The sequence below is a fragment of the Rhinatrema bivittatum genome, chromosome 3, assembly GCF_901001135.1.
Source record: "Rhinatrema bivittatum chromosome 3, aRhiBiv1.1, whole genome shotgun sequence".
In the NCBI taxonomy this organism is placed as follows: domain Eukaryota; kingdom Metazoa; phylum Chordata; class Amphibia; order Gymnophiona; family Rhinatrematidae; genus Rhinatrema; species Rhinatrema bivittatum.
In genome coordinates, this window is record NC_042617.1 from 325,917,621 (window position 1) to 326,047,798 (window position 130,178).

At 45.0% G+C, this 130,178-nt stretch overlaps 1 protein-coding gene across 1 annotated transcript; it reads left to right on the forward strand.

Moving 5' to 3' along the window:
* Window positions 1-15,115: 15,115 nt before the first annotated feature.
* On the forward strand, window positions 15,116-112,425 carry NR2E1 (nuclear receptor subfamily 2 group E member 1; the record flags this gene model as incomplete). Its single annotated transcript, XM_029595307.1, has 9 exons — window positions 15,116-15,146; window positions 22,276-22,421; window positions 48,909-48,996; window positions 62,608-62,843; window positions 79,537-79,683; window positions 99,542-99,638; window positions 99,994-100,143; window positions 104,048-104,153; window positions 112,263-112,425. Coding segments are annotated over 9 exons (1,164 nt in total), but the record flags the coding sequence as incomplete, so codon positions are not given.
* Between the last annotated feature and the right edge of the window lie 17,753 nt (window positions 112,426-130,178).

The window sequence follows — 130,178 nt, forward strand, 5'->3', positions numbered from 1 at the left end:
TAAATCTGTTGAATCTCCTACTATAGCTATTGTAATGTAGACCTCTTTGAGTGAATCTTTTTTCAAAAAGGTGTTAGGAAATTATAATATTATTAGTATCACTTTTAAGAGACAAAAACCTGAACTTTTGTGTACTCCAGCCGTAGCCCCTTCCTTCCTGTTCCCTGCAGGGTAAGAAGGAAGGGGGGGGGGGGGGGGAAATTGGAGGGGAGGGAGTGGATTAGGGAGCAAAATGGATCTTCCTTATTCTAGCCTGTGCTCGGCCTGCTCCAGGCTCACCCCTTCCCCTCCTGTGCCCTGAACGCGGCCTGAGAAGAGAGGAGCCGTTCTCTGCTGCCTGAGAGAGCACGAGCCAGTTGAGTCACTGGGGCAGAGCCCTGTGTCTCCTGCATCTCCAAGCCCCTAGTGCTTTTCCAGTGTACCTAAGGGAAGAGCAGACTCTGCCTGGATGTATGGTTGGATGGGGAGAGGGTCTTAGCCAGCTTGCAAGGATTTTCAGTGCTGGCTATCTTTACACACAGAGCAGTAACTAGGCATGTTAGTGACTGGGGCAGTTGAGTGTTTTTGCACCATCCTCATCCTGATCCCCCACTCTGGTCTCCCTCTCTCCTTCCTCTCTTCGCTTTCTCCTCTTTCCGGCTTTTCTGGCCTACGCTTGCATTTCAGTCCCTTTTTTTTCTCCCCCCCCCCCCCCCCCCCCCTCCGAGGGGTTCTGCGCTCTGGGCAGCTGCCCCTTCTTGCCCACCCTAGTAGTTACCTGCAAGTCAGCTTTCTTACCACCAAGTGACTTTTTCTGAAAATTCACCCCTAAGCGGTTACAATAAAAGAAGAGACAATAAAACAAAAATGAAACGTCGATCCACAGAGAGAAGACGAGCAATGAATTCCGGATGCTGGAGCCGGCCCGTGCGGTCTCTGGTCAGATCCACGTTTCTGCGGCTCCTTCTCCTGTTTCTAGGGGTGCGCAGGGTTTTTTGTTTTTTCTTTTAATAAGTGTCATCAGTGGGGGTGGGGGTGTTTAACAATAGCGTGCAATAAAATCTTTTAAAAAGCACCCACCCAGTGCAAATTAAAAACAAAATCCTCCAGGCCCTCTCCCCATCCTCCCAGCCACTTGGACCCCCCCCCCCCTCCCCAGGGACAGGAATAATGCCCAGTTGCTTCTGCCCCACCAGGGCCATGTTAGTGCTCCAATACAGCACTGGGGGTCAGGCCGACTGGCGCCATTATGAAATACGGCACTGGTGGGACAAGGGCAACTAGGATTGGCAATGCTTCCAGGGGGGGGGGGGCCCTTTGTGGGTAACTTGCAAAGGTTTGGGTGGGGTCCAGATGATTGGGGAGTAGAGAGAAGAGCCATGGGGGGGAGGAGGGAGGCTCTTATTGACATTTTGGGTGGAGGTGGGCAGGGGATGGGGTGGGGAGGTGAGGCTGGCATTTTGAAAACAGAAGAAAAGATACATGAAAGATATTGTTCATTTTTCTTTCATTTCATTTTGAAAAGGAAAGGAAAGGAAAGCACATCCCTACTTGTTTTCCCCTAGGATTATACATTTTTCCTGCTTATTTTGTGGGAAGTGTTGTGACCGTCGCTGTTCGATGTTTCCACTCCGCCCTCCTCATCTCCTTGGCGACTCCCTCTTGCTCAAGTGGAAGGTTGGCTGCCGCGGCGTCTCTCTGCCGTCTTCCTCCAGCGTCCCCAGAGCAGCTCGACGCTGCAATCCGCCATGTTTCACAAGGGCCTAAGGGCGCGCGCGCGTGGCGCAGCCCCGACTGATGTACCAGCAATGGCGCAAACCTCAGGGGCGTCCCCCTGAGATGACGTCAGCAGTACCGGATATAGAAATCGCTAACTATTCGAGTTAGCAAAGGTTATGGTACAAGGGGTTATGCTACCTAAGCTGCTCTGCCTCCTCAGACTTACCAGGAGTACCCGCTCCTCAGGGGCCTCGCTCTCTCTTTGTTTTTCAGGTCACAGTCAGGAACCGGCACTCGCTCCTCGAGGGCCCATGTTCCCGGACTGGTTGCTGAATATTTATTATGCCTGGAAGTCATTGCTGCCTACCACACCAGTGAGTTACTTTCTCTCAGAGCTTTCCCTGGAACCAGGTACTCGCTCCTCGAGGGCCTAACTCATTCCAACACCTGGACTACTTCTAGAGACTATTGTGTGAGTGTTACCATCAAGGTTCTGTTCCTGAACTCTGCATACTCTGCCTACTCACTATATTCAGCTTCCCTACAGCTCAACCATCCTGGGATCACTGTTCCAGTATCTGAGGGACTCCAGCCCTGCTGGGCACTTCCAGCTCACTGCTGCCACCTCTGGTGGTTCAATATACTGTTTAATAAAAGAACTAGTGTGTGTCTGTCTCCATACTCTGAGCCTGACCAGTGGTCCCTCTCGGGATCTTCCCCCGGGGGCATGGTCATCTGCCACCGGCCCAAGGATCCACCCACTACTACCTCAAACACCAACAGGAAGTCTTGGATTTTCTCTGTCTGCTTTGGGGAATGTCAATCTCTGATCTCTTTGTATTTTGCACAGCACAGGAGGAAATGCATTACTGTTTCTATTTCTCTGGAGTTACACTGTATGTGGAATCTGGCTGCTTGGGGTTAATAGTTCAGCTTTCATCTCTATATTTCTACTTCTAAATTTCTGGTCTCTTATTCTGTATTTTATGAGCAACAGTCTGTGTTTTGCACATTCGTCCGAAGGGAAAGATTCTGCAAGCATATAGTTTCTGTGTAGGGATCGACAGCAGTCCAATTCTCACCTCCCAATAGGAGGTGTATTAGTGTTTTAGGGCCCAGCGTAATATTTGCATTGCTGTCTTTTCATAGGTAAGATTGTTGTTGTTTGAGTTGTACAAGTTAGTGCTGTTTTGGTATGGTAGGTTTTCTACATAGGTGGTGTGTGGTTTTTGAAGAGTTTTGTGTTGTGTCACTGAGAGCCTGGTAGTGGTGTGAGTTTGTGTTGCTATTAGTGAGATGACACACAAGAATTTTCAATAGTCTTTTCTGTATGGTGAGTAGTTCTGCACTGGGAAAATTCCTGTGCTGGCAGAACTGTAGATACAGGGTTTGGGGTTTTTTAAATATTTTGTTCCTATCTTTATAGACTTTCATGACCAGATTTAAGGTTTTAGCGCCATTAGGTAGGAATGAGGGATGGGGAGATGGGGGGTGGGTGCGCAGAGTTCTTGTGGTAACTTGGGCCAGCCGGGGAAACAGTCAGTAAGATAAAGAACTATCTTATCACCCTCGCATTGGACTCCTTGTTGCTATTTATCTATAAGAGTGGTTGGTGGTCCATTATGAGCATGAAATGCCACCCCAATAGGTAATAGCGTAAGGCATGTAAGGCCCATTTGACAGCCCAGGCCTCCTTCTCAACTATTGAGTAGCACCTCTCGCATAGCATCAGCTTTCAGCTAATGTATGCCAAACAATGTTTTTGACCATCCTTCTCTTGTGTTAAGACTGCTCCCAAGCTTACCTCTGAGGCATTGGACTGTATCGTGAAGGTTCAGTGAAGTCTGGACTTATCAGGATGGGTTTGGAGCAAATTGCCTCTTTCAAAGCTCAGAGGGCTTTCTCTGACCACTGAACCTTCTCTGGCATTTTCTTTAACAACAGCCTTGTGAGAGGCTCTACCTACTCCAAGTAATTAGGGATACATCTTCGGTAATATCCTCTGAGGCCTAGGAACACTCTCATTTTTGCCTTTGTTTGTGTGACTGGCATCCAAGTGATTGCCTCGATCTTCTGGGTCTGCAGATGGACCTTGCCCTTCCCCAGGGTGTAGCCTAGGTAATGGACTTCTTGCCCTACCAGCAAGCACGTCTTAGGATTAGCCAATAGCCATTAGTCCTGCTTTCCTCAGACTGGTTAGCACAACCTGGACTTAGGTTAGATGTGTCTTCCAATCTGGGCTGTACAGCATGATGTATTCCAGGTAAGCGGCTGCATAGCCTTGATATGGACGGAGCAGGTGGTCAACTAAGCATTGAAATGTTGCAGGGGCACCACGGAGTCCAAATGGGAGGGAGGTAAACTAAAACAGTCCCCCTGGTGTCAAAAACACAGTCTTCTCCTTTGCTGCTGGCATGAGTGGTAACTACCAATAGACATTTGTAAGGTCCAGGGTAGAAATGAACTGGGCTCATCCAAGACGCTCAATCAATTCGTCCACTTGTGGCATCAGGTACACTGTGGAATGAGTGGAGATTCCCACAGGCCTGGAGGCAAACTAGACTGACTCCAGCCTTTCTTAAAGCATACCCTTTATTCACCACTTCACATATTCACAACCATGGGCTGTCTTCTCCTTAGACAAGGTACACTCTTTACTTACAGTGTGTTGCTTCGTCTCAGCTCAGGGTTTGGACAGTATTGAATACAGGAGCTGCCTTCCTTCCGGAGACCTGGGCCTGGTCTGATTATCCCCACCTGGATCCCATCTCTTATTCCCTAGTCTTTGGTTAATGGTTATGCCCTCTGAGTCCCATCTGTCCCGCAGGATCCTGCCCATAGAGTATACTCTCCTTAAGGCATTTAAGGTGGACCAGGCATCTAGCCTTGTCCTGCACAGGAAAATAGGGGAACACTAGGGGTACTTCCTCACATATGTGTCAAGCTTTGAGACCTCATTGATCTTTTTAAAGTCAATACAGAATCTTATTCTCCGGTCTAGCTTTGGCACCAGTACTATGGGTGAGGAACAATCACTGTTAGATCTTCTATTGCCCCGAGCCGGAGCATCTTCTTCATTTCAGTCTCAATGACATGGTGCCTGGCCTCAGTAATCCAATAGGGTTGTTGGATTACCACAGCTTCAGGAAGTGTAATGATGTATTGCTGTACCTGATAGGTATGACCTGGCAGGCTTGAGAAAATCTCCTTATTTCATTCTACCGGCTGTTTTAAGTCAGCTGTTGGTGCAATGGAAAGTTTCCCTCTGAAAGGAACCTGGGCTTGGTCTACTTCAGATCTGACCTCTAGACCAAACTCTCCTTCTTGCACCAGTCCGCATTCCTATGCCACCCACTTCTTCAAAAGATTTATATGGTAGATTTGTGTTTTCTTCCATTTATCTGGTGGGCTATTTTGTAGTGCATGGGCCCTGTTTTCTCCAGAACTTCATAGGCCCCTTGCCAACAGGCTAATAACTTGTTTTCAAAAGTTAGGAGGAGGGCAAGGATGTGGTCCCCCAGCCGGAATACTCTTTGGATCGTGGGATGATTGTAAGCTCAGGCTTGGAAACTCTGAGCCTTTTCTAGACATGTGTGAGCCACCTCTCCAGCCTTTTCTAGGTGATCCTGCCCTCTGAGAACATAGTCAATGAGGTTTTTCCTGGGGTTCCTTTCATCTTCCCAAGTTTTGTGGGCTATGTCCAAGATTCCTCTTGGTCTCCTCCCATACATCAAGCTCTGTGTACTTTGTGGACTGCAAACAGCACATAGAGTAGTAATGCATACAAGTTCTTGCTGTCTTCATCCACAAATCTCCTCAACATTTGTTTGAGCGTCTGATTGAAGTGCTCAACCAGGCCATTGATCTGCGGGTGATACACTGAAGTACACAAGGTTTTTACCTTCAGCAAGGTGCAGAGTTGTTTCATTACCTTGGAGTTGAACGGGGTTCCCTAATCCATCAGAATCTCCTTTGGTAGCCCAACTTATGAAATAACCTCCATTAGGGTGGCCACCACCATGAGGGTCTTCAAATTCTGTAGTAGTACTGCCTCTGGATTTCTTGTAGCATAGTCCAAAATGATGAGGATTTACTTATTTCCTCAAGTAGATCTCTCTAGTGGCCCCACAATATCCATACCTACCCTTTGAAAAGAAGTCTTAATTATGAGCATGAGTATGAGAGGTGCTGCCCATACAGTGGCAGACCTTATGAGTTGGCAGGTGGGGCAGGAGCGGCAATACAACTGGACCTGTTTATGTAGTCCTGGCCAATAGAACTGTTCCAGTAACTTTTCCTGGGTCTTTTCCTCCCCCCCCAGAAGGAGGCTGTGTGCTAACTGCATGACCTTCTGACTGTAGGGTTTTGGAACTAGGAGTTGTTCTGTTACTGCCTCATCCAGACTTTCCTTTGTGACTTGGTAAAGTAAATCGCCTTTCATCAGGATATAAGAAGGAATAGGGTCTGTAAGCTGTACTCCAGAGACTACCTTTCCATCCACCCTCTGTATATGTTCCTGGGCCTACTTAAAGTACTCATGCTCCCTCTGGGTCTGCTTGAAGCTCCCTGGGTCATCCTTGTTTTCCCAATCAAAGGGGCCTGAAAAGAAATTCTGGGTGGGTGGAGGTTCTTCCACTGACTCTGAACCTCCCTCCCCAGTTGCCTCTAAAATAGCAGCATAAGTGTTTTCATCCTGTTCTCACTGCCTCCTGGATTTAGGATTCTTGGAGTTTATATGAAAGAGATCTGGCTCCACCAAGGGGACGCGTTCTAGAAAGTCTAACTCTTTCTGGTTATGAATGGATGAATCCATTGTGAGCTGGTTCCAGAGGCTCTTGAACTTTGGACAATCCCATCCTATGACACAGGGTAGGGTAGCCAAGAGAGAACTCCCACCTGAACAGTATCTTGCTGGGCGGGTTCTTTGGTTGCACCCGGTTTGTTGGATACTATCAATGTTCCCCTTAGATGCATGCTATGGTCACTAATTTGTAATAGTCATTTTGCACTTGCTTTACCAAGTCTAGTCAAATGACCATTTTCACACTTCCAGAGTGCACTAATGCTTGTGTTGGAACAACCAAAATCACAAAAGTAGGTATGCCTTGGCTGGAAACATCCACAAAACTACAAAGTGTAGGGTCACAGCATTAATGTCCATCGGCTCCTCTCCCCTGCGGGTACAGTGTTGGGAAAATGGCCCCTTTCTCTATAGTTGAAACATGGTGGACCGGCTGAGGTCTGCAGGTAAGGTGAGAAGTCCGGCTGGACCTGTGCTACTGATGGTCTGAGTCTTAGTACTCCACTGTCCTCTATCCAGGTCCAGGGGCTTTTCTCAGAATCGCAGGGACTCAGGCATGGTCTGGACCTGATAATAGACCTCCGCTAGTTCCAGAGTCTTCTCGACAGTAAGGCTTGGGTGTCGGCATACCTGCTGCCGCATTGGTGGTTCAAGACTGCCAGGAACTATTCCAGCAGAACCACTTTAGCAACTTTCACCCTGGTTTGGTACAGCCACTTCCAGGCAACATCTTGCAGTCTGTGGAATAGGTTCCTTGTGTTTTTTCCAGCTTGCAGAGCTCCCCACCGAAATCGCTGTCGATAGGCTTCTAGGGTGAGTCCATTCTCCCTAGAATGACTACATTGACTTCCTGGTAAGTGGTCCTCCCTTCTGCAATTGGCTGTTTGCAAGGCATCTTGATTGCTCCCAGTGAGTAGATTCCCCATATAGGTAGCCCATCTGTCCTCTGGACAGCCTGCCAGTTGGGATGTGCAATTGAAGTTTCTTAAATATCCATCATGGTTTTCTCTGGGGTTCATCTTCAGTAGTGTTGGTGACACAGGAGGTGGACTGGATAAGGCAGTTTGCACAACTTGGGCTATCTGTGCTCCTACCATGTGACAGGGGCCGGCCAATGGCACGGATACCCTGTCACATGGTAAGGGCAAAGGCCATCGGCCCATTTTTATTACGCCTCGGCGAAAATCCTTTCTCTTCCCGGAACGGAACGCTGCTGGGTAGGTCTGTGCAGTCGGCGCCACAGACCCGCCGGGGTAAGGCCCTTTAAAATCCCGCACTTACCCACGGCCGATCCGCCGCCGACCACGAGGTTCCAGCGCCATCCGCATGACGTCCGAGCTGCCTAAGAGCCCGCCCTCCGAGACCAGCCTATCACAGCGGTCTCCCCCTTGGCTGGCCAATCCCACGAGGCCCTAGTGGGGCTTTAAATCGCAGAACTGCCTCGGCGAAAATCCTTTCTCCTCCCGGAACGGAACGCTGCTGGGTAGGCCTGCGCAGTCGGTGCCACAGACCCGCCGGGGTAAGGCCCTTTAAAATCCCGCACTTACCCACGGCCGATCCGCCGCCGACCACGAGGTTTCAGCGCCGTCCGCCCGACGTCCGAGCTGCCTAAGAGCCCGCCCTCCGAGACCAGCCTATCACAGCAGTCTCCCCCTCGGCCGGCCAATCCCACGAGGCCCTAGTGGGGCTTTAAATCGCAGAACTGCCTCGGCAAAAATCCTTTCTCCTCCCGGAACGGAACGCTGCTGGGTAGGCCTGCGCAGTCGGCACCACAGACCCGCCGGGGTAAGGCCCTTTAAAATCCCGAACTTACCCACAGCCAATCCGCCGCCGACCACGAGGTTCCAGCACCGTCCGCCCGACGTCCGAGCTGCCTAAGAACCCGCCCTCCGAGACCAGCCTATCACAGCGGTCTCCCCCTCGGCCAGCCAATCCCACGAGGCCCTAGTGGGGCTTTAAATCGCAGAACTGCCTCGGCGCCGCACGCTGAGCGTCGTGCGCCTTTGGAGCGAGACAAAGGGGCCCGCCCCTTTGTGCGCCCCTTCGTGCAAACCCGAAGTGCATACCAAGGACTCTTCTCACCAGGATTCAAAAATTGTCATTAAATCTTGCTCTCCTGCTAACCTTATCTCTTAACACCTGCCCTTCAAACAGACTAATCCTGCCTCAAGACCCCTATCTCCCCTCAAGCTTATTCATTTCACTGTTGTACCTCCTAGCATTACCCCCAGGACATTCTCAGCTCTTCACCCACCTTTACTAGCCTAAACCCTTCTGCAACTTTTGACCCTTTATGAGCAGTGCACCTACCTAGGCCTGGCTAAACACTGTATATAGTGTTTCCGCATCAGCACCCTTTTCCTGCTCTGCTCCCCCAATCCCCCCCCCCCAATATGGCTACCTTTCCCATATTCAAACTTCGATATAATGCCCACAGAAACACAATTCCTCACCACTCTATAATACACCGTCAACACAACTCACTCCTCCCAATCATGCTCACGCCATTCACACAACTCCTAGGTATTTCCACCCTCGCAATGCTCTTGATCAACGCACAATCCCTAACCAAAAAAACCCTCATCTTAAATGATCTCCTCCTTGATGAAAAACCTGATCTCTGCGCTATCACAGAGACATGGTTAAAGGACACTGACTCCGTCCTTCTCAATCAACTTCCCATCACTGAATATGACATCCACTCCATCCCCAGACCCAAAAAAGAGGTGGGGGTCTACTACTTGCTGCAAAAAAACACCTTAAGCTTAAACAAATTCCAATCACCCTCCCTAGCAAGTACGAAGTGGGTTTATTCAAGTCCCCTACCCTCCAAATATGCCTAATATACACACCACCAGGCATACTAGATTCTGACATTTCACCCATCATTGAATGCATTGCAGCAAATATCTCCAGAGACATACCTGCCATAATCCTTGGAGACTTCAACCTCCACGTCGACTCACTCCCCCTCTCTCACAGTTGCGAAGCCTTCCTCTCCGCCCTCAATGCAATGGACCTACATCAAATCATAACAAGCCCCACGCACAAAGCTGGCCACTCCCTCGACCTCATCTTTATGAACTCCCTCCTCCTCCCACAACACACCACCTACACTCCCGTTCCCTGGTCAGACCACTTCCTTATCAAAACCTCATGCACAATCAAGAACATCCCCAAGCAACCCAACACAAAAACCACCATACAATTCAGGAAATCCTGCCCCAGAGATGACCTTATTGACTCCCTCACTGACAACCTCAAAAATCTAGACCTCTCGGACTCCCAAACAGCCATCACCTCATGGAACCACATCACTAAAGACACAGCCGACAAACTTTGCCCCCTAACAACAAAAGAGATCCAGCCCCCCACAAAAACAAAGCAACCATGGTACACCCCCGAACTAAAACTACAAAAACACAATCTCAGAACACAAGAAAAAACATGGCGCAAAGATCCTTCTACCAAGCAACTTGCCATATACAAGACCCTACTGCATGACTACAGAGCCAACACTCTCAAAGCCAAACGCGACTACTATGCCACCAAAATTCACAACTATCAATTCAACCCGAAAGCTCTCTTTTCCATAATTTCTAACCTTACCAAAACAGCTCCCAAGACATCCACATGTGAAGACCCTAGCACCAAATGCAACCAGCTTGCTCAATATTTCCACAACAAGATCGCTACCCTTGCCTCCCGCTTTCCCCTTGCCCCCACACCTAACAAATTCACCCGCAAAGAAATAGACCACAAAATGGATGCATTCGAAAGCACCTCCCCCTCTGAAATATCTGCTATACTTAAGAAAATGCGACCCGCTACACACCCTTCTGACATGATCCCCTCCAAAATACTGCTGACCATCCCAGATAGCATTTCACAACCATTAGCTGATATTATCAACACCTCCATGTCCATCGGAGATGTTCCTACCCAGCTCAAAGTTGCCATAGTTAAACCCATCCTTAAGAAACCGAAACTTGACCCCTCCGATTTATCCAACTACCGACCCATCTCCAACCTCCCCTTTGTTGCTAAAGTCCTTGAAAAAACAGTCAATACCCAGCTGTCAAATTACTTAGACCAGCACCAGATTCTCTTTCCTTCACAACACGGCTTCAGAAAGCGATTCAGCACCGAAACTTTATTACTCTCCCTCACCGACCTCGTCATCAAAGGCTTTGACAAAGGTCACACATTTATCCTTGCTCTTTTAGACATCTCTGCAGCCTTCAACACTATCAACCATTCCATACTACTCGACAGGCTAGCTGACATTGGCATCTCTGGGACCCCACTTCGATGGTTTAATTCATATATAAGGGATAGACAATACAAGGTAAAAATTGAAAACCATGAATCTGAGCCAATTGACATCACAAGGGGCATACCCCAGGGCTCCTCCTTATCATCCACATTGTTCAACATATACCTCCTCCCCCTCTGCCAGCTACTCTCAAATCTCGGCCTCCCGCATTTTGTCTATGCTGACGATGTGCAAGTGCTCATCCCCATCACCGACTCCATCTCCAACACCCTAAAAAGATGGGACTGTGCCCTCTCTTCCATCAACTGTCTACTCACCCAACTCAATCTAGCCCTAAATCCCAACAAGACCAAACTCATGATCATCTCACCGCAACCCATCAACCAAGCACCCATACCATCAACCAACTCCCCCCTTCTCCTCCAGTCCTCACGCAAGTTGTAAGAGACCTAGGTGTCACACTTGACCCACAATTCAACCTACAAAAATTTATTTCCTCAACCATCAAAGACTGTTACTTCAAATTACACACCCTCAAAAAACTCAAACCTATCCTGCACCACAATGACTTCAGAACAGCCCTACAAGCCCTCATTTTATCCAAAATAGACTATGCAAACGCTCTACTCTTAGGTCTCCCAAAGAACAGCCTTGCCCCCCTGCAGCTACTTCAAAATGCTGCGGCAAGAATATTGACAGGCACCCGCAGGAAAGAACACATTTCACCTATCCACCTATTAAGCCATGTTTATCTGTTTAATGTATAAAGCCCTGGCCAATCAAGCCCCGGGCGAGTTACCGTTATTTGTAAACCGGAGTGATTTGTATCTCATACAGGAATTTCGGTATAGAAAAATTATAAATAAATAAATAGATAAATAAATAAATAAATAAATATCCTCAAACAACTCCACTGGCTCCCCATCACAGCCAGAATTCAATTCAAAACCCTCACACTTATTCACAAAGCCATCCACAATCCAGACATGCTCTGGTTCTCAGAACATTTACATATACGCTCCTCTTCCAGACCTACCAGAGCACCCTACACCGCAAACATTAACACACCTTCTCCCAAACTCTTCCATCTAACAACCACCAAACAACGTGCGTTATCCCTAGCTGGACCCTCCCTATGGAATTCTATGCCCACTCACCTTCGCCTCGAAACCTGCACTAAGAAATTCAGACAGAACCTCAAGACCTGGTTGTTCGCCCGATCCTACTCATAAAACCCGATCCTTCTCATGAGCCCTACCCTACTCATTTTCGCCCGATCCTACTCATGAGCCCACTTTTCCCACCTCACCTTCTTTCCCTTACCCCTCCCCTTCCTCCTCCCCACCCCTAGGCTCCCTTCCCCTCCCTTCACCCCTCCTAGGTCCCCTACCAAATACCCCTCTCCTTACTCTCTCCTCCGAGTACTCTATGTACTTTATCAATACTTGTACATTATCTATATTTGTATTAACTATAATTATCTTGTACGCTATTTATAATTGTATTTAACTATGTTTTCTGTTAACCTATTTGTACAGCCTAACCTTCTTCTCCCGCACAACCTAATCCCACCCCCTCCTCCCCGCCCCCTCCCTCCTCTCCCCCTCCCTAGTTTATCTTATCAGGTTCATTGTAAAGCCCTGTTGGCTAATTATTGTTCTATGGAAACCGATGAGATGTTTTCTTAACGAATGTCGGTATACAAAAACTTTCAAATAAATAAATAAAATAAAAAATAGTGGCAGCCGACGGCCCGAGAGCGGGAGATCGCTCCCGGGACCCCCAGTGGACCACCAGATACCTGTAAAACGTTTTTGGGGGGTCGGGAGGGTGGGGGAAGCTAAGGGATTAGTTATAAAGGGTCGGGTGGGTTTTTTGTTTATCGGCTCGGGCGCAGCCGATAAAAAAACCCCCGATCGGGCCAGACAAAAAAAAACACGATGTGAATCGGAACTGGAATCAGAACCAATTCAGGTTCCGATTCACATCTTTAGTGGATACCACATTGAAATCATCAGTTTAGTGTGCTGCGGCAGTCACAAAAGCAAACAGAATGTGGGGAATTATTAGAAAGGGAATGGTGAATAAAACGTAAAATGTCATAATGCCTCTGTATCACTCCATGGTGAGACCGCAACTTGACTACTGTGAACAATTCTGGTCGCCACATTTGAAAAAAGATATAATTGCAATCGAGAAGGTACAGATAAGGGCTACCAAAATGATAAGGGGAATGGAACAGATCCCCTAGAGGAAATACTAAAGAGGTTAGGACTTTTCAGCTTGGAGAAGAGACAGCTGAGGGGAGTTTGGCAGAGGTGTTTAAAACAGTGGCGTAGCCACGGGTGGGCCTGGGTGGGCAGGTGCCCACCCAACTTAGACCCAGGCCCACCCAACTAGCACCGGAACTGCAAGGCTGTCGCGGGATCCCATCCCCGCGACAGCGAACAAGAGAACCCACGCCTCGCGCGCCATCACGGCACACGTGGGGAAGCGCTGCTGCGGCCGTATGGCCAACCGGTCTTCCTGTTCGGGGGGGGGGGGGGCGGAAGCGCCGCGCGCAGCTTCCGCTTCCTCCCCCCAATGCAGGAAGATCAGCTGCCTCTCCTGCTGCCACCCGTTCTCCTGCTATCTTCGGACCAAACGGCCCGCCGAACTTCCTGTTTGGGGGAGCGGAAGCGCTGCGCACAGCTTCCGCTTTCTCCCCCAAAGCAGGAAGATCAGCTGCCTCTCCTGCTGCCACCGGCCTCCTGCTATCTTCGGGCGTCGGGCCGTATGGTCCGCCGATCTTCCTGCTTGGGGGAGGTAGGAAGCGGACGTTGTGCGCTGCGCTTCCGCTCCCCCCCCGACAGGAAGTTCGGCGGGCAGTACGGCCGACGCCCGAAGATAGCAGGAGGCCGGTGGCAGCAGGAGAGGCAGCTGATCTTCCTGCTCTGGGGGAGAAAGCGGAAGCTGTGCACGTGCTTGAATGTGTATGTGTGGATGAGAATGGGAGTGTGTGTGGGTGAAAACTGGAGCCTGGGTGTGTATGTGGGTGAGAATGGAAGCTTGAATATGTGGGTGAATGGGAGCTCGAATGTGTGTATGTGTGGTTGAGAATGGGAGCTTGGGTTTGTGGGTGGGTGAGAATGGGAGCTTGAATGTGTGTATATATGGGTGAGAATGAGAGCCTGGGTTTGTGTGGGTGGGTGAGAATGGAAGCTTGAATATGTGGATAAGAATGGGTGCTTGAATGTGTGTATGTGTGGGTGAGAATAGTACCTTAAATATGTATATGTATGGATGAGAATGGGAGCTTGAATATGTGTGGGTGAGACTGGGAGCATGGGTTTGTGGGTGAGAATGGGAGTCTGGGTTTATGTGTGTGGGTGAGAATGGGTGCCTGGATGTGCGTCTGTGTGTGCATAAGAATATAAGCCTGGGGAGGGGTGAGAAAGTGAGAACTTGAATGTGAGCTTGTGGGGGGGTGGGGGGGAGAGCATATGAGAGTGACAGCTTGAGTGTGTGAGAGGGAGTCTGTGAGAGAAAGCGTGTATGTGTGTGTGTGTGTGTGTGTGTGTGGAAGGGAAGAAGACAGTAATAGAAGAAAGACACTGAAAAGGAATTAGGAAATGAGCTATAAGGGAAAAAATGGGAAAAAGAGACCAGGACCAACTGATTAGAAAAATACAAAGATCAGACAACAAAGGTAAAAATATATATCTATATTTTGAGATGTTAGCAATTTAAATATAAGCAACACAACCGCTCTCTCAAAATTTATGGACAGGTAGGAGCCGTGTATAAAATCGTAATAATAAGAAGGCTAAAGTACCACAAATCACCGTGAATTATGTTTGTATCATTAAGTAAACCTCATACTTAGGCGTAGATGTGAATGCTATGCTGCATAATTTGGCATTATTTATCAGTAAAAAAACAACTAGTAGACCTGCATGCCTACAGCCCACCCATGTTAACCTTGTGCCCACCCAAAAAATCAATTCTGGCTACGCCACTGGTTTAAAATCATGAGAGGTCTATAACGGGTAGATGTGAATCAGTTATTTATGCTTTCGGATAATAGAAAGACTAGGGGGCACTCCATGAAGTTAGCATGGGGCACATTTAAAACTAATCGGAGAAAGTTCTTTTTCACTCAATTAAACTCTGGAATTTGTGGCCAGAGGATGTGGTTAGTGCAGGTAGTATAGCTGTGTTTAAAAAAAGATTGGATAAGTTCTTGGAGGAGAAGTCCATTACCTGCAATTAATTATGTTGACTTAGAAATTAGCCACTGCTATTACTAGCAACGGTAACATGGAATAGACTTAGTTTTTGGGTACTTGCCAGGTTCTTATGGCCTGGATTGGCCACTGTTGGAAACAGGATGTTGGGATTGATGGACCCTTGGTCTGCCCCAGAATGGCATGATCTTATGTTCATATGTTCTTATCCAGGCCCGGTACGCTCTGATACTTACCTCTTAGGTACTTAGGTAGCATTGTAAAATATGCATAATCCAGGCCAGGTATGCTCTGCTTCTTATCTCTTGGGTAGTTAGGTAAAATTGTAAAATATGCATAATCCAGGCCAGGTATGCTCTGCTTTTAATTCTTGGGTAGTTAGGTAACATTGTAAAAGATGCATAATCTAGGTGTCCGGCATGCTCTGCTTCTTACTTCTTGGGTAGTTAGGTAACATTGTAAAATATGCATAATCCAGGCCAGGTATGCTCTGCTTTTAATTCTTGGGTAGTTAGGTAACATTGTAAAAGATGCATAATCCAGGCCCGGTATACTCTGCTCCTTCCTTCTTGGGTAGTTAGGTAACATTGCAAAATATGCATAATCTAGGTCCGGCATGCTCTGCTTCTTACTTCTTGGGTGGTTAGGTAACATTGTAAAATATGCATAATCTAGGTCCGGCATGCTCTGCTTCTTACTTCTTGGGTAGTTAGGTAACATTGTAAAATATGCATAATGCAGGTCAGGTATGCTCTGCTTCTTACTTCTTGGACAGTTAAGTAACATTGTAAAATATACATAATCCAGGCCAGGTTTGCTCTGGTTCTTACTTCTTGGGTGGTTAGGTAACATTGTAAAATATGCATAATCCAGGCCAGGTATGCTCTGCTTCTTACTTCTTGGGTAGTTAGGTAACATTGTAAAATATGCATAATCCAGGCCAGGTATGCTCTGCTTCTTACCTCTTGGGTAGTTAGGTAACTTTGTAAAATATGAATAATCTAGGTCCGGCATGCTCCGCTTCTTACTTCTTGGGTAGTTAGGTAACATTGTAAAATATGCATAATCCAGGCCAGGTATGCTCTGCATCTTACTTCTTGGGTAGTTACGTAACATTGTAAAATGTACATAATCGATTCCAGGTATGCTCTGGTTTTAATTCTTGGGTAGTTAGGTAGCATTGTAAAATATGCATAATCCAGGCCAGGCATGCTCTACTTCTTACTTCTTGGGTAGTTAGGTAACATTGTAAAATATGCATAATCCAGGCCAGGTATGCTCTGCTTTTTTTTTTTTTATTATTATTATAAATTTAACAATTATTTTCAAGAAAACACTTCTTGTTTGAAAAAAGAGATACATCAAGTTAAATATCTTAACAGGAAATATAACATTACAATTGAGAAATAAACATTTTGATCTCAAATCAAAGTCCTCAATACTAGAACCCAAGACTATGACCTAAGGAAAAGAATATTGTAAATTACAATTTCATTTTAAAGAAAAGGAAGCTATAAGATATATCTGGGTACGTGATTTACTCACTGGCGGAACTGGCATTCATTCTATAGGAGAGGAAGTTCCTGGTAATATATTTTTCCCCACCAAGAAAGCAGTAAGTTGATTCGGTTGATAGAAAACATATGACATCCCTTGATATTTTATAAGACATTTGCATGGATATTTTATCAGAAACATAACCCCAATTTTCATTACTCTGGGTCTTAATAACAAAAAATTGCTTCCTTAATTTTTGAGTAACCTTTGATAAATCTGGAAAAACATTCACCTAAAGGCCCAAAAAAGTTTCTGATCTATGTCTAAAGAACATTTTTAATGTCCACTCTTTATCTGCTTCGAGTAGAAATGTAACCACCAATGTGGCAGGGGTAACCTGATCTTTCTGAGATGTTTCCAATATTTCGGTTAAAATATGCATAATCCAGGACAGGTGTGCTCTGCTTCTTACCTCTTGGGTAGTTAGGTAACATTGTAATATATGCATAATCCAGGCCAGGTATGCTCTGCTTCTTACCTCTTGGGTAGTTAGGTAACATTGTAATATATGCATAATCCAGGCCAGGTATGCTCTGCTTCTTACTTCTTGGGTAGTAAGGTAACATTGTAAAATATGCATAATCCAGGCCAGGTATGCTCTGCTTCTTACTTCTTGGGTAGTTAGGTAACATTGTAAAATATGCATAAACCAGGCCCGGAATGCTCTACTTCTTATTTCTTAGGTTAGGTAACAATAGCTAACATTGTAAGATATGCATCATCTAAACCCGGCATGCTCTGCTTCTTACTTCTTGGGTATTTAGGTAACATTGTAAGATATGCATAATATAGACCCTGTATGCTCTGCTTCTTACTTCTTGGGTAGTTAGGTATCATTGTAGGATATACATAATGCAGGCCAGGAATGCTCTACTTCTTATTTTTTGGGTTAGGTAACATTAGGTAACATTGTAAAATATGTGTAATCCAGGCCAGGTATGCTCTATTTCTTACTTCTTGGGTAGTTAGGTAGCATTGTAAAATATACATATTGCAGGCCAGGAATGCTCTACTTCTTGAGTAGTAAGGTAACATTGTAAAATATACATAATCTAGACCCGGTATGCTCTACTTCTTACTTATTGGGTAGTTAGGTAATATTGTAAAATATGCATAATCTAGGCCAGGTATGCTCTGCTTCTTACTCCTTAGGTAGTTAGGTAACATTTGTAAAATATGAATAATCCAGTCCTGGTTTGGTCTGCTTCTTACTTCTTGGGTAGTTAAGTAACATTGTAAGAGATGCATAATCCAGTCCTGGTATGCTCTGCTTCTTACTTCTTGGGTGGTTAGGTAACATTGTAAAATATGCATAGTCCAGGCCAGGAAAGCCCTACTTCTTATTTCTTGGGTTAGGTAACATTAGGTAACATTGTAAAATAGGCATAATCTAGACCCGGTATGCTCTGCTTCTTACTTCTTGGGTAGGTAGGTATCATTGTAGGATATACATAATGCAGGCCAAGAATGCTCTGCTTCTGATTTCTTGGGTTAGGTAACATTAGGTAACATTGTAAAATATGCGTAATCCAGGCCAGGTATGCTCTATTTCTTACTTCTTGGGTAGTTAAATAGCATTGTAAAATATACATATTGCAGGCCAGGAATGCTCTACTTCGTAACTCTTGGGTTAGGTAACAGGTGGCATTGTAAGATATGCATAATCCAGGTCAGGTATGCTATACTTCTTACTTCTTGAGTAGTAAGGTAACATTGTAAAATATACATAATCTAGACCCGGTATGCTCTACCTCTTACTTCTTGGGTAGTTAGGTAACATTGTAAGATATGCACAATCTAGGCCAGGTATGCTCTGCTTCTTACTCCATAGGTAGTTAGGTAACATTTGTAAAATATGAATAGTACAGTCCTGGTTTGGTCTGCTTCTTACTTCTTGGGTAGTAAAGTAACATTGTAAAATATGCATAATCCAGGCCTGGTATGCTCTGCGTCTTAGTTCTTGGGTAGTTAGGTAACATTGTAAAATATGCATAATCCAGTCCAGGAAAACTCTGCTTCTTACTGCTTGGGTACTTAGGTAACCTTGTAAAATATGCGTAATCCAGGCCAGGTATGCTCTATTTCTTACTTCTTGGGTAGTTAGGTAACATTGTAAAATATGCATAATCCAGGCCAGGTATGCTCTGCTTCTTATTTCTTGGGTAGGTAGGTATCATTGTAGGATATACATAATGCAGGCCAGGAATGCTCTGCTTCTGATTTCTTGGGTTAGGTAACATTAAGTAACATTGTAAAATATGCGTAATCCAGGCCAGGTATGCTCTATTTCTTACTTCTTGGGTAGTTAGGTAGCATTGTAAAATATACATATTGCAGGTCAGGAATGCTCTACTTCTTATTTCTTGGGTTAGGTAACATTAGTTAACATTGTAATATATGCATAATCCAGGCCAGGTATGCTCTGCTTCTTACCTCTTGGGTAGTTAGGTAACATTGTAAAATATGCATAATCCAGGCCAGGTATGCTCTGCTTCTTACTTCTTTGGTAGGTAGGTATCATTGTAGGATATACATAATGCAGGCCAGGAATGCTCTGCTTCTGATTTCTTGGGTTAGGTAACATTAAGTAACATTGTAAATATGCGTATCCAGGCCAGGTATGCTCTATTTCTTACTTCTTGGGTAGTTAGGTAGCATTGTAAATATACATATTGCAGGTCAGGAATGCTCTACTTCTTATTTCTTGGGTTAGGTAACATTAGTTAACATTGTAATATATGCATAATCCAGGCCAGGTATGCTCTGCTTCTTACCTCTTGGGTAGTTAGGTAACATTGTAAAATATGCATAATCCAGGCCAGGTATGCTCTGCTTCTTACTTCTTTGGTAGGTAGGTATCATTGTAGGATATACATAATGCAGGCCAGGAATGCTCTGCTTCTGATTTCTTGGGTTAGGTAACATTAAGTAACATTGTAAAATATGCGTAATCCAGGCCAGGTATGCTCTATTTCTTACTTCTTGGGTAGTTAGGTAGCATTGTAAAATATACATATTGCAGGTCAGGAATGCTCTACTTCTTATTTCTTGGGTTATGTACATTAGTTAACATTGTAATATATGCATAATCCAGGCCAGGTATGCTCTGCTTCTTACCTCTTGGGTAGTTAGGTAACATTGTAAAATATGCATAATCCAGGCCAGGTATGCTCTGGTTCTTACTTCTTGGGAAGTTAGGTAACATTGTAAATATGCATATCCATCAGGTGCTCTAATGCCTCTCTTATTTCTTGGGTTAGGTAACATTAGGTAACATTGTAATATATGCATAATCCAGGCCAGGGATGCTCTGCTTCTTACCTCTTGGGTAGGTAGGTAACATTGTAAAATATGCATAATCCAGGCCAGGTATACTCTGGTTCTTGCTTCTTGGGTAGTTAGGTAACATTGTAAAATATGCATAATCCAGTCCAGGAAAACTCTGCTTCTTACTTCTTGGGTAGTTAGGTAACATTGTAAAATATGCATAATCCAGGCCAGGTATGCTCTGCTTCTTACTACTTGGATAGTTAGGTAACATTGTAAAATATGCATAATCCAGGCCAGGTATGCTCTGCTTCTTACCTCTTGGGTAGTTAGGTTACATTGTAGGATATGCATAATCCAGGCCAGATATGCTCTACTTCTTACCTCTTGGGTAGTTAGGTAACATTGTAAAATATGCATAATCCAGGCCAGGTATGCTCTGGTTCTTACTTCTTGGGTAGTTAGGTAGCATTGTAAAATATACATATTACAGGTCAGGAAGGCTCTACTTCTTATTTCTTGGGTTAGGTAACATTAGGTAACATTGTAATATATGCATAATCCAGGCCAGGTATGCTCTGCTTCTTACCTCTTGGGTAGTTAGGTTACATTGTAGGATATGCATAATCGAGGCCAGATATGCTCTACTTCTTACCTCTTGGGTAGTCAGGTAACATTGTAAAATATGCATAATCCAGGTCAGGAATGCTCTACTTCTTATTTCTTGGGTTAGGTAACCTTAGGTAACATTGTAAGATATGCATGATCTAGACCTGGTATGCTCTGCTTCTTACTTCTTAGGTAGTTAGGTAACATTGTAAAATATGAATAATCCAGTCCTGGTTTGGTCTGCTTCTTACTTCTTGGGTAGTTAAGTAACATTGTAAAATATGCATAATCCAGGCCTGGTATGCTCTGCTTCTTTTTTCTTGGGTAGTTAGGTAACATTGTAAAATATGCATAATCCAGTCCAGGAAAACTCTGCTTCTTACTTCTTGGGTAGTTAGGTAACATGGTAAAATATACATCATCCAGGCCAGGTATGCTCTGCTTCTTACTTCTTGGGTAGTTAGGTAACATTGTAAAATATGCATAATCCAGGTCAGGAATGCTCTACTTCTTATTTCTTGGGTTAGGTAACCTTAGGTTACATTGTAAAATATGCATAATCTAGACCTGGTATGCTCTGCTTCTTACTTCTTGGGTAGTTAGCTTTCATTGTAAAAATAAACATAATCTAGACCCGGTATGGTCTACTTCTTTCTCCTAGGGTAGTTAGGTAACATTTGTAAAATATGAATAATACAGGCCTGGTATGGTCTGCTTCATACTTCTTGGGTAGTTAAGTAACATTGTAAGAGATGCATAATCCAGTCTTGTTATGCTCTGCTTCTTACTTCTTGGGTAGTTAGGTAACATTGTAAAATATGCATAATCCAGGCCAGGAATGCTCTGTTTCTTATTTCTTGGTTTAGGTAACAGGTAACATTGTAAAATATGCATATTCCAGGCCAGGTATGCTATACTTCTTTCTTCTTGAGTAGTTTGGTTACATTTACTAGAGATGTATAGTCAGGCCTGGTATGCTCTACTTCTTACTTCTTGGGTAGTTAGGTTACATTTGCAAGAGATGCATAGTGCAGGCCTGATATGCCCTACTTCTCAGTTCTTGGGTAGTTAGGTAACATTGTAAGAGATGCTTAATCCAGGCCAGGTATGCTCTGCTTCTTACTTCTTGGGTAGTTTGGTTACATTTACAAGAGATGCATAGTGCAGGCCTGATATGCTCTACTTCTTAGTTCTTGGGTAGTTAGGTTACATTTGTAAAACAAATGCATAATCCAGATCTGCTATACTTTACTTCCTACTTCTTCAGTACGTAATTAAAATTTGTATTTGTACTGAATAATTTTTGGCTTTTTTGCAAAATCCTAATTTTTGCCTCTGTCTCTCCTTCTTTCATCTGTCTTCATCTGCCTGTCTCTTTTTTCCTTCATTCATCTGTCTCCTTTCTCTTTTTGCTGTTTCTCTTCCCCCATCCTTCTCTTTCTCTTGCTGTCTCTTTGTTCTCTTCTGCTGTTCTTTATTACAATATTTCCTTTCCTATCTCTCTCTTTTTGGTCCCTCTCTTCCCATTCTCATATCTTGTATTACCATTACCGTCTCCTCTTTATGTACTTCCCCTCTTCGGATCTTTCTGTCTTTCATCTCTCTTCTCCTGTTTTTCTCTTTTCCTCCATTTGTTCTCTCCTTTCCTCTGAGTTTCTTCCATATTTCCCTCTCTCTCGCCTCTCCTATATCTGATATCCATCATCTCACATCTTCATTTAAGTCTGTCTCTCTTTCTTCCTCCCCCTCTCATTCACTCTATCTTTGCCTTCACTGTCTATATCCTTCTCTCTCTCTCTCTCTGTCCATTTCTTTGTCTCTTTCTGCCTCTGCGGTTTTAGGTCGAATCTTGGACATTCCCTGTAAAGTCTGTGGGGATCGCAGTTCTGGCAAGCACTACGGAGTCTATGCCTGCGACGGATGTTCAGGATTTTTCAAACGAAGTATCAGGAGGAACAGAAGCTATGTCTGCAAATCAGGAAATCAGGTACTCTACCACCTTTCATCCCTGTGCTCAATTCACCTAACATCTTCCCCCCTTCACATACACATATACACTACAGCCAAGGGAAGATCAGGCAGTCTACCCCCTCCCATCACTGCTGGTCCATGTCTCCTTCTCCTTCCTCCCACCTGAATTACGTTTCTTGAAGGGGTTTTTTTTTGTTTTTTTTAATATGGGCATGATAAAAGCTGTACACATCTTATGATAACAGAAATGAAACCTAACAAAAATCTGTCTTTGGATCCAAAAAGGGAATCAAGGGTTAAAACAAATATTAAGAGACAGAGAAAGAGAACTTTTGAATTATCAGCAGGCAGTGTTATAAAATTGCCTATAGGTCTGTCAACAGAACTAGCAGAAGATGATATGTCATCACTATGTTACCTTTAAGAACATAAGAAACTGCCATGCTGGGTGAGACCAAGGGTCCATCAAGCCCAGCAACCTGTTTCCAACAGAGGCCAATCCAGGCTACAAATACCTGGCAAGTACCCAAACACCAAGAAGATCCCATGCTATTGATGCCAGTAATAGCAGTGGCCATTCCCTAAGTAAACTTGATTAATAGCAGTTAATGGACTTCTCCTCCAAGAACTTATCCAAACCTTTTTTGAACCCAGCTACACTAACTGCACTAACCACCTCCTCTGGCAACAAATTCCAGGGCTTAATTGTGTGTTGAGTGAAAAAGAATTTTCTCTGATTAGTCTTAAATGTTCTCCCTTCATGGAGTGCCCCCTAGTCCTTCTATAATCCAAAAGTATAAATAACCGATTCACATCTACTCGTTCAAGACCTCTCATGATCTTAAACACCTCTATCATATCCCCCCTCAGCCGTCTCTTCTGCAAGCTGAACAGCCCTAACCTCTTCAGCCTTTCCTCATAGGGGAGCTGTTCCATCCCCTTTATCATTTTGGTTGCCCTTCTCTGGACCTTTTTCATCACAACTATATCTTTTTTGAGATGTTGAGACCAGAATTGTACACAGTACTCAAGGTGTGGTCTCACTATGGAGCGATACAGAGGCATTATGACATCCTCTGTTTTATTCACCATTCCCTTCCTAATATTTCCTAACATTCTGTTTGCTTTTTTGACTGCTGCAGCACACTGAGCCGACAATTTCAAAGTATTATCCACTATGATGCCCAACCACCCAAAAAGATCTTAATGGAGTAGAAAATATGCGCAAATAACATTACCTGTTTTGGTTTTTTTTTGTTAGGTCTCACACAATAAAACTAGAAGACAAGTTTGCTGAATCATGGAAAATATGAACCCCACAGCTATAGGCTGAACATTCCTCGCTGTCTTTATTACCGCTCAGGCAATATTTTTACACTATGGACTTAGAGGCCATCTTTTTACCCAAGAGCAGGCATAGGCCACCCTTGTCCTCAAGAACTACAAATGGATGTGGTCTGTAGGATCTTCACCATGAATATTCATCAGCTATATTTGTACATGTTTGGTCTAAGAATCCTGTTAATTTTCATATTTCAGTTGTCCTGAAAACAAGACCCATCTGTGTCTCTTGAGGACTGGAGTTGCACATCCCTGCCTCTGTAGGAAAAAAACAAAATTTAGGAACATCCTCTAAGGGCAAAGGGCAATTGATTTCACCATTTTCAGAAGGAATTATTTATTAAAGGTTGGTGAAATTATGTGGCATTGTACTAGTGGAGATTGACATCATGACTTCAATACTAAATATCTTTGTGATAAAAAAAACTGGACAAGATTTTGAAGGAAAAAGGCATCAGTGAGTATAAAATGGGACAAGTGCTGAGCCAGGGACTTGTTTATTTCCTTAGATGTATGAATCACCTCTTCTACAATTACTGGGGGCGTTTATAGTACAAATAACAGCAGGGCCAGTGTTTTCATTAGGCAAACTAGGCGGTCACCTAGAGCGCCAAAATTTTGGAGGCAGCAAAATCCCACCAGCAGAAGGCCCAGAGGGTGCTGTGCCTGAGCCGATTCTGCCAAACAGGCCGATACAGTACAGTGCGCTCCGACGGAGCCTGCTCTTGGATATGCATTTTCCCTTACCCCTTATTCAGTAAGGGGAGGAAAACGCGCGTCCAACCTAATAGCGCCTAATAGCGCCCTCAACATGCAAATGCATTTTGATGGCCCTATTAGGTATGTGCGCGGGATACAGTAAGTAAAATGTGCAGCCAAGCTGCACATTTTACTTTCAGAAATTAGCGCCTACCCAAAGGTCAGCGCTAATTTCTTCCGGCACTGGGAAAGTGCACAGAAAAGCAGTAAAAACTGCTTTTCTGTGAACCCTCCGACTTAATATCATGGCGATATTAAGTCGGAGGTCCCGAAGAGTAAAAAAAGTTAAAAAAAAAAAAAATTGGAAGTCGGCCGGCGGCTGTCGGGTCGAAAACCGGACGCTCAATTTTGCCGGCGTCCGGTTTCCGAGCCCATGGCTGTCAGCAGGCTCAAGAATCGACGCCGGCAAAATTGAGCGTCGGCTGTCAATCCCGCTGATAGCCGCCGCTCTGGGCTAAAAGGAGGCGCTATGGACGCACTAGTGTCCCTAGCACCTCCTTTTGCCCGATTCTACCGCACCACCTCATTTGCATACTGTATCGCGTGCACCGGCGAGTGGCCAGTGTGCACGCTGGGAGAGTGGGCATTCGTCCGCTCTCCCACGTTTTTACTGAATCGGCCTGAAAGAAAGGTGTGCAGTACTGAAGGTAAGTTGGGGGAAGGTGGGCGTATGACCAAAGGTTTACCTAGGATGCAGATCTCCTTGCCCAAAATGATAAAAAGAACATCTCTCTCCTCTGTGCTGGCAGATCTTCCTACATTCTGCTGTCTCCTGGGTTGTATCTGGTACTGCCAAGAGATTTATTCTTCCTCATGTTGCAGCTTCTCCCAGGTTTCTTCTAGCAGACACAGGCACTGCCCTTGGCCTGCTTTCTTTCTCTTAACCTAGATCCTCCTCAATATATTATTTCCCCGCTCAGCAGGAGATTCTCTTTATGAGCAGTCTATAAATGACTCCAAATTTACAATAAATGTAGGCAGGATCTGATTCAGATGACACTATTTGTCCTCTGGATTGGTTCTGGGCAGCAAGCAGCTTCTTGATTGGTTACTTGTAGATATCACTCATACTTCCAAGTTAGGGATCACAGTCAGGCTTGTGTGAACCAACACAAATTAACCAGTTCACATTTATTTAGTTATCTATTTATTTAAACTATTTATATTCTGCTAATCTATAAATCTCAGTGGATTACAAGTAACATACACAGTAAAACAAATGACATCAGCAATAATACATCTTACAACAATTGCTTACAACAAACAATGAAACAATAAAACAGAAGCCAAGAGAAGAAAAAAGAGAACGTCATCAACAAGCAACCTAGGAAAAAAGGTGAGGATTTTTTTTTTCAATTTATATGTCATTAAAGTTTAACATCCTTCAAAAATTGGAAGAAGAATCCATCAGACGAAAATAAGAAAAAGCATAAGCATTATCAAGTTAAATATAAAGCATTGAAAAGACAGGCTAAGACAGAATTTGAAATGAAGTTGGCCGTAGAGGCAAAAACTCATAAGAAAAACTTTTTAAAATATATGTGAAGCAGGAAACCTGCAAGGGAGTCAGTTGGACCATTAGGTGCCCGAGGGATTAAAAGGGGCTCTTAGAGAAGATAAGGCCATTGCAGAAAGATTAAATGAATTCTTTGCTTCTGTATTTACTAATGAGGATGTTGGGGAGATGCCAATTCCAGAGATGGCTTTCAAAATGATGAGTCAGATAAACTGACTGTGGGGTGGCAGGCTTCCCTACAGTACAAGGCAGCCGCATTTCCCATAGAAGAAGAGAGGGAGACATGGAAGGAGGCCAGATTGACAAACTAAAGAGTAGCAAATCACCTGGACCAGATGGTATGCATCAAAGGGTTCTGAAGGACTCAAAAATTACATTTCAGATCTATTAGTTAAAATTTGTAACCTATCATTAAAATCTCCCATTGTGCCTGAAGACTGGAGGGTGCAAATGTAATCCCAATATTTAAAAGGGCTCCAGGGGTGATCCGGGAAACTATAGACACGTGAGCCTGTCTTCAGTGTTGAGAAAAATAGTGGAACCTGTTCTAAAGATCAAAATCACAGAGCATATAGAAAGACATGGTTTAATGGAACACAGTCATTATGGATTTATCCAACGGAAGTCTTGCCTAACAATTCTGCTTCATTTTTTTGACGGGGTTAATTAAGATGTGGATAAAGGTGAACCGGTAGATGTAGTGTATTTGGATTTTCAGAAGGCGTTTGGCAAAGTCCATCATGAGAGGCTTCTAAGAAAACTAAAAAGTCATGGGCTAGGTGGCGATGTCCTTTTATGGATTACAAACTGGTTAAAAGATAGGAAACAGAGAGTAGGATTAAATGGTCAATTTTCTCAGTGGAAAAGGGTAAACAGTGGAGTGCCTCAGGGATCTGTACTTGGACTGGTGCTTTTCAATATATTATAAATGATCTGGAAAGGAATGTGATGAGTGAGGTAATCAAATTTGCAGATGATACAAAATTATTCAAAGTAGTTAAATCAGAAGCTATTGTGATAAATTGCAGGAGGACCCTGCAAGAGTGGAAGATTGGGCATTCAAATGGCAGATGAAATTTAATTTGGACAAGTGCAAGGTGTTGCATATAGGGGAAAATAACCCATGCTGTAGTTACACGGTGCTAGGTTCCATATTAGGAACTATCACCTAGGAAAGAGATCTAGGTATCATAATGGATAATACATTGAAATTGTTGGCTCAGTGTGCTGTGGCAGTCAAAAAAGCAAACAGAATGTTAGGAATTATTAAGAAGGGAATGGTGAATAAAATGGACAAAGTCATAATGCCTCTGTATCGCTCCATGGTGAGACCACACCTTGAGTACTGTGTACAATTCTGGTCGCCGCATTTCAAAAAAGATATACTTGCAATGGAGAAGGTACAGAGAAGGGCGACCAAAATGATAAAGGGGATGGAACAACTCTTCTTTGAGGAAAGGCTGAAGAGGTTAGGGCTGTTCGGCTTGGAGAAGAGACGACTGAGGGGGGATATGATAGAGATGTTTAACATCATGAGAGGTCTAGAGCGGGTAAATGTGAATCGGTTATTTACTCTTTTGGATAATAGAAGGACTAAGGGGCACTCCATGAAGTTAGCATGTAACACATTTAAAACTAATCGGAGAAAATTCTTTTTCACTCAATGCACAATTACCGGTAAACTCTGGAATTTATTGCCAGAGGATGTGGTTAGTGCAGTTACTGTAGCTACGTTTAAAAAAAGTTTGGATAAGTTCTTGGAGAAGTCCATTAACTGCTATTAATCAAGTTTACTTAAGGCCTGATTTTTAATCCCCTGCACGCGGGGAAAACGGGGGTTATGCGCACTGCCATGCACGCGTTGCGCACATTTTAGAAGAGGCCCGGCTGTGTGCGTAACCTCTGTTATGCGCACAAAATCCAGGCCTCTTCCAAGGGGTGGTCCCGGGGGCGGGGAGGGGTGGACCCCGAGGGCAGGCTGGGACAGCGCCATTCATCGCTGTCCCTGGCCGGCGCGCGCAACTTACTTCAGGTTGGACCACTGCTATTACTGGCATCAGTAGCATGGGATCTATTCATTTAATGTTTGGGTACTTGCCAGGTACTTGTGACTTGGATTGGCCACTGTTGGAAACAGGATGCTGGGCTTGATGGACCCTCGGTGTGACCCAGTCACTGCTTTGGTTGCCACCATCTCTGCTGGGAGGCAGTGCCAGACATTCACTGTCCTTTCAAGAAAGAAGTCTTTCCTGACATTTCCTCCTTCTATATCTCCCTCGCTTCTTCTACGGGAAATGCAGCTGCCTTGTACCGTAGGGAAGCCTGCCTCCCCAAACCCCACCATCCTTCCCTTCCTTCAGCGAGGACATGCTGAGTGTGATAAGCCTCTATTTTCAGGGCTGGTCTTGCAGTCCCTGCATTAGTTTAGTAGCCCAATCCTGCACCTCCTCCATCCTCCGGTGTCCTAAGAAAGTTTGCCCCCCCCCCCCTGAACCGAACACTGTGCTCAAGGTGGGGGTCTCATCTCACTGACAGCCCATACCAGGACAATGCTACCTCCTTTTACCTACGTGATCTGGCTCTTTCTTCATCCAAGGTCAGGTGGAGGGCAATTTTCGAAGGGATTTCCTTGGGTAAAAGGTGTTTAACCTGCAAAACTTGGCTTCCTGAAAATTGTGGGCAAAACTGCACCCGTAGTTCCACAGCTCGCACACTTTTATCCACATTGTAAAAGAGGCATTTCCAGGAAAGAGTTAAGTCAGTAGAGAAAACTGTGTGCATGGTTTTTGATTTTCAAAATGATCCATGTGCTCTTGGCCAGAAAAACTATCTGCAGAAAGAGCAGGCGTGAATATCTGTGGTTACATTTTTTTTCCCCTGGGGCTATTTTGAAAGGAAAACTACCCCTGAACTTTTCCTTTGAGATTTGGTGCAAAGACCCTCAACTTTGAGGCAATGTGGGCAATTTGAATATTGGCCCTGATAACAATAATGACTCAGGCCATTTTTAATGCAGTATAAACACCCCTAAGTTTTAGACAATGACTTTAGTGGGCACTGTGGAGTTTTTGATACACTTTCCCACGTTTTTATACAACAGATGACCTTCTTCATACTTTTGGTCACTTAGGCCTAGATTTACCAACGTCGCAGGGCTTCCTGAATCCCGCAGTAACGGGGAGGCGAAATGGGGGGGGGGGGGTCCTGCGATAGCCGGCAGCAATTGCACCTCTGCGGTGCGATTGCTACCGGCGTCGCACCAAATATCACGTGCGATCCGCTTGGTAAATGACCCCCTTAATTTGTTGTATAACACAGACTGAAGAGCCTTTTTGAGACTTTTTTTTTGTGCACGCCTCACTGGATCTTCCTCGGAGAACTGACTGTAAATGTCATCGGCTGGGCCGTTAGTAACTCAGCTGCTGAGCCACCAGCGATCTTATTGCACACCAGGACCATAATTCATCTCTCCCTTATTGCTTCTCGCCCTGTTAAATGAAAGAACGATTTTTAGGGGATCCATCATGCATTGTCTTCGTAAACAAAACAACTGTGACTGGGCCTCCATGGTCTTCAAGTGACTTCCTGGTTTTTAGCTGTTATAGTTACAGAGAACCATTAAATACATCTTTGAAAGCTGAAACCTTTGCTTGTTTTCATTTTCAGCTGATACCTGGTTTATAGGCTTGTGCAGAGGAAAAATATTCATTTCAGTTCATTAATTTTTTTTTCGTAAGTCACCTCTATTTGTTTGGTTTGTTTCAAACAGAAAGAAATTTTGTTTATTCATTTTATTTGTTTATTCATTTACCATTAACGTCAATAGGGGAAGGACTGCATCCTGTTTTGGGCTCCAAAGCTGGAGTTTTCTTATTAATTCTTTTATTTTTTTGAATACGGTTTATTTTAAATTTTAAATTTACAACCACTGTTACGAACACAACCTTCTCCAACATTTCCGCACAAGAGATGCATCTTCACTTTTCTGAAACATCCCCATTACAATATCCACCCCAACTCACTTTACTCACAAAATGTATCAAGCTTAACACTATAACACATAACCTGAGTGAGAATCCAGCATTAATCCATGTTCATCATTGTTCTATCACGTGGGTGCTCCCTGTAAACTGCACAGCAACATATTGCCACGATTATAATCATATCACCACCCCGCCCTTAGTCCTATACAAGGTGTTACAAAGTTCCACCCAGTAAGTCCAAAAAGGCATCCTGATTTTTTCATAAATTGTCAAGTGTCTGCAAAGTATATATGTTAACTTTTCTATTAGGGCTATTTCATGAACTTGTCAGGAAGAACCCCAAGGCACCAATAAATGGATAAACCTGCACAAAAAGTGGCATCAACACATGAAGGCACCATGAGAGGTGAAAAGGAACCCTCCACAGTGGCAAGATCACCCCAAGGTGCACCATCTGGGATATGACAGAAAAGCAGACTGGCTGCAAGACTTTCAAGGTGCAAAGTCTGGTATATCAGCAATGCTGAGTGGAAGAAAGATTCTTAAGATGTAGAATAAGTGGTATAGAAGCAAGGCAGAGTGGCATGGGAGATGTCTGACTCCCTGTTGAAGCATTTGCCACTTGTCAGATTTAGTACAAGAGACTAAGAGAATAATCTATCCTCAGTATCATTTTTGTGACATAAGCTTTTATTACATTCCTTGCTGCTGGGTGGAATTTGGAATTTATTGTGAAATTTGCTTTCCAATTGAAACTTTTGTCACAACATGACAATGGTCTTTCATCATTATGGCTTTCCTGGTAATTTGTGAGGTTTGCTTTATAAAGCTGTTCCCATATTCTGTAGCTGAGCACAGTTTCTTCCCTTGTTGATTTTCTGGTGTTGCAGTAGTTCTCTCTTCTTATTGAAACCATTCCCACATTCAGAACATGTAAAAAGTCTCCTACGAGGGGCAATTCTCCAAATGAGTCTGTTTTGTCCATACCTTAACTCGACTGAACCTCATACATAAGCCAAGGCATGTTGGGGATGATCTAAGTCTCTCAAATTTTCATGCTAATGCTCTTCTTTTAATACTTGCATTGTACCAGAGAGATCCTCCTTCTGGAGTTCATAAGTTGTAATCTTAACAGGCAACATATCAAGGTGCATTTGAAAATTCTTTATCAGGCCAGTGGCACCCAATATAATTGTCATTATTTCTGAATCTTTCGCCACATTTTCTTGGTCTCTGACTGCATCTTGTTGTGTCCCGCGGCCTCAGATGGCCGCAGCCACGCCCCCTACCTCGCCCGCGGCGGCGGGTCGCCACCGGCGGCATCGAGGAAGCCGAGAGAGTCAGGGCCATCTCACTCTCGAGCCAGCGCGGGCCTCCGTGGTGGCTGTCAGCAGGGGAAACACCTTGCTCTCCCCTCGCGGCGTCGGGATGCCTTCCTCCGCAGCCCGGATCCAAGATGGCCACCATAGGCATGAGGCCGCGCCATCTCAATGGATTTAAAGGGACCTGATCCCTTTAACTATCCACAGCTGTTCCTTATGAGCCAGAGCATAGGAAGTATAAAAGGAGGCTTCCTCTGCTCATTCCTTGACTTGGCAACTTCCGTGGTTGGTCAGGTCTACTTGCTTCAGTGAGTTCTTGTGCATTGGATCCTTGTTCCTGGTTCCTGTCTCGTCTTGGTGTTCCTGGTTCCTGACTTCGGATTGGCAAGCGGTGATTCTCTGGTGTGTGACTTCGGACTGGCAAGTGGTGATCCCTCGGTGTGTGACCTTGGACTGGTAAGCGACGAACCTCTGGCACTTGACCTTGGACTTCTTCTGGACCACCGTCTCCAAGGGCCCGCCTAAGTCCCAGCAGCCCGGGTCCCTATGGGCTCCTCCCGGGGGGACCGCAGGCTTCAAGGGGTGAAGCTCCAGTCAGCCCTTGCACCAAACGCACTGCTTCTTGACCTCTCAAAGGTTCACCTAAGTCCCAGTGGTCCGGGTCCCTATGGGCTCCTCCTGGGGGACCGCGGGCTTCCAATGGCGAAGACACAGCTCCTTCCTCGACGTCACGACTCTTCGTCTGCCTCCACAGTCGCCTCTGTCTCCAGTGCCGAGGGTCAGCTGGTCATGTCTTCTGTTCCTGCCTCGTCACCTGACAGGAAAACCTACAGATCTTCCTCCTAAGGTATTCATCCTCCCGTCGGCCCAAGGGTTCACAAGCCTGAGCATAACAAATTGCCAAGTCCATGGACCCGACGGAGGCATCTGCCCGCCAGGCCATTCTGGGAATGGCCCAGCATCTGATGGACCAGCAAAGGACCCTAAATGCCATCGCTTCAGCAGTAGAGGGCCTGAACCAGTGTGCTGAGGCATTAGTGTCCAGAAATCCCCCTTTACCGTCCCCGTTTGTGATCTCCGGGGGCCGCTCAGTAATTCGCCTGCCCACACTGCCACATTTCTCTGGGGAACCCCAGGCCTGCAGGGGTTTCATTAACCAGTGCAATATGCACTTTCACCTGCAAGCGGCCCTCTTCCCTGATGATGCCACCAAGACCACATTTATCCTTGCCCTCCTCGAAGGGAAGGCCCTATAATGGGCCTCCCCCCTGTGGGAATGGGACGATCCCATTCTCAGTAATCTAAGAGACTTTTGGGAACTCTTTCGGATGAACTTCAGTGATCCTACGCAGGAAGTTTCCGCTGGGCTAAAGTTGCTTCATTTACGTCAAGGTGCAAGGACATTGGCCGAATACGCCATAGACTTTTGAACCCTTTCCTCGGAGCTCGGTTGGGGTCCCGACTGCCTACAGACCATTTTCCTTCAAGGGCTTAGGCCCTTGATCAAGGACGAGCTCGCGGGCCGGGAACTACCTAGGGTCTTGGACGCTCTTATCGATCTGGCAGGGCGCATAGATAGGCGCCATCAAGAACGCCACCAAGAGGTCCGGATGACTACGAAAAACTTGATGCCCTCAAGCAGCCCTCCACACCTGTCCTCTCCCAAGAGGGAATCAGGAGAACCCCGAATACTGGACGAAGAGCCCATGCAATTGGGCCGTGGGAGACTCGCCACACAAGAATGCCAACGACAAAGTACCGAAGGTCTGCGCTTCTACTGCGGCGCGGCGGGCCATCAAATAGCCGCATGCCCGGCAAGGCCGGGGAAACTCTCGAGCCCTGGACCTGAGGGAGGCCTCTTCCTGGGCCTAACCTCACCGGTGCCCCCACTAACCCTACCAGTGGTGCTAACATCTGCGGATGGTGAGTTCCACACGTTAGCCCTGGTAGACTCTGGTGCCGGTAGCAATTTCATTGTGAAGAGTTTGGTGGAGCACTTAAGGATTCCACAGGTCCGTGTTCCAGCCTCATTGGTCATCTCATCGATCCAAGGTAAACCCCTCCCGGAATAAGTGACACATCTCACTGAGTCTGTCCAACTGAAAGTTGGACCCCTTCACCACGAGCTGATGACCTTTCACATCCTGGAGCACGCTATACACCCCGTCGTCTTTGGATTTTCCTGGCTCCAAGAACACTGCCCCCAATTCGACTGGAAAACTTTGCAGTTGGTCCAATGGGGGCCGAATTGCCACAACAAGTGTCTCCAAGCGATGGTCCCTATTCAATGCTCCACCGCTCTCCTTGGTCTCCAAGACTTGTCTGCCCCTTGTCAAGCCTACAGAAGCTTCAGATGAATTCCAGTTCCATAGAGACGTCCGGCTAAACCCGGGCCCCCGGGGAGGTGCCCTAAAGAGGGAGGTACTGTTGTGTCCCGCGGCTGCAGATGGCCATGGCCACACCCCCTATCTTGTCCGCAGTGGCAGGTCGCCACCGGCGGCATTGAGGAAGCCGAGAGAGTCAGGGCCATCTCGCCCTCGAGCCAGCGCGGGCCTCCGTGGTGGCAGTCGGCAGGGGAAACACCTTGCTCTCCCCTCGTGGTGTCGGGATGCCTTCCTCCGCGGCCTGGATCCAAGATGGCCACCATAGGCGTGAGGCCGCACCCCCTCAAAGGATTTAAAGGGACCTGATCCCTTTAACTATCCACAGCTGTTCCTTATGAGCCAGAGCAGAGGAAGTATAAAAGGAGGCTTCCTCGGCTCATTCCTTGACTTGGCAATTTCCGTGGTTGGTCAGGTCTACTTGCTTCGGTGAGTTCTTGTGCTTTGGATCCTTGTTCCTGGTTCCTGACTTCGGATTGGCAAGCGGTGATTCTCTGGTGTGTGACTTTGGACTGGCAAGTGGTGATCCCTCGGTGTGTGACCTCGGACTGGTAAGCGACAACCCTCTGGCACTTGACCTTGGACTTCTTCTGGACTTCTTCTACGGGCTCCTCCTGAGGGGACCGCAGGCTTCCAGGGGTGAAGACACAGCTCCTTCCTCGATGTCATGACTCTTCTTCTGCCTCCACAGTCGCCTCTGTCTCCAGTGCCGAGGGTCAGCTGGTCATGTCTTCTGTTCCTGCCTCACCACCCGATGGGAGAACCTACGGATCTTCCTCCTAAGGTTTTCCATCCTCCCGTTGGCCCAAGGGTTCACAAGCCTGAGCATAACAGATCTCTTGGTACTTAAGGATCTTTGCTTTCTCCATACAACCCACAGAATAGTCACTGGGTTTTCTGCTTGTGTTTTTGCCTTTTGACTGGAGGTTTTGCTATAATCTGTATGGATGTCTGTTGTCTGTCTTCAGTTTCAGATCTATGCTGTGATTTCAGAGCTGCAGGATCTCTGAGGAATATCACGCATTCATCACGTACACATCTTTCTTCTGTTGTATGATTTCTCTGCTCTTCCCCTGTGTGTGAGTGATATTGCTTGCATTCTCAGCTGAATTTCCTGCTGGCTTTCTTTCCTTCTTTTCTGAGATCTGCACTTATTCCTGCACTTTTTTTCCCCAGTCAGAACAGGAGGAAGAATCCTCTCTGTGTCTTTCTGGTAACATACATAAGAACATAAGAAAATGCCATACTGGGTCAGACCAAGGGTCCATCAAGCCCAGCATCCTGTTTCCAACAGTGGCCAATCCAGGCCATAAGAACCTGGCAAGTACCCAAAAACTAAGTCTATTCCATGTAACCATTCCTAATGGCAGTGGCTATTCTCTAAGTGAACTTAATAGCAGGTAATGGACTTCTCCTCCAAGAACTTATCCAATCCTTTTTTAAACACAGCTATACTAACTGCACTAACCACATCCTCTGGCAACAAATTCCAGAGTTTAATTGTGCGTTGAGTAAAAAAGAACTTTCTCCGATTAGTTTTAAATGTGCCCCATGCTAACTTCATGGAGTGCCCCCTAGTCTTTCTACTATCCGAAAGAGTAAATAACCGATTCACATCTACCCATTCTAGACCTCTCATGATTTTAAACACCTCTATCATATCCCCCCTCAGTCGTCTCTTCTCCAAGCTGAAAAGTCCTAACCTCTTTAGTCTTTCCTCATAGGGGAGTTGTTCCATTCCCCTTATCATTTTGGTAACCCTTCTCTGTACCTTCTCCATCGCAATTATATCTTTTTTGAGATGCGGCGACCAGAATTGTACACAATATTCAAGGTGCGGTCTCACCATGGAGCGATACAGAGGCATTATGACATTTTCCGTTTTATTCACCATTCCCTTTCTAATAATTCCCAACATTCTGTTTGCTTTTTTGACTGCCGCAGCACACTGTACCGACGATTTCAATGTGTTATCCACTATGACACCTAGATCTCTTTCTTGGGTTGTAGCACCTAATATGGAACCCAACATTGTGTAATTATAGCATGGGTTATTTTTCCCTATATGCATCACCTTGCACTTATCCACATTAAATTTCATCTGCCATTTGGATGCCCAATTTTCCAGTCTCACAAGGTCTTCCTGCAATTTATCACAATCTGCTTGTGATTTAACTACTCTGAACAATTTTGTGTCATCTGCAAATTTGATTATCTCACTCGTCGTATTTCTTTCCAGATCATTTATAAATATATTGAAAAGTAAGGGTCCCAATACAGATCCCTGAGGCACTCCACTGTCCACTCCCTTCCACTGAGAAAATTGCCCATTTAATCCTACTCTCTGTTTCCTGCCTTTTAGCCAGTTTGCAATCCACGAAAGGACATCGCCACCTATCCCATGACTTTTTACTTTTCCTAGAAGCCTCTCATGAGGAACTTTGTCAAACGCCTTCTGAAAATCCAAGTATACTATATCTACTGGTTCACCTTTATCCACATGTTTATTAACTCCTTCGAAAAAGTGAAGCAGATTTGTGAGGCAAGACTTGCCCTGGGTAAAGCCATGCTGACTTTGTTCCATTAAACCATGTCTTTCTATATGTTCTGTGATTTTGATGTTTAGAACACTTTCCACTATTTTTCCTGGCACTGAAGTCAGGCTAACCGGTCTGTAGTTTCCCGGATCGCCCCTGGAGCCCTTTTTAAATATTGGGGTTACATTTGCTATCCTCCAGTCTTCAGGTACAATGGATGATTTTAATGATAAGTTACAAATTTTTACTAATAGGTCTGAAATTTCATTTTTTAGTTCCTTCAGAACTCTGGGGTGTATACCATCCGGTCCAGGTGATTTACTACTCTTCAGTTTGTCAATCAGGCCTACCACATCTTCTAGGTTCACCGTGATTTGATTTAGTCCATCTGAATCATTACCCATGAAAACCTTCTCCATTACGGGTACCTCCCCAACATCCTCTTCAGTAAACACCGAAGCAAAGAAATCATTTAATCTCTCTGCGATGGCCTTATCCTCTCTAAGTGCCCCTTTAACCCCTCGATCATCTAACGGTCCAACTGACTCCCTCACAGGCTTTCTGCTTCGGATATATTTAAAAAAGTTTTTACTGTGAGTTTTTGCCTCTACAGCCAACTTCTTTTCAAATTCTCTCTTAGCCTGTCTTATCAATGTCTTACATTTAACTTGCCAATGTTTATGCTTTATCCTATTTTCTTCTGTTGGATCCTTCTTCCAATTTTTGAATGAAGATCTTTTGGCTAAAATAGCTTCTTTCACCTCCCCTTTTAACCATGCCGGTAATTGTTTTGCCTTCTTTCCACCTTTCTTAATGTGTGGAATACATCTGGACTGTGCTTCTAGAATGGTATATTTTAACAATGACCACGCCTCTTGGACATTTTTTACTTTTGTAGCTGCTCCTTTCAGTTTTTTTCTAACAATTTTTCTCATTTTATCAAAGTTTCCCTTTTGAAAGTTTAGCACGAGAGCCTTGGATTTGCACACTGTTCCTTTTCCAGTCATTAAATCAAATTTGATCATATTATGATCACTATTGCCAAGCGGCCCCACCACCGTTACCTCTCTCACGAAGTCCTGTGCTCCACTGAGAATTAGATCTAAAATTGCTCCCTCTCTCGTTGGTTCCTGAACCAATTGCTCCATAAAGCTATCATTTATTCCATCCAGGAACGTTATCTCTCTAGCGTGACCCGATGATACATTTTCCCAGTCTATATTGGGGTAATTGAAGTCTTTATAAATATTCTTCATGTTCACTTGATTGGAGTTGCCTTACTTAAATGAACTATAAATACCTGAACTTACAATAAAAATAATTGTGAAGTTTGGATGGAACTGTATCTTTGTTCTTGCACTATGTTTATGTGATTGCTTGCTTATGTGCAAGGTCGCTTCTGCTGATTTCTGGGTAATTGAAGTCTCCCATTATTACTGCACTACCAATTTGGTTAGCTTCCCTAATTTCTCTTAGCATTTCACTGTCCATCTCACCATCTTGACCAGGTGGACAGTAGTATACCCCTATCACTATAGTCTTCCCCGACACACAAGGGATTTCTACCCATAAAGATTCAATTTTGTATTTAGTCTCATGGAGGATGTTTATCCTGTTGGACTCTATGCCATCCCGGACATAAAGTGCCACACCTCCTCCCGAGTGCTCCTCTCTGTCATTGCGATATAATTTGTACCCTGGTATAGCACTGTCCCATTGGTTATCCTCTTTCCACCATGTCTCTGAGATGCCAATTAAATCTATGTCATCATTTACTGCTATACATTCTAATTCTCCCATCTTACTTCTTAGACGTCTGGCATTAGCATACAAACATTTCAAAGTTTGTTTTTTGTTTGTATTTTCATTCTGCTTTTTAATTGATAGGGATAAGTTAGAATTTTTTAGCTCAGGGGAGTTTTTAGTTACAGGCACTTGGACTACTTTTCTAATTATTGGAACCTCACTGTCGGGATGCCCTAATTCTAATGCATCATTAGTATCCTTTAAATATACCTCTCTCCGAACCATGCGCTGCTGAGCGACTGTCGGCTTTCCCCTTTGTTCTAGTTTAAAAGCTGCTCTATCTCCTTTTTAAAGGTTAGCGCCAGCAGTCTGGTTCCACCCTGGTTAAGGTGGAGCCCATCCCTTCGGAAGAGACTCCCCCTTCCCCAAAAGGTTCCCCAGTTCCTAACAAAACTGAATCCCTCTTCCTTGCACCATCGTCTCATCCACGCATTGAGACTCCGGAACTCTGCCTGCCTCTGGTGACCTGCACGTGGAACAGGGAGCATTTCAGAGAATGCTACCCTGGAGGTTCTGGATTTAAGCTTTCTACCTAAGAGCCTAAATTTGGCTTCCAGAACCTCCCTCCCACATTTTCCTATGTCGTTGGTGCCCACATGTACCACGACAGCCGGCTCCTCCCCAGCACTGTCTAAAATCCTATCTAGGTGATGCGTGAGGTCTGCCACCTTCGCACCAGGTAGGCATGTTACCAGGCGATCCTCACGCCCACCAGCCACCCAGCTATCTACATTCCTAATAATTGAATCACCAACTATGACAGCCGACCTAACCCTTCCCTCCTGGGCAGTAGGCCCAGGAGGGAAGGGTTAGGGTTAGTAGGGTTAGGTAGTTAGGTAGTTCCCTTCCAGATTCTCACAGAGCTCCCAGTGATGTGTCCCTGTACTAGTCTTTCTGAAGATTGGAGAGTGACATGGGATAAACACAGAGAATCCCCAGTGGCAAAAGTATGGAGATGTGTTTATAACCAGAAAAAAAGATGGGTGGGAGGAGAAACTTGGGTTTTCCTTTTGGGGGACAAAACACCCCAGTATGAACAAGATAGAAGTAAGATGGAATAACTAGGTCAAGATCCTAGAGGGGTACGACAAATCAGCAAGGTGGAGAAGCAGAAAAAAGGTGGGGTTGGAGGAGAAACTTGTATATTTTTAATCTGGGGACAAAATACTATTGTATAACCAAGAAAGAAGTAGGGTGGAAGAACTAGGCTGGGATCCAAGCAGAAAATAACAGAAAGGCATCAAAGCACCCAAGGTGTAGCATCAGGGGCTTGGCAGTTAAGCAGAGTGGCAGCAACACCTCCAAGGTGCTTTCAGTCTTCTTGCCACTCACATGGAAATCTGGAAAGCCCATCAAAGGCAGATTGATTTTAAAAAAGACCAGCTTTTCTATCAATTATGGTGCCAGCCATGAATAATGATGTCTCCTGCCATTGAGATAACACGTTCACTAAGCATGCTGGCTGGTGGGCAGGAAAGATCATGCCTGAGCCACGTTGGCCGGTCAGGCCAGACCATGGACTTGGGTACCCAATATGCCAGCACCTCTGTGTCCATGTTTTCGATGGACTCTGTTAAATAGCATGCCATATAAATTTCTGCCAGTGTCTCCTTTGCTAGAGTGGGGCGAGTGTCTCTCTTGCCAGTTGCTTTAGCCCTGGCCTGTTTCAGGAGAGACAGCTCTGTGGGGAGTACATAGCTTCTGTGTATTGAGGTGGGGGAAGAAGTACTAGCTGACAGGGTGCTGCCGGTGCCGGCACTACTCTCTGGGGTGGCCGCTCTTTCCTGCATTACATCCCCACTGTGCCTCTGCCTCTGGCACTCTTGTTAATGCACCCTGGTTGCCAGTATCTCCTGCATGTATGTGAAACACCGGGACTGGAGGGTGAGACTCCCTTTCACCCATGGATCACAAAGTGTGACAAGTGTGCAAGTTGTCTTTTGTGTCAGAGGTTTCAGTATCACCTGAAACTGCTTCAGGGAGTCCACAAACTACAACGCCTCTGCTTCTATTCCCTCTTGCTCACAGAAATCTCTAACTTTTCCTCCAGAATATTTACTATAGGGATGACCCCATACAAAGTGGCACTTCTGGAACTCAGATCCTCTGTGCCATCCTTGAAGGGCTTCAAGATTTGTATCATATGACTCATCATTTCCCAATCATGATGTCCCGGGGGGGAATCCATGCCCATCTCTGATTCCAGAGACCGATCGTGAAGGGGCGTCTGTATTCCATTAACCTCTGCCACATTCCAGCAGGCACCAGCATCTTGAATTAGATGATTATGAGGCATCCTAAATTCTTCTTGTTTCTCAGGGAGAAGCTGGCTTCTTCTTCATGCCATGCTTTTTTCCTGCACCTCTCTATCAGGTCCTGGATTCCTGGGAACCTTGGACCCCAGCCCCAGGAAATCCCTCACTGCCAGATGCAGCAAGTCTGAAAAACAACGGATTCCCCCAAAAGCCCCCATCTTCCATTGACTTTTATCTTTTTTTTCACACTGTCACAAAGAAACCTGCCTGAAGATGCCTGCCTTTCGAGTCTAGCTGCTAACCCTCCAACATCTTTCTTATGGCTGAAAGAATAGTGACATAAGAATATTTATTTATTTATTTATTTAGAATTTTTCTATACCGACATTCTTGAACAAAATATCAAATCATATCGGTTTCCATAGAACAGAACAGTCGCGGCTATGGCGTTACATAGAACATTTGAGCAATTGAACATTTGTGCAATGTACATAGAACAAGTCAACAATAACAAGTCAACAATAACAGGCAACAGTAAAATAAAGAATATAAGAACAATCCATACTGGGTCAGAGCAAGGGTCCATCAAGCCCAGTATCCTGTCTCCAACAATGGCCAATCCATGTCACAAGTACCTGGCAAGTACCCAAACATTAAATTGATCCCAAAATATTATTCCTTATTCATTAATAGCAGTTTATGGACTTTTCCTCCAGGAGCTTATCCAAACCTTTTTTTAAACCCAGCTATGCTAACTTCCTTTACAACATTCTCTGGCAATAAATTCCAGAGATTAGCTGTGCATTGAGTGAAAAATATTTTTTTTTAATTTGTTTGAAATATGCTAATTGTTAACTTCATGGAGTGCAAACTAGTCCTTGTATAAACTGAAAGAGTAAATAGCCATTTCCCATTTTCCTGTTTAAGTCCTTTCATGATTTTGTACACCTCTATCACATCCGCTCTCATCCTTCTCTTCTCTAAACTGAAAAGCCCTAATCTCTTTGGCCTTTCCTCGTAGGAGAGCTGTTTCATGCCTTGGTCGCCCTTCTCTGTACTTTCCCCAACTATATCTCTTTGGAGATGCAGCGACCAGAAATGCACACAGTATTCAAGGTGCAGTCTAACCATTGAGCGATACAGAGGCATTATGACATTTTCCATTTTATTCACCATTCCCTTCCTAATAATTCCTAACTCTCTGTTTGCTTTTTTGACTGCCACAGCACACTGATTTAACAATTTCAATGTCATATCAACTATGATGCCCAGATCTTTTTCCTGTGTGGTAACTTCGAAAATGGAACCTAACATTGTGTAACTATAGCATGGGTTATTTTCCCCTATATGCATCACCTTGCACTTGTCCACATTAAATTTCATCTGCCATATGGACACCCAAACTTCCAGTCTCGCAAGGTCTTCCTGCAATTTATCACAATTTGCTTGTGATTTAACTACTCTGAATAGTTTTGTGTGATTTGCAAATTTGATCACCTCACTCACTGTACCTCTTTCCAGATCATTTATAAATATATTAAAAAACACCAGTCCAAGTACAGATTCCTGAGGCACTCCACTGTTTACCCTTTTCCACTGAGAAAATTGACCATTTAATCCTACTCTCTGTTTCCTGTCTTTTAACCAGTTTGCAATCCACGAAAGGACATCACCTCCTATCCTATGACTTTTTAGTTTTCTTCGAAGCCTCTCATGAGGGACTTTGTCAAACGCCTTCTGAAAATCCAAATACACCACATCGACCGGTTCACCTTTATCCACATGTTTATTCAGCCCTTCAAAAAAATGAAGCAGATTTGTGAGGTAAATTTCCCTTGGGTAAATCCATGCTGACTGTGTTCCATTAGATAATGTCTACCTATATGTTGTGTTTTTATTCTTTATAATAGTTTCCTCGATTTTTTCCAGCACTGAAGTCAGGATTACCCCTGGAGCCCTTTTTATATATCGGGTTACATTGGCCACCCTCCAGCCTTCAGGGACAACAGATGATTTTAATGATAGTCACAAATTACTTGAAATAGGTCTGAAATTTCATTTTTTAGTTCTTTCAGAACCCTGGGGTGTATACCATCCGGTCCAGGAGATTTACTACTCTTCAGTTTGTCAATCTGGCCTACTGCATCTTCCAGATTCACTGTGATTTGCACAAGGTATGAGGATTATCCATCACCTGGGTATGTGGCTCAGCCCACCTGTACCCTGATGCTTGGTCCATGCTATTGCCATTGCTTGCCCCTGCCTCAGCCATTTCCCACCAGTGTGCTGCCAGGTATAGGTAAGCATGTGTAGGATTTGCACTGGTCCAGATCTCGCTGCTTAAGTGCATGCTACTCCCCTCTGCCTTAGCCAGCTGCGCCTGAATGCAATTATGGCACTGGTTGTACAAGTTGTACTACATGTAGTCCTGGAGGGTACTTTGCAACTGAGGCTAACAGATGCAGCAGATGCTTAAAGCCCATGTTCTGCACTACCTGCAGAGGCTGGTCATCCAGGGCAATCAGTTCCCTGATGCACCTTCCATGCTGCCTGCTTCTTGCCTCGGAACAATGATGTAGTGCACCACTGCATTTCCTCTATGTTGGGTTACCGCTGCAAACGCATTACACAAAGAAAATACCCACTGGATGAATACTGAGGATAGCAAAGAGAGGAGTTCAACAAAGCTGAGCACACAATGTTACAAATATCTGTTGGCGACCTTCATACAATATGAGATGCTGAATGCACTCATTAGTCAGAGCTTCTGACATGATACTGTAGCAGAGTATCTGAATTTCCATCAGATTATCTGAGCTCCTGTCAGCGTCCTGGCTGCAGACACATTGCAGAAGACTGCTGGCCTGCCACTTGACTTGTAGAAGGGACCTTGGGATCAACTTGGTGAAAGGTTTTCTCCTTTTCAACCCCTTTCCTCTGGCTTTTGCTTTGAGTGGCAGAGGGTGGTCCCCAGGCTAATACTGCCACCCTCCCCTGATGCTAATCTAGATGATGCTAGATGCTTCAGTGCCTCCTATTGACTGATAACCTTACTTCAGTGAATACACAGACCAAAACATGGGTCCTCCATCACTGAAAAGTGATTCCAGAAGAGGGATGGTCTTGCCCGATCTCTCCTCTGCATCCTTGGGGGTTGATGCTGGCCCTGGAGTTGAGGTTGAGAATGGACTGTGAGAAAAAAGGCCCACAGGCATCGCTCACACTCTCTACCTGCACTGCCTGCTCTTCTTGGGGATTGCTCTCAACACTATCAGTATCATCTCTCTCTCCCATCACCTCAAAGGAGCCTAAGATGCTGCTGAATAGAACTTGTAGTAACATAGTGAATGACAGCAGATAACAACCAAAATGGTCCATCTACTCTGCCCACCATTTTTATTTATGTATTTTTAGGGTAGTAGCAACTGCCACTCTATGCAGGCCACCCACAAGCCTAAATGTAAACTATAGATTTAATAGAAAATTACCCCATTTCTTCTTTTCATTAGAATATTAGAACCTAAGAAGTTTTTGTACTGGGTCAGACTGAGGGCCCAACAAACCCAGTATCCTTTTTCCAACAGTGACCAATCCAGGCTACAAGTACTTGGTAAGTACCCAAACATTAAAAAGATCCCATGCTACTAATGCCAGTAATAAGCAGTGGCTATGCCCTAAATCAACTTGATTAATAGCAGTTTATGGACTGCTTCAGGAGCTTATCCAAACCTTTTTTAAATCTTGTTACACTAATTGCCCTAACCACTTCCTCTGGCAACAAATTCCAGAGCTTAATTGTGCATTGAGTGGAAAAGAATTTTCTTTAAATGTGCTACTTGCTAATTTCATGGAGTGCCCTATAGCAATGGAATTATCTGAAAGAGTAAATAACTAATTCACGTTAACCCTTTCTAGTCCTGTCATGATTGCAGAGACCTCTATCATATCCCCCTTCAGCTGTCTATTCTCCAAGCTGAATAGCCCTAACCTCTTTAGCCTTTCCTCATAGGGGAACCATTGCATCCCCTTTATCATTTTGATCACCCTTCTCTATACCTTCTCCAGTACAACTATATCTTTTTTGAGATGCGGCACCCAGAATTGCACACAGTATGGAGCGATACAGAGGCATTATGACATTTTCTGTTTTATTCTCCATTCCCTTCCGAATAATTCCTAACATTTTGTTTGGCTTTTATAGTCACCATAGCACACTGAGCCAACAATTTTAAAGTATTATCCATGATGATGCCTAGATCTCTTTCCTGGTTGGAACTCCTAAGATAGAACCTAACATTGCATAACTATAGCAAGGATTATTTTCCCTATATGCATAACTTTGCCCTTGTCCACATTAAATTTCATCTGCCATTTGGCTGCCCAATCTTCCAGTCTCACAAGGTCCTCCTGCAATTTATCACAATCTGCTTGAGATTTAGCTAATCTGCATAATTTTATGTCATCTGCAAATTTGATTACCTCACTTGTCGTACCCCTTTCCAGATCATTTATAAATATATTGAAAAGCACCGGTCCAAGAACAGATCCCTGAGGCACTCCACTGTTTACCCTTTTCTACTGAGAAAATTGACCATTTAATCCTACTCTTTGTTTCCTGTCTTTTAACCAGTTTGTAATCCACAAAAGAACATCGCCTCCTATTCCGTTCTCTAATCAGCAGGGATCCTCTGTGTTTGTCCCACACTCTCTTGAATTCCACTGTTGATCTTGTCTTCACCAGCTTTTCCACGAGGAAATTACATGCACCCACCACTTTTTCCATGAAGAAAAATTTTCTGACATTGTTCCTGAGTCTTCCCCCTTGGAGTTTAGTTTATCTAGTTTTAAAGCTTCCTTTTCATTAGAAAAGATTTAATTTTGTATGCATCATTAATTAATTCCTTTCAGGTAATTGAAGGTTTGTATCTTATCTCTCCTATCTTTTCTCTCTTCCAGGGTATAAATATTAAGGTCCTCCAGTCTCATCTCATATGTATAGACCCCACACCATTTTTGGTCATCTTTCTCTGGACTGCTTCTACTCTATCCTTATTCTTTTTTAGATGAGGGCTCCAGAATTGAACACAGTACTCCAAGTGAGGCCTCTCCAATGACTTGTATGGGGCATTATCACCTTTTTTTTCTGCTGGTTATGCCTCTCTCTATGCAGCCCAGCATTCCTCTGGCTTTAGACTCCAGCTTGTCACATTGCTTTGCCACCTTCAGATCTTCACACACTATCACCCTGAGACCTAGCTCCCAGTCCGGGCATGCCAGTCTTTCACCTCCTCCAACATATATGACTCTCTTGGATTGCCATGCCCCAATTGTATGACTCTGCAATTCTTGACATTGAATCCCAACTTCCAAACCTTCAACCACTTCTCAACTTTCCTGGTTCATTTCTCATTCTCTCGATACCTTTAGATGTGTCCACTCTGTTCCAGATCTTAGTGTCATCTGCAAAACAAAAAGACATATTTTATCTTCTAATCATGCTGTAATGCTGCTCACAAAGATATTAAACAGAACCGGTCCCAGAATAGATCCTTGAAGAACTCCACTTATCACTCTTCTTTCTTCAGAATAGGCTCCATATACTCACTGGCACCTGTCTGTCAGCCAATTTGTACCATTCCCAGGCTTCTCACTTTATTCATGAGCCTATGTGGACCATATCAAAAGCCTTGCTGAAATCCAAGTAAACCACATTAATTGCTCTTCCTTGATCCAGTTGCCTGGTCACCTAATCGGAAAAAATCAATCAGATTAATTGACAAGACCATCCTCTACTAAAACCATGCTATCTTGGATCCCATAACCTATAGGATTATGGATAGTTCATTATCGTTTCCTCAAGCAGTCTCTCCATTAATTTGCCCACCACTAAGGAAAGGCTAACCAGCCTGTAGTTTCTAGCCTCCTTCCCACTGCCACTTTTGTGAAGTGGGACCACAACCGCCCTTCTCCAGTCCTGTGGCACCATTTCCCATCTCCAAGTATCTATTGAACAGGTCCTTCAGCGGACCCATCGGCAGTTCTCAGAGCTCCTTAAATATCCTGGGATGTGTCTCATCTGCCACCATGGCCTTTTCCACTTTCAGTTTTCCTAGTTCCTCTCAAACACTCTTTTCCACTCTCATTTGTACTCTTGCTAACCAGCAATGGTCCCTCTCCAATGTCTTCCTTAGTGAAAACTGAACTGAAGCAATTATTAGATACTTCTGCTAATTCTTCATCTTTTTCCACACCTTGCTCCTTTTCTCCTTTCAGTCTTACAATGCCAACTCTGGTCTTCCTCCTTTCTCTAATATACCTGAAAAATGTTTTGTCACCTTGCTTTTATGCTTTAGTGATCTTTTCTTCCACTTGAGCTTTCACCATCCTGATTTCTTTCTTCGTTTCATTTAGCTTCACCAGATATTCGTGCCTGTGTTCCTCTTTTTGAGTTCTCTTGTACTTTTTGAATGCCACTCTTTTTGCCTTTATTTTCTCAGCCACCAACTTGGAGAACTAGATCAGTTTCCTTTTTCTCTTACTTTTATTTACTTTTTTACAAAATGTTTTGTTGCCTTTGTTATGGCTCATTTTAATTTGGTCCACTGTCATTCCACTTCAACCATTTCCTCCCAGCCTTCTATCTCCTCGATAGTTTTAATACAGGGAATCCCAGACTAGATACTTCTTCATAATCAGTTGAGGAAATCACTGTCTCCATTATCTCAGAAGCAGCAGTAATCATGGAGAAGCATGCTGCTGGCTTTGGGTATTGCACTTCTGCTGCCCCTGTCCTTGTCCCTACCCTGCTAATGCCAGCTTTAGATGGCTTTCCCACATTTTGCCCCTCTCCAAATAAGAGGGAGAGGGCCAGGTGATGGTGGTACATGCTCTCCAAATTTCAATTTCTTCTGGCTTAAGCTGGCCTCTACTCCTGGAATTCTGCAGCTAAAAAAGTCTCTTTTAAGTTTAGGAGCAGGACTCCCTTTTTTCTCGCTGCTACTAGTACTGTTTGTACATCTCACAAGTTGGGCTGACTCTGCAATAAATCCTTTGCCCTTGCCATTCCTTTCTACTACTACTACTATTAATACTTAACATTTCTATTGCGCTTCACAACATTCACAGCACTTTTCTCGCAATGACATGATGGAATCTGAAGTGCCTACTGGAGGTTTTGATATCAAAAAAGAATTTATTGATATTGTACCACCACTCACAGTACCATTCTATTTTGTGCAAAAATATCTCTGTGACACACACAAAGACACATCAAAGATGTATGTGTATGTGCACTACTGACTGACTTTTTTTGCATACACAAAAAAAACTATTAGAAACAGAACTAAGAGGGATTGCAAGGCTGTGCTTCTCTTCAGTCTGCCTGCAGATAAGCTCATACACTGCTACATCAGATAGAGACAGAAAAATCACTGGAACTGCTTTAATCTCTAGTCTACTTCTACCCTGCCCCCAGTGAATGCAGAAAGCAGTGCCTCTGCTTCTCTGTTTCTGTCGCAGTGAGTGAGAGACCACCTCCTACAGCAGAGAAGTTCAGAAAAAGCCCAATACCAGCACCACAGCATATCTTTTAAATGTTTTTTAAACTCTCAGAGAGTTTCTCAAAAGAGATCCTTCTCTGCAAAATATAAGCAGCAAATAGAGTTTCTTGTACATGCTCAGACATCTCAGTGGGAGGATGTCAGCATCACGTGATCCAGGCTAGTTAAAAAGATGCTTTGCCATGATTTGACCTCCATCTAGTCTCATTGCCATCTTGTCTCGCCTTGGTTCCCAGTAGCTGTGATGCCATATAGGCAAACGTTGATTGCCAGTTAGATCCTATACCTGTTTGTTTACTTAACACAGTCATAGATTTGAATGGACCTTAGACTTGAATAGGTAATATAAACAAATGAGATGAAAAGTTTTGTTTAAATTCATGGGCAACCTCCATTTGGTTTGGAAATCCATGAATGAAACAAAAAATGGACTCATTCGCAGGGTTGGTGCAAGAGTATTTAGCACCCTAAATGAACCTTCGGTCATGCTCCCTCCTGACCCCCAATTTACCTAAAGTAGTACTGGGTTTCCTTTACTGGGCCTTGTGCTGGTGGGATCTTGCCACCTACAAAGTTTGGTGCTCTAAGCAACTGCCTAGTTTGCCTAATGGAAGCACCGGCCCTGTTCATTTGTTGAATTTTACCCATTTGTTTCAAATGTATTCACATCCCTACTAGTTTATAACCACAGCAAGACCCTTCACTGCAATCTTTTATTAGCCCAATAAGGACTAGCAGGGACAGTTGAGTGTGCAATGTTTTATCTCATCATAGTGTCAGACCTAGAGTTGCTACCTCACCCAGCTCAAACCAAAATATGGTGATCCATTCTGGTTTTGCTCCACTGCATGCAAGGAGCTGTATTTCTTATTTTCTTAGAAAAAACATAGGATTCTACTCCATGTATGCAGTGGGGTAAAACAAGGGCTGGCTTAGCCTCTCTGGGTTGACCTGGGTAAACTTAGCTCGGTATTCTTGCTCCTCCTAATATCAAACCATATCTCCTATTTTGCATTTTAATAAGAAGAGCCTTCTGTATTGCAGGGGGGCTGTCCTGTGGATAAGACACACAGGAATCAGTGCAGGGCCTGCCGGCTGAAGAAGTGTCTAGAAGTCAACATGAACAAAGATGGTAATTATTAACACCCAAATTCATTTTATTTTATTTTTTGTTCTGTTAAAATGTAAATAGGTTTCAGTGAATATAATCAACTCAATCTGCAATTGTTTTCCCCATAGATGTTGGGCAGGTTAATGGGTGGTAGCAAAGCAGGGTGGACGGTGGCGGGGAAATGTGGGTGGGAGATGATATCTCAGGCCTGGAACTGTAACACTTTGACCTGAAAAAAATTAACAGACTAGATTAAAAAATTATCTGGGGAAAAACAGAGTTGTATGATCCCAAATGGAAGAAAGAAGATAAATATACATAGAGTCAGGTAAGCACAGACCCTTAACACTGACTGATTCTTATTCTGTATAAAAGCTTGTAGAAGTCAGGGATATAAAGATCTGGATTTTGGGAATCATTTTGGTCTTCACCTTTCATGTTATTGCACACCTGTACCACTTATTGTGAATACCTGCTCCTTCCACACACTGCTGGATTATTCTCTTGCCTGCCCCTGCCACACACATGCCCCACACTGAATGCAGAAACCCCAGGGAGTGGTCACGGTGGGGGAAAATAATATTCAGCCACTGTGGAACAACAATGCTTGAGTGACATTTACTTAATACGGGGCATTTGTATCTGCAACATTATGGCGTACAGATGTTTTCTGCCTAGGTCTGGTATAGTCATAGCCCCCCCCCCCCTTCTGGGATCACTTATCTTAATGTTTCATATTTTTTATTTTTCTTCATACAATTAAAAAAGACGAATTTCTTTTCATCTTTAGAAGTATTTATCTTATTAAGGTGAGCCAAGCCTGCTGTTGAAAGCAAATCTCTCACACTAAACCAAGGCTGTACTATATCCCGACTTCCGATTCTGTACATTCCCGTGCCTTTTCCTACCCCCACTTTTGCACCCGGCACAGCTGTATTTTGGCACTGCTACACCTGCCCCAAAAGTGCCAGTTCTGACAAGGAATGTGAATTTTCATCTGTTCCCCCCTGAGCTGGCTCACCTGTGAGGAACACATCCACCACCCAAGCTGTTACAGGTATGAATGCCTCATATCAATATTAAAGTCACTAAGGGTTGTAAGTAAACACTACTCAAATATTTCGTTGTTCCACAGTGGCTGACTAGTTTCACTGGTTTCGTGGAAACATCGAGGCCCAGATTGAAAAGGCACTTAGCAGGACAAACACCAGGGATTTTAAAATTCCCTCTATTTTCACTGCCTCAAGTTATCCAGCTAAGGAGTTAGCCAGCTTAACAATTTAGCCAGAGAAGTCAGGGGTGGTCTGGGGGTGTTCTGGGATGGGGCACAATGAGCTGGCTACCGTGCCTGGATAACGACGATATTCACAGTCCTAACATTAGCCAAATAAACGTATCTGGCTAACATATGCCATCCATGCCTCTGCATATACCCATCTATCTGAAAGTTAGTCAGATAAGTTTACCTGACTAACTTAGTCAGACGTCCTGTGTTTATTCAGAATTTGCCTCACAACTGGGGATGAAATACTGATGTCCGCCAAGCAGAAGGATCTCAGATTGATTATATCCAATGATTTCAAGGTAGTGAACCAGAGCGACAAGGCGATGGCCAGAAATGGAAGAATGCTAGGGTGCCCAGGGAGAGGCGTAACTCGTAGAATCAAGGAGGTGGTAATTTTGCTGTTGCACAGGCCGTCGGTGAGACCTCACCTGGAGTATTGTGTCCAGTTCTGTAAGCTTTATTTCAAAGGTATAGAGTCAGAGCAGGGCCACCAAACTGGTGTAGGATCTGCACCAAAAGCATTATGCAAGGAAACTGAAGGACGAACATATGTAAACCCTACCGGTAAGGAGAGACAAGAGAGCTATGATAGAGGCATTCAAATACCTGGAAAGAATTAATGATGGACAAGGAGCAAACTTGGTCTAGAAATTGCTCTTGAAACAAGGGGTCATGAGAGCTATTTCTTTTATTTGTTTATAAATCTATAGCCTGCCTGTCCCCAATGCTAGGGGCTTTACAAGAAAACATGCGTAATTTGATAAATTGCCATAAAATCAAGTAATATGACATACCTAAAAATAATCTAAACTAAACAATGACGCATAAAATTATTACACTGACAAATAAAACATGACATAAAAATAATAAACAACTCAAAAGTGCTCATGGGAGTGATAAATAACAGCAGTCTGTTTCAAAGGCTATTACAATTCTTAAAAATTCTAGCTCAATCTGGTAAAAATAAATCAAATACATCTAGAACAGTAAAAGCGGATCATTCTTAAAATACATCTAAAGCAGTAAAAGCAGCTCATTCTTAGAATGCCAAACGAACTAAGTAAGATTTTAGTATTTTATGCAATGTTAATTTTTTACTGGCTCAGGCAGCAAGTTCCATAGGGAGGGACCTTCTACATAAGAGTCCTTTCTTCAAGGGATATTTTCCAGACCAATGGCAGGGCATATTTCCCAGCCCCAGTGGCCTAATGGATAAGGTACTGGCCTAATAGATAAGGTACTGACCTTCTAAACTAGGCACTGTGGGTTCAAGTCACTGTTGGGGTGGTATATAGAGGTTTTCTTTCTGGGTTTGGACAAGCTCCTGGAAGAAAAGCCCATAAACCATTTTTAATGTGGACTTGGGGAAATCCATGGCTTTTCACTGGGATAAGCAGGTTGGAATCTCTCTACACCTTGGGATTCTGCCAGGTTCTTGTGGCCTGGATTGGCCACTGTTGGAGACAGGATGCTGGGCTTGATGGACCCTTGGTCTGACCCAGTATGGCAAATCTTATGTTCTTATATTTATTCACAAAAAGGGAAGTGGATTAATGGAATGCCATCTTGGAATAGGTGGTGGACACTGAAACAGTAACAGACTTCAAGAAGGCATGGGATAAGTTGCAAAAAAGTGAAGAGATAGTATAATCCATTGTTACAAACCCCTTCTGATATAATCAAGTCCCCACACCAGGTAGAAGAGAAATTTTGTGCAGTCTTAGAGAACTGGGCAGGCTCCTGCAGAGGATGTGTCAGAGGGTGAGCCGAAGCTGCAGCTGGTGGTTTGGGAAAGGCAGCTGTCTGCACCAGCCCAGCTTTCTGATAAAGCTTCTAGCTGCACTCAGATGGGATCATGAATAGCGTTACGTGAGCCTCCATCACTGGGATAGCAAAACCTTATACCATCCGGGTCAAACAGCAAGTTAACATCCGTATCAAGGAATTATCATCAAGTATTTCTGTCAGTGTTATAATATCTTGCCCTATTGCCCGATAAATTCAGCAAGCTGGAAACATTTCAGCTGATGTGGGCATTGGCTTTCATTAAGCGCAGCACCAAATTAACTCCAGAATCCCTTCTTAAAGAGAAGATACCCTTGTAAATCCCAATAGCAGCAAGAAGAGTTTAGCACTGTTTCGGCAGTTTTGGGGTGTTATAATAGCGGAAACATGACCTAGTGGCACAGCCAGCCAACAGCTGGGCAATTATGCCGATAACTTATGCTTCCAACTCAGCTGCCCATAGCTATTCTGGAAACGCCTGGCATCATTCTGTGATCCCGGGCCTGCAATTCAAATAGGAGGCAATTAAGATATGGGGGGGGGGGGGGGGGGGGGGGGGGGGGGAGGGAGGAGTAGAATGGGTGGGTGGAGGGGGCCAAGGAGCCTATTTATTTTTCTTTTCTGTGGTGGGGGGAATGGTCTGCTACATTATAAGAACATAAGAAATTGCCATGCTGGGTCAGACCAAGGGTCCATCAAGCCCAACATCCTGTTTCCAAAAGGTCACAAGAACCAGGCAATTACCCAAACACTAAGAAGATCCCATGCCACTGATGCAATTAATAGCAGTGGCTATTCCCTAAGTAAACTTGATTAATAGCCATTAATGGACTTCTCCTCCAAGAACTTATCCAATCCTTTTTTGAACCCAGCTACACTAACTGCACTAACCACATCCTCTGGCAGCAAATTCCAGAGCTTTATTGTACGTTGAGTGAAAAAGAATTTTCTCCGATTAGTCTTAAATGTGCTACTTGCTAACTTCATGGAATGCCCCCTAGTCCTTCTAGTCCTTATGAGGCCAATGTTCAGTTGCCTGTTTAATAGACAAGTTATCTGACCAAAGTTAGCTGGATAACTTGTCCCATATATTCAGTGGGATAAACCTCCCGCTGCCTATACTTTCTTCAAAATCTAACCGGCTATGTTTGAATATCCTTGTGGGGCCAGATAACTTTCTGCTTACCTGGGTATCTACAGTAGCTTTCACGTGTGGCACATAAACTTCCTGTGCTGGCCATCAGATGCAGTGCAGCAGCCGCCAGCAGTGGGTAAGTGAAGACCCTCGCTCCTGGAAAGGACATGGAGGGGCGGGATGGTGTGGTCCAGGGGCGGGAGAGGGGTGCTACCAACTTGTTAGAGCCTGCAGGGGGGGGGGGGGTTTGAAAGCCTGGGTGGAGGGGCTCGAGATTGAACATTTTTAAATTAAAATGGGGAAAGGATGCGGAAGGGGGCCTAGTAATGTTTCAGGCTGAGGGGTGCTGGCCAAGACAGGCCCGTTTCTATTTAAAACTGGGGAAGGCATACATTTAAGCCGTGGATTCTTTGATGTATTTATTTTTTTATTTTGATACTGACAGTGCTACTTATCCGGGTATCTTCTAAAGATACCCGAGTAAGTAGAAAGTTATCCGACCACACAAGGATATTCATACATAGCCAGTTAGATTTTAAAGTAAGTATATGCAGCGGGAGGTTTATCCCACTGTATATACAGGACAAGTTATCCGGCTAACTTTGACTTGTTAATTGGAAAACCCAACCCCTCCCGGGAATGCCCCTAGAATGCCCCTTGTTTATCTGGATAAATTATAGCTGGATAACTACTTAACCCGCTATAATTTAGCTGGATAAATGGCTGAATATGCCAAATTTGCCATTTAGATGGATAACTTTAGAGTTGGAAGGGTGATCTGCACAGTTCCCCAGGATGCTGTAAGAAGAGGGGCGCCTCGGGCACTGCCAGAAAGTTGTTAGGTGGGTAAACAATGAATATAAGCAGATTTGTGATAACTGGTAAGGACAATGGGGGTAAAAATGAGAAAAATAGGATGGAAAGAGATGAGGGAGGGTGTAAAACAATAAAATGCATGAAGAAAAAATAGCAAAGAGAGAGGTAACGAGATGGAGAGAGTTGGAAGAGGGATAATTGATGTAAGTGTCATCTTGGGGATGAAGGAGAATGAGAGCATCAACAAGGAGGGAGCAGTTGAGAGATAAAGACAACAGAAAACAGATACCTGGAGATCAGCGAGGGGAAAACAGAGGTCTGAGAGGTACCATGGAAGGGATAGTTATGGAGGTGAAAAGCTGGGGCAAGTTGAACTGGAGTGAGAGGAGGACTGGGCAGCTATAAATGAACAGAGAAGCAGAGAAATGAGATAAATGTCAGAGACCAATGTAGGGAGAAAGCAAAGCAAACAAGAGGAGAGAGAAGACAGAGAAAATGGAAAGGAGACCATGGAAAAAGGATAATGAAGAAGAAGAAATCACTGAAATCAAGAAAAAAGACTGGGACCAACCTAATTAGAAAAAAATACACCGACGACAATGGAAGAAAACTTTTTTTTTTTATTTAGTGACTGGAATATGTGAGCTTTAGGAAATATGTACCTTTGATATGTTACATGGTACAGGAAAAAGTGCATTTTGTTTCTTTTTCTCCAGTTTTGCACTGCATGCAGATTATGACTTCTCTGGATTTCCAGTTCAGTTTTTGTCTACATTATTTTATTTCTAATGTGTGGTCCCTTATTCTGTATTAGGTGAGAGTCTGTGCTCTGCATGTGTGACAAAGGTGAAGTATTTTACCAATGTTTAGTTTCTGTGTAGAGATCTGTAACAGTCTGACTTATTCTGTTTTCCCAGTAGGAAATGTACTGGTGTTCTAGGGCCTAATGGATTACTTGCAGTGCTGCCCAGAAGTTAGTGCTGTTTTGGTATGGCGAGTTTTCTATATAGATTTGGCATGTGTTTTTTGAAACTGAGTGTTGTGTTATTTGCAAAGTGTCTGATAGTGGAGAGTTTGTGTCACTTTTACTGAGGTGACTCTAGAATTTGTATATTTATGTACTTTGAGAAAATGTCTAGAAGGAAGGGAGAAGGGGTAGAGAATTCCTGGAGAAAGGGGAGGTGCAGAAAAGGTGACAGAGTGTACCTAGAGGTGGGAGGTAATGTGGGAGAAGAGGGAGAGAGTAACTGGAGGGATGGAGAGTCGGAAGAGAATGCTTGTAGGGAAGGGGAAGTAGGAGAAGAGAATGTCTGTAGGGAGGGAGGAGAGAAGGTCTGGAGAGGGGCAAGGTGAGGGAAGGGGAAAATAATGTCTGCAGGGAGGAGAGGCGGGGGAAGGGAGAGAGAATGGAGGGAAGGAGGGAGAGATGGGAGAGAATGGAGGAAGCAAGAGGAGGAGAGAGAAAATGCCAGGAGGGAGGAGAGAATGCTTGGAGGGAAGGGAGAGAAGAGGGAGCGAATGAATAGATGGAGGGAGGGAGGGAGGGAGAAGAGGGGAAGAATATATGGAGGGGGCATCATCCACAATTTTCACCTAGGGCACCATTTGCCCTACAGCCAGCCCTGTGTAGGAACCAATCCAGACAAACAGAGTTTCCGGAGGATGTACCCCCGGCTTCTGCTCCACCAGCAAAGGTGTGCGTCTGTTGCTTTGCTCATGTACTATCACCAGTCAGGGCATGCCCCGTGCCGAACCAATGGGACCTCGCGAGGGCCTTGTCTAACTACCTGGCAACCGGAGGGTAAATGTCTCCTGGCCTTTCCTCCGGTCTCTGTCTCCTCTGCAGCTTCCTGGCCTCTGCCTTCTAAGGTTGCCAGCTGAAGCCCCATCTATCCTGGCAGCTGGGAGCAAGTGGAGGTTAGCACAACTGGTGCCTGAGTAGATTGCTCTGGAATTTCCTGTACGAGAGCAACCTGTTCATTCAAGGCTCTCTTGTAAATAAAAAAAAGTCTGACCTATTTGGGAACTGCATCAACTGACTACTTCCTCATTTATCGGAGGTGAGGGGCAGGAGATACATGTATGGCACAGGGAGGTAGGAAGTTTCACGTCTGGTCCAGTGCATCCTCTGATAGATCGCCGAGCAAAGAAGCCCAACACCATTCAGGGCAAGCTCTGCCAGAGAACAGTGCCGGTCAACCTTTAGAGCAGGAGTCTCACAACCTTCCTAAGCCCAGGGCACAGCTACGTTAATGAAAATATTGCAAGGCACACCAGCCTCGGCAGAGCAGAAAATGCAAACAATGAGAGGATTCATATGACCAAAAGAAGAGCTTAGTGAATCCGGGCCTTAGAGTGTGAGCCCTCTGGGGACAGGGAAATACGTACAGCACCTGAATGTAATGTAATCCGCTAGAGGTGCGAAAAGGCGGAATGTAGCAAACAAATAAATAAATGTGTATACAGCCATGCGACAACAATACAAGAGTCACCATATAATACCAAACTAATAATGCAGTGTAGCAATAAAATAACAACAAAAACATATTTGTGCCTAGATGGGATATACATTGAAACAAATAAATAATGAACAAACTCATTTGTGAATACCTGCCCCTCCATACTCTGACCCATCCCTCTCACACCTACACTTCGCAAACTGTGTTTGCCTCTCACATACTGCCCGTACCCCCTCACTCTTGCACTGAAGTTTTAAATCCGTGAGCTATCCTCACCACTAACACAGTAACATAGGAATGACAGCGGAAAAAGACCAAATGGTCCATCCCTTCTGCTCAGCAAGTTTCTTATGGTAGTAACTGCTGCTCTGTGCAGGTTACCCCCCATGTTTCTCTTAAGGGTAGTAACCGTCAAGCTGTGCAGGTGACCCTAATGTTTCTGTTAAGGGTAGTAACTGCCACTCCATGTTGGTTACCCCCATATTTCTGTTAAGGGCAGTAACTTCCGCTCTGTGCAGGTTACCCCCATGTACTCTGTGTTAAGGGTAGTAACTGCCACTCTGTGCAGGTTACCCCCATGTTACTGTTAAGGGTAGTAACTGCTGCTCCATGCAGATTACCCCCATGTTTCTGTTAAGGGTAGTAACTCACACTCCATGCAGGTTACCCCCATGTTTCTGTTAAGGGCAGTAACTGCCGCTCTGTGCAGGTTATCCCTGGGTTTCTATTCAGGGTAGTAACCATCGAGCTGTGCAGGTTACCTGCAAGCCTTAGGTTAAAGGTAGTAATATTTACAGTCAAAATCAAGTGTCAAACACATAAAAAAATTACTGCTAGTAATATTTTTACAGGGTGAGCAGCCTTCCTTATGTTTCATATAATTAGGCCGATACTATAAGAATCGCGGGAGAGCAGGCACTCCATGTTGAGCGTCCGCTCTCCCAATGCGTGCCCAGCTGTCTCTCCTGGGCGCGCGATTCTGTATTTAAATGAGGGGTCACGCTAATAAGGAGGTGCTAGAGACAATAGCGCATCCCTAGCACCTCCTTATTAGCATAGAGCTGGCTGTCAGCGGGTTCCAACAACCGACGCTCAATTTTACCGGTATCAGTTTCCGAACCCGCTGACAGCCATGGGTTAGAAAAACGGATGCTGATAAAATTGAGCTTCCATTTTTCTAACCTGCTGACAAGCAGGCAGATTTAAAACATTTTTTTAATTTTTTTTTTTTTACTTTTTGGTTCCTCCAACTTAATATCACTAGGTTATTAAATCGGAGGGTGTACAGAAAAGCAGTATTTTCTGCTTTTCTGTAGACTTTTCCGGGTTGCTCAGAAATTAACGCCTGCCCTTGGCTTGGTCGCACATTTTACTTTCAGTATCCAGGGCGACTAATAAATAGCCTCATCAACATGCATTTGCATGTGATGAGCACTATTAGTTTTCGGGGGTTGGCTATGCATTTTCGATGCGCTAAACCCCTTACAGTGTAAGGGGTAATAGATGCGCATCGAAAACGTCCGGCCAATTGCGTGCTAAACCGTGCACTCGGCCGAGCGCATTGTTCTGTATCAGCCTGACTGCTGCTTAAAGTGCTTTGCTTTTGGACTTAACTGTAGAAGTAATCATGTGAGTTTTCCCTAATGTCTGCCAGTAAAAGTTGAGGCCCAGAGTTAGCTATCGTCTGAATCCAACTCTCCTCCTCCCCCCACCCCACATCAAAGTGGAGAACAATGTTTCAGTTGCATCAAAAGCTTCAAGGCTGTGTGGTTAACGTTAGTAATCCCTAAGCCTTCTGTTATGGGTAGTAACGCCACTCCCTGCAGGCTACCCCCATGCACCCTTTTCTTCATTTCCAACCTCTAGTCTTTAGGGATCCACAGTGTTTATCCTAGGCTCTTTTGAATGTATTTAATGGTTTCATTCTCACCTTTTCTTGAAGGGCATTCCAGGCATTCATTCCAGGCATTCATCACTTTCAGATACTTGAAAAACTTTAACGATCCAAAGACAATGACAAACCTTTTCCAACAGAAAAAAATCAGCAGAACCAGAGGTCACGAGCTGAGGCTCCAAGGAGGAAGACTAAGAACCAATGTCAGGAAGAATTTCTTCACGGAGAGAGTGGTGGATGCCTGGAATGCCCTTCCGGAGGAAGTGGTGAAGTCCAAAACTGTGAAGCACTTCAAAGGGGCATGGGATAAATATTGTGGATCCATCAGGTCCAGAGGACGCATATAAAGAGCAGGTAGTAAAATACTGCACGGAGCGGCAGTAGCCACAGAGGCATTCACGGAGCGGGATGCCAGTGGCCAGTGGTAGGTGTCCACCTTCATGGAGCGGAAGGATGTAGGGCTGTCATCTCCCAATTAAATAAAAAACAAAAACAAAAAACAAAACAGGGATGGGATCCATCAGGTCTAGAGGACACATATAAAGAGCAGGTAGTAAAATACTGCACGGAGCGGCAGTAGCCACAGAGGCATTCACGGAGCGGGATGCCAGTGGCCAGTGGTAGGTGTCCATATAAAGAGCAGGTAGTAAAATACTGCACAGAGCGGCAGTAGCCACAGAGGCATTCACGGAGCGGGATGCCAGTGGCCAGTGGTAGGTGTCCACCTTCACGGAGCGGAAGGATGGAGGGCTGTCATCTCCCAATTAAATAAATAATAAAAAAAACCCAGGGATGGGATCCATCAGTTCTAGAGGACGCATATAAAGAGCAGGTAGTAAAACACTGCATGGAGCGGCAGTAGCCACAGAGGCATTAACGGAGCGGGATGCCAGTGGCCGGTGGTAGGTGTCCACCTTCACAGAGTAGAAGGATGAAGGGCATCCATCTCCCAATTAAAAAAAGAAAAGAAAAAAAGAAAAAAAAACAGGGATGGGTTCATGGGCTTATAGGTATTACCAATTATTAGGCTTTTCAATATTTGATGATAGTTAATGTGACTTTCAAGGCATTCTTCACTTTCGGTGCATGTCCGGCATGACTCCTTGCTTCAATGACAGGGGAAAAGAAAAACTGATACTTCACACATTTCCAGCATTGCCCTCTGCTTCATGGCAGAGAGCTATGCTGCCGCTTACCCAACTAATCAAACTTAATATTTCACTTGGAAGCAGCTCCAGCACTGCTCTCTACATTAATGGTGGGGGTGAAAAGGGAATTAGAACATAAGGTTACTAAGAGCCAAGAGAAACAGTTAAGTATGAGAACAAATGTGTGAAGCTTGCTGGGCAGACTGGATGGACCGGTTGGTCTTCTTCTGCCGTCATTTCTATGTTTCTATGTTTCTATGTTTCTCCGAGAAGAAATATTTCCTTTTATTTTCTGAGTCATCCCCCCCCCTGGAATTTCATTTTGTGACCCCTGCTTCTACTGTTTCCTTTCCAATGAAAAAGGTTCAAAGTTCTTGCATTAATAAAACCTTTCAGGTATCTGAAGGCCTGTATCATATCGCCCCTGCACCTCCTCCTTCCATCCTTCAGCCTCTCTTCATAGGTTTTCCGATACAGAACCCGCATCATTTTCATCACTCTTCTCTGAACCACCTTCATCCTGGCTCTATCCTTTTTGAGATATGGGCTTAAGTACTGAACACAATACTCCAGGCGAGGCCTCATCAAGGACCTCATCACTTTTTTCTTACTGGTTATTCCTCTCTATGCAGCCCAGCATTCCTCTGGCTTTAGCTATCACCTTGTCACATTGCTTCACTGCCTTCAGATCTCCAGACACTATTACCCCAAGATCCCTCTCCCAGTCCATGCGCCTTAGTCTTTCATTGCCCATCATATACAACTCTTTTGCACTTCTTGGCATTGAATACCAGCTGTCAAATCCTCAACCAGTCTTCAAGCTTTCTTAAATCACTTTTCATTCTCTCTACTCCTTCAGGTGAGTCTTCTCTGTTGCAGATCTTAGTATTATCTGCAAATAGACAAACTTTACCTTCTATCCTTTCCACAATGTCGCTCATAAAAATATTGAAAAGAACCAGTTCCAAAACCAATCCCTGTGGCACTCTGCTTAACACAGCTCTCTCTTCAAAGTGGGTTCCATTTACCATTATATGCTATCTCCTATCAGTCAACCAGTTTGAAATTCATGCCACTACCTTGGTGTTAAAGCTTCTCATTTTGTTCTCTAATCTCCTAGGCGGGACCATATCAAAAGCTTTGCTGAAATCCAAGTAAATCACATCTACTGTTCTTCCTCGATCCAATTATCTAGTCACTAAATCATAAAATCAACCAGATTTGTCCAACAGGACCTTTTTCTGGTGAATCCATGCTGCCTCAGGTCCAGCAACCCACCAGATTGTAGATCATTCACTATCCTTTCCTTCAGCAGAGTTTCCATTAATTTTCCCACCACAGAGGTGAAGCTAACTGGCCTGTAGTTTCCAGACTCCTCTCTGCTCCCACTCTTGTGACTACCACAACTCTCCTCCAATCACACGGCACCACTCGCGTTTCCAGGGATCTATTGAGCAGGTCTTTAAGCAGACCCGCCACCACATCTCATCTACCCCATCTCCATCTATGGTCTTTTCAACCAGCAATGGTCCTTCTCCATGGTCTTCTTTAGTGAACACCGAACTGAAGTATGTGTCTAATATTTCCACCATTTCTTCATCTCTCCTCACACATTGCTCCTTGTCACCTTTCAATTTCATTATACCACTTCAGGCCTCCCTTCTTTCTCTGATATATCTTTCTCTTTACAAATCCTTTCTTTCACTTGACCTTTTGCTTTCCTGATTTCTTTCTTCATCTCCTTCACTTTCACCAGGTATTCTTCCCCGTGTTCCCCTTTTTCGGATCCTTTATACTTTTTGAATGAATGCTGTTCTTTTTCCCTTTATTTTTTCAGCCATCTCTTTTGAGAACCAGATTGGTTTCTGTTTCCTCTTACTCATTTACTTTTCCAACATATAGATTTGTTGCTTTTGTAATAGCTCCTTTTAACTTGGCCCACTTTTGTTCCAACTCACCCATTTTCTCCCAGTCTTCCAGTTCTTCCTCCAGGAATATCCCCATTTTGACAAAGTCTGTATTTTTTAAATTCAAAACTCGGGTTTTCGTGTGACCTCTCTGAATCTTATTTGCAATATCAAATAATACTGTTTGATGATCACTGGTGCTCAAGTGGGCACCTACCCGGACATTAGAGACATTATCCCCATTAGTGAGCACCAGGTTGAGTATCTCACCCTCCCTCGTGGGTTCCATAACCATTTGTTTGAGCAGAGCCCCTTGAAGGGCACTCACTATCTCTCTACTTCTTGTAGATTGTGCAGAAGTTATACTCCAGTCTACATCCAGCAGATTAAAATCTCCAGTGAGCAACACTTCTCCTTTCTTTCCCACCTTTTGGATGTATTTGACCAGATCCCTGTCCAGTTCTTCTGTTTGAGTTGGAGGCCTGTAGACCACACTAGTGAAAATGGAAGCACCATCCTCTTTTTTTTTTTCAGGACAGCCCATAATGCTTCTTCCCTACCCCACATTCCTTGCAGTTCAGTTGCTTGGATATTGTTTGTGACATAAAGAGCTACTCCTCCCCCCTTTCCTGTCCTCTCTGTCCTTCCTTAACAAGTTATAGCCTGGGATGGCCATATCCCAATCTTGAGAATCAGTGAATAATGTCTCCATGACAGCAACGATGTCCAAGTCGGCATCCACCCTTAGGGCCTGCAGGACTTGGATTTTACTGCCCAGACTATGAGTATTTGCGGTCATAGCTCTCCTAGTCACTTTGCTGCTCTTCCTTGTCACCTTTTCTGCTATTTTGAGCTGATTGATTTTATTTTTTCCTCCCACTTCCTGTATTGCTTGGGGATGACATGCCGGTTTCATTGGCCACCTCCTACCACCACCGCTCTCTAGTTTAAATGTCTGATAAATTATGATCTGAATTTCTCAGTTAGCATCCTCTCTCCTGCCACAGATCAGAGCAGCTGATGCAACTTTTGTCAGGTCTACGAATGCTACCTCTGCAGCATTGCTATGTCATACTAGGCTGAAGACTATGGATCCAAGCTAGGACTTACATGATCCTTTTGCATGAAGAAACTGAGATCCAGTAGTTTAATGACTGAATGAATTAGCTGAGACTTTTATTTATTTATTTATTTATTTTACAGCTGTTCAGCATGAGAGGGGTCCTAGGACATCCACGATCAGGAAGCAGGTGGCACTGTACTTCAGAGGGCACAAGGAGGTGAACGGATCCACTCCTCACTTCCCATCTGCGGCTTTGCCAGCCCCGGCCTTCTTCACGGCAGTGACCCAGCTGGAGCCCCACACTCTGGAGTTGGCAGCCGTCTCCAGCACCCCTGAGAGGCAGGCCCTGGTAGGGCTGGCACAGCCAACCCCAAAGGTCAGTGCTTGGCAAGGTCAGAGCTCATCTGAGAGGAGTCAAATATGAGAAATTTCACAAGGAGACCAGGGCAGTGATGTCCAACCTGGGGGAGAGAGAGAGAGTCGGATGAGGCATTAGCATTCTTCTGAGCATACATGGGATGGGCAGAATGTGTCAGGGCACACTTCTCAATCATTGCAGCTTACCCAAGACTTTCTGAGATTAAATTGAAAGGGAAGCTGTTATCTGTTCTCTCTCCCTTCATTCCTCTTGTGGATGCAGGATCGACAATCATCACATGAAGCTCCAGGAAGCATCCTGGCCAATTGTCAGGTGTGAGACTTGGCAGTGGCTTCCAGAGATGGGGATGCAGAAGGGGCACACTTCCACCCTCTTACAGAGCCACCAGCTCAGTATTGTGTCCAGTGCTGGTGGCTGTACCTACGGAAGGATAGAGACAGAGTGGAGATGGTCCAGAGATGGGCTACCAAAATGGTGTGGGTTCTACACTAAACGTCCTATGAGAATAAACTTAAGGACCCAAATATGCATGTCCTAGAGGAGAGTCGAGGCAGGGGAGATATGACAGAAACATTCAAATAGCTGAAAGATATCAATAACTCAGAAGAAGAAAATAAGTGTGCAAAGCCAGGGAGAACCTCTTGCTGAGTGAGCTTCTGAGTATTCCTGGGAACATTTGATTTCCAGTCACCCTGAGATGGTTGTGGGGGTTCTCCTCTCTCATACATTCATACTCTGACACACTCACATATTCACGCTTATCCTCTCTCTCTCACACTTACATGCTCACTCTGGAACACATGCTCACTAACATTCCTATTCTCCAACACACTCTCACTCAGATGCTCACTTCTCTTCCTCTTCCACACACCCATGTATACTCATACATATGCCCTCTCACACTCTCTCACCCACATGCCCACTTAGACACTCATTCTCATGACCACTTACATGGCCACACAAATTCACTTCTCTCCCTCTCACACCCAGGGTCACTCACACTCACTTCTCGCCTTCTCCAACACACACATTACGTTTCCCTCCCACAAACATGATGCTCATTCTCTCTTTCCCCACCCTGAACCACCACCAGCAGTAGCAGCAAACTCCTCCTTGGGGTGTGCCCTGCTGACACTCTTTCTTTCTGCCCATGCAGGCCCAGGTGCCGTATTCTTCCGGCGGCCACAAAGGCCAACACTGCCTCTGTTCCTTCTCTTTCTTCCCTTCCAAATGGGCCCAGGATACATCCTCTTCCAGGGTCTGCACTGCCATGGGCCACTTCATCAGCAGCACTCAGAGTTTCCTGGTGTTTGCTGAGAGGCTCGGCAATTCCTTTAGAATTTTGGAGTCTCCAGGCCAAATTTGTAGAGTTCCCAGTTATGCAGCTGAGAGATGGACTTCAGGGGAAGGAGGCTCAAGGGACCGGGCACTAGTTATTAAACCCAAACAATATCACTCTGCAAGTGCCTTAATGCAGATTTTCAGTGCAAGGGCTGTGCGCTAAATGAGTCCATGCACGTTGCAACTGCCGTCTGTGTGGGTGGCCAAACAGGGGCAAAACAAGGTGCACCTAGATCAAAATCACCTGGACACACTCTGTTTCACTCCACCGACCTTGCACCCTCTCAGGACTCCTGTTTTTCATGAGGGAGGGAGGACGTGGACAGGCGCTCTTTTAGCTTCATTTCAGGAGGGCAATTCTCAGTCAGGCCCATGAAAACTGCCTTCCCTATAAGAAAAGAGAGAGGCAGGCAGCACCAGCAGGATGGGGGCTTATCCAGTCTTTTGCACTGAGTGCCATGTATCTGTTGAGAAAAGATCGTACGTGTGCAAAGAGCTCCTGGCTCTCAGAACGAATTAGATCTCTGGATGCCAGAGCGACAGACCTGGAGCAGCTGCGGCAGACAGAGTGGTATGTAGAGGAGGCCTCCAGGAACATAGTAGAGAAATCAAGCCTCCACTTTGGCAACCTCTGTACTGCTTTTGGAGGATCAAGGCCACCAGGAAGGAGAGCATCACCTTGGAGTGGCAGGAAGTGCTCCTGAAGCTGGGAATATCTTCCAGGTTAAATGTTATCCTTCCGCACCAAGGATGCATCTCAAGAAGTGAGTGCCCCTAGAGTAGGGCAATAGTTCCTTGGGACACACCTAGCCAGTCAGGTTTTCAGGATATTCACAATGAATATGCGTAAGAGAAATTTGCATACAATAGAGGCCAACAAACACCCTGCGGCAGGACGCAGCCAGCTCCTGCTCCTGTCTGTTTCCCTTAGGTGTGCGTGCCTGATTTCAGACCTCTTAAAGGGACAATGGCGGGAAAGCCCCCGCACCCCCTGCTGATGATGTCACATCTTCGCCCTATTTAAGTGCAGCTCTCCAGATGCACCCTGCCTTGGCAACAGGTCCAGCTACAGTAGTAGTGTTGTGTGTTGCTTGTTCCAGCCTTCGTCTACCCAGCCTGTTCCAACCTTCGTCCACCCAGCCTGTTCCGGCCTTCATCTGTCCAGTCAGCTCTAGCCCTATCCCTCATTCTTCCTCTCCCTTGGATGGATACCTGGTTCTGACCTTTGCCTGGACTCTTGATACACCTGATCGCTGCCTGCCTTAATCCTTGCCCAGACTTCCAATACACCTGACCACCACCTGCCTATGACCTTAGTCTGCCCTTGGACCACAACCAATCATCTCCAGACCCTTCACCTAAGTCTTGCCGGCCCCAGCACCCAAAGGCTCAACCTGAGAGGAACATAGACTTCTATAGGTGAAGCTCCAGACCGGTGTCGGCTTTGCCTGGGGCTGCCTGCTGGCAGTGAGAACCTGCAGGGCTCTTCCCTGCTGGTAGAGCCAATCTTACCCCAGCCCAAGGGTCCACAGACACAATTGTGTGCTGAGGCCATGGACTTGGCAGACTTGACCTCACTCCAAGCCATCCCAGGTATAGCGCACAGACTGCAGGATCAACAGGGAGACCTGGAGCTCCATGCTGCAGCCAAGGACCATCTTACAACCTTCCTGGAAGCTCTGACTTCGCCTTCTGCACTGCCACTGCCCATGCTGGTGCCGCCAATCAGCCCATTCCTCAGCTACCAGCACCACCTCGCTATGCAGGGGTTCCCAAGCGGTTTTAGGTTTCCTTAATCAGTGCACACTGCACTTCCAGTTGCAGGCTCCCCTGTTCCCTGATGACCAAGCCAAGATGACCTATATCCTCTCTCCTCTAGATGAGGTAGTGCTGGCTTGGATTTCTCCCATCTGGGAGTAAAAGGACTCCATTCTGGTCAACCTCCAGCATTTCCTGGAACAATTCCACCCCGTCTTCAAGGAGCCAGGTCGAGCAGCTTTATTAGCCTCTGATCTGCTTCACCTCCACCAGGGTTTCCACACCTTAGGCAAGTATACCATGGAATTCAGAATCCTGGCCTCCGAACTTAATTGACAGGAGGATAGTTTGGTCACCATCTTCCTAAAAGGCCTTTCGGAAAAGATTAAGGATGAGCTCACAGCCCAGGAGCTGCCCACCACACTGGAGGCCCTCATTGCCCTAACCGGCAAGATTGACCGACGCCTGCAGGAAAGGGCCTTGGAGACCCTTCAGGCATGCGGAAGTGTCACCTTGGCACCACACTTCCAATGCCTCTCTCACCTGCTACCATCACATCCTTGGCCTTTCCAGCCCCAAAAGAACTTATGCAACTGGGCCTCTGCCTGGCCCCGGAGGAGAGGCTCCATTTCAGGCAACAGGGCCTCTGCCTCTACTGCAAGGCTCAGAACCATCTTTTGGCTCACTATCCCGAAAGAAAAGGAAACTTAAACGCCTAGGGTCACTTGGAGTGATGACCATAGGGCTCATTGTCCCTGTTCCTCAAATTCAACAGCTGGTTACACTGTAACTGGGTCTGACTCACTTCTCCACCCATGCCTTTGGCCAAGCGTAACTACAGTATTGGAGATCGGGGGCTCTTGGCAGTCAAGTTGGCCCTAGAAAAATGGCATAATCTTCTTGAGGGGACTCAACATCCCATCACCATATACACGGACCACGAGATGTTACGTTCTGTGTGTCTTGAACTAATAGTGGGCCCTTGGGTCGTGGCGAGTGAAGACTCTGCCCACAGGGCTCCTCCCTGTGGGCCCTTACCACAACAGGCAAGGTCTCAGCAGTGATGGACAACAGAGGAAACAACTTTATTCTACAGGCAATGGTGATCCGAGGAGCGAATCAATAGAGTCAGTCCCGAGAGAGTGACCTGCAGCTGGTTGGTCCGAGTAGTAATCCTCAGCGTGGAGTAGTCCGGTGAATACCTTCTCTAGGCGTAGCTTGTGCTGGCAACTCCGGTAGTGGTCCACAGCGCGGGATAGGCCAGAAACCGATGGGAAGTTGCACAAGACTGGAGGGATCCAGTAGTGGCCCGCAAGTGGGGTAACCCGAGGATCCATGCCACAAAGGTAGAAGAGCAGGTTCTGTACTCACGCCGATACTGTGGAAGTAGATGGAGGATCAGGCACCGAGGAGGTCCGAACAAGAACACCAAGGGTTGTCCGAGGATGATGCAGGAACTCACCGGAACAGTGAAACAGAAAGTAATGGCTCTCTGAGGAGCGGATAGCCCTGAGTATGGCAAGGCCCCCGAGGAGCAGGTACCTAGGTCACCCAGTAGGATAGCGAGATGGAGTCCCAGTGTGGCGGAAATAGCAGGACAGGAATCCTTGCTAACTCGTCTTGCAAGAAGTCAGCTGAGTTTAAGTATGGTAAGCGAATGACATCATATGGTGGGGTCGCCCCCAAGATTCCCGCCATAACGCTTTTAAGAAGGGGTAGGCACGCGCGCGCGTGCCTTAGGTAACCCCAGATGTAAGATGGCTGCCAGGAGCGCCCACGCTGTCTCGGGCACGCCATGAAAGTCGGAGTGTGGAAGTGGTGGCCGCCATTCTCCCCAGACTCGGAGCTGCATAGAGAAAGGAGATGAGCAGCAAAGGTCGCAGCCGCCTGCGACCAACAGGCGCAACACGAGAACCTCAAATATCTACATCAAACTCAAAAACTCAACCCTAGACAGGCTCAATTGTCTTTATTCTTTGCCTGTTTTGATTTTGAGTTGTGATAACATCCTGCACTCAAGAAGCAATGAGCAAACGCCCTTTTCCATTCTTTTCAAAGTGAGGATGTCCAGGAACCTCCAAGACATATCATCGATCTTGCTAAGATACTCCTGGCCACAGCGGTATCTGTCCCTCTAGAGAAAATGGAAGTGCCTTCCAGATTGCATAAAAAAGAGTTAAGATTGGCCCATGTCTCCCATGTAGCAGGACACCCTGGAGTGGCACAAACTTTCAAATTGCTTCAACTGCACTACTAAGGGCCCCAAGTGAAGCAGGATGTTAAGGTCTATGTCAAATCGTGTTCTACCTATGTACAGCATAAAGCTTTGCATGGCTGATCCTGGGAGCTGTTACAGCCATTACCAGCCCCCAGGGAACCCTGGACCAACTTGTTCATGGATTTTATCATGGACCTCCCTCTCTCTAATAGGTCTTCCTTCTGTACTTCAATTGGCTCATCTCTTCACCCTCTATGTCTTCTGCTGCATGGCTTACCAAAACACATACTATCGGATACAGGAGTTCAGTTTACATCCGGTACTGGTGCTCCCTCTGCAAGAAATTTGACATCACACTTGAACACACAACTGTCTACCAACCACAGGGCAGTGGGCAAGCAGAGCATACTAACGAAACCCTTAAAACATTCCTTCACTCCTATGTCAATCAGTTCCAGGACGACAGGGCCACCCTTCTGCCCTGGGCCGAATTTTCTCAGAACAACCATATTAAAGCAGCTACTGGCTCTTCCCCCTTCCAGATTGTTTATGGGGAAACAACCCCTGCTTCTATTGCCATTAACTGTGACAGTCCCTTCAGCCGCAGCTCAAGTTTCGGCACAAGAATTACATGACCTATGGGAGCAAACCAACCTGATTGAAAAGGCCGCTGCGCAAGCCAAGAAAACTGCTGATGCCTGAAGGAGGCCAGCCCCCCAATTCAAGATGGGTAAGAATGTTTTGCAAAGTACAAGACACTTACTCATGCGGCTCACCTCACTATGAAGCACCGTGCTTCATTGGGCTGTTCCCAATATTACGACACATGGAACCCGTCACTTACTAGCTGAAGCTACCACCCATTATAAAAATTCACAACATGTTCCACGTTTCATTGCTCAAGCCATTGATACTTTCCTGGCCCTCCAGAGTACTACCCAATACCCAAGAGGATGCCTGAGAAAAAGACATGGTATTTGAAGTCCTAGAAATCCTCTCCCTTGGACGAATACCCAGTTCGAACCTTTGCCTGGATTCTTGTTATGTCTGATCACTGCCTGCCTTGACCGTTGCCTGGACTTCTGTTACGTCTGACTGCTGCCTGCCTCTGACCTTAGCCTGCCCTTGGATAAGGACAGGTTTTCTCCAGAGCCCTTTGCCTAAGTCCTACCAGCTCCAACACCCAAAGGCTCAACCCGAGGGAATGTAGGCTGATATAGGTGAAGCTCCAAACTGGTCTCTGCATTGCTTGGTTCTGCCTACTGGCAGTGAGAACCTGCAGGGATCCTCCCTGCAGGTAGATCCAATCTCACCCCAGCCCAAGTATCCACAGACACAACAAATTATATACTGCCTTCCTGATCAAAACATTCTTGGAGGAAGACCGACAGTTGCTCAGGAGTGCATGGTTCAGACTGAGGTATCTTCAAAGGATACTGATAAAACAGTTTCTTGATAGAGAGGATGTGTAAAAGATGAGGTACATCAGGTGGATTTATATGAAGAGCAGACAAAGAGGTCAATATTCAGTAGGCAGTTTAGTAGTCAAATATATTGAACACTAAATATACTAGCCTAAAGTTTTCTGGTTACATATAAGGTAATACCTTGCTCCTAGCATGGACTGAGAGAATCAAGGGGGATGGAGGAGGGGTCCGAGGGACTGAGGACTGGCAAGCTCTTAAACCACGGGTAGGTGGTAAGGTCCGAGGGGGAAGATTGAAAATGTTTTTAAATCAGTAAAGGGATTGGCGGGCTAGGGCATATAATCATACCTTAGAGGGCATTGCGGGTACACGTTGCACTGGCTGTCAGGGCCTTATCTATTAATTTGTAGAGGGGAACAAGAGAAATGGGCCACAAGCCTACGTACATATTTTTTGGCCTTGTGTAGCCAGATAACCTTAGACCTGTTCTGAAGCAGGTATAAAGTTATCCAGCTAACCTAGCCAGATATACACAATATTCGGTTAAGTTAGCCAAATAACTGAACCCCTCCCCAGAATTCCCCTCTTATATCTGTCTAAATGGCTTTTGAATTATCTACCCCAAACATGAATGACTCCAAATTACCTGAATCAGCTGCCAGTATGCAGGCTGTGCAAAGGAATAAAAAGAACATATATAGGTGTCTATAGGCAAATACCAAAAGTCTAAAAAAGTAAGACCTGATGGAAAGAGGATAACCATCAGGGACATCGATTCCAGGGTACAAAACATATTGAAATGACAGATTGAATTGGTGGTGAGATGATACTATATGTTAAGGATGGCATAGAGTCAGGTAGGGTAAAATGTTTGCAGGAAATAAACTGTGCTCTGGAATATATGGATAGAATTCCACGCATGATGGGAACGAGTATAACAGCAGGGGTAGACTACCATCCACTAGACCCAAATGATGAAACAGACTATGTAATGCTAACAGATTGGAACAATTACTAAAAATGGAAACACAATAATAATGGGAGATTTCAATTAACCCAATATTCATTGGATGAATGTCTCTTCAGGACATGTTACAGAAGTAAAAGTTAATAGATGATATAAACAACGACTGCTTCATGGAACTGACAAAAGGAGGAGCTAATTTAGTAGTACTTCTCAGAGAAAACAGGACCTGGTGTAAGTGATAAATGTGGTGGAACCATTTGGCAATAATGATTACATCACAACCAAATTTGACATAATCACTGGAGGAAAAATAATGAAACTACTTCAGTAATTTTATTTTTTAAGAGAGAATGAGGAAATTAATAAGGACATGAAAAGGAGCAGTTGCAAGGGTTAGAAATCTACCCAAGGTATGAAGAATGTTTAAAAATACCATTTTGGAAGCCCAGCTTATATAACGCTTGGCCAATGGCCTCACTCACCCAGGACACCACCATTGCTTTTCTTGCTGTCTATTCTGCACCTCCCCCTAGAGGCCCCACGGTGAGAAATCAATGGAGTTGCACTCTGATGATGTTGGCGCCAACTGGGTATTTAAACCTAGCCTGCACTCCCAGCCGGTACCTCAACAACAGGACCTCCGGCCTTGCAATGCGTGTTGCTCGCTCCTGCCTTGCCTCATTTGCCTTATCCTGTCAGCTCCTGTCTTCTCCTCGCCCTGTCCAGCTCTCTCCTCAGATTTCTCACCTGTGTCTCGACCATTGCCTGGAACTTGACATTGCCTGACCTCTTCCTGCCCCAACCTGCCCCTGGACCTTCTTGCTCCTTATTTGCTGCCTGCCCCGAACACTGCCTGTCTACTGACCATGCCTGTCCGCTCTCTACAGGACCCTCGCCTAAGTCCTGCCGGACTCAGAACCTGCCAGACTTCAGCCTCTTCCACCTGAAGAGGAAGAGACTGAAGCTCAGTTCCGGTTTCCGATTGTCCACCTCCTGTTGGTGAGGGCCCAGCTGGGTAGCGCCAGTGTCACCACAGTGCAAGGGCTCACTCTCCGTGAGAGATAACATGCATTCCACAAGTTAAAAATGGTTATTTGAAGAGCAAATGACTGCCAGCATTGCTAAATGGGGCTGTGAAAGAAGCTATTAAAGCCAAAAAAGCATCTTTTAAAAATGAAAAGCAAGTCCTAGGGAGGAAGATAGGAACGGACATAAGTAATGGCAAATTATATGTAAAACATTAATAATGCAGGCCAAGAGAGAATTTGAAGAGAGACTTGCCAAAGAGACAAAAACTAACAATAAAATCTTTTTCAAGAGAATCACAAACAAGAAATATGAGAAGGAGTCAGTTGGACCATTAGATGACCGGGGGATAATAGGGTTGCTTATAGCAGGAAAACTAAATGAATTCTTTGCTTCAGTCTTCACTGCAGAGGATATTGGCAAGATCCCCACACTGGTAACATTCTTCATAGGTGGTGATTCAGAGGAATGGAAGGGAATCACTGATTCTGGAAGACTGGCATGAAGAAATTAGAAACCCAGAAATATGATGGCAGAAAAAGACCATTACGGCCTAGCTAGTCTGCCCATCCACACAGACTATTCAGCTTTATAAACCTTAATACTCCATGAAAGATCTTCTGTGTTTATCCCATGGTTTCTTGAATTCAGATATTGTTACCTCCACCTCCTCCATGGGGAGGCAACTTGACAAACTAAACAATAACAAAGCACCAGGTCCTGCTGGTTTTCACCCTAGAGTTCTAAAAGAACTAAAATATGAAACTGCAGACTTACTACTGGTAATCTGTAACCAATTATTAACATTTAGAACTATACCTGAGGACTGGAGGGTAGTCAATGTAACACCAAAGTTTTAAAAGGGCTGTAGGGTAACCCAAGAAACTACAGATGTCAGTGACTGGCAAAATGGTGAAAGCAATTGTTGATAGAATTACTGGGCATATGGATAGATATGGCTTAATGGGGAAGAGCCAGGATTAACTTAGCAAAGGGAAGTCATGCCTTACTAATGTATTCTTTGAAAGTGTGAATAAGCATGTGGATAATGGTGAGCTGGTCAATGTAGTTTATCTGGATTTTCAGAAAGCATTTAATAAAGTCACTCATGAGTGGCTTCTCAGGAAATTAAAAAGTTATGGGATAAGGTAAATTAAGGGATAAAAGGCAATGTCCTTTTATAAACTGGTGACTGGTTAAAGGATCTGAAACAGAGTAGTATTAATTAAATAACCAGTTTCCCCAGTGGAAACAGATAAGTAGTGGAGTACCCCAGGGATCTATATTAAGATCAATGTTATTTAACATATTCAGTAAAGAATTGGAAAAAGTAGGAATGAGTGAGTGCGGGCACAAAACCCCTAGTCCAGATGGGCAGTGGAAAGAAGGTGCAGATCTGATCAGCAGAATGGGAACCGCGGAATTCTTATTCACCATGAAATGAATGCATTCCCCAGATTCTTGACTTTGGAGCCCAGGTTTTAGATATTTCAAGAGGTTTGTAATGCAACCTAATGTAATCTAGAGTATGCCGCCTAACATTCACGCAAAACAGCAAAAGCTGAAACATACACCCAAGCAATTAGTTTTCCCCTTTGTCTGCAAGAAAGTCATTCTATCACAGCCCAGCTTAAAGAAGGGCTATTAAAGCAGCATTGTATTACCGTTTCTGTGCTCTGACCCAGGGCTGCTGAAGCAGGTCTCTTCTGCATCTGACAGCAGGGATAATTCTCCTGCTACAGGGCTGAAGAACAAATGCTCTGGGTTACAGACCTTTTTTTTTTTCCCCTCTGAGTTGGCAGCTTCCCAGGGGAGGACAATGCCCATATTTAATTGATTATAGTCCATATATGTGCAATTTGTGCAGATGACGTTAACATCCCTAATGGGAGTGGAGGAGTAGAGTCTAGTGGTTAGAGCACCTTGCTGAGAACCAGGAAAGCCAGGTTTCCAATCCTATTCATACTCCTTATTACCTGGGGGAATTTCTAAACCCTTCATTACCTCAGGTGGAAATCTTTTTAGGTGGGGGGGGGGGGGGAATGGACATTTACTAAGCAGTGGTATTTTCCCACATGTGATAGAGGCATAACTTGAAATCTGGCCGGCACCACTTTTTGGCCAGGAGTCTAGAGGGCACTCCAGGCCCCCAGGGATACTAAGGTATGGCCAGGAGGGATCAGGATAGGGTAGGGGGTTTTGGAGGCTGGGGGCGGGAGGCTCATTTGTTTTCTTAGGAGTGGGTTGGGAAGGAAAGGGAGGGACATCCTGGAGAACGTGAGCTGCGGCTAACTTTCATTACAATAATGCAGCTTGTGATTTTTTCATGCAGTAATGGGCTGCTTTGCATGCATCTGCATAGCATTTGCATACAAAGTAGCCCAATACCCTACCAATGATATGGGAGGGGTGGGTAAAATAGCACGCGGTATTTAAAATATTGAGCGTTATTGCTACAGCAAGGCATTTACCATGCGGTAAACAGTTAATGCAGCTTGGTAAATGATCCCTGGAAGAGAGGAGGTGCAGGGGAGATATGATTCAGGCCTTCAGATACCTGAAAGGTTTTAATGATGCACAAACTTTGAACCTTTTCTGTTAGAAAGGAAACAATGGAACTAGGGGTCATGAAATGAAACTCCAGGGAGGATGACTCAGAACCAATGTCAGGAAATATTTCTTCAAGGAGAGGATGGTGGATACCTGGATCGCCCTTCTGGAGGGGGTGGTGAATTCAAGAACAGTCAAAGAATTCAAAGGGGCATGGGATAAACACCGTGGATCACTAAAGGCTAAAGGTGGAAATGAAGAAACAAGTGCATGGGGGGTAACCCACTCTGTGCGACCGTTACTACCCTTATCAGAAGCACGGGCATTATTACTCTCAACCAATAAGCCTTGAAACTTTTGATGCAACTGCAACATCAATCTGGAATTTTCTGGAAGGCTCCTCAACCAGTAAAAATGTTGCTAGCAGTAATTTTTTATAGGTTTGACAGTTGCTTGGGTTTTGATTGTAAATATTACTATCCTTATCATAAGGATTGGGGGTACCTGCACGGACTACCTGTAAAAGATTCTGTACGGCGTGGCAGATGCTACCATAAGAAGCTTGCTGGGCAGACTGGGTAGACCATTTGGTCTTTTTCTGCCGTCATTGCCATGTTACTATGATCCCCTTAGATTGTGAACCCTCTTGGGATAGGGAATACTTACCGCATTTGAATGTAAGTCACCTTGAGCTACCAATGAAAAGGTGTGGGCTAAATTAAAAAATAAACAAATCTTTTCAGATGCTCTCATTTAGCCTGTCAAACAGACACAGCTAACAAGCATTCTTGCTACAGAGGTTTATCCCTGAGCAATCCCACTGGCTCCTAAACCCATCAGTTCAAATCCCAGCTCTAGCATGTTTATCATTAGGTAGTAGCTCAAAATAGTTAAAGCACAAGCAGACGGTGAGGAACTGCAGGAGGACCTTGCGAGGCTGGGGAACCGAGCATTTAAATGGCAGAGGAAACTGAAAGTTAAATTTTAAGAGCTGCACACACACAAATGAGGCCCATGCTAGTTTGGCAGCTGCTTTGATTATTACAAAGTTTGGTGGTAAGACTTGGAGAGGAGACATTGAGTATGAGATCTTGTGTGCCCATCTAACCAGAATGGTGAAGAAATACTGGGGCAGCCTGCAGAGAGCAGAGGTTACAGCCCTAAGAACCAGTGGTATGACCGCATCAGCTTTCCCAGGAGGCACTGGGGTAGCCTGGCTGGAGGTTAAAACCTGAACATAAATGAGTTTGGAGAGGCCGGATGTTTTATACAAGATCCTCACTACATTTGGTGGCTGTGTGGGCTATTACCAAACTCAGTAAAAAGACATGGAAGGAGATCTGGGTATTGGATTAAAGATTGCGACTTGTAAGAAGACCTGACATGATCTACCAGCAGAGCTGGAAGAAGCCAGCATTGTGATAGGTTTGGGAGGTGGTGGGAACAGATGTAGAGGGCAGTTATGGGAGGAGGGTTGAGAGGTCAGGTGGAAGAAAAGAGGGTGAGGTATTAGTCTGCATAAGAGAATTTGTATGCCCATCTTCCTAAAGAGGTAGAAAATCAGAAGAAAAAATCTCAGCTGGGCAGATTCGGATGGGCCAATTGATCTGCCATCATTTACTATGGGGCTAATATTCAGCCATGGAGCGGCTAGTTAAGTTAGCCAGATATAATTATACGGTTAACTTAAGTGCGGCTGCTGCCGGAGCCCAAGCCGGCGGCGGCTGAAGAAAGGAAGAGATGGCCGAGTGATGGCCGAGAGGGAAAAAAGAGTCCATGAGCCACTGCCAGAACCCAAGCCAGTGGCGGTCAAAGAAAAGGAAAGGAGGCCACGGGCCACCAACAGAGCCCAGGTTGGTAGCAGCAGAAGAATGTGAAAAGGCACAATTTGTGTGTGTGTGTGAGAGAGAGAGAGAACCTGCTTGTGTGTGTTGTGTGTGAGGCACCCTGCTTGTGTATGTGTGTGTGTGTGTGTGTGTGTTATGTATGAAGCAGCCTGCTTGTATGTTGTGTGTAAGGTAACCTGCTTGTGTGTGTGTGTTGTAGGTGAGGCAGCCTGCTTGTGTGTATGTGTGTGTGTGTGTGAATGTGTGTGTTGTATGTGAGGCAGCCTGCTTGTGTGTGTGTGAGTGTGTGTGTGTGTAAGGCAGCCTGCTTGTGTGTTGAGTGTGTGTGTTGTGTGTGAGGCACCCTGCTTGTGTGTGTGTGTGTTGTGGGTGAGGCAGCCTGCTTGCATGTGTGTGTGTGTTGTGTGTGAGGCAGCCTGCTTGTGTGTGTGTGTGTGTGTATGTGTGTGTGTATGTATGTGTGTGTGTGAATGTGTGTGTTATGTGTGAGGCAGCCTGCTTGTGTGTGTGAGTGTGTATGTGTAAGGCAGCCTGCTTGTGTGTTGAGTGTGTGTGTTGTGTGTGAGGCAGCCTGCTTGTGTGTGGAGTGTGTGTGAGGCAACCTGTTTGTGTGTGTGTGTGTGTGTTGTGTGTGAGGCTGCCCGCTTCTGTGATTGTGTGTTTTGTATATGAGAGGATGGTGGTGTGTGTGTGTGTATGAGAGGGTGTGTGTGTGTGTATATGTATATATGAGAGGAGGTATGTGTGTGTGTATAGATGAGAAGGGTGTTTGAGTGTGTATGTGTATATATGAGAAGGGTGTTTGTGTGTATGTGTATGTGTATGTGTATATGAGAAGGGTGTTTGGGTGTGTATGTGTGTGTGTATGTGTATATATGAAAGGAGGTATGTGTGTATGAGTATAGATGAGAAGGGTGTTTGAGTGTGTATGTGTATATATGAGAAGGGTGTTTGTGTGTATGTGTATGTGTATATGAGAAGGGTGTTTGGGTGTGTATGTGTGTGTGTATGTGTATATATGAAAGGAGGTATGTGTGTATGAGTATAGATGAGAAGGGTGTTTGAGTGTGTATGTGTATATATGAGAAGGGTGTTTGTGTGTGTGTTTGTATGTATGTGTGTGTGTATGTGTATATATGAGAGGAGGTATGTGTGTGTGAGTATAGATGAGAAAGGTGTTTGAGTGTGTATGTGTATATATGAGAGGGTGTTTGTGTGTGTGTGTGTGTATGTATGTGTGTGTGTATGTGTGTATATATGAGAGGGTGTTTGTGTGTGTATATGTGTATGTGTGTCTATGAGAGATTGCCTGCTCACATGTGTGTGCGTGTGTGAGAGTACCTGCATATATATGTGTGTGAGAGAGGTTATAGTTTGTACACCCTCCTCCAATCTATAACAATCTCAGGAGGACTGGAAATCTAAAGTTCCCAGGTATGGAGAGTGGGACATTTTTTTTTTATCCTTGTTAGTTTTAATTATTGGATGTGATATATCTGCTGTTTTAAAATATTTTATTAGTGTTTGGTAATATTTTAAACATTTTTATACGTGTTTTTAATTGGCTGAATTTATCAGCGGATTTGACATACTTTTTATTGTTATGTTTAATGTTTTATATTTCTTGATTGTGTTTGCATTGCTTACAGAGTTTGGCTTCTTGTGATTTCCAGTTCAGATTTTGTCTGCACGTTTCAATTTATATTTTATGATTTCTATTCTATATTTTGTGAGAGTTTATCTGTGTTCTGCTTGTGTGACTGAGGCTTTAGGTATTCTTTCAGCGTGTAGTTTCTGTGTAGGGATTTACAACAACCTGACTTTAATCTGTTTTCCTAATAGGAGGTGTATTGGTGTTTAGGACCTGATGTAATATTTGCAGTATGGCTTTTTCATAGGTTGAGTGCTGGCAGTTATTATATGGAAGGCTTACTATACTGGAATTGTAGTTCAGTTTATTCCTGGCTTACTGTGGGCCAAGTCCATACCCAGTGCACTTTACCATAAGCCTAATACCATATGGGATCCAGTAAACCACCTTGATTACTATGAGAAAGGTAGTTTATTAAGTCCATTAAACTATTACTATTGAAAGTGTGTTTTTTTTGCAGTGTATTCCTATATAATATATATGATGTAAGTGATATTTTTACTTCAGAAGATTGTACTTTGAATGTCTATTTTTCATATGCAATCTGCCTTTTTAGGTTGGGGAAATGGTTAATACATTAAAAATGGAAAAGAATGCATAAGTTTTAATTATGTGGGGAAGGGAGGAAGGGGGAAAGGCTGTAAGGCTTGCCTAGGGCATCTAATACTCTTGTATCAGCCCTAAGAGAGAGTGTGTGTCACACACACACACAGACTCCCACCATTCACCGACCTCTCACACCCCCAGGGGGCAGATCCTGGAGAAGGGTGGGAGGCAGGCAGTAGGGAGTCCTATTTCTAGATGCAGGAGGTGGGGCGACCAAAGGCCACCTCACCCCATTAAACATTTTTCCGGTGCCCCCTAATGCAGACACCAAAGAATGAGAAGAAAAAAATAACAGCCCAAAAACTAACAGGCCGATACAGTTCAGTGCGCTCCGGTGTTTTCGACGCGCTAGCTTTACCCTTTATTCAGTAAGGGGTAATAGTGCGTCGAAAACGCGCGTCCAACCCCCCCAAACCTAATAGCGCCCGCAACATGCAAATGCATGTTGCGGGCGCTATTAGTTATTCCCGCGCGATTCAGTAAGTAAAATGTGCAGCCAAGCCGCACATTTTACTTTCAGAAATTAGCGCCGACCCAAAGGTAGGCGTTAATTTCTGCCGGCACCAGGAAAGTGCACAGAAAAGCAGTAAAAACTGCTTTTCTGTGCACCCTCCGACTTAATATCATGGCGATATTAAGTTGGAGGTCCCAAAAGTAAAAAATAATTAAAAAATTAAAAAAAAAAAAAAATTTAAAATTAGCCCGCGGCTCGCAGGTTGAAAACCAGACGCTCAGTTTTGCCGGCGTCCAGTTTCCGAACCCATGGCTGCCAGCGGGTTTGAGAACCGACGCCGGCAAAATTGAGCGTCAGCTGTCAAACTTGCTGACAGCCGCCACCCCTGACAAAAAAGAGGCGCTAGGGACGCGCTAGTGTCCCTAGCGCCTCTTTTTACTGCGGGCTCTCATTTAAATACTAAATCGTGTGCACAGGAGAGTGGGCGCTCTCCCGCGGCTTTTACTGTAAGTGGTTAGAGCAGTGGGCTGCAAACAAGAGAAGCCAGGGTTCAGATCCTACTGCCACTCCTTATGACCTTGGGCAAGTCACTTCACCCTCCATTGCCTTCCCCCTGCCCTGGCCCTCGGTGATTCCACCTGCAGCATGCCATGGGGGGGGGGGGGGGGCACCATTTCACCCCTCGCCTCAGGCAGCAGATCGCCTTGAGCCACCCCTGGCTTCAGCCTTATATGCACCAAGCACCAGGCAAAAGTAATGGATCTTCACTCTGTAGTCTGCCTGCACAGATCTCCCTCTCCCACGGGGGAATGACCAGAGCTCTGCTTTTCTCTTTCTCTCTCCAGTACCCTCATGAGGTCACCGGTACCCCCATGTACCTCTATGAGGTAGCCACAGAGTCTGTCTGTGAGTCGGCAGCACGGCTTCTCTTCATGAGCATCAAATGGGCGAAGAGTGTGCCAGCCTTCTCCACCCTGTCACTCCAGGACCAGGTAGGAGCACAGAGAGGGAAGGGGTGGGTTCCATGCAGGCAGTTTTCATGGTTGGAAAAGATGGATAAAATACTACTAATACCTATAATTTCTATGTGCTACCAGATGTACACAGCACTGTACAAATACATATAGGAGACCATCCTTGCTCCAAAAAGCTTACAGTCTAGTTAAACAAACATACAATACAAATAAGAGTTTCTAAATTGTATTTATTAAGAAAATGGTTAAAACCAACATGGCGATGATGAGAAGAACCAGGTATTTAAATTTTAAAGTAGCCTCATGAAAGTGTTTCTTGGCTGAATTTGAATTGGCCAGAGAGGGCGCATGATGCACTTGCTCAAGAAGCTGATTCCAGGTGTACAGAGCATCGAGGTAGAAAGCACAGAGCCTAGAACTGGCAAGGAAGGAAGAGGGCATAGATAACCATGACTTGCCTGATGAATTTGGTAGGGGTGTGCATTCGTTTTGAACTTATATGTAAAACGCTACTTTTTTTTTTTTTTTAACTTAAAAAAGTGATGAGGCGAAAACGATCGGATTTCCAACTTATTCAACATAGCTATGTTGAATACGTTGGAAATCGCGATCGTTGATCCTAAATAAAAATTTAAACCCCTCACCCTCCTTAATCCCCCCCAAGACTTACCAAAACTCCCTGGTGGTCCAGCGGGGAGTCAGGAAACCATTCCTCTATTCCTTTGCGAGGAGCACGTGACGTCCGCGTCACGTCGGAGTGACGCGGCCGTCACATGGTCCACCGCGGTTCCGCTCCCGGACCCCTCGTTGGACACAAACGGAACTTTTGGCCAGCTTGGGGGGGCTCCTGACGTCACGTGCTCCTCGCAAAGGAATAGAGGAATGGCTTCCTGACTCCCCGCTGGACCACCAGGGAATTTTGGTAAGTCTTGGGGGGGATTAAGGAGGGTGAGGGGTTTAAATTTTTATTTAGGGAACCGGTGCACGTATGGACATAGACTCAACTTATGGAATTCTCCATATGTCCATATTGACCGAAATTGACCCCCCTTTTCGACTTATGGACTTATGAACATAAACTTTTTGTCTGCACATCCCTAGAATTTGGTTCATGAGGAGGTCTGCATGTAAGGAGAGATGGAGCATCAAGAAGTAGGTAACAGTGTCAAATGCAGTGGATAGGTCAAAGGGGATGAGGATAAAGTAAAGGCCCTTGGCTTCGGTCATGAACGCTTGACTGGAAACTGGCAAGTGTTGTTTCTGTGGAATGTAGGGGTAAAAGCCAGATTGGAGCAGATCAACCATGGCTTGAGATGAAAGAAAGTCAGGGTGAACAGTTTGAATAGTTTGAGCGGGAAAGGGAGCAGGGAGTGGGATGATAAGGCACGTAAAGTCCAGTAAGGGAATTTTGAGGAATGGTGTGATCACGGCATACCTGAAGGCAGCAGGAACAGTTGCAGTGAAAAGTAATAGATTGAAGATGTGACGGATGGAGGGGATGACAGCAGGAGAGAAATAACTGAGGAGCTGGGTGGGAATAGGGGGTCAAATGTTTCCGCTTGAACTCTTCCATCTCTGACCTTAGCCTGACTTCCATCTCTGCCTAGATGCTGGCTGTCCTGACCATGTCAGCCGCCATCTGCCGGGGCCTAGACCATGCTCACATGAACTAGGCTGCACCGATCCGTGGCCCAAGGGCTCACCATCCAGAAATGTGACACTTAGATTGTAAGCCCTCTGGGGCAGGAAAACATAGTACCCGAATGTAATCTGCTTTGAAGTGGCTGACCAGTTACAAAAGGCAAAACATAAATAAAAAAATAATGAACAAGTAGTGAGTTTGGGGGAAAGAAGATGAGCAGTTTCCAGAAAAGGAAGAGAGGGTGACGGGGAAAATGAAGGTGAGAAGAATGAAGTGGAGAGAGAGAGGGAGTAAGAAGTGGCCTAGTGGAGAACTCAAGCTTAATCTTGTGAATTTTGGCATGCAAGTAGTCACCCTTAATCTAGGCAGAGAGTGAAGGGGGTGGGAGGCAGAGGCAATTTAAAGAGGGAGGTGAATGTGGCAAGGTGAGGTTTGGAAGCAAGGGAGTTTATTAGATAGATATAGTAGCCTTGCTTGATGAGTGCAATAGCTGACTAGAAGATCAACATGAATTTGAAATGTATGGAGTCAGTATAGGTATGTGAATTTAACCAGAGATGCTCTGCAAAGTAGGTGCAGGAACATAAGAAGCAAATTCTGGAGGTGAGCCAAGGCTGGGGTTTGGTGCACCTTACAGGATGGCTAAGGGGAGGGATAGAAGTGTCCAAAGAAGAGGCAAGTGTAGTGTTATAAGAAAAATCTACCTTGTCAACAGACTCCAACACTATAGTGAAGGAGAGATGCATCAGTTGCAAAGAGGATATAAGGGTCAACAGGCTGGAGATTCTTAAAGATGTTGACTATGACTGGATGAGACTGTGCGGGAGGGTGGTTAAGTGTGAAAGTTATCAGATGATGGTCAGAAACAAGAAGAACTAAGGTGAAGAAGTCTGAAAGACAACAACTGGATGAAAGAATTAGATCAAGGCAGTGACCATACTGGTGAGTAGGTGTGGTAGAGCAGAGCTGCAGGTCAAATGAGGAGGTTAAAACAAGAAACCTTTAGGCATAAGAGTCAATAGCATGGAAGTTAAAGTCTCCAAGAATGAGGAAAGGAGAAGATGATTCAAGGAGCTGAAGTCAGTCAGAAAGGAGAAGAGATGTTTATCAGAGGGTCCATAAATGACAACTACCCTTGTTGGTTTCTGTTTGAGTCCAAATTCCCTGTTACCTCCTACTGTTGAAGCAAAGATCAATGTTGGAGTTGCATCAAGAGTTTCATGCTTAATGGTTAAGGGAAGTAACAGCTGTATCAGCAAGTTACCCCATGCTTATTTGCTTTCCCTGATCGCAAAATTCAATGTCCTTGTTATTTGCTGTCTGAATCTACTTCCCCTTTTCCTCTCCCCCCCCCCCCCCCCCGAGCACTGATGGAGTAGCATCAACAGTATGAAGGCTTATTGGTTAAGGGTAGTAACCGCCACACCAGCAAGTTGCCCCCATGCACTCTTTTCTTCATTCCCATTCTCTAGTCTTTAGGGATCCACAGTATTTATCCCATGCCCCTTTGAATTCTTTCACTGTTTTTGTCTTCACCAACTCCTCCAGAAGGGCATTCCAGGCATCTACCACTCTTTCCATGAATAATATTTCCTGTTGTTGGTTCTGAGTCGTCCTCCCTGGAGTTTCATTACATAACCTCTAGTTCTACTGATTTCTTTCCAACGGAAAAGGTTTGTTGTTGATTGTGCATCATTAAAACCTTTCAGGTATCTGAAGGTCTGTATCATATCTCCCCTGCACCACCTCTCCTCCAGGGTGTACCTATTTAGGTCCTTCAATCTTTCCTCATAAGTCATTTGATGGAGACCACCCACCAATTTGGTCGCCCTTCTCTAGATCTCCTCCATTCTGTCAATGCCCCTTTTGAGATACGGTCTCCAGAACTGAACACAGTACTCCAGGCAAGGCCTCAACAAGAACCCGTACAAAGGGATTATCACTTCCTTTTTCTTACTAGTTATTCCTCTGTCTATGCAGCCCAGCATTCTTCTGGATTTAGCTATCGCCTTGGCACACTGCTATCGCCTTGGCACACTGCTTTGCTGTCTTCAGATCACTAGACATTATCATTCCAAGGTCCCTCACCTGCTCCATGAACAACAGCCCTTCACCCCCCATCACATACAGCTCTTTCGGATTACCGCACCCCAGATGCACGACTCTGCATTTTTTTCAATAGGGCGTTAATTTGCGTTACGGCGCAAATATTTTTAGCACAAGTGGGAGAGAAGGGTAGAGAGAGAGAAAGTACCTCTGTATAGAGTCAGTCTGACATTCTATATATATGTACCACTGTTTACAGAACAATCTGTCTATAGAACAATGGTTAGTGCGTGCTAACTTCCTGTTAGCGCGCACTAATCGGAAAAACCCGTTAGTGCGCACTAATCGGAAAAACCGATTTTTTTACTAAAAAATCGTGCCAAACACGATTTTCTTAACGATTTCAATCGTTAAGACGATCTGGCACATGATTCACATCCCTAATGAATACAACATGAACACCTGAAGACAAAGCTCAGGAAAGGAGAGAGCAACTCTCTGAGACATCCAGAGTATGTGTACAACATGAACAGCTGAAGACAAAGCTGAGGAAAGGAGAGAGCAACTCTCTGAGACATCCAGAGTATGAATACAACATGAAGAACAGATGAAGAAAAAGCTCAGGAAAGGAGAGATCAACTCTGTGAGACATCCAGAGTATGAATACAACCTGAACAGCCGAAGACAAAGCTCAGGAAAGGAGAGAACAACTCTCTGAGACATCCAGAGTATGAATACAACATGAACAGCTGAAGACAAAGCTCAAGAAAGGAGAGTACAATTCTCTGAGACATCCAGAGATTGAATACAATATGAACAGCTGAAGACAAACGTCAGGAAAGGAGAGAGCAATTCTCTGAAACATCCAGAGTATGAATAGTTGAATACAACATGGACAGCTGAAGAGAAAGCTCAGGAAAGGAGAGAGCAACTCTCTGAGACATCCAGACTATGAATATAGCAGGAACAGATGAAGACAAAACTCAGGAAATTAGAGAACATCTCTCTGAGACATGCAGAGTATGAATACAACATGAACAGCTGAAAACAAAGCTCAGGAAAGGAGAGATCAACTCTGTGAGACATGCAGAATATGAATACAACATGAACAGCCGAAGACAAAGCTCAGGAAAGAAGAGAGCAACTCTCTGAGACATCCAGAATATGAATACAACATGAACAGCTGAAGACAAAGCTCAAGAAAGGAGAGCACAATTTTCTGAGACATCGAGAGATTGGGCCGGATTTTAAATGCCCTGCGCGCATAAATCCGGCCGGATTTAAGCCAGCAGGGCCCTCGCGCGCCTATTTTGCATAGGCTGCCGGCGCGCGCAGAACCCCGGGACGCGCGTAAGTCCCGGTGCTTCGTAAAAGGGGCGTGTCGGGGGGCGTGTCGGGGCGTTCCCTAAATGACGCGGCGTTTCGGGGGCGTGACGTGGCGTTTCAGGGGCGGGCCGGGGGCGTGGCCGAGGCCTCCAGACCAGCCCCTGGGTCGGGTGATGGCACGCCAGCAGCCTGCTGGCGCGCGCAGATTTACGTCTGCTTTCAGCAGGCGTAAATCTGCCAACAAAGGTAAGGGGGGGGGTTAGATAGGGCCGGGGGGGGTGGGTTAGGTAGGGGAAGGGAGGGGAAGGTGGGGGGAGGGCGGAGGGAACAGGCAGCGCGCGCTGGGCTCTGCGCGCTGCCTGTTCCCTCCAAGGCCAAGGCCAAGGCGATAGCAGTGTGCCAAGGCGATAGCTAAATCCAGAAGAATGCTGGGCTGCATAGACAGAGGAATAACTAGTAAGAAAAAGGAAGTGATAATCCCTTTGTACGGGTTCTTGTTGAGGCTTTGCCTGGAGTACTGTGTTCAGTTCTGGAGACCGTATCTCAAAAGGGGCATTGACAGAATGGAGGAGGTCTAGAGAAGGGCGACCAAATTGGTGGGTGGTCTCCATCAAATGACTTATGAGGAAAGATTGAAGGACCTAAATAGGTACACCCTGGAGGAGAGGTGGTGCAGGGGAGATATGATAAAATCCAGCGTACTTTTGTTTGCGCCTGGTGCGCGAACAAAAGTACGCGCTCGTGCAAAATTATAAAATCTACCCCAATATGAACAGCTGAAGACAAACGTCAGGAAAGGAGAGAGCAATTCTCTGAGACATCCAGAGTATGAATACAACATGGACAGCTGAAGAGAAAGCTCAGGAAAGGAGAGAGCAACTCTCTGAGACATGCAGAGTATGAATACAACATGTTCAGCTGAAGAAAAAAGCTCAGGAAAGGAGAGAGCAACTCTCTGAGACATCCAGACTATGAACATAGCAGGAATAGATGAAGGCAAAGCTCAGGAAAGTAGAGAACAGCTCTCTGAGACATGAAGAGTATGAATACAACATGTTCAGCTGAAGAAAAAAGCTCAGGAAAGGAGAGAGCAACTCTCTGAGACAATCAGAGTATGAATATAGCAGGAACAGCTGAAGACAAAGCTCAGGAAAGGAGAGGTCAACTCTGTGAGACATCCAGAGTATGAATACAACATGAACAGCTGAAGAGAAAGCTCAGGAAATGAGAGACCAACTCTCTGAGACATCCAGTCTATGAATATAGTAGGAACAGATGAAGACAAAGCACAGGAAAGGAGACATCAACTCTGTGAGACATCCAGAGTATGAATACAACATGAACAGCTGATGACAAAGCTCAGCAAAGGAGAAAACAACTCTCTGAGACATCCTGAGTATGAATAGAGTAGGAACAGATGAAGAGAGACTTCACGAGTTGTGACAGCAGCACCCCTAAGTTGATTAAGAGATGAAACCTTTACTTCTGCGTAGACTCACTACCAGACAAATGTGCAGATAAGGCTCTCATTTCTCCTCCCTGTAATTCCCTAATCTAATGAGATAAAGTTCCTGGATGGAATAAATGATAGCTTTATGGAGCAAATGGTTCAGGACCCGATGAGAGAGGGAGCAATTTTAGATCTAATTCTCAGTGGAGCACAAGATTTGGTGAGAGAGGTAACGGTGGTGGAGCCACTTGGCAATAGTGATCATAATAAGATCAAATTTGAATTAACGACTGGAAGGCAGACAGTAAGCAAATCCACAGCTCTCGTGCTAAACTTTCAAAAGGGAAACTTTGATAAAATGAGTAAAATAGTTAGAAAAAAACTGAAAGGAGCAGCTACAAAAGTAAAAAGTGTGCAAGAGGCGTGATCATTGTTAAAAAATACCATCCTAGAAGCACAATCCATATGTATTCCACACATTAAGAAAGGTGGAAAGCAGGCAAAACAATTACCAGCATGGTTAAAAGGGGAGGTGAAAGAAGCTATTTTAGCCAAAAGATCTTCATTCAAAAATTGGAAGAAGGATCCAACAGAGGAAAATAGGAAAATGCATAAACGTTGGCAAGTTAAATGTAAGACATTGATAAGACAAGCTAAGAGAGAATTTGAAAAGAAGTTGGCCATAGAGGCAAAAACTCACAGTAAAAACGTTTTTAAATATATCCGAAGCAGAAAGCCTGTGAGGGAGTCAGTTGGACTATTAGATGATCGAGGGGTTAAAGGGGCACTTAGAGAAGATAAGGACATCGCAGAAAGATTAAATGATTTCTTTTCTTCGGTGTTTATTGAAGAGGATATTGGGGAGGTACCCGTACTGGAGAAGGTTTTCATGGGTAATGATTCAGATGGACTAAATCAAATCACGGTGAACCTAGAAGATGTGGTAGACCTGATTGATAAACTGAAGAGTAGTAAATCACCTGGACTGGATGGTATACACCCCAGAGTTCTGAAGGAATTAAAACATGAAATTTCAGACCTATTAGTAAAAATTTGTAACCTATCATTAAAATCATCCATTGTACCTGAAGACTGGAGGATAGCTAATGTAACCCCCATATTTAAAAAGGGCTCCAGGGGAGATCGGGAAATTACAGACCGGTTAGCCTGATTTCAGTGCCAGGAAAAATAGTGGAAAGTGTTCTAAACATCAAAATCACAGAACATATAGAAAGACATGGTTTAATGGAACAAAGTCAGCATGGCTTTACCCAATGCAAGTCTTGCCTCACAAATCTGCTTCACCTTTTTGAAGGAGTTAATAAACATGTGGATAAAGGTGAACCGGTGGATGTAGTGTATTTGGATTTTCAGAAGGCATTTGACAAAGTTCCTCATAAGAGGCTTCTAGGAAATGTAAAAAGTCATGGGATAGGTGGTGATGTCCTTTCATGGATTACAAACTGGCTAAAAGACAGGAATCAGAGAGTAGGATTAAATAGAAAATTTTCTCAGTGGAAGGGAGTGGGCAGTGGAGTGCCTTAGGGATCTGTACTGGGACCCTTACTTTTCAATATATTTATAAATGATCTGGAAAGAAATACGACAAGTGAGGTAATCAAATTTGCAGATGATACAAAATTGTTCAGAGTAGTTAAATCACAAGCAGATTGTGATAAATTGCAGGAAGACCTTGTGAGGCTGGAAAATTGGGCATCTAAATGGCAGATGAAATTTAATGTGGACAAGTGCAAGGTGATGCATATAGGGAAAAATAACCCATGCTATATTTACACAATGTTAGGTTCCATATTAGGTGCTACTACCCAAGAAAGAGATCTAGGCGTCATAGTGGATAACACATTGAAATCATCGGTTCAGTGTGCTGCGGCAGTCAAAAAAGCAAACAGAATGTTGGGAATTATTAGAAAGGGAATGGTGAATAAAACGGAAAATGTCATAATGCCTCTGTATCGCTCCATGGTGAGACCGCACCTTGAATATTGTGTACAATTCTGGTCGCCGCAACTCAAAAAAGATATAATTGCGATGGAGAAGGTACAGAGAAGGGCTACCAAAATGATAAAGGGAATGGAATACCTCCCCTATGAGGAAAGACTAAAGAGGTTAGGACTTTTCAGCTTGGAGAAGAGATGGCTGAGGGGGGATATGATAGAGGTGTTTAAAATCATGAGAGGTCTAGAACGGGTAGATGTGAATCGTTTTTTTACTCTTTCGGATTGTAGAAAGACTAGGGGGCACTCCATGAAGTTAGCATGTAGCACATTTAAAACTAATCGGAGAAAGTTCTTTTTCCCTCAATGCACAATTAAACTCTGTAATTTGTTGCCAGAGGATATGGTTAGTGCAGTTAGTATTGCTGTGTTTAAAAAAGAATTGGATAAGTTCTTGGACGAAAAGTCCATTACCTGCTATTAATTAAGTTGACTTAGATAATATCCACCGCTATTACTAGCAACGGTAACATGGAATAGACTTAGTTTTTGGGTACTTGCCAGGTTCTTATGGCCTGGATTGGCCACTGTTGGAAACAGGATGCTGGGCTTGATGGACCCTTGGTCTGACCCAGTATGGCATGTTCTTATGTTCTTATGATGACAGTCCTGTTAGCAAGAGAATAACCAATGACATCACATGGATTGTATCTGATTTGTTTTTCTAGAATGCACAATGTAATTTGTGACTAGACAGTCTGCATGGACCAGTCAAACCCATGTGTAGGAGGTAATGTGTGATTCTCTTGATAATGTGACTTTTCCCATGGCCATTCTGTTACAACTTAAAGAATAATGAGCCCCAGCTCACCCGTCGATCCGCCCACCGCCTACCTGAGACCAATCCCAGCCGCCCAGCAGTAGTTTAAAGTACAGGCGCGATCCGAGGCGCCTTTTCGCCGGCAGACTGCAGCAGACAGCAGCACAGAAGGAAATCACTGCAGAAACGGCTGTAGGAGCTGGGAGAGGGGCCCGCGCGATCGGCGCTTGAGCCCACCGGGGTAAGGCCTTCCTCTCGCCCTACCGACGCTGAGCCCCCGCGCCGACCACGTGGGAGCCCCAGCTCACCCGTCGATCCGCCCACCGCCTACCTGAGACCAATCCCAGCCGCCCAGCAGTAGTTTAAAGCACAGGCACGTTCCTTGGCGTCTCGCGCCGAGCGTCTCGCGCCGAAGGAGCGCGACAAAGGGGCCCGCCCCTTTGTGCGCCCCTTCGTGCAGACCCGAAGAGCAGAGCAAAACCTAAAAGTCTCCATCCCTCACCCGCAACTTCTACATTGAATCCCGCTTCCGGACACCGAACAACGCGCAGACGTCCAACCACCCCAGACATCAGATAACTTCGTACAAAGAACATCTCCAATCCCAGAAGAACATATGATATATAAGTGTGCCCGAACGGCTTCAACCTGTCTACAACTACTTTGTGTCTGCATCGCTACTGTACTGGAACCCACAAGCTATCTCCCAGATGACCAGCCCAACTACTGGTGACGCTTCTAAGCAGTCAGAGCGTAAGAAATACTGAAGTATATATCTGTCTAGATCAAACCTCCCCGCTAGGCTAAATTCCCGTTCCACTTTTCCCGCTGAACCACCCCTCTCCTCCCTCCCCCTACAGTATTCAGGATAACAGTATATATTTCCCTGCGCTAGCCTGGTTGTCTCTCTAACAAGATTGATTGTGTACTCTGTATGTTATTGGTGCCTTACTGTTGCCGTTGCTCACGGAACAATACTCATACCTATATATGTATCGTTGTTGGACCCTGAATGCTATTCTGTAACCCTGAATGCTATTCTGTATTTCTGCCATTCCTGTACGCTTCTAACCCTGTCTCTGCCTCCATCCCTGTATTCCTCTAACCCTTCTACTAGCCTTACACTTTTGGGCCACAATGCCTCCTTTCATCGAGCATTGTGCTGTAGCATATCAAACAGTATTCTACCCTTACAGTCCCACTACATCCATGCAGCAAACCCCAAACCATAAAAACAATCACAAAAACAGAAGACTCATACCTATACGCACCATCACTCGCACTCAAGCTATCAGCCTATCTCTCATTTCCATCATCCTCTTTAATGCACAATCTCTTCAAAAGAAAACCCATCTTCTTCATGACATTCTCTCTGATTCTAATCCCGAAATATGCGCAATCACTGAAACCTGGTTCAAACAACATGACACTCCCCTTATCAACCAGTTACCCATAGATACTTATGATATTTTCTCAATCCCGAGGAAGAAGAAGAGAGGAGGCGGCCTACTCCTGGCTATAAAAAAGGACCTCCACCTAGTGTCTCATAGATGTGACATCCCCCATCAATACGAAATTGGATTTTTCAAATCTAAACTACTCCAACTCTGTCTTATATACACACCCCCTGGTCTTCTAGAGAAAGATTCATCTCCTCTGATTGAATTCCTCACAAACTCACTTTCGCCAGACCTACCCACAGTCCTCCTAGGAGATTTCAATTTACACGTAGATACCTCTCCACAGTCACCGGCCTGTGAAGCTTTCTTGGCCTCGCTCGAAGCTATGGGCTTCCAACAGATAGTAAACTCCCCCACACACAAGGCTGGCCACACCCTTGACTTGATTTTTATAAACTCGCCCATCAGTGTGAACAGTCCCCCCCTATGTACATCAGTACCCTGGTCTGATCACTCATTGATTGAGACCAAACTATCGCTCCCTCAAAGCCCTCTATCCACGCCCAGACAGCCTATTTCCCTTAGATTCCGCAAAGCATGCGATGTAGAAACCATTGCATTAGCATGCTCTGACTTAGACAAACAAATTGATCTATCCTCACCAGATAACGCATTATCCTCATGGGTGAACTGCACACGCAGCATTGCCAATGTGCACTGCCCCCTGATAACAAAAACAATCAACCCTTACAGAAAGAATAGGAAACCCTGGTACACTCCTTTCCTTAGAAATCTCAAAATCCAACTCAGAGCCACGGAAAGGTCATGGCGCAAACTCCAATCCCCCGCAACCAAAACTCTCTACTATCAACGTATGCATGATTATAGAAACTCTATTCAACACTCAAAACGAAAATACTACGCCAACAAAATAAATGGGCTGCAATACAACCCCAAGGCTCTTTTCTCTATGGTCGCTAACCTTACTTCTCCCATACACACACAACATTCAGCTACACCCTCCACAAACCGCTGTAATGAATTAGCGCAATTTTTCAAAAACAAAGTATCGTCCATCACAGCTCAATTTTCACACAACAACCTCAACATCTCTCTTCCCACCATCAACTCCCCTAGCTCCCTTTATTCTTTTGAGTCCTCATCTTCCCTGGAAGTAGAAAGCATACTTAAGAAAATGAAACCTTCCACTCACCCCTCTGAAACTATCCCCTCTAAACTCCTACTTTCTATACACAATGTGATCGCCAAACCCCTCTCAAATATTCTTAACTGTTCCCTAGAACATGGCATTGTCCCCAATGCTCTGAAACAAGCCATAGTGAAACCACTCCTCAAAAAAACCCAACCTTGACCCCACCACCCTCTCTAATTACAGACCAGTGTCCAACCTACCCCTACTAGCTAAAGTGCTTGAAAAGCTCGTGAACACACGCCTATCTGATCACCTGGAACAAAATAACATCTTCCCTCCAACCCAATATGGTTTCAGGAAGCACTTAAGTACTGAAACCTTGCTCCTCTCCTTACACGATACCCTTATCAAAGGAACTGACTCAGGATCATCCTATCTTATCGCATTACTTGACATCTCAGCTGCGTTTGACACAGTTAATCATGATGTCCTCCTCAGCATACTCAGAAATATTGGGGTCACTGGCAAGGCCATTGATTGGATTCAATCATATCTCCAAAATCGTACTTTCACTGTCACTATGAACAATAATGAATCTGACCCCATCAGTCTCCCCCAAGGTGTTCCCCAAGGTTCCTCACTCTCATCTACCTTATTTAACATTTACATGCTCCCCCTTACTACGCTTCTCACTAATCTACACATCAAGCATTTTATTTATGCTGATGATGTACAAATCATTTTCCCCTTCTCGGACACCATCCAAACGGCTCTACACAGCTGGGAATCCTGTCTTTCCTCTATCAACCAGCTCCTAAAGGACATGCACCTAGCGCTTAACTCCAACAAAACTGAGCTTTTAGTCATATCGAATAAGCAGCCACTCCCGGTCATCCCCCCTGCCTACTCTGCTACTAACTTCCCACCTCACACTCGCAACCTAGGAGTTATTATTGATAATCACCTCTCTTTCAAACCATTCATCAAATCCATTATAAAGGACTGCTACTTTAAACTGCAAACAATAAAGAAGCTCAGACCCTTGCTACATTTCAATGATTTCCGTACAGTCCTTCAAGCTATTATCCTTTCAAAGATTGACTACTGTAATGCGCTCTTACTTGGCATTCCCGCAATTCACACTAGACCACTCCAACTTCTACAAAATGCTGCCGCTCGCATCCTGTCAAACACAAAGAAAAGAGATCACATCACCCCCGCACTTATTGAACTACACTGGCTCCCTATACAGTCACGAATTCTTTATAAAACTCTCTCAATCATACACAAAAGTCTATTAAACTCCAACCTCAACTGGCTCAACCCCCCCCTCGTACCCCGTACCTCCAAGAGACCTACACGCCCAGCACTCCAAGGAACACTCCAAGCCCAATCTATTAAATCCTTTAAGCTTTCCTCCACTATTAACAGAGCCTTTTCTCTGGCCGGCCCCACGATATGGAACTCTATGCCCCATGATATTCGCACTGAGACCTATACTCCCGCTTTCAAAAAGAAACTTAAAACCTGGCTCTTCCAACAAGCTTACTCCATCACACCCCCTATTACATAACTCCCCCTCCGACCCTTACACTTACTCGGATTTCCTGATATGACCACCTCTATGCTTGTCGTTTTGGTACTGTGCACTAATTCTGTATATAGTTTTGATGTAAATAGTTTTGATGTAAGGGCTCCCCCCTAATTTCAATCATATGTTTCCTAGTTCAGTATATTATCTGTTTTATGTAAGGGCCCCGCCCAATGGTTTTGTGTTCACTGTAAACCGATGCGATGTGCGAACGGTCATCGGTATAAAAGAAACGTTAAATAAATAAATAAATAAATAAATGGGGGATGGGGGGAATAAGTGATGGATGGAGGGTAGTGGAGAGTGAGAGACAGAAGATGAATAATGGAGGGTGAGTGAGAGATTGATGGAGGGTGATGGAGAGTAAGCGATGGAGGGAGAGTGATGAAGAGTGAGTAATGGAAAGTGAATGAGTGATGGGTGGAGGGTTTTAGTTGAAGGGTGATAGTGAATGGTGGTGAAGGGTGAATGGAGGAGGATAAGTGGTCGCATTCTTCTCTTGTCTATATACCAAAGTCATATTTCTTTCCAGTGATGAGCATGTTCCAGCACTTGTGAGTTGGCCTTGGCAGGATCCTGCACTGTGCAGAGTATGTTCTCAGGCAATCCACAGATCAACAGGTGCTGCATGGTCTGCATCTTATCACAATTGCAAGTCTCAGGTATGGCAGAGGATCCCCATTTTGCCATGTTGACTTTTAACCTGCTTACTTAGGCTTACTGGGTGGTACATTTCTCCTCTGCCCTGTAGGAAATTGCTCAGTCACTCTAATATCAATGCTAATCCCAGTGGCAAGATCTCCAAGTCATGCCTGCCACATTTCCTCAGGGTAATCATGGATGAGGTCAATTACAGTACTTCTGTTGTCATAAGGAAGTTCCTGTACTGTTGGATTCGTGGACCCTTGAGCCGACTTGGACAGATGATGGCGAACTGTGGAGGTACACAGTGCATGTCGAAGCCGGGAGGTGGCACAGGCAGGAGACTAGGAGGATCTTCACCACTGGAGACCCAAGGTCCCCCCAGGAGGAGCCCGTGAGGGCCCAGGCCGCTTGGACTTACGAGCGGTCTCCTGCAAGTCATTTTCCCGATGAAGGAGAAGTAGAGCTGGAGCCAGGAGGCCAACTGGAACTTTACCCCTGGAAGCCCGCAATCCCCCTGAGAGGAGCTCATGAGGACCCGAGCCGCTTGGACCTGGTGGGACCTTCTGAATGAATGCCTAAATCAGGAACCAGTAGACGAAAGCTGGAGTCTGAAGTCTGTGGACGCAAGTCGGGGTCAGAAGCCAGTGGACGAAAGCCAAAGTCAGAAGCCAGTGGATGGAAGCCAAAGTCAGAAGCCAGTGGATGAAAGCTGGGGTCAGAAACAGCAACTAGCAACTCTAAACCAGAGTGAACCTCGTTGCAAGGCACTGAGATGCTAGTCAAGCCAGTTTAAATACTAGCAGCGTCTTACATCACTTCTTGAGGCAGGGCAGGGTTTTCCCGCGCTGGTCCCTTTAAATGGCTGAGCCCCTGTGTGCGCGCCTAGGGGCGGGGCCTGCACCGGCGTTGACGGCATCTCCCTCACTGAGAGAACGCTGCGAAGGAGGCCGCGGGCCCGACCAGGCCTCAGCCATGCTGCCGCAAGACGCCCCAGGGTAAGTGGGGGACCAGCCCGCAGACCTCCGCGGGTCGGGCACATAACATGTACATCTTCAGACTTTTTTTTGCGCCATGGTGTACCTGCACAGAGAATGGTTAGGGTTCTCTGGCTGGCCAGGGCCACGATATCTGCTAGAGCTCTTCTAGCAAGGATATAAAGACTATTGAGATTAGTTGGATTAAGGCAGCCTGTAATAATTTGGCTGCAGTCATTTAGCACTGGGTGGATATTCATTACAGAAGCAGAATGTTCCCATACTGAGGAAATGTACTCAGCACTTAAGTGACATAGGGCAAGCCTAGCAGTTCTGATAGCAGTTAGATGCATTCCCAACTTTGAGGTTGCGGCTTAAGTGTCATGTTCTTTTGGGCACTGACCTTATGTCTCATTTTTCTGTGTGGATCTTGAAGGAGAGGGTGCTGTCCAGGATCATGCCAAAGTATACTGGATTTGTGCAGTGAATGAAATGTATGTCATTCCAGTTGATGTTTAATTCTTTACTTGTGTTGTAAGCAGGTTTAGGGGTGCAGGGACCTGTCTGCTACAGGACACTTCCAATTGCCCTCACACCTTACTTCACGATCCTAAATCAGGAAAAGACAACGTGTATTACTCCTCAGAAACAGACTTTTATTTATCAGATTTGGCAGGGCTCAGAATTTAGAAAATAAGAACAACTATTCCTGTCTCTGACATCCTGGCTGTTAAGCACCAGTTTTCCCTAAAAAGGTTCTGCATCATGGGTGATTTCACACGTGCCATAAACCTTAGCCTGCTTATTATAGTAATACTTGTGGCTATCTTACATACCACTGGTCCCAGCTTCAGGCGATATCCCTCAGTTTTACCTGTGAAGCAGACGCTGGAGCAGGTGGGCAGGGGAGAGGCTTGGTACTGGCAGAGCGGGCAGGCAGACCTAGAAAGAGACTTGCTTCTGGCTCTGGTACTTGCCGGGCTATCTGGGTTTGCTCTTACCCCTCACTATCTCAGATTCCATGGTAATTTCATGGAGTGCCCTCTAGTCCTTCTATTATCTGAAAGAGTAAATAACTGATTCACATTTACCCGTTCTAGACCTCTCATGATTTTAAAGACCTCTATCATATCCCCCCTCAGCCGTCTCTTCTCCAAGCTGAAAAGTCCTAACCTCTTTAGTCTTTCCTCATAGAGGAATAGTTCCATCCCCTTTATCATTTTGGTTGCCCTGCTCTGTACCTTCTTCATCACAACTATATCTTTTTTGAGATGCGGCGACCAGAATTGTACACAGTATTCAAGGTGCGGTCTCACCATGGAACAATACAGAGACATTATGAAATTTTCCATTTTATTCACCATTTCCTTCCTAATAATTCCTTACATTCTGTTTGATTTTTTGACTGCTGCAGCACACTGAGCCGACGATTTCAAAGTGTTATACTCTATGACGCCTAAATCTCTTTCCTGGGTGGTAGCTCCTAATATGGAACCTAACATCGTTTAACTACAGCAAGGGTTACATTTCCTTATATTGATCACCTTGCACTTATCCACATTAAATTGCATGAGGAAGATGAATGATGAGAGTGAGTGATGGAGAGTGAATGCTATGGTAAGAGTGAAGGATAAGGATGAGAGTTGGAGAATGGATGATAAGTGTGAGTGATGGATGTAGGATGATAAGGGTGAGTGATGGAGGATGAATTCTAAGGTTGTGTGAGGAACGTGAATGAGAGTGAATGCTAAGGGTGAGTGATGGAAAGTGAACTCTAAGATTAGAGTGGTGGATAAGGGTGACAGTTGGAGAATGGATGATAAGTGTGAGTGATTGAGGGCGAATACTAAGGTTATTTAAGGAAAGTGAAAGATGAGGGGGAGTGATAGAGGGTGAATACTAAGGGTAAGTGCTAAGTGTGAGTGATAGAGGGTGAATACTAAGGGTGAGTGCTAAGTGTGAGTGATTGAGGGTGAATACTAAGGTTGAGTGAGGAAGGTGAATGAGAGTGAATGCTAAGGGTGAGTGGTGGAAAGTGAATTCTAAGGTTAGAGTGATGGATAATGGTGGGAGTTGGAGAGTGGATGCTAAGGGGAATGATGATGTGAATAATAGGGGTGAATGCTAAGGCTGAGTGATGGAGGTTGGATAAAGATGAGAGTTGGAAGGTGAATAAGAGTGAGTGCTAGGTGTGAGTGATAGAAGGTGAAATTCTAAGGTTCCGTGAGAAAGATGAATGATGAGGGAAAGAAATGGAGAGTGAATGCTAAGGGTGAGTGGTGGAAAGTGAACTCTAAGGTTAGAGTGATGGATAAGGGTAAGAGCTGGAGGGTGAATAATAAGGGTGAGTGATGGAAGTGTCATGTACATAAAGTGAATAGCTGCCATGAAGGCTGTTGGGCTTAATGTTGGGCCTAAGTGGGGCTTGATGGCATGTTGGCCTAATACCAAATGTAATGGGCTGACACCAGGACACTAATTGCCTAGTTGAGCTTTTTGTTATAAAGCTGTTTCCTCAGGAAGTGAAAGCATTAACATCTTTAGCACATTAATTTTAGATCTGCTCCATACTCCCTGTATTGGGGAAATGATATCCCACCCATAACATTTTAATTTAATTGTGACTTTTGATCCTCCCTCAACATGCATCACAGGTAGGCAGTTTTCATTTAAAAAGAAAAAAAAAAACGGTAAATATTAGAGCTGGTTTTGACCAGATCAGTCTTCAGAAGCTTAGGGAATGGGACAGGGAAGCTTCTTCCATATGTTAAGGCCAAGAAGAGTAGAAAAAGGGAAGTGGGAAGGAGCCAGGCCTCATGCAAGGGGACAGCAGTGGGAAGGAGCCAGGCCTCATGCAAGGGGACAGCAGTGGGAAGGAGCCAGCCCTCGTGCAAGGGTTCAGCAGTGGGAAGGAGCCAGGCCTCATGCAAGAGGACAGCAGTGGAAGAGAGCCAGCCCTCGTGCAAGGGTTCAGCAGTGGGAAGGAGCCAGGCCTCATGCAAGGGGACAGCAGTGGGAAGGAGCCAGGCCTCATGCAAGGGGACAGCAGTGGGAAGGAGCCAGGCCTCATGCAAGGGGACAGCAGTGGGAAGGAGCCAGGCCTCATGCAAGGGGACAGCAGTGGGAAGGAGCCAGCCCTCGTGCAAGGGTTCAGCAGTGGGAAGGAGCCAGGCCTCATGCAAGGGGACAGCAGTGGGAAGGAGCCAGGCCTCATGCAAGGGGACAGCAGTGGGAAGGAGCCAGGCCTCATGCAAGGGGACAGCAGTGGGAAGGAGCCAGCCCTCGTGCAAGGGTTCAGCAGTGGGAAGGAGCCAGGCCTCATGCAAGGGTTCAGCAGTGGGAAGGAGCCAGCCCTCGTGCAAGGGTTCAGCAGTGGGAAGGAGCCAGGCCTCATGCAAGGGGACAGCAGTGGGAAGGAGCCAGGCCTCATGCAAGGGGACAGCAGTGGGAAGGAGCCAGGCCTCATGCAAGGGTTCAGCAGTGGGAAGGAGCCAGGCCTCATGCAAGGGGACAGCAGTGGGAAGGAGCCAGGCCTCATGCAAGGGGACAGCAGTGGGAAGGAGCCAGGCCTCATGCAAGGGGACAGCAGTGGGAAGGAGCCAGCCCTCGTGCAAGGGTTCAGCAGTGGGAAGGAGCCAGGCCTCATGCAAGGGTTCAGCAGTGGGAAGGAGCCAGCCCTCGTGCAAGGGTTCAGCAGTGGGAAGGAGCCAGGCCTCATGCAAGGGGACAGCAGTGGGAAGGAGCCAGGCCTCATGCAAGGGGACAGCAGTGGGAAGGAGCCAGCCCTCGTGCAAGGGTTCAGCAGTGGGAAGGAGCCAGGCCTCATGCAAGGGTTCAGCAGTGGGAAGGAGCCAGCCCTCGTGCAAGAGGATAGCAGTGGGAAGGAGCCAAGCTTCATGCTAGGGGATAGCAGTGGGAAGGAACTGAGTGTCATCCAAAAAGAAAGTGGGAAGATGCCAGGCTTCATGCAAGAAGAGAACAGTGGGAAAGATCTGAAACTGAGAGCAGAAGGAAAGGATCAGAGCGCATCAAGTAATTAGAGTAGAAAGCTAGTGAGGAGTGAGGATATGGATACGTATGACGTACGTAGACTCGTTAGGAATTTAAGAATTGCCCAATGTTCATGACATGGGATTCTTTATAAGAGTTCACACTGCACATAACGCAATATAATCTGAGTCCTGGCAACCGTCACTGTTAAGTCCTCACCTTTGATGCTGATTTAGCACCCAACCTCTTTACTGGAAGAAAAGTCCATAAACCATTAAGGTGGACTTTGGGAAATCCACTACTTATCCCTGGGACAGGCAGGATGGAATCTGTTGATCTTTTGGGATTCTGCCAGATACTTGTAGCCTGAATTGGCCACTGTTGGAAACAAGAACCTGAGCTTGATGGACCTTTGGTTTGACCCAATATAGCAAATCTTATGTTTTTATGTACCTCTTCCTCAGTCATTCCTTCCTCTATTTTGTTATTTTAAACCATTTGCCAATGCTTAATCCCATTACACAGTCCGCAGAACTAACCACCTCATTTCCCCAATCAAGTGCCCACTGTTAACTCAGAGCCTCTTGTTTTTCTGTTGTCTGTCTTGACTAGATTGCAAGCTCCAGGGAGCAGGTACTGTCCAATCCATTATGTGTCCCTATACAGTGCTGTGTGCATCTGGTACGCGCTCTACAGATCATGACAATAATAATTAGAGCAAACTAACAGCTCTCAAAGAAGGCAGTGGAGGCCTCATAGAGGTCTCTTCTTCAGAGGCTAACATCACAGAGCACCGGCATCCTTCTAGAACACCCGCTGGGATGCTGCGCGTTTCGTAAAGTCCAGCATTACTGACCAGTCTCTGGTGTCTCTCCCGAGGGTAGCTGATGCTGCTGGAGGATGCATGGCGGGAGCTGTTTGTTCTGGGGATCGCACAATGGGCCATTCCCGTCGACGCCAACACTCTGCTGGCCGTATCTGGTAAGAAGCGCTCCACTTAACGACTTTGTTATAGAAATTAACATTAAAATACATCACTGGAAAAGCAGCACCGCATGCAGGGAATAACAAATCCCCATAGAACAATAGTGCATACCTGTCACTTATAAATCTATATTTAAATGCAAATAATGTTTTCTTGTTGAATTCATGCCTGCTTGGCTTGTTATTATTTAAATGCAAATGACTGTGGTTGTCGTCCTCCAGAAAGGAGATGCTATGTTAACTTTCCTAAAACATGGCTGGGCCTCAGTGCCGCTCCCCTCTGAGAGTGACAGCTCTGGAGAGGGTTCTGGAAGCAGAGGCCACAAACCATCTTCCTCTGTCTCCATGGCAGGCATGAGCAGCGAGCACACAGACGCTCAGAAGTTGAGCCGGATCCTCACCGAGATCCAGGCGCTGCAGGAAGTCGTGGCCCGGTTTCGGCACCTCCGGCTCGACGCTACGGAATTTGCCTGCCTGAAATGCATCGTCACTTTCAAAGCAGGTAAGTGCCAGAGAATGGCTGGCCTACCTTCCTCGGCCTCTTTAAAGCATCAGGGCTGCTGAGCAGGACTCACGGTTGGCTCTGTTCCAGAGCTCCACCAGCAGGGGAACAATCTCTATTACATTGTGGTTCTTATTTCTGTTCTAGAAGATAATATACGTTTGGAGTTGGGGGCAGTTGTACAAGTACCGAACAAGAACACAAGGACATCTTGTGGTTCGTATTCAGAGAGCCGGTGAGCAGGAAAGTTACCTGGAGAACCTTACTCGCATATTCAGTGGCACGCAGCCAGTTCTGTCTTCCACTGAATATAGGTGGGCAAAGTCTAAGTGAATTTAGGACATGACCAGACTTACTCAGATAACGGTGAATAGCAGCATTATCTGGCTAAGTTATCCAGGTAAGCAAGCCCCTCCCAGAATGCCCCCAAAATGCCTCAGCTTATCCAGATTAAGTTTTATCCTGCTAAAAACTTACCTGGATAAGTCTGAAGCTGTCAGAATAGCAGGATTTTTTAATCCTGCACTTTATCCAACTAAGTCCCGAATTTAGCTGGATAATCCGTTTCAATAGGGCTCTCCTTGCTTTCAGCGGGGTCCTGGAAAAGGCACAGAGAGAGGCTCTTCCATGATCACATAAGCGAGTCAACGGCAAGGCTGGGATTAGAACTGAGCCACAGGGGCTAAAGTGACTTTCCCAAGATCACTTGGCAAGCCAGTGGCAGAGCTGAGATTAGAGGCTGAGGCATAGGGAGTCAAAATGATTCACCCAAAGTCACACAGAGAGGCAGTGACAGAAATGTGATTAGAACTGAGGCACAGGGAGATAAATTGATTTACCCAGGGTAAGAAGATTTGAATTTATAATCCCAGACTGTTTACACTCCCAAGTGGAAAGGAGGAAGTGCAGTTGCTGTGGCCATAAAGGGTAGGAGCAGTGCCAGTGTGCGTGGCCAGAAGGAGCAGGAGCAGCGTCAGCCTGCACCCCAGGAAGAAAGCATTGTCCTGTTTGGCTGCAGGTGGAGGCTACTGCCACTTGTGTGTTCTGGAGGGCGAGAATAGTGAGTGAGTGTTGGTTCTTATAATGAGGCAGGGTGAGACAACCGCCTCAGATGGCAAACTTATAGGGCGGCAAAAAGTGTGCCCCCTATACACTCCTGCAGCAGCCACTTCACCTTGCCACCTGACAAATCTTAAATGATCTGCCCATGGTGTTACTACAACCAACAGGCTGGAAGAAGAGCCCTGCGGTGGCAAGAGAAAATGGCACACCTGCAGGGGTTGCACTCCCTATAGGTGGGAAGAAGAGACCCAAAGCAGCAGCGCTGATGGCCTTGTGCCGATGGAGTTTCCACACCCCTCTGCCAGGAAGGAGAAAAAGACTGGCGGGAAAGAAGAGGATATGTGAGAAAGGCGGTATGGCAAGGCAAAGAAAGATAGTGTAAGTGGAGGAAAAAAGGAAGGTGAGTGAGATGGAGTCAAGGGAAGAGAAGTGGGTGAGTGTGTGAGAGAAGAGGAAGGGGAGGGGTGAGTGGGAGGGAAGGGAAGGGAAGGAGATGAGAAGAGGGGAGGAGGAGAAGGGGAAGGGGTGGGTGGGAGGAGATAGTTAAAGGGGGTGAGTGGGAAAAGAAGGGGTGAGAAGGAGATGGTGAGTGAAAGAGGATGAATTGGGAGAGGGCATGTTAGGAGGAGGGGGCATGAGTGAGAGGAGAGTGAAAGGGAGAGAAGAGAAGGGGCTGAGTGAGAAATGATGGAAGATAAGGAGAGGTATGAGTGAGAAGGAAGCAAAGGATAGGGGTGGGATTAAGAGTGAGAGGAAAAGAGAGAAAATGATGGGTAGTAGAAAGGGAGCAAGAATGCATGAGTCAGGATATGAGTGAGAGAGAGTGCAGGGCCGCCTAGGGTGCCACTGTTTTGGGGGTAGCACAGCAGTGGCAGGACAGTGGCGATTGCACCTCCTTGTTCTTCCCATTTGCATTGGCCTGGAAGTTGTGTTACATGGGCCTGGCCAAGTGGATAGGAGGAGGTATATTTGCTGTGGCCAGAAAGGGTACGAGCAGCGTCAACCTGTTGGCTACAGGTGGAGGCTACTGCCACTTGAGTGTTCTGGAGGGGGAGAAGATTGAACATATGTATCAGAGAGTGTGTCTGTCTGAGGGAGAACAAAGTCTGCGTGCAGCCTTCTCCCCAAACTAATCCATGACAATCCCAGGGTGACTGGAAATTAAAAGTTCCCAGATATGGAATATGGGAATTTTAAAATTCTTTTTAGTTTTAATTCTTGGGTGTTATTTGATGTGTCTGCTGTTTTGAAATATTTTATTGGTTTTTGAGAACTTTTTAAAAATTTGTGTCTGTTTAATTATTGAATGATGTTCTATTCAGCAGCCGTTTTGAAATATTTATTATTGGTAGTATGATTTTACTATTATGAGTAATGTGTTATATTTCTTGGATTTTTTATTGTTTTATGAGGAATGGCGACGTTTCTGTTTTTCCATTGTTGCACTGTATACAGAGTCTGGTTGTTGCGGTTTCCAGTCCAGTTTTTGTCTGCACGTTTCTCTTTATGCTTTATGGGCTCTTTATTCTGTATTTGGTGAGGGTCTGTCATGTGTGACTTAGGTGAGGTATTCTTCTAGCATGAAGTTTCTGTGTAGGGATCTATAGCAGCCTGGCTTGGTCTCTTGTATTGGTTTTTAGGGCCTGGTGTAATATGTGAGGTATTTCATTTTCATAGTAGGGTTGTTGCTGTTGGACTGCTGGCAGTTAGTGCTGTTTTGGCATGGGAGGTTTACTATTTTGTAATTGTGGCTAAACCCACACCCATTGCACATTACAACAGGCCTAATACCATACCAGCTCCAGGGATTTCTGTTGGCATCACAGCAATGCAAAATCTGTTATTATAAATGCATAATTTGCAATTAGGTATGATGAGGGCTGAGAGGTAAGGATTGCCTAGGGTGACCCAATACTTTTGCACCTGCTTAGTGAGAATGTACCAAACAGACCACCCACTATTCTCCCATCTCTCACTTCTCCAGGGGGAAAATGCTGGGGAAAGGGTGAGGTGCAGGTCATAGGGTTACTGGGAGGTGGCAGGGTTGCCAGCTTCCTAGAAGAAATATCACTGACGCTCTATTTGCCACTCCTCTGGGAGCTCTGACCCCCCCTGCTTTCTCCCTTCCCCCGGCATTTCAAATCACCAAAAGGGTCCGGTTCCAAGGGGATCTCTCTCCTCCTCGGTCCTCTCCATGATTTGACCTGTGCAGTTCCTTGGTGTGTGTGTGGGGGGGGGGGGGGGGGAGGGTAGCTGTATCTCAGCCCTCACCTCAGGCAGCAGATTGCCTTGAGCTGCTCCTGCCTTCTTGAATTTCATGATCGTATTCAGCACCACCGCTGGCCGCCCCCCACCCCACCTTCCTCCTTCAGAGGCCACTCCGTGTAGTCACACCCCCCCCCCCCCCCCCTTTCTGTGAAGAATTATTTCTTTGTGATACTCTTCAGTCTACTGCCTTTCAGCCTCGGGCCACAAGGGGTGTTACCACAATAAAAGATACACATCTCATATTCCAAGAAAATATTAAAGATACATGGAACAAAATCTAATCACAAAAAGAAAGGAGACTAAGGAACAAGACTAGGAGGAAACTTAAGAGCTATTTAAGAGGCAAGTTGAGTACTAGTACTGCTGCTTTAACTAGCCACATCATGGCCTCTGAGGTCTTAAAAAGCCGAGTTATCACTCTTTGGTCCATATCTAGTAGGCGAAGGCACTCCTTGTATATCCCACCTCCTGCATTAAGAGGCTTTGAGTGAGGCACTGATGTGGAATTATAATGCGTCTCCTGTGAGCCCCTGGAGCAGGTGCAACAACACTGACTGACTGGTCTGTTTTCTAGTGCCCACGCACAGCGGCTCAGAGCTGCGGAGTTTCCGCAATGCTGGTGCAATCTCGGCTCTACAGGACGAAGCCCAGCTCACGCTGAACAGTTACATCCACACCAGGTGAGACCACACCCCCCCACAAGCATTCATGTGGCAATCTGAAAAGTTATTGCACGTACGTCCACACCTCATGAGCCCACACTGCAGGCCAGCCTTCACAGGGTTCTCGAAACAGGTACATCCACACGAGGTGAGACCACACCCCCGCACCCTACACCAGCATTCATATGACACTCTGAACAGTTACATACGCACCAGGTGAGACCACACCCCACACAATCATTCATATGACACTCTGAACAGTTACATACGCACCAGGTGAGACCACACCCCACACAATCATTCATATGACACTCTGAACATTACATACGCACCAGGTGAGACCACACCCCACAAAATCATTCATATGACACTCTGAACAGTTACATACGCACCAGGTGAGACCACACCCCACACAATCATTCATATGACACTCAGAACAGTTACATACGCACCAGGTGAGACCACACCCCACACAATCATTCATATGACACTTAGAACAGTTACATACGCACCAGGTGAGACCACACCCCACACAATCATTCATATGATACTCAGAACAGTTACATACGCACCAGGTGAGACCACACCCCACACAATCATTCATATGACACTCAGAACAGTTACATACGCACCAGGTGAGACCACACCCCACACAATCATTCATATGACACTCTGAACAGTTACATACGCACCAGGTGAGACCACACCCCACACAATCATTCATATTAGGGATGTGAATCGTGTCCTCGATCGTCTTAACGATCGATTTCGGCTGGGAGGGGGAGGGAATCGTATTGTTGCCGTTTGGGGGGGTAAAATATCGTGAAAAATCGTGAAAAATCGCAAAACCGGCACATTAAAACCCCCTAAAACCCACCCCCGACCCTTTAAATTAAATCCCCCACCCTCCCGAACCCCCCCCAAATGACTTAAATAACCTGCGGGTCCAGCGGCGGTCCGGAACGGCAGCGGTCTGGAACGGGCTCCTGCTCCTGAATCTTGTTGTCTTCAGCCGGCGCCATTTTCCAAAATGGCGCCGAAAAATGGCGGCGGCCATAGACGAACACGATTGGACGGCAGGAGGTCCTTCCGGACCCCCGCTGGACTTTTGGCAAGTCTCGTGGGGGTCAGGAGGCCCCCCACAAGCTGGCCAAAAGTTCCTGGAGGTCCAGCGGGGGTCAGGGAGCGATTTCCCGCCGCGAATCGTTTTCGTACGGAAAATGGCACCGGCAGGAGATCGACTGCAGGAGGTCGTTCAGCGAGGGTTCCGGCGCCTCGCTGAACAACCTCCTGCAGTCGATCTCCTGCCGGCGCCATTTTCCGTACGAAAATGATTCGCGGCGGGAAATCGCTCCCTGACCCCCGCTGGACCTCCAGGAACTTTTGGCCAGCTTGTGGGGGGCCTCCTGACCCCCACGAGACTTGCCAAAAGTCCAGCGGGGGGCCGGAAGGACCTCCTGCCGTCCAATCGTGTTCATCTATGGCCGCCGCCATTTTTCGGCGCCATTTTGGAAAATGGCGCCGGCTGAAGACAACAAGATTCAGGAGCAGGAGCCCGTTCCGGACCGCTGCCGTTCCAGACCGCCGCTGGACCCGCAGGTTATTTAAGTCATTTGGGGGGGGGGTTCGGGAGGGTGGGGGATTTAATTTAAAGGGTCGGGGGTGGGTTTTAGGGGGTTTTAGTGTGCCGGCTCACGATTCTAACGATTTATAACGATAAATCGTTAGAATCTCTATTGTATTGTGTTCCATAACGGTTTAAGACGATATTAAAATTATCGGACGATAATTTTAATCGTCCTAAAACGATTCACATCCCTAATTCATATGACACTCAGAACAGTTACATATGCACCAGGTGAGACCACACCCCACACAATCATTCATATGACACTCAGAACAGTTACATATGCACCAGGTGAGACCACACCCCACACAATCATTCATATGACACTCAGAACAGTTACATACGCACCAGGTGAGACCACACCCCACACAATCATTCATATGATACTCAGAACAGTTACATACGCACCAGGTGAGACCACACCCCACACAATCATTCATATGACACTCAGAACAGTTACATACGCACCAGGTGAGACCACACCCCACACAATCATTCATATGACACTCTGAACAGTTACATACGCACCAGGTGAGACCACACCCCACACAATCATTCATATGACATCTGAACATTACATACGCACCAGGTGAGACCACACCCCACACAATCATTCATATGACACTCTGAATAGTTACATACGCACCAGGTGAGACCACACCCCACACAATCATTCATATGACATCTGAACATTACATACGCACCAGGTGAGACCACACCCCACACAATCATTCATATGACATCTGAACATTACATACGCACCAGGTGAGACCACACCCCACACAATCATTCATATGACATCTGAACAGTTACATACGAACCAGGTGAGACCACACCCCACACAATCATTCATATGACACTCGGAACAGTTACATACGCACCAGGTGAGACCACACCCCACACAATCATTCATATGACACTCTGAACAGTTACATACGCACCAGGTGAGACCACACCGCACACAATCATTCATATGACATCTGAACAGTTACATACGAACCAGGTGAGACCACACCCCACACAATCATTCATATGACACTCAGAACAGTTACATACGAACCAGGTGAGACCACACCCCACACAATCATTCATATGATACTCAGAACAGTTACATACGCACCAGGTGAGACCACACCCCACACAATCATTCATATGACATCTGAACAGTTACATACGCTCCAGGTGAGACCACACCCCACACAATCATTCATATGACACTCTGAACAGTTACATACGCACCAGGTGAGACCACACCCCACACAATCATTCATATGACATCTGAACAGTTACATACGCTCCAGGTGAGACCACACCCCACACAATCATTCATATGACACTCTGAACAGTTACATACGCACCAGGTGAGACCACACCCCACTCAATCATTCATATGACACTCTGAACAGTTACATACGCACCAGGTGAGACCACACCCCACACAATCATTCATATGACATCTGAACAGTTACATACGCTCCAGGTGAGACCACACCCCACACAATCATTCATATGACACTCTGAACAGTTACATATGCACCAAGTGAGACCACACCCCACACAATCATTCATATGACACTCTGAACAGTTACATACACACCAGGTGAGACCACACCCCACACAATCATTCATATGACACTCTGAACAGTTACATGTGCACCAGGTGAGACCTCGGCCTGCACCCGGCACCAGTGTTCCTGTGACCCTCTGAAGAGTTACGTGAACATCCTATATCCTGCTGCTGAGGTGCTGCACTTGAGAATCACATCGTAATCTCTCGCTGCTCCATACTGTGGGTGTGAGCGGTGCTATTTCCACGCAAGGGTCCTCCATTTATTTTACATAAAGGAAAACTAAAAGTTGATGGATTTTCTATTACAATCCCTTTGAAAAACCAATTTTTGGTTTAGCTGCAGGTAAAAATTGCTATGAACCTGACAGTGATTTCAGTTCTAGAGGGACTGTATTAAGACCTTGCTCCCGGTACAGAAGCAGTTTATACGCCAGGATTAGAGGGCAGGTTCTGCTTTTCTTGGCCTGTGAAGTCTCCCTGTGCTAGCAGCATCTCCTAGGAGCAAAGTAAATGACAGCAGAAAGACCCGAATGATGCATCCTGTTTGCCCAGCAATTTTTTGAGAGTGGTAATTGCCACTCCATGCACACTACACCCAGGCCTTCTGTTAAAGGTAGCAACTGCCGCTCTCTGCAGGTTTCCCCCATGCCTTCTGTTAAGTGTAGTAACTGCCGCTCCATGCTAGTTACCCCCATGTTTCTGTTAAGGGTAGTAACTGCTGCTGCATGCAGGTTACCCCCATGTTTCTGTTAAGAGTAGTAAATGCCTCTCTGTGAGGGTTACCCCCATGCCTTCTGTTAAGGGTAGTAACTGCCACTGTGTGCAGTTATTCCTATGCTTTCTGTTAAGGGTAGTAACTGCTACTGTGTGCAGGTTACCCCAACTTTCTGTTAAGGGTAATAATGCTGCTCCGTGCAGGTTACCCCCATGTTTCTGTTAAGCTTAGTAACTGCCGTTCCATGCAGGTTACCCCCATGCCTTCTGTTAAGGGTAGTAACTGCCACTCTGTGCAGTTATTCCCATGCCTTCTGTTAAGGGTAGTAACTGCCGCTGTGTGCAGGTTACCCCCATGTTTCTGTTAAGAGTAGTAACTGCCTCTCTTGAGGGTTACCCCCATGCCTTCTGTTAAGTGTAGTAACTGCCACTCTGTGCAGTTATTCCTATGCTTTCTGTTAAGGGTAGTAACTGTTGCTGTGTGCAGGTTAACCCCATGTTTTTATTAAGGGTAGTAACTGCCGCTGTGTGCAGGTTACCCCCATGTTTCTGTTAAGAGTAGTAACTGCCTCTCTTGAGGGTTACCCCCATGCCTTCTGTTAAGTGTAGTAACTGCCACTCTGTGCAGTTATTCCTATGCTTTCTGTTAAGGGTAGTAACTGTTGCTGTGTGCAGGTTACCCCAATGTTTCTGTTAAGGGCAGTAACTGCTACTCCATGCAGGTTACCTCCATGTTTCTGTTAAGGGCTGTAACTGCCACTCTGTGCAGGTTACCCCCAGGTTTCTGTTAAGCGTAGTAACTGCCATTCCATGCAGGTTACCCCCATGTTTCTGTTAAGAGTAGTAAATGCCTCTCTGTGAGGATTACCCCCATGCCTTCTGTTAAGGATAGTAACTGCTGCTCTGTGCCGGTTACCCCCATGTTTCTGTTAAGTGTAGTAACTGCCTCTCCGGGAAGGTTACCCCCATGTTTCTGTTACGGGTAGTAACTGCCACTCTGTGCAGGTTAAACCCATGCCTTCTGTTAAGGGAAGTAACTGTTGCTGTGTGCAGGTTACTCCATGTTTCTGTTAAGGGTAGTTAACTGCCGCTCTGTGCAGGTTACCCCAGTTAACAGATTACCCATTTCTCTATTTCCACCCTTTAAGGATCCTCTGCGTTTACTCCACACCTTTCTGAATTCCATTCCTTGAGTCCCTCTTAATTCAGCTATCACATTCTTGGGTCCTTATTCTCTCTAAAAGAAAACAGAAAGACTTCAACGAGCACAAAAAAGTAGTATCAAGTGACTATTTTTTTCAAGACAATAACAGGCAAGCGTATTAAGTATAAAGGAAAAATAAAGTATTGCCCCAAACTAGCGCTTCGGGTTGATGTGTGTACTCAAACTTGGACCTATCCCAGGGTTTCCAAAGATGAGCACGATGCCCAGAGAATATGTGCACAAGTATACATATTTGGAAAATCAGTGCTTACTAAGGGTAGTCAGTCCCAACTTGTTCTTATAGTCTGGCACATTCCCGGGTTAATGGACAGAGCACTCTAATGATAACTCAGAAGGTGTCGATGAAAATTAAAGGCCTCTACTGAATGCTTTCCATAAGCTTGTATGTGCTCCATGCTCCCTCGGAAGCTGGGAGTTGTCCTTAAGACAGACACCCCTTGGGGCGAGTTTAGATAGATAGATAGATAGTAGGGGTGTGCATTCGTTTTGAACACATATGTAAAACGCAACTTTTTTTTTTTTTAACTTAAAAAAGTGATGAGGCGCAACGATCGCGATTTCCAACTTATTCAACATAGCTATGTTGAATACGTCGAACCTAAATAAACACTTAAACCCCCCACCCTCCTGACCCCCCCAAGACTTACCAAAACTCCCTGGTGGTCCAGCGGGGAGTCAGGAAGCCATTCCTGTATTCCTTTGCGAGGAGCACGTGACGTCGGCGTCACGTCGGAGTGACGCGGACGTCACGTGATTCACCACGCCTCCGCTCCGGGACCCCCGTTGGACCCAACCGGAACTTTTGGCCAGCTTGGGGGGGTCAGGAGGCCCCCCCAAGCTGGCCACGTGACGTCGGCGTCACTCCAACGTGACGCCGACGTCACGTGCTCCTCGCAAAGGAATACAGGAATGGCTTCCTGACTCCCCGCTGGACCACCAGGGAGTTTTGGTAAGTCTTGGGGGGGGGGGATTAAGGAGGGTGGGGGGTTTAAATTTTTATTTAGGGAACCGGTGAACGTATGGACATAGCCTCAACTTATGGAATTCTCCATATGTCCATATTGACCGAAATTGACCCTCACCTTCAACTTATGGACTTATCAACATAAACATTTTGTCTGCACATCCCTAATAGATAGATAGATAGATAGATAGATACACACACACATACTAGATGCTGTGTGTCCCAGAACATAGGTTTGGATTAACACAATCCTTTCCTTCATACTCAATGTGCTCAACTGTTAGTGCACAGATTTTGTAGCATTTCTTACACCTTGTCTCTTGATCAGTTTTTCTCATTTTAAATTAGCTGTTCCTGGATCTTTCTTCATGTGCAACTCCTGGTTCCTCTTTCCTCTGTTTCGTTCTGGACAGGCTGAGCAGTCCTGGATTTACGTCTTGCCATGCATGGACTCGTACTTCTGATTTCTCTACAGGGCTGATACATGATGGCCCCCTAGTCTGTATGTAAGGGAAAAAGTCATTGTGAATCAGGCGCCCAATGCCCAATGACGCCATCTATGTCATTGGGCCAAAAGCTGGACTGGGTCAGCCCTACTTGAAAAGAAAATGGATCCAGCTGGTGACTGCATTTGAAGCCTTAGAGTACAAAGAGCGCAATCTCCCACAGAGTATTGTGAGGCAATCCCATCCCCACCTCCCTATTTCCATGATCCTATATTGCACTGGGTTTGGAAAGAAATCTGCCCATAGGGCCTAAGAAAACCAATAACATTTTGGAAGTGTCATTCTAGCCCAAGGTCGTACTGTGGCTCTTGCATTCTAATTAGATGGATATAGGCTTTTCAAAGGTTTAATTTGCATCCTCTTTTTAGTTACATTTATCGCCTTAATTTTTAATCTGAGTGAATGCAAGTTAAACCAAACTTTGAAATAATCCAGCTCTTCATTACAGTTCCTAAAGGTGTTTCTGGCCATCTGCTTCTTACCTGTGCATGGGATGCCTCGGCTTTGCTCTGCAGAAAATGTGCAATTTCAAGGGTCTGACCTGTGCATTCATTGGTGTGCGGTTTAGGAGATTAGCACTTCCTGTGGCTGTAAAAAGTCCTGCATGCACATACCCAGGCCAAACACTCACAGCTTGTCCAATACATGCACCAAAATCTATTGCTCCAGTTCAGACTACTATTTTTACATTCTTGGAGCATCCAAGGTTACTCTCTGAAAAGTTGATAAGTTTTCCAACTGGTCAGCTCTTTTACCACTGTCAGGGTCATATGGGGGAAGCTGTCTTGATTGCTGCTGATGCTGTACCTGTTCTGTGGGTGATAGGGTTGCCAACTGGAACGGTTGATCCAGTCCTGAAAGGTTGACCCATTCCTGGTTTTACTCTACTGCTTGCATGATTTTGTAGCCTTGCTTTCCTTAGGGAAATCACTAAGGACACCAGAATCATGTCCATGCAAACAGTGGGGTAAAACCAAGACTGGATCAGCTTGCCCTGAAAATTTGCAGTCAGTTGACAACCCTAGTGGATGAGTGTAGTATCTTGGCTTGCAGATGAGCTGATACACTTATAGCAATTCATGACTGGAAGCTGGAAATCTGTTAGCAAGTAGGATCGTTGACCGAGTTTTTGTTGGCGATCAAGCTAAAAACCGTTTTGCATATTGCAAGATTGTGCCTACATCCAGTTCGCAAATTAGCCAACTTGGAAGGGGAGGAAGAGGAAGGGGAAGGAGGAGAGAGAGAGAGAGAGAGACATGTGTTATAAACAGCTGTGTCAATTTGTATACATGCATCTAAGATTAGATAATTCTTTAGTCCAGGAGAACCCCAAAACAATATGGGATGTCTGCGGCTGTGTCTCTCCCTCATGTACATATATAATATTTCAGTCCATTCAACCTGCACTAAAATTCACAAGTAAGAAATGGTCAAAATGATGAGCATGCAGTAATGGGAAGAAGAGGGGAAAGCAGCCTTCCCGTAGAAAACTAATATTCCTGCCGTTTTCTCTCCCTTTAGGTATCCCACCCAACCCTGCCGTTTTGGAAAGCTGCTGCTGCTTCTGCCAACCTTACGCTCCATAAGCCCCTCCACAATAGAGGAAGTGTTTTTCAAAAAGACCATTGGGAATGTGCCAATCACAAGACTGCTGTCAGATATGTACAAATCCAGTGACATATGATCCGCTTTCAGGACGGGACAATGATTGCAGATGAACTGTGGGAAAAGCAGGTCTCCGCCAACAGCACCTAAAGAAGACACAGATCCGGGAATGGGTGCCTTGGACACAGAAAACCTTAAAGCCCTCCCCCCGCCCCACCCCTGACCTCCCAGCGCCGTGACAAACACATTACAATGCATAGGATACTTTGTCTCTAGCATCACGGAAGGAGTCTCCATCTCTTGGAACTGATGATGCCACTGCTTCCCAGAGCAGGCACCTTGCTGATCTTATTGGCACTACAGCAATTATCCTAATTTGTCATTTAAACTGAACAAAACATCTTGCTATAAGAAGCAAAAAAAAAAAAAGGGTGCTTTATTATTTGTATGCCAACATTTAAAATAGCGCTATTATGGTCCTAATCGTGGGTCGGGTGGTGGCTATCAGCAAATAAAAATGGCCGAACATTGCTGCCATTTTATCATATTGCAAGGTGATTTACAACCTACTGGGAAGCCCCCAAGTTTTGGTGTGAATGCTTTCTAGCAAAGGCATTTGGTCACCTTCTGCATGGGTGATTTGGTGAACTTGGTACCAAGTCCTGCCAGAACTTCTGTTTTGCTGGCCTCTCCATGAAAGACGGGGTTGGAAATGAGGGATCTCAGTGAAAGGAGAGACAAAAAAAAAAGACACAAAACAGCAAAACCAAGCCAAGTGGAGTGAAGCATACAGTGGGCCAATCAGGTCCACATTGGTTCTGTTCAGACACTTTCCTTTCCATCTCATTAATAACAAAGTTCGGTGAGCAGAAGGCGTGCCAACTGTCTGTTGCTAATCCTGCGTCACATCCAGAAATGCCTTTAGGAAGGCTCGGATTGTGTTCAAGCCTTGCTCGTTTAACAACATCAGCAATGTGTGTGAGATTGTACTTAAGGAACACGTGTGTAGTCACAAGTCTCTTAAGATAGCTTCTGTACAAAGCACATTTTTTTTTTCTTGGGTTCATTGTTAGGTTCTAGCACTGAGGAAAACCAGCACTTGAGTATTCATTAAATGAGTAAAACTTCTCTCGTACGGATTTGTGACATTCAAGGTTGTACTACTCATTGTCTTTATGAAGAATAAAATTCTATTGAGTTGATGTTACCTTCCTCCGCGTCTCCTCAGTTCTCCCTTCTCTTGGCGTTGGTAGGCCACCGCGTTTCTTATTGGTGTGGAGAGATAGGGCTGGAAGTGTCTGCTTTTGGCTAGAATAACTCAAGTCCAGATGGCAAGTGTTTAAGGGAAGTTCAAGCAGCAGGACTACCTAGATTCTCAAATTATCAAGCTGCTAGCTTCCTTTGCCGGACTTATTCCTCTGTCTCATAAGAACAAAAGGACATGAGACCTGCCATGCTGGGTCAGACCAAGGGTCCATCAAGCCCAGCATCCTGTTTCCAACAGTGGCCAATCCAGGTCACAAGTACTTGGCAAGACCCTAAACAGATCCCATGCTGCAATCGCACAGTGATAAGTAGGGGCTGTTCCCTAAAAGGTGAATTTTAAAAGAGATGCACGCGCACATGAAATAGCAGACGTGCGCACAAGTCGCACTTAATTGCACTAAGGCTATTGTATAAAACATCGTACATATGTGCGCAAATACCGATGCGTGAATAACTTTGCTCGTGTAAAAAAGGGGCGGATTTGGGGCAGGTTGGGGTGTTCTGGAGTGGGGCCAACATTTACCCGCATAAAATTGTGGATTTATAACCTGCAAGCGCAGCGCAACGGGCTGTTAACCTGCGCATGTTTACTTCTGCTCTTTTTCAGCTGTAATTCAGAATAAAACATTTTATAGCCAAAAACTGACTGACAAGGGGTCTGGGTAAACTGGGGGCCATGCAGGTCAAAGACCCAGAGAGGTCCTCATGTCCTAGAGATAAACTGGGCAAACTGGTGGACCAATTGTTAAAACTGGTAATCTCCTTCACAGGTGCATGTCATAATTTATTTTGATTTTTTTTTTTATTCTTCTTTTCAGCACTTTAAAATTTGCTCACTTGTGCTTGTAAAACCTGTTCACTTGTCCTAAGGAAAATATGTGAATAATGTTTTCTCATGTAACTGCTTAAAATTAGGAGAACACATGCACTTGCGCGGATGATATAAAATTCAAATGCACGTGAGCTCACACCCACAGACGCAAGTATATGGGTTGCGCACACTCATTTTAATGTTACTATCCCCGTCCACTTGGTTAATATCAGTTTATGGACTTCTCCAGAAAATTTTCCAAACCTATTTTAAACTCAGCTATGCTAACTGCCTTATCCACATCTTCAGGCAATGAATTCCAAGACTTGTGTGCTGAGTGAAAAAGAATTTTCTCTGATTTGTTTTGAATGTGGAACTCTCTCCTAGTCTTTGTATTTTTTTAAAAAGTAAATAATCAATTTATATTTACCCACTCAAGATTTTATAGACCTCTATCATATCCCCCCCTAATCTGTTTTTTCTCCAAGCTGAACAGCCCTAACCTCTTTAGCCTTTTTTCATAGGGGAGCTGTTCAATTCCCTTTAACATTTTGATACCCTTCTCTGTATGTTTTCTAATGTAACTATATCTTTGTGAGATATGGCAACCAGAAGTGCACACAGTACTCCAGGTGCAGCGTCACCAAGGAGCAATACAGAGACATTATGATATTCTCTGTTTTATTTTCCATTCCTTTCCTAATAATTCCTAACATTCTGCTTGCTTTTTTGACCGTTGACACACACTGAGCCAAGGATTTCAAAGTATTGTCCACTATGACTTCCAGATCCTTTTCCTGGGTGATAACTCCTAATATGGAACCTAATATCATGTAAATATAGTGTGGGTTACTTTTCCACATGTGCATCAATTTGCACTTGTTCATGATAAATTTCATCTGCCATCTGAATGTCCAGTCTTCTAGTCTTACAAAGTCCTCCTGCAATTTTTCACAATCTACTTGTGATTAAACAACTCTGAATAATTTTGCACTGTCTGCAAATTTGATCACCTTACTCATTCATCTTTCCAAATCAGTTATAAATATACTAAAAAGCAAAGACTGCTGATAAAATTTAAAAGTCGCAAGATAGGAGATAATGTCCTATTAAAAATCAGCTTAAAGGAAATACACAAAGATTACTGTCCCAGTACAGATCCTTGAGGCACTCTACTGTTTACCCTTCTCCACAGAAAATTGACCATTGAATCTTAGTGTATTTCCTTTAAGGTGATTTTTAATAGGACATTATCTCCTATCTTGCGACTTTTTAATTTTATCAGCAGTCTCTCATGGGGTTTTAAGAACATAAGAACATAAGAAATTGCCATATTGGGTCAGACCAAGGGTCCATCAAGTCCAGCATCCTGTTTCGAAGAGTGGCCAATCCAGACTACAAGTACCTGGCAAGTACCCAAAAACGAAGTATATCCCATGCTACTAAAGTTAGGAATAGCAGTGGTTATTCCCTATGTCAACTTGATTAATAGCAGTTAATGGACTTCTCCTACAAGAACTTATCCAAACCTTTTTAAACCCAGCTACACTAATTGCAATAACCACATCCCCTGGCAACAAATTCCAGAATTTAATTGTGCGTTGAGTGAAAAAGATTGTTCTCCAATTAGTTTTAAATGTGCCTCATGCTAATTTCATGGAGTGCCCTCTAGTCCTTCTATTATCCGAAAGAGTAAAAACCAATTCACATTTATCCGTTCAAGACCTCTCAGGATTTTAAACACCTCTATCATATCCCCCCTCAACCATCTCTTCTCCAAGCTGAACAGCCCTAATCTCTTTAGTCTTTCCTCATAGGGGAGCAATTCCATCCTCTTTATCATTTTGGTCGCCCTTCTCTGTACCTTCTCCATCGCAACTATATCTTTTTTGAGATGAGCAACCAGAATTGTACACAGTGTTCAAGGTGTGGTCTCACCATGGAGCGATACAGAGGCATTATGACATTTTCCGTTTTATTAACCATTCCCTTCCTAATAATTCCTTACATTCTGTTTGATTTTTTGATTGCTGCAGCACACTGAGCTGACGATTTCAATGTATTATCCATTATGACACCTAGATCTCTTTCTTGGGTGGTAGCTCCTAATATCGAACCTAACATCGTTTAACTACAGCATGGGTTATAGTTCCCTATATGCATCACCTTGCATTTATCCACATTAAATTTCATCTGCCATTTGGATGCCCAATTTTTCAGTCTCACATGGTCCGCCTACAATTTATCACAATCTGCTTGTGATTTAACTACCTTTCCAGATCATTTATAAATATATTGAAAAGCATAATGCCCAGTACAGATCCCTGAGGCACTCCACTGAAAAAATTGTCTATTTAATCCTACTCTTCTGTTTCATATCTTTTAACCAGTTTCTAATCCACAAAAGGACATCACCACCTATCCCATGACGTTTTACTTTTCTTAGAAGTCTCTCATGAGGAACTTTGTCAAATGCCTTCTGAAAATCCAAATACACTACATCTACCGGTTCACCTTTATCTACATGTTTATTAACCCCTTCAAAAAAGTGAAGATTTGTGAGGCAAGATTTGCTTTGGGTAAAGCCATGCTGACTTTGTTCCATTATACCATGTCTTTCTATATATTCTGTGATTTTGATGTTTAGAACACTTTCCACTATTTTTCCTGGCACTGACGTCAGGCTAAATGGTCTATAATTTCCCGGATCGCCCCTGGAGCCCTTTTTAAATATTGGGGGTACATTAGCTACCCTCCAGTCTTCAGGTACAATGGATGATTTTAATGGTAGGTTACAAATCTTTACTAATAAATCTGAAATTTCATTTTTTAGTTCCTTCAGAATCCTGGGGTTTATACCAACCAGTCCAGATGATTTACTACTCTTCAGTTTGTCAATCAAGTCTACCACATCTTCTAGGTTCACCGTGATTTGGTTCAGTCCATCTGAATCATTACCCATGAAAACCTTCTCCGGAATGAGTATCTCCCCAACATCCTCTTCAGTAAACATCAAAGCAAACAAATTGTTTAATCTTTCCGCGATGGCCTTATCTTATGTCTCTCATCATTCATTGCTGTACACTGTAACTCTCCCATCTTACTTCTTAGACTTCTGACATTAGCATACAGACATTTCAAATAATGTTTTTGTTTGTATTAACAATCTGTTTATCAGTTCACATGGGTAATTTGGATTCTTTAATTCAAGTGGTTCTTTACTTATAAGAACATGTACTACTTTCACTTTTATTGGGATGCCCTAACTCCTCTATTTTTTTAGTATCCTTTGAAGATATCTCCCTGCAAACCATGTGCTTGTGAGCAACTGTTGACTTTCCCTCATGTTCTAGTATAAAAGCCTCTCTAATCTCATAAAATAAGAATATAAGAAATGCCATCCTGGGTCAGACTAGCCTAGAATCCTGTTTCCAACAGTGGCCAATCCAAGTCATAAGTACCTGCAAATACCCAAACATTAAATAGTTCCTTTGCTACTAATGCTGGCAACAAGCAGTTGCTATTTTCTATTGATTAATAGAAGTTTAAGGACTTCTCCTCCAGGAACGTTTTTAAACCTAGCTATACTAATTGCCTTAACTATATCCTCTGGCAATGAATTCCAGAGCTTAATTGTGTGCTGAATGAAAAAGAATTTTCTCTGATATGTTTTAAATGTGCTACTTGCTAACTTCATGATATGCCCTCTAGTCCTTGTATTATCCAAAAGAGCAAATAACTGATTCACATTTATCTGTTCAAGTCCTTTCATGATTTTGTAGAACTCTATCATATCCCCCCCTTAGCTATATCTTCTCCAAGTTGAACAACCCTAACCTCTTTAGCATTTCCTCATAGGAGAGCCGTTCCATGCCCCTCCTTTTTGAAGGCTGATGCCAGCAGCCTGGTTCACCCTAGTTAAGGTGGAACTCATCTTTTCGGAAAAAGCCCTCCCTTTCCCAAAATGATGCCCAGTTCCTAAAAACCTAAAATCCTCTTTGCTGCACCATTGTCTCATGCACGTATTGAGTCTCCGGAGCTCTGCCTGACTCTGGAGTTCTACACATGGAATGGGTAGCATGTCAGAGTATGCTACAGTGAAGGTTCTGGATTTCAGCTTTCTACCTAACAGCCTAAATTTGGCTTCCAGAACCTCCATCCCAAACTTTCCTATGTTGTTGGTGCAAACATGTACCATGACAGCTGGCTCCTCATCAGCACTGTCTAAAGCCCTATTCTAGGTGATGCATCAGGTCTGCCACCTTCACACCAGGCAGGCAAGTTATCTAATATATTTTACTCCTTAGGTATTCACACTTTTTTTTGGGAAAGGCAGATGTGTGTTCTTTAATGTAGCCATGCACCATTGAATTCTTTCTTTGGTTCTACATTCTATGTCTGTACTTTCCATGTGATGCGTGACATTGTTATCCGTTCTTCTCCCTGCTCCCCTTTGAAAGTTTACATACAGTCCAGGTGCCAAAGATGTGCTTCCAGGCCATTCACCGTAGAGGTGACTGCATGAATAATTCATGCATACTAAAAATTATGAAGTGTTGTGATCTTGTTTATATAAAATATGCCATAAAAACCAAATCATTGTTATTGCTTTTGCATGCTGTTCTGATGATGATCAGCACAGTGGTGCTTGGATTCACAACTGTGTAAGAAACTCAGTAGATACAGCTTCCAGAAACTTTAAACACCAATATCTTAGAAATTAATTAAAAAGTAATTAGAAAAATGGGTTCTTAATGTTTTTGCTAAAATGCAAACTAAGGGCCCTATGGTACTAACCACAAAAGGAGAAAATCTTTAGTATACAGGTCCCTAATTATATTTAAAAAAAATGGTGCAATACCACTGTTTAAAAATATTTAAACTTTAAACAGTGCTCTTGGGGGCAAATGTGGTTAACGCAGGCTTTGACACGTTAAGTGACTATGCTAGTTAACATACATACACGCACGCGCACACACACACACACACACACCCCAAACCCTCTGCAAAATATGGCATTAACAGGTGTCACCATTAATGTGGATGTAGTGCAATACAATGCAGGAAAATTTAAATAAGCTCATTAGCATGCAAATACATGCTAGACAGCTCATGCACAATTAATATGGATTAGTGCAAATCACATTGAATAACGCAATTTCCAAATCTTATCTGCATCCTTTCCTCAGTCAATCTTTGAGAGGATGACAAAGTTGCCCCTTCCTCAATTACTCCTATCTCTAATCCACTCAGTTTAGTGTTTTCCCCAACAAGGCCTCCCTGTTACCTCAAAGTCTCTTATATGTGTTTTTTATTTGTCTGTCTTGACAAGACTGTAAGCTCCATGGAGCAAGGATTCTCTCTTATGTGTCTCTTTTACAGTGCTATTTAAATCGGGGATGCCCTATGCAAATATTTATTTAATTTCAGTGTTATATATACAGTCATTCCATGTGAGAATCACTAGATCACAACGGTGTGCATAATCATAATCGAATGGAGTAGGTCCCCCCTCCCACTTGGTGGGGAGAATTTCCTTCGATGGGGGGAGAGGGTTTGATCATCCGAGGGCTCCATCCTCAAGTGGGTTTAGTTTAATTTAAATTTAAAACTTGCTATACTGCATTTCAAAAAATAAAAATCAAAGTAGTGTACATCAAAACAAAATACCCAGTATAAACAAAATCAAAACATTACAATTTTATAATAATACAAAAAATAAGAACAAACGTAAAATATAACAACTATAAACCAAAAGAGAAAAAATAAAAACTCTCAAGAGCTGGAGATGTCATTAAGGGGTGCGTGGACAGTGGGGTTTTTCAAGGTTGGAAGGGTGGGAAGTCAGGGTCCATTTTCCCCTTCTCTTAGGACATGGGGGAATATAGAAACATAGAAATGACAGCAGAAAAGGAGCAAATGGTCCAGCCAGTCTGCCCAACAATCTTAAAAGCTAGCTTTTAAAAGGCCCGCTCACACACATGGACGTGGCTTTTTTATAACATGCACATGTCGGTGCGCACATGTTATAAAATGCAATTCCTGCGCGCACATGCATGCCAGATTTTAATGTCTGCGTGCTTGTGTGGCCTCCTCTGCGTGCAGGGGTTGTGGATTTTAAAAGAATCCCGCAGCAACGCGATCAGGCCTTTGCCCAGTTCCCTTCTAGTCCACTCCAATAATGGAGCGGACTGAGAAGGAACTTCCCTAACCCTATCCTTCCTCCCAGACCCCTAAACCTACCCTAACTAGCGTTTTTTTTTTGTTGAAGAACTTACTCGCTCCTCTGAGCAGTAGTAAGTTCTGCGCTGCAGCAGCTGGCCGGTGCAAGCTTCCTTGGGAAAGGACCTAATGGCAATTGTCCCAGCCAGCCTCTGCCCCACTCCTCCAGACCCCCGCCCCTTTCTTCAGGCCTGGCTCTTCTGCACATAGCAAAAAATTCGCACTTGGCCAGACTTTTTGAAAAATGCACTCGGTGCATGCAAGGCTTGGCCACGCGCGTATCACCCTGAATTTACGCACGCGGGCCTTTTAAAATCTACTTGTATGGTAGTATCTACTGTGCTGTGTAGGTTACTCCAATGCTTATCAGTTTCTCAGACCATAAAATTCAGGGCCCTCATTGGTTGCTGTTTGAATTCAATTCCCCATTATACTTTGCCATTGAAGTGAGAGCAACGTTGGAGTTGCATAAAAGTATCAGGCTTATTGGTTAAGGGTAGTAACTGCCGCATCACCAAGTTACTCTCATACTTATTTGTTCCCCAACCGTAAAAGTCAGGGACCTTGTTGATTGCTATTCAAATCCAATTCCCTTTTTCCCCCTGCCAAGGAAGCAGAGAGCCATGATGGAGTTGCATCAAGAGTATGAAGGCTTATTGGTTAAGGGTAGAAACCACCACACCAGCAAGTTACCTCCATGCACTCTTTTCTTCATTTCCATCCTCTAGCCTTTAGGGATCCACAGTGTTTATCCCATGCCCCTTTGAATTCTTTCACAGTTTTCGTCTTCACCACCTCCTCTGGAAGGACATTCCAGGCCTTCACCGCCCTCTCCATGAAGAAATATTTTCTGATGTTGGTTCTGAGTCATCCTCCCTGGAGTTTCATTTCATGACCCCTAGTTCTACTGATTTCTTTCCAATGGAAAAGGTTTGATATTTGTATATCATTAAAACCGTTTCTAGCAAGGTCATTGGTCCCCAAATGGATGATAACATTGATATCAAGAAAAAACATTGATAAGCAAGAAAAAAACTTAAAAAAACTTGAACATCCTAAAACTGAAGGAAACCGTGCCGCGCCGCGCCTAAAAGTGAGCCCCGCCCACCGAACCAGCTCCTCCAATAGGAGCCAGCACTGAGGGGCTTTAAATCGGTCTTCAGCCCGGCGCCATCTTCTCTTCTGCGCTGCTGCGATCGGGGAAGGTCTGCGCGATCGGCGCCGAGCCCCGCCGGGGGAAGGTCAGTGCTACTCTCTCCCCTCCCGAGAGGCCTCAGCGCCGATAGCGCAGCAGAAAGCAAGCAAGAAAAAAACTTAAAAAAACTTGAACACCCTAAAACTGAAGGAAACCGCACCGCGCCGCACCAAAAAGTGAGCCCCGCCCACCGAGCCAGCTCCTCCAATAGGAGCCAGCACTGAGGGGCTTTAAATCGGTCATCAGACCGGCGCTGCGTGCCGAGCGTCGCGCACCAAAGGAGCGCGACAAAGGGGCAGGCCCCTTTGTTTCGCCCCTTCGTACAGCCCCGAGGAAGCCACGAGCCATACCCGCTGAAGCAACTAAAGCCATAATAGCTGTAGCTGTTAGCAAAGATCCAGAGCCAACGGATTTTGCTGTCTGGAGTAAAGCCACCACTCACCTAGCCCCTCCAACAACTCAACCAACCTCTCCAGCCTCCATCTAGCATCCATTCCAAACTCTCCAGCGTCCATCAAGACTCTCCAGCATCCACCCAGCATTCACTCCAGCCTCTCCAGCATCCACCCAGCATTCACTCCAGCCTCTCCAGCATCCACCCAGCATTCATTCCAGCATCCACCCAGCATTCACTCCAGCCTCTCCAGCATCCACCCAGCATTCATTCCAGCCTCTCCAGCATCCACCCAGCATTCATTCCAGCCTCTCCAGCCTCCAGCAAGACTCTCCAGCATCCACCCAGCATTCATTCCAGCCTCTCCAGCATCCATCAAGACTCTCTAGCATCCTCCAGCATCCATTCCAGCCTCTCCAGTAACCCTGTGCAACTCCATCCAGCCAGACCAGCATCTACCTACCACCTTCCTCACCACCCTCTCCTCACCATCGGAGTAGGTAGCATGCATTCCTACCCCATTCCTATCATCCATCATCGCCACTCACACCTCTCCAAACTTTCACAACGGACCTTGAATCAGTCAACAAGATCACTCATCCTAATCATGCTCACACCCCTGACCCAACTACTTGGACTCACGATTTTCTCTCTAACCCTCTTCAACGCTCAGTCCCTCACTAAGAAAACGCACATCCTGCATAATTACCTGCTTGAATCCAACCCAGATGTATGTGCTATTACGGAAACCTGGTTAAAAAGCACCGACACTGTACTGATAAACCAATTACCTATTCACCTTTATGACGTCTTCTCAATTACCAGACCCAAAAAAAGAGGGGGAGGTCTGCTTTTAGCAACCAAGAAGGAACTGAATCTCAGACAGCAACCTATCAAGACCTCTTCCAAAAAATTAGAACTCGGTTTGTTTAAATCAAAACATATTCAAATTATCCTTGTCTACGCTCCACCGGGATCAATAGACTCAGATGCCTCACCCCTTATAGAAACCATTGCTAAATACATTAACATGGACTTACCTGCCATGATTTTGGGGGACTTCAATCTACATGTCGACGCCTCCCCGATCTCCTCTAACTGCGAAACATTCTTATCCACACTCCAGGCAATGGGCTTTGAACAAATAGCCAACAAACCCACCCATAAAGCTGGACATACACTAGACCTCATTTTCCTAAACTCACACCTATCATACACTAACACTCCAGACTGCACCCCAGTCCCCTGGTCCGACCATTCACTCATATCAACTACTCTTAAGACTAGAGGAAACCCCGCTCAACCACAACCTCATTCCACCATCCATCACAGAAGAAAATGTACCTCCAATATTCTCAGTGAACATCTCTCCAAAGAACTCCCCAATCTAGACACTTCTAACCCCAACTCAGCCCTTCTATCCTGACACAATATCACGGAGTCTATAGCCAACAAACTCTGCCCCAAAGAGACGAAAACCATCAATTGGACTCAAAAAAGGAAGCAACCTTGGTACTCACCGGAACTTAAATGAATGAAGCAAGACCTCCGACACAAGGAAGGCTCTTGGCGGAAGTACCCAACTCTACAACGTTGTTCGATTACAAACGAAACATGCATCTTTACAGGATTTCTCTCCTACAAGCAAAAAAAGACTATTACGCCAGCAGAATCCACGATATTCAATATGACGCTAGGGCCCTGTTCTCCTATGTATCTCAACTTACTAAACCATCTGCTCCTACCATTCCCGATGATCAGGCTCAATCCAAAGCCAATGAACTCGCACTCTTCTTTCAGGACAAAATTACAAACACTCTAGCACTTCTCCCTACTAACCCAACACCACTATCTCTAAACCTCACCACCACAGGCTCCCCCAGTGCTACCCTAGAATCCTTCGAGCCCACCACCCCGCTGGAGATAGAATCAACACTCAAGAAGCTGAAACCATCCAGCCACCCGTTGGACCACATCCCAACAAAACTTCTGCTCCTTATTCCAGGCACCATCTCCAGATCTTTGGCCGACATCATTAACTGCTCCCTTGCCCAAGGAATTTACCCGGATGACCTTAAAACAGCATCGATTAAACCTCTCTTGAAGAAACCCAACCTAGACACTAATGAGCTCTCCAACTTCCGACCCATTTCCAACCTCCCGCTGCTAGCAAAACTCACCGAGAAGGTGGTGAACACACAGCTTTCGGACTACCTGGAGGAACACAAAATTTTATACCCCTCCCAGTATGGCTTCCGCAAGTCTGCCAGTACTGAAACCCTCCTCATCTCGCTAACAGACCACATCCTCATGGGCCTAGACAAAGGGATTTCATTCCTGCTAGTTCTCTTAGACATCTCCACGGCGTTTGATACCGTGAATCATAGCATCCTCCTCAATCGTCTCTCAGACATTGGTTTATCTAGATACGCCCTCCAATGGTTCAGCTCATTCCTCAATAATAGAAGCTCCAAGATCACCATCAACAATAAAGAATCTCCTAACTTCAAATCTACTCTAGGTGTTCCCCAAGGCTCCTCTCTATCCCCCACTCTCTTTAATATCTACCTATTGCCTCTCTGCCAGCTACTCACAAACTTCAACCTAACTCACTATTTATATGCTGATGACGTTCAGATCCTGATCCCTATAAAAGAATCCCTTCCAAAGACGCTCTCCTTCTGGGAAAACTGCCTCAAGTCCATCAACCACCTACTCACCAGCCTGAACCTGGTCCTCAATACAGCCAAAACAGAAATTCTTCTCATCTCCTCCGACCATTCTACCAGCCACGATCAGACAACCTCTATTCCTCAGACCACTCAAGTTAGAGATTTAGGAGTCACCATTGATAACCATTTAAACCTAAAAAAATCAATCAACAATATTAAGAAGGATTGTTTCTTTAAGCTACAAGTCATGAAAAGACTCAAACCCCTCCTCCACCTCCAGGACTTCAGAACAGTACTTCAGTCAACGATATTCTCCAAAACCGACTACTGCAATACTCTGCTTTTAGGACTCCCATTCTCTCTGCCACTAGACCACTACAGATGCTCCAGAACTCAGCAGCCAGGATATTAACCAACACTAACCGGAGAACTCACATCACCCCGATACTTAGAAACCTACACTGGTTACCTATTAAATACAGAATTTTGCACAAAGCACTCACCATTATCCACAAATCCATACACAACCAACTTCCTTTAGACCTTCAGTTACCACTCAAACTATACACATCTGCAAGACCCATCAGAGCGGCACACAAAGGAACCCTTCAAGTTCCCCCAACTAAATCCACTCGACTAACCTCCACGAAAGAACGGGCACTTTCCACAGCTGGCCCCATCATCTGGAACAACCTGCCGACTGATCTAAGACTGGAACCCTGCCTGACTACCTTCCGGAAAAAACTCAAGCCTTGGCTTTTCGTCCAAGCCTTCCCCTAAACATAACATCGCAACAGTGCTTGCATTTAGCTCAATAGACTAAATGCCCAACCCAGTAATTGTATATTCATTCATGTTCATTCTCCAGTTTTGCTGTCCTTTAGTTCCTGGCTACCCTAGCCTCCAAGTTCATTCTCCCTGTTATTTGTATCTGTGCTTTGGCCTTCTTGTTATATGGTTTTTGTTAAGTTAACCCCTAAGTTTGATGTAAACCGGCCTGATATGAAGCTTGTCATGAAGTTCGGTATAGAAAAATGTTAAATAAATAAATAAAATAAATAAATATCAGAGTTCTTACTTTCTTTTACAATTGCGTTCACCACCTGGTCCCTATTAAAGGCAGCATTAATAAGCCTCACTAAGTAATGCAAAAACTTAACTATGCTGCTGGGAGATGTAGTTCAGTTTTACGTTAGTAAGTTAATTTTTCAGTAGCTAACAGAATTTGCATTAACTTTTAATTCCTAATGTACTAAATATTTAACACCCTTTAGTGCATTGGGTGTTAGATGTGCTGCTTATGCATGCAATGCATTAAAATCAGTGCATTAACAGCCAATTCTAATGCACTCTAGTACATTGACCTGTTAATTGACAAAAGCCCTTCAGAAGACCAAGCAGGTAGTTAAATGGAAAACCCCTGATCTTGATTTACGTTTTGCCTTTTGTGACTGGTCAGCCACTTCAAAGCAGATTACATTCAGGTACTACATTTTCGTGGCCCCAGAGGGCTTACAATCTAACAGCGATACTAAATATGAGGAACCACAAAAAGCAGCAACATGAAAAAAAAAATTTTTTTAAAGTCTTACCAGCGGTCAGGTTAGGAAAATGGACGCTCAATTTACAAGCGTCTAATTTCCTAACCCATGGGTTAGAAAATCAGATGCTCATAAAACTGAGCGCCCATTTTCCAAACCAAAGCACGGCCACTTCTCCTGGGTGCCTGATGCCGAAGAAGCGATAGGAGAAATTGTGTGTCCCTAGCACCTTCTTTTTAATGCAGCGGCTCATTTGCCTAATGCATCGCACACCTGGGAGAGGTGGATGGGCGCGCGTTAGGAAAGCAGGTGCTCAATCATGAGCACCCATTTTTCACGCGCAGAAATTGCATCAGCCTGTGTGACATGGTGAGCTCTTGGGCTGCTGTTGGATTGGTGCAGCCCAGTTTGTGCGAGCCCCAGCAGGTGGCGGCTGACACGTTACCGGCTACAGTCAGGACAGCCAGCATCAAAAGGCAGAGATGGAAGGTGTCAGAGACGAAGAGACAAGCTGAGGGTCAGGGGGGGGGGGGGGCAGAGGTCAAGCAGAAACAAGGAGACAAGCTGAGGGTCAGTGCAGGCAGCAAGCGAAGCAGAAGGTCAGACCGTGTCAACAATGAGAAGTCAGTCCAAGGCAAAGGAAGAGCAGGGCAGGCAGAAAGAGAGGAGCAGAACAAGATAGGAAGCAGGCAAGGTCTGGAACGGAGGCAGGGACATGGGGGGGAACAGGAGGCAGGATCAAGACTGATGACAACACCTAGGCAAGGAATGCACGAGAGGATCTGCTGCTGAGCTGCTGGCTAGGGGCACTGAGCTTCCTTATATGTCAAGGCAGTGATGATGTCATCAACCAGCACACAGGAAGTCCTGGACACAGGGCATATAAAGGCTCAGAGAATACAGTTACTTCCAAGTAAAAGCCACTGGATGCAGCACTGTGCTGGGAGCTATTGGAGCAGCCTGCAGCCAGAAGGTGCCGCTGGGGAGCTAAGGGTCATTATATTATGCACAGAGCAGGAGAGAGACCTTGGGGTGATGGTGTCTAATGATCTGAAGTCGGCGAAACAATGTGACAAGGCAATAGCTAAAGCCAGAAGAATGCTGGGCTGCATAGAGAGAGGAATATCGAGCAAGAAAAGGGAAGTGATTATCCCCTTGTACAGGTCCTTGGTGAGACCTCACCTGGAGTATTGTGTTCAGTTCTGGAGACCGTATCTCCAAAGAGACAGAGACAAGATGGAGGCGGTCCAGAGAAGGGCGACCAAAAAGGTGGAAGGTCTTCATCAAATGACTTATGAGGAGAGATTGAAGAACCCTGGAGGAAAGGAGGAGCAGAGGTGATATGATACAGACTTTCAGATACTTGAAAGGTTTTAATGATCCAAAGACAACGACAACCCTTTTCCGTAGGAAAAAAATCAGCAGAACCAGGGGTCACGATTTGAAGCTCCAGGGAGGAAGATTCAGAACCAATGTCAGGAAGTATTTCTTCATGGAGAGGGTGGTGGATGCCTGGAATGCCCTTCCGGAGGAAGTAGTGAAGACCAGAACTGTGAAGGACTTCAAAGGGGCGTGGGATAAACACTGTGGATCCATAAAGTCAAGAGGCCGTCAATGAAGAGTGGGTGGCTCGCCAGAATGATGGCTACTGCCTGGAGATAATACCCTTATTCAATAAACATACACATGGTTACTGTGACTGCAACATCGCTCTAAGCTTCAACAGCAAGAGGAAATGTGGAAAAAAGGATTTGCACTCACAAAGCGGGGAGTAGCTGGCTTGTTACGGCGGTTACTACCCCAAACCAAATAAGCCTGATACTTCACTTTCAATGCATATCCAGCATAGCTCTCTGCTTCAATGGCAGGGGAGAAGAAAAACTAATACTTCACGCATATCCAGCATTGCTCTCTGCTTCAACGGCAGGAGAGAAGAAAAACTGATACTTCACGCATATCCAGCATAGTTCTCTGCTTCAACGGCAATAGAGAAGAAAAACTAATACGTCACGCATATCCAGCATTGCTCTCTGCTTCAACGGCAGGAGAGAAGAAAAACTAATACTTCACGCATATCCAGCATAGCTCTCTGCTTCAACGGCAGGAGAGAAGAAAAACTGATACTTCACACATAACCAGCACAGCTCTCTGCTTCAACGGCAGGAGAGAAGAAAAACTGATACTTCACACATAACCAGCACAGCTCTCTGCTTCAACGGCAGGGGAGAAGAAAAACTGATACTTCACGCATAACCAGCATAGCTCTCTGCTTCAATGGCAGGGGAGAAGAAAAACAACCAATTAGGGCTGAATAACATAGTCTGGGTAAAACAAATAAGCATGGGTGGGTGTAGCTTGCTTATTGCGACGGTTACTACCCCTACTACCCCTAACTAATCAAGCTTGATATTTCACTTGGATGCAGCTCCATCACTACTCTCTACATTAATGGTGGGGGTGGAAGGGGAATAGAACCAAAGAGCTAAGAGAAACAGATAAGTATGAGAGAAAAAAATGTGTGAAGCTTGCTGGGCAGACGTTTGGTCTTCTTCTGCCGTCATTTCTATGTTTCTGTATTAAGGGTCTCATTGGCGAAGCCTTATTCCCATAGACAGAATGGGAGAAAAGCCTTAGTAATTCAGGCCCTTAGATTGTAAGGTAATGGAGGTTAAAGTGACTTGCCTATGGTCACAATGAGTGTCAGTGGGATTTCCTGGCTCTCAGCCCACTGCTCTCACCACTAGTATGACTTACAGTCAATCACAGAAAGGATGCTCTAGAACCAGATGTCACAGCAGGAGGCTCAGGGACAACATCAGAAAAAATGGAAAACCTGGAAAATATGTTTAAAGTTAAAAATTTAAGATTGGTTAACTTCCCTATTACTAGGCTATTATCTCCAACAGAGATCTTGGTTAAGTATTTAAAAGAAATCCTCATGTATGAAGATAAAGATATTCCAGGTATCTCCAAGATATTTTATTTTTCATTTCGGAAAAATAATGTGTTAAATGAAGAAAACAGTTTAGGTATTGCCACCTTTTTAGAAGAATCCATAGACATCATTAACAGTAGAGCTACGCTCTTTCTATCCTTTATGTCTGAGAGAGATAAGGAGATTGTGCTTGAGAAATTTTTCAGGAATAAAGATAATACAGTTTTGTGGGCAAAAGATTTATATGTTCCCTGACGTAGCCAGGGTAACACAAATACGTAGAAAGCAATTTTTGACACTGAAAAGTAAGACTCTAGAAATTGGGGCAACCTTTTATTTGAAATACCCATCAAGATGTTTTATAAATTTCAAGGGAAAGAAATTCAGTTTCAATGAGCCTCTACAGTTAGAAAATTTCCTGAAAGATAAATCTAGTCTAGCAAGTAACCAAGAATCAATCATGGGTGAGGCTATAGAATTGAATGAATGATAGTTGTCCTTTCATATTATGTTTGTTATGTAAGTAAAGTATTCTTTAAACAGACCCCCCCCCCCCCCTCATTATTAGTTCCTAACTTGGAAATTTTGTAATTTAAGTTCATTGTTATTGGGGAATTTATGATTTTCAAAGGAAGGATTGCCTAATTGTGATGTAACATGTTTTATGTTAAATACTTGTTAAAACGCTCAATAAAGATATAAATTAAAAAAAAAATATTTATTCATGGAAAGAGTTATGGATAGATAGAATGGCCTCCAATGGAGATGGTAGAGATAAAAATAGTAATGGATTTCA